Source organism: Callospermophilus lateralis, unplaced genomic scaffold (genome assembly GCF_048772815.1).
Source record: "Callospermophilus lateralis isolate mCalLat2 unplaced genomic scaffold, mCalLat2.hap1 Scaffold_952, whole genome shotgun sequence".
Taxonomy (NCBI): Eukaryota; Metazoa; Chordata; class Mammalia; order Rodentia; family Sciuridae; genus Callospermophilus; species Callospermophilus lateralis.
The window spans coordinates 434203-578381 of NW_027517689.1; positions in this window are offsets into that span (position 1 = coordinate 434203).

The following is a 144179-nucleotide window of genomic DNA, read 5'->3' on the forward strand; positions in this document are numbered from 1 at the left end:
AGATTCCAATTAGGCATGATGTGTATTTTGACGTTCATTTTTATTCAACACTGGTAGATTACTATTTCTTTAATTTATGCACATCATAGGATATGTATTTCATCCACAAGTTAGGAAATTTATAGGCATTTGATTCACTATCAATCACTTCCTGATTCAGAGCACATGCATTCCTCCATGTTTCTTGACTGGTCTTTTCATGAGAAAAGGGATGGACAAGGCAAGGTAAGGCAACTAAAATAGCACCAAACACAGCGAAACAGTCCTATTTGGTTGCAACCGGATTTAGAGGGCATTGCTTCTATTGTAATCATTTAATCCCCTGAACTCCAAGTTTAGATTGTTTCAGAATTTTTTACCCAACATTTAAGGGAGGGACTCAGAAGTTCACAGTCTGCAGAAGTTCATTAAAAGCAGTTTTTTTCTGTTTTTTTTTTTCTCTGTTCTGTGCAAGTTAACATTTTAAGGACACCTGGGAGGGGCAGAGCTTTTTTCTTCTGTTTTTTTTTCTCCCTGCCAGCTTTTACCATGGAGCCCAGTTGGTAACTTGCTTATCTTAGAAATGTAGCCATCTCTGTCAAGCCCCAGCTCAAGGCCAGAGGCCTTGTTCACATATTGCCAGCATTGTGACTGACTCTTTCCAAACACATTATTTTCGATTTCCATAATCACTTTTGTAGCAAAACTAACATATCTTCATGATAAACCATAACCCTAATATTAATATTAGATGTATAAATGGTTGGAATGAATGATTGTATATCAATATAAGATTTCTTATATATTTTCAGATATCAATTCAATCCGTTATTTAATGTGGAACCAGTTATATTATTTATTCACTTATGGTCTATTCATGCATTATCTCTATATTCATTGACACAGTGTATACCTCTTTGTACCCCCAATACCCATTTATATGTCTTCAAAAAATTGCTCCCAGAAATGGTGGAAAAAACACTCATGTCACCACATCTACATATACATTTCATCACAGTAATATTCTGGACACAAATGCAAACGTCACACTTATGATTGTACCAAAACCTAAATGGAAAGTCAGGATGGATTACAAAAAACATCCATGTCAAGGTTGCCTAATGCTCTCAAATGTCAATCCTATTGGTGACTACATATTTGTTTCTTCCTAAGATTATATATTCTAACTCAACCCTGTTGAAAATGTCTAATCGTATCAAGCACTTTATACTTTGCCTGATTTTGTAATGTCTTTATTGATATCTGCTTTCCTACGTTCTTTTCTCATTTCATTATTGTGACTGTTCACATGTGCTGACATTTACATTCACTCTCTAATCGAACCCCTATTGCTGAAGAGATTTTGTTCCAAATCCTATACTCACTCTTCTTCCTAAACCTACTGACTATCTTCTTAATCCTACCGACTATCCCTTTTTGACTGGATTTTCTCTTCTATATTCAATCATCCAAGTAATGTTCATGCAAGCATCGGAGGAAGAGACCACCAGGTGAGTGTCTCATGCCACAGCAAGGGGTTTTTTGGGGGTCCAGCATGCTGGGGCTCAGAGCTCACAAGAATAGAGCAGAGAGCCCTGAGAACAGCTTAAGCAGAGCTTATATACTTTCCTTGGAAAGGGTAGGGACGGAAATTTATTGATGGGTCAGAGCGAGTGGGCGGTTTGCGTGTAACCGGATGAGGGAATACATTCTGCAATTTGGAAGTTGGGGACAGCACAATCTGGGAACAAGATTAGCAAACAGTTCTCAATATTTCAACAGTGTTTTGTTAAGCATACAGAAAAACAGGAAGTTCCAAGTACATTTTTTATTAACCTTTCATGCCCCACTTCTTCTTCTGGCTAATTTTAATCATAAAAGTGATCATTGGGGGGTGTCACATTCTATGTCTGCTAGTGGGGTATTACCATAATTTTAACTTGTCCAATTTGAGCTTCGAGAAAAGAAATTACACGGTAGAGCAAACAGGGTTTTATAGTTAGCTATAATATGGAGATTATTATTGGACAGGCCAGGGTTGATAAAAGCGTAGATAAACAGGGGGACTGTGTGAACCAAGACTCAAACCACCCTTTTGGGGTCTCTCTCTCTCGTTGACACTCTTCAAGGCATCCTTTTATTTTACTCATAGGTTTTTTTACAACTTCAGTATGGTCGGCATAAAAACAGCATTCTTACATCAATGCAGCACCAAGGCCCCCTTCTCTCATGAAGAGGAGGTCAAACCCCCGACTGTTGTGTAAAACAACTTCAGAGAGAGAGGTTAAAGATTCCTGCAAACTGTGATGGAGGTTTCAAATATCTTTAAGTTTTGGTCCTTTGCTGCTTCTATTTGGGTCATTTGTTGTGTACCATGGACCAGGGCAGTGGTTCCTGTGACTACCCCTGCAGCAACTCCACTTCCTAATATGATGGGTAAAGTAAGAGATATATGTTCCCAGTGGAACTGGGTTGTATGCCCCCCTGTTTGAACTTCAAATGAACCTGGGTCATTATAGAGCAATCTGGGAAACATCTTCACCATTACACAATTAATCACATCTGTTGACCATTTCATTAAAACATAAACAATGTTTAAGTATATAGAATTATACTGTTGTAGGGACAGTCAAGGCAAGGCACCTAAGATAGCGCAGAAGACAGGGAAACAGTCCCATTTGGTTGCAACCAGATTCAGTGGGCATTGCTTCTGTTGTAACCAATTAACTCCCTGAACCCCAAGTTTAGGTAGTTTCAGAATTTTGTACCCAACATGAAAGGGAAGGGACTAAGAAGTTCACAGTCAGCAGAACTTCACAAAAACAAGTTTTTTTCTGTTTTTTCCTCTATGGTGGGCAAGTTAAATTTTCAAGGACACCTGGGAGGGGGAGAGCTTTTTCTTCCTTTTCTTTTATCCCCCTGCAGCTGTTACCATGGAGCCCAGTTGGTAATTTTATATCTTAGAAATATAGCCATCTCTATGAAGCCCCAGCTCAAGGCCAGTGGCCTTGTTCACATATTGTGTGAAAAACTATTAAAGGGGTGTCAAGCTTAGGAGTGCTGAGTTTTGCAGCCAGTAGCCAAGTAGAGCAGGGCAACAGAAAAAGAAGAAGTTTATCTACACTTAACTCTTTTATAGGGACCCTTTTGCTGAAAGTCCTAAAGTCAACCATGGTGAAGACTTCTGGAGAAGTTCAGTTAAGATTTTTCTGTGGGCCTGGTACAGAGGGGGAAGACGGGGAAGGCGGAGGGTGAGAGCAGCTCTGTGGATCTGAGAATGAGCAAGGAGAGATATAAAAGAATAATGTGAAAGGGGTTTGGGATTTTCCTAGCAACAAAAACTTGAGCAGTATAACCGGTAGAGCAGAGGGGAAGAGGGGAGTGAGTATCCCGAAAAGCCTGTGAGGCACTTTAAATTCTTAGTAACCTGTTTTCAGTGATGACAAAGCAACTTTTAAGGTCATTTTCATTTTCATTACATCTTTGATAGGGCCTGAGGGCTCTCCTAAGCTGGTTTGAGCTTTAGGTTAGCTGGTAAGAGGACCTGGTGGGACCCGGTGCGGGCACTGACAGAGGAAGAGAGGAGTGAGTGGTTGGATCGGTACCTCAGTACCTGCAAACTCAGCAAGTGGGCAATGCTCTGAGAACCGGCGGAGGTTTGGGTTTTTGATCTAGTAATTGGAGAAGAGAAATCAGGTTGCTGAGGTAGGACTGACAGCAGAGAGTCTGGAGCAGAAGGCTGAGGGTGAGGAACTATTGGAGAAGCATAGTTCAGGATGTGAGCGAAAGAGGGAAAAGGCCTCCACATAGGGGAATTTCCTTTCACCCTTTTGAGCACTTGCAGAAGTTAAAAAGGTCACACAGAATTTGAGGATCTAGAGACTCCTTTTTGGGGCCATCGGTTTTAGATGTCTAAGTGCTAATATGGCCATTGCTGTGTACTGAATTTGTTGAGGATTTTACATTCCACCAGGCAGCCCCTATATGCTCAAATCCCCATGACTTACAGTAGAAGTCATCTTTTCCCACACTCAGCCGTGGCTGTTTGTGGCTTTGTTAGTCTGCGGGGCAAACATACTAATATAGGCTAGCCAACCTGCATCTGGCTTCCTGTCTATACAACCATAATGTTTGTTTCCATTATCTATGGTACAGAAATGATTTAATGGAATTTTAGTGGGATCCTCTTCATCAAGGATATCCTAATAGGAAAGACCTATATCCAGCTGACAAATGTCTGGGTGGAGAGATGGCCACCAGGTCCCTAAGGGGGCTGTATGCAAGATAGACCATACTTCTTGTCTAGTAGGATTTGTGATCAGCCATTGCTGCTGAACGGGCTAAGGAGTGTTAGGTCTACTGGTGGCCAAGGGGAGAGTCTATAGCCTTATCTACGTGGCGAATACACAATTTGAATGGGTTACCAGTCTTTTCCAGTTTCCAGCCAGAGTCTGGACAGGTTGCAGGCTTGAGATGAGAGGCATGGATCCAGGAAGTGATTCCGTCTACTTTTACCACTGTAGGTGTTATAAGTAGCACCTGGTATGGTTCTTTCCAGCGGGGTTCCAGGGATGACACCTGATGTCCTCTTATGTAGAGGAAGTCTCTTACTTGATATCAATGTGGAGTCCCCTCGTCCCCAGGTTGGAAGGCAGTGGCCAGGTGTTCCTTCAGGAATAGCTGAGTTCTTTCAATAGATTTAAGTCTGTCAAGCAAGGGTGTGTGGAAGGGATCCTTAGGTCTTAGAGTTGGGGTTAGGTCGCTTAGTAGAGGAGGGGCTCCATAGAGAATTTCATAGGGGGTGATGTTACACAAAGAAACAAAGGAAGTATTTCTTCCATGAAACAGTGCATAAGGCAGGAGCATAGTCTACTCTTTTATGACGGTCTCTAAGCTTAATTTCTTTAAGGTTTCTTTAATGCTTCTATTTATTTTTTCATGTGTCTTGAGCTCTGGGGTCTATAAGCACAATGTAACTTCCAATTAATCCCCAGGGTCCTGGCTAACCCCTGATTTACCTGGCCCATGAACGCCGTTCAATTATCAGACCATATTACATTAGGCAGGCCGTGTCTTTGAAAAATATCTTTCAGGATCTTCTTGACCACCATTTGTGCCGTTTTTTTTTTTTTTTTTTTTTTTTGTGTGTGTGTGTGTGGGAAAGGCTTCAATCCATCCTGAAAATGTATCTACAAAGACTAGGAGATATTTAAGTCCATATCTCGCTGGCTTAATTTCAGTAAAGTCCACTTCCCAGAATTGTCCTGGTCTGGTTCCTGGTACGTGCTTTCCTGCAGGAAGCTTGGAATGGGAAGCATTAACCAATTAACAGAACCGACAAGCTTTTGTTACCCATTCAGTTATTTCCATTCACTGTGAGTGAGTTAGTCTAAAACTCTGTTCTTGATCCTAAAGGAATGGCTGCAGTTTCTTTGAACCAAGTTGATTGAGTTGGTGTACATTTTTAACATAGTGTAGGGCTTTCTGAAATTGCAGGCTGGGCTAAGTAAAGTTGAGGTGTTCAGTGTCAGTGTTCTTAGATATTATCAAAAGCTTGCTGGTGCTCAAAGGGTCCATTGGAATTGGGCATTCTCATTTAACAGCGGGTATAAAGAAGCAGCTAAGAACACAAACCCAGGTCCATAACCTGCAAAAGCCAGCAGTTCCAAGAAACTCTCTATGTTGTCTCCTGTTAAATAAGGGTGGTATCTGCACAACGTTTTGTATCCTGGGGTCAGTGAGCCATCATTTACAGTGCCTAAAGAAATACCCCAGGAAGATTACTTCTTGCTGGCAAATTTGGGCCTTTTTGGCCAAAGCTCTATACCCAAGTTGAGCAAGCTCAGATAATAGTTCTTGGGTCACAGACTCAAAGTTTTCCTTGGTGTTGGCTGCCAGGAGAAGGACATCCACATATTGAATCAGGGTGACTTCGGGGTGTGTAGTTCTGAAGTTGTTGAGATCTCTGTGAAGGGCTTCATCAAAGAGAGTGGGGGATATTTTGAACCCCTGTGGGAGTCTAGTCCAAGTTAGTTGACAAGATCTTCTGGTTTCTGGGTCTACCCCACTCGAAAGCAAACAGCAACTGACTCTCTTTATGCAGAGGCAAGCAAAAGAAAGCATCTTTTAAGTACAGAACAGTATACCATTTTCACTCAGCAACAGCAAAGTGTTTATTGGGGTTCCAGCATGCTGGGGCTCAGAGCTCACTTGAATAGAGCAGAGAGCCCTGAGAACAACTTAAACAGAGCTTATATATTTTCCTTGGAGAGGGCAGGCAGGGAAATTTATTGATTTGTCAGGGCGAGTGGGCAGTTTGTTTGCAACTGGGTGAGGGAGTACATTCTGCAGTTTGGCAGCTGGGAACAGCACATTCTGGGAACAAAATTAGCAAACAGTTCTCAAGATTTCAACAGTGTTTTTTTAAGCATAAAAAAAAAAAAACCAGGAAGTGACAAATACCTATTTTGTTAACCTCTCACCAAAGTAAAATGGAAAGTTAGCATGGATTACTAAAAACAACCATGCCCAGGTTGCCTAATGCTCTCAAATGTCAATCCTATCGGTGACTACATATTTCTTTCTTCCTAAGATTATATATTCAACCTCAACCATGTTGAAAATGTCTAATCCTATCACTCACATTATACTTTGCCTGATTTCCTAATGTCTCTATTGATATCTGCTTTCCTACATATTTTTCCCCAGTTCATCATTGTGACTGACTCTTCATATGTGCTCATATTTACGTTCACTCTCTACCCGAAACCCTATTGCTAATGAACGTTTTTCCAAATCCTATACTCACTGTTTTTTCAAAACCTACTGACTACCTTCCTAATCCTGCCAACTATTCCTTTTTGACTGAATGTTCTCTAGGACATTTATTCATCCAAGGTACAAGGTCCTCTGCCATTGCATATCGATTTAACTGAGACATCTGTGTAGAACATAATTCAAAGCTAAGTATCGCACTAAAGGGCCCAATTCCCTTCTGGGCTTCAAATTGTACCTAGATTTCAGGTTTTATACTTATATTTCATCTATATATTCTTGTGAATATCGCAGGTTCCTAATACCATTATTTATCCCACAGGATGTTTCCTAACCCAAATAGAATATATTATTAACCCTAACCATACACTGTTCCCTCAATCTAACTTTACAAAAGAGCAGGGACAGAGTTGGTCTTACAATACAGGAATGTAGGGAATCTTCCACCTGCTGAGAACCTCAAAGGTTGATGCAGAAATGATCCCTGGAGAAGATGTAGGCAGCTATGAAGGACCTGAGAGAGCAAAAGTCATCTTCCATGGCAAACAACCTGGTCAGGATGAAGGTATGTGTCTGAATCAGCCTCTCTCCTATTGATATAAAAAGATGGACCAAACCAACCCTGTGTGGAGAGCTTCTCCTGGGTGTCAATGGTTGATATACCATTCTAACTTCTGAAAGTTTCACAGGAAGTAGGGGCAGCCTCCATCTCAACGGACCCTTGGAAGCAACTGTAAGGACAAAGTGGTTGCCAAGGCAGTGACCTCATTACCTTCCTGTAGGAATTGACCTACCTCACTTCTTTGGTGATGGAACTCTCTAAACTTGAGATCCAGGAAGCCAGGCATCCAGAGCCAGGCCCAGTCCCATTCCCAGTGGGCTCACTTGTTTGGATTTACCAAGGAGAGAGTCTGTCTCTCTTGGTACCTAATGGTTTGAGGATGACCAAATGCAAGTAGATCTCTGAAGACGGGCCTTTCCTGAGAAAGCAGGTAGTGGTCAGCACAGGCTCCATACAACTTCACAGAGATGGACAAAGAGACCAGATCTGAGACAGAACAGGCCGTTTCGGGGGAACATACTATGGCCCACAAGTCAGAGGACACTCTGGATACTCACAGACTTACTTGGGGAAAGAGGTGCCTTTTTGAGTGTGGGTGTGAGTTTGTGGTTTTGTCTCATGTTCTGAGAATAGGTAGGAAAAGCGGTTTGTTTGGTTTAGAGTGGACTGTTTCTAGAAAGTCCTTTGACAAGGCGAGTGTTTCTGTGTCTGTGTATCCCACTGTGTTCTTGGTTGTACACATTAGAAAAAAGAATGCATCAATGGATGTATCCTGCCTAGTAGAAAGCTTTCCAGCATTCATCCTGCCCATTTTAAAAAAGGACTGCTTGTTGCCTTTTCAATGGGCAACACCTACTAACTTTCTAAGTTCCTGTTTTCTTCCTGAATTCTGGCCACTCTCCAGAATAGGCTCATGGTTTTTTGTCCAAGATATATATACCACCTCCAAGCTCTGTGACATGGCCATGTACTGGATTCTTTAAGGGAATGACAAGCATCTCAGAAAACTCAGATATCATTGTGACTAGTATAGTCTCAGTGGAGAAACCCTGCATTGGGATTTGCTTACTTGTTGTTCTGTTGCTCTGAATTCAGGAAGGTCTCTGCCTCAGGCCACCCCTTTGTGAATCGTGAAGAAAACAGTTTTCAAATAAAAATGAATGGGCATCACCTGTGGCTCTTTACTTAATTGCTTTGGAAAAGGATGTTCTGAATCAGCCTCGTGGCCCTGAGTGTGGCTGTGGCTTAGATTAGCAGCGCCTGATGGATATAAAGAAAGATCCAATGTGTGCATCCAAAACCAAAATGGCAAAAAGATCAGTCATAGTAGATGAAGTCTCTCGCCTTCCTCTGTAAGGTTCCTGACCTCCACCAAGTGAGAATAGGGATCCTTTCGGTCAAATGAGTTTTTCCAAGCCTTGCAAATTTACTTTGGTTTCCTAATGACTCCAAATCACATAAGGAATCTATACCTGACAGTCAGTAGGCCTCAAATTGGAGAAGCAGAGCAGTATTACAGGAAGAACTATGTGATTAATCCTGGTTCACAGGAAGGGTGTTCAGGCCACCCTGAGGTTAGGCAAATGAGTGGCAAGGGAGCTCATTTTGGACACTCTCTTGGGCTGCGCCATTCATGGAAGCCTCTAGCCAAAGGTTATGATGAGTGTATGTATGTAAGAAGATGAGTGTCATGTGGGAGTGTTTTGGTTTTAATTGTGGTCATTTGGGTGGTGGTTGGAAGAGATGACTGGGTCCACCTGGGCTTGAACACTGGTGTGATTTCTCTCAGAGACTGAGTTCTGTAACTGACCTCAGAGATGTAATTGCTTTGGAAAGGGATGTGTCTTAATCAGGCTCTTGGCCCTGTTTGAGGCTGTGGCTTAGATTATTAGCAACAGACGGATCTAAGAAAAGATCCCATGTGTGCATCCAAAACCAAAATGGCCAAAAGAGCAATCATTGTGGATGAAGTCTCTCGCCTTTCACTGTAAGGTTCTGAAAGAATAAAACAAATTGAAATTGAAACGTAAACAACCAGGTTTTGTAAAGTTTCCAATCTGCACTCAGAACCTAAAATTCCTGTGGCAGTTAAGACAATTCCTGAAACGGCCCATTAGATGTGTGTTGAAATCTTCCCTGACCACCTAGTTACTTAACAACCCCTTCCCAGAAACCGTGCAGCTCACCACGTATACATCTCAGGGCTTCAACCAATAAATTTAAACGTATACCCCTTCTCAGGGCTGACCAATCACTCCCTGCCTGACCTTTTCCCGCCAATATATGTGCTAATCATGTTTAAGAGTTGTTATTTGATTTTCCCGTGGTACATGATGATTTCCTAAGGGAGGCAATGATGTATGTAAAATCCCTGCTCTCTCTAAAGAATGTATATAAACTCTGCTCAAGTTGTTCTCGGGGCTCTTTGATCTATGGTCCTCTGAAGTGAGCTCTGAGCCCATGCATGCTGGACCCCCAATAAACCCTTTGCTGATGCATGAGAACCCTCTTTGTTGTCTTTTCCTCTGACGTTCGCCGCACCTATTTATCTGGAGGCCCCAGGTGAGATATCCGGCAGCGGTGGACGAAAGACCTCAAGGGACTCCTCTCGGGGTTAGTAAGGAGCCTCTTTCTGGTTTCGGATTTCAAGTCAGGGCATGGCAAAGTGCCTGTTGGTGAAGAGCATTAGCTCTCTCCTATGGTGTGACAGACCTGTCAGAGTCCAAGGTCACGTTTCTGGGTGACACTCCGGAAGAATAGGGAAATCAAAGAATAGTAGTTTCCTCATCTCAGTTACATTTTGCTTCAGGATTTGGTTTGCCAGCCCATCAGGTTTTGCCGGCTACTCAGTTTTGTTCATTGTCCCGAACTCATGTTGAGTTTACTGTCTGTCTTTATTGCCTAACCCATCAAGATTTACCAGTTACTCAGTTCTAATCTTTGTCTTGGAGTCATGTTAAACGTTTACTGTTTGTCTTTTTCTGTGTTGTGTTTGTGTCTTCACTGTCCCTGTTTGAGTAACTCCCATTATGGGACAAAGCACATCCTCTTCTCTGACTCTGACCCTTGATCATTGGACTGATGTCCGCTCAAGGGCCCAGAATCTTTCTTTTCCAGTAAAACGCTGTACCTGGCAGACTCTCTGTGCTTCAGAATGGCATATCCTCGAAGTCGGATGGCCCCCAGAAGGATCCTTCCACTTTCCTCTAATCCGAAAAGTCAGAGATATTGTCTTTCAGCTTTGGCCACGTGGCCACCCAGATAAAGAGCCATATACCCCTTCCCCCACAATCCTATCATTCAAACCATCCGCTCCTCCCCCTCTTCCTTCCATTCTCCCTGAGTCACAAGACTGGACACTCCTCCCCCTCCTTATCCTCTACTCTCCCTCCCCAAGCCCCAACAAAGTTCCTGATGATCCTCCCACCGCTGACTCAGCCTCTCCACTGCTAGAGGCAATTGGGCCAGACGCAAGCCCTCCAGGGGACTTCTCTGCAGCAGCAGCAGCCCCTCCTCCCCTGGAGGAAGCTGGGCAACCTAAAGGAACACACCGGTGATGGATAAAGAAAACTCAGAAGCCCCTGTGATACTCTCTCTCCATCCCTATGGGCCCATGAACCGACCCAACTGGGACCCCAAGACCTTTGAAGGTAAGAAGCATCTGTCCACTTATCGCCGGGCTCTAATAGCAGGTCTCCGAGTGGCCGCCAGAGGGCCGACCAATTTGGCCAAGGTAAGAGAGATTATCCAAGGGCCTAATGAGTCTCCCTCTATGTTTCTGGAGAGAATTATGGAAGAATATAGGAAATATACTCCTTTTGATCCTCAGGCAGAGGACCAAAATGTATCTGTTACAATGGCCTGTATTGAGCAGGCTGCCCAAGATATTAAGAGAAAGTTACAATGTCTAGATGGATTACAAGATACGACCTTAAGAGATTTAGTCAGAGAAGCTGAGAAAGTATATTATAAGAGAGAAACTGAGGAGGAGAGGGAACAGAGGAGAGAGAAGGAAAGGGAAGAAAAGGAGGATGAAAGGAGCAAAAGGCAGACTAAAACATTGGCTAAGGTTTTGTTCACAGCAGCAAATATGCCAGAAGTTAAAAAGCTTGGAGTCAGGAAGGGATACTTGGGCCCACGCCATAGGCTGCCCCTGGCCTCAGATCAATGTGCCTACTGTAAAGAAAAAGGACACTGAGCCAAAGTGTGCACCCAAAAGAAGCAACCACGCCAGCCCGCCATGCTGACTCTAGAAGAGGACTAGGAATGTTGGGGCTCGGATCTCCTCCCCGAGCTCAGGGAAACATTTGAAGTGGAGGGGACTCCAGTGAACTTTGGAGAGGATACAGGAGCAGTATTCTCAGCCCTTAAGACCCCACTGGGCTCCTATCAAATAAATGGTGCCTAGTTCAAGGGGATAATGGCAGTACATATCGGGCTTGGACAACTAAGAGGATTATGGATGTAGGAAAAGGAAAAGTCCACCACTCTTTCCTAGTAATCCCAGAGTGCCCAGCCCCATTGATGCACAGGGATCTGCTTACCAAACTCGGGGCTAGAATAACCTTTAACCCTGATGTTCCCCAAGTGGATGTTCTAAAGCCTTCAGTGAAAACTCCCATAGTCACAGCATTGACTATGTCCGTTGAAGATGAACATCAACTCTTCGCGCCCCCTAGGACTGATCAAAGAGGCAAACTACCACAGAAATGGATAAAAGATTATCCTAATGCCTGGGCAGAAACTGCTGGGTTAGGTCTAGCAATAAAACGACCTCCAATAGAACTAGAATTAAAAGCCTCTGCCTCTCCAATCAGTGTTAAACAATATCCTCTAAGCAAAGAAGCTAAAGATGGGATAAGTCCCCATATCCAGAAATAATTGGCCCTTGGGGTCCTAAGGCCCTGTCAATCAGCCTGGAATACTCCCCTGCTACCAGTAAGAAAGCCAGGAACTAGGGACTACCATCTTGTTCAAGACCTAATAGAGATAAACAACAGAGTGCAGGACATTCACCCAACAATACCCAATCCATATAATTTGCTTAGCACTCTGAACCTGGAGCGTGAATGGTACACTGTGCTGGACTTAAAAGATGCTTACTTCTACTTGCCCCTACATAAGGACAATCATTTTCTGTTTGCTTTCGAGTGGATAGACCCAGAAACATTAACATATGGCCAACTAACCTGTACTAGACTCTCACAGGGGTTCAAAAACTACCCCACTATCTTTGATGAAGCCCTCCACAGGGCTTCAGAACTGCACACCCCGAAGTCACCCTACTCCAATATGTGGATGATCTGCTACTGGCAGCCAACACCAAGAAGAACTATGAGTCTGGGACCCAAGCACTATTATCCGAGCTTTTTCGGCTTGGATATAGGGCTTCTGCAAAAAGGACCAAATTTGTCAGCAAGAAGTAATCTTCCTGGGTTATTCTCTTAGGGGTGGCAAATGATGGCTCAGTGAGCCCAGAAAACAAACCGTTGTGCAGATACCGACCATATCTAATAAGAGACAATTCAGAGAGTTTCTTGGGACTGCAGGCTTTTGCAGGTTATAAATTCCTGGGTTCGCATCTCTGGCTGTCCCTTTATACCCACTTATAAATGGGGATGCCCATTTAAATGGACCCCTGAGCACCAACAAGCTTTTGATAATGTCAAAAAAAGGCGCTGCTATCTGCTCCGGCTTTAGCACTCCCAGATGTAGAAAAACCCTTCACTCTCTACATCGAGGAAAAGAAAGGAATAGCACTGGGAGTGTTCACTCAGACTTTGGGACCTTGGAAAAGGCCGGTAGCATTCTTATCAAAAAAATTGGACCCAGTGGCTAGCGGGTGGCCCCATTGCTTAAGAGCTATAGCAGTGGCAGCCCTTCTAAAAAAAGATGTTCATAAATGAACGTTGGGACAGAAGCTAACCATTATAGCCCCCCATGCCCTGGAGAGCATCATCTGTCAGCCTCCAGAGAGGGGGGGCTATCAAACTCCAGAATAAACCACTACCAGAGCCTCTGGATTACAAAGACAGAATAACTCTGTTACCCCCTGCTCCACTCAACCTGGCTACACTGCTGCCAGAAGAATCATCAGGACCCATCACTCATGAGTGTCAACACATACTGGCAGAGGAAACCAGTATAGGATGAGACTTGAAAGATCCAGCCACTGCCTCACCCAGAAGTCGTATGGTTTACAGACGAGAGCAGCTTCCTCCAAGATGGTAAGCGGCGGGCTGGAGCAGCAGTAGTTAGCAAAACTAATGTCATCTGGTCCTCTGGTCTCCCAGAAGAGACATCAATCCAAAAGGAAGAACTGATTGCCCTTTCGAAAGCATTGGAACTAGCAACAGGCAAAAGGGCCACCATATACAATGATAGCCGCTATCCATTTGCCAATGCTAATGTGCACCGGGCTATTTACCAGCAGATTTACTATTTACTCACCCACTTAGGCTCAAAGAGGTTTTAGGCACTCTCAAAGGACCGAAGAAAGGACTTAGTATTGACTGACTCACAGAGGAAAGAAATAGCTGAGCAGGTGACTAGAGCTTGTCAAGTCTGCCAATTAGTTAATACTTACCCATCCGAGCTTCCTGCAGGGAAGCACTTATGAGGAACCAGACCAGGACAATTCTGGGAAGTGGACTTTACTGAAATTAAGCCAGCAAGGTATGGACTTAAATATCTCCTAGTCTTTGTAGATACTTTTTTCAGGATGGGTCGAAGCCTTCCCCATGAATAAAGAAACGGCTCAGATGGTGGTCAAAAAGATGCTAGAAGACATTTTCCAAAGTTCAGCCTGCCTAAGGTAATAGGGTCTGACAACAGACCGGCATTCATGGCCCAGGTAAGTCAGGGATTCGCCAGGACCCTGGGGATTAATTGGAAGTTACATTGTGCTTATAGAACCCAGAGCTCAGAACAGGTAGAAAGGATGAATAGAACCATCAAAGAGACCTTAACGAAATTAAGCCTGGAGACCGGCATAAAAAATTGAACTATGCTCCTACCTTAAGCACTGTTTAGTGCAAGAAAAACGCCCTCTGCCTCTTTGTGTAATTTCACCCCTTATGAAATTCTCTATGGTGCCCCTCCTCCAGTAAGGGACCTAACCCCAACTCTGAGACTTAATGATCTCTTTCACACACTCTTTCTTGACAGACTTAAAGCCCTTGAACAAACCCAGCACCCAGCGATACCTGTGGAAACAGTTGGCCACTGCTTATCAGCCTGGAGATGAGGGAACCCCACATTGATATCAAGTGGGAGACTTTGTCTACATGAGATGGCATTAGGTGTCATCCCTGGAGCCCTGCTGGAAAGGACCATACCAGGTGCTGCTTATAACACCCACAGTGGTGAAAGTGGATGGGATTACTTCCTGGATCCATACCTCCCATCTCAAGCCTGCGCCCTGTCCAGACTTCGGCTGGAAACTGGAACAGACTGGTAACCGTCTCAAGTTGTGTGTCTGTCATATGGGTAGGGCTATGGATTCTTCCCCTGACCACCAGCAGTCCTAATCCCCATCAGCCTGTTCAGCAACAATGGCAAGTTATAAATCCTACTGGGCAAGTAGTGTGGTCTATTTCACATACAGCCACCATATGGACTTGGTGGCCATCTCTCCACCCGGACATTTGTCAGCTTGCCATAGGCCTCTCTGACTGGGATCTCCCTGACATAGAGGACCCCCACAGAGATCCCACTCAACCCCAAACCAGGGCAACATAGACCACCTTACCCCATGAATTATGGATATCATCTCCCCCAGATCAGGTGTAAACTAGCCAATCTTGATTTTTATGTTTGCCCAGATGATTTCCAAAGTCGCAAACAGGCCCAAACCTGTAGAGGACCCAGTGACTTTTATTGTAGATCCTGGGGTTGTGAACAAACGGGAGCTGCATGGTGGAACCCAAACTCCCCTACAGTACGATTCAGGAAGGAAGAAATGACACCTTGATTGATCCCAAGAAATGTGCTGCTAGCCAAGTGGTGTGAAAAACTCACTGTGGAAAGAATAGTCTATGTTACCCCCTCATTTTAACTTTCAATTCCAAAGGAAGGGGCTACCTCGGAACAACATGGCCTATGGGAAATACGTGGGGAATGCGATTCTATATTTATGGCCCTCGTTATGACTTTGGTCACTGGTTCATCATCCGGCTTAAAAAGGAAGAAAATATCACAGCAATAGAGCCCAATCCCCTCAACCCAGGAATTAAGCCTCCTAAACCTCCCATGCCTAGATCAACCAGAACCCCTCTACCATCTCATACTTCCCGATTTCCGTCTTTGCCTACTTCCCCAGTCCAGAGTAGAGCTGACTCCTCCCCCTGGGAACTAATTAAAGGAACCTTTATTGTACTGAACTCCACACAGTCAGAACTCCTTGCATTTCAGCCCAGGTATTTGACAGCTCTGTAAATTATTGTGTAATGGTGCAGATACTCCCCAGGGTGCTCTATTATGATGTAGAATCATTTGAAGGTCTACTAGGGGGAGAAACAACCCGATATTGCGGGGAGCCAGTGTCCCTTACTCCTGCCATCTTATTGGGGATAGGAGCTGCTGCAGGAGTGGGTACGGGACCAGCTGCTATGATACGTGGGTCACAACAAATGGCCCAATTAGAAACAGCAATAGATAAAGACTTGAAGACTTTAGAGACCGCCATCACAGCGCTGCAGGAATCCTTAACTTCTCTCTCTGAAGTTTTTTAAAGAACAGGCGAGGATTAGACCTCCTTTTCATGAGTGAGGGGGGCCTCTGTGCTGCACTGAAAGAAAAATGTTTTTATGCTGACCATACTGGAGTTGTAAAAGAATCCATGAGTAAATTGAGAAAATGCCTTGAAGAACACCAGAGAGATAGGGAGATTCAACTAGGGTGGTTTGAGTTATGGTTTACCCAGTCCCCCTGGTTAACTACACTCCTATCAGACTTAGCTGGACCCCTGATCATCCTTATGGTGTTGCTAAGTGTAGGACCTTGTTTGCTTAACCGCATAGTTTCTTTTCTCCAGGCTCAAATTGGGCAGGAAAAACTCATTGTAATCAGACAGAAATATGCTCCACTGGCAGAAATAGAATGTGAGACCCCGCAATAATTATGATTTATTACTTTTAAGATTAAAAGTAGTAAGAAAAAGGAGTGGGAAATGAAAGAATAAAAGAAATTGAAATTGAAACATATAGAACCAGGTTTTGTAAAGTTTCCAAGCTGCACTCAGAACCTGAAATTCCTGTGGCAGTTAAGACAATTCCCGGAACTGCCAATTAGATGTGTGTTGAAATCTTCCCTGACCACCTAGTTACTTAAAAACCCCTTCCCAGAAACCGTGCAGCTCACCACGTATACATCTCAGGGCTTCAACCAATCAGTTTAAATGTATACCCCTTCTCAGGGCTAACCAATCCCCCCCTACCCGACCTCTTCCCGCCAATGAATGTGCTAATCATGTTTTAGAGTTGTTATTTGATTTTCCCGTGGTATATGTTGATTTCCTAAAGGAGGCTATGATGTATGTAAAGTCCCTTCCCTCTCTAAAGAATGTATATAAACTTTGCTCAAGTTGTTCTTGGGGCTCTTTGTTCTTTGCTCCTCTGAAGTTAGCTTTGAGCCCTAGCATGCTGGACTCCCAATAAACTCTTTGTTGTTACATGAGACAGTCTCTTGATGGTCTTTTCCTCCGACTTTTGACCGACCTTTTCACCTATGAAGGACCTGAGAGAACAAAAGTCAACTCCATGTCAACTTCCATGTCAAACAACCTGGTCAGAATGAAGGAATGTGTCTGAATCAGCCTCTCTCTTCTTAATGTAGATGAAATGGACCAAACCAGGCCTGTGTACAGAGCTTTTCCCGGGTGCCTATGGTTGATATACCATTCTAATTTGTGAAAGTGTCACAGGAAGTAGGGGCAGCCTCCATCTCATGGGACCATTGGAAGCAACTGTTAGGACAAAGTGGTTTTCCAAGGCAGTGACCTCATTCAGTTGCTGAAGGAAGTGACCTACCACACTTCCTTGGTGATGGAACTCTCTGAACTTGGGACCAGGAAGCCAGCCACCAAGAGCAAGTCCCAGTCCTAGTCCCAGTGGTCTCAATTGTTTGGATTTACCAAGGACAGAGTCAGTCTTTCTTGGTACCTACTTATGTGATGATGGCCAAATTCCAGGAGAGCTCTGAAGAGGGACTTTTCTGAGAAAGCAGGTAGCGGCTCAACCATGGCTCCTGACAACTTCAAAGAGTTGGCAAAGAAGACCAGATCTGAGACAAGGCAGGCCATTTCAGGGGAACATAGTATGGCCCACCAGTCAGAGGACACTCAGGATAGTCACAGACATACTTGGGGGAAGGAGGTGCTGTTGTGGGTGTCAGTGTGAGTTTGTGGTTTAATCTCATGTTCTGAGAATAGTTAGGAAAGGCAGTTTGTAGGTTTGGACTGGAAAGTTTCTAGAAAGTCGTTTGACAACACGAGTGTTTCTATGTCTGTGTATCCCACTGTATCTGTGTTGTAGACATTTGAAAAGCAAATGCATCAATGGTTTTGTCCTGTCTAGTAGAAAGCTTCCCAGCATTCATCCTGCCCAATTTAAGAATGTAGAGCGGCTTGCCCTATGGATGGGGAACACCTACTATCTTTCTAAGTTCCTCTTTTCCTACTGATTACTGGCCATTCTCCAGAATAGCCTTATGGTTTGGTGTCCAAGATATGTACCACCTCCAAGCTCTGTGACATGGCCATGTACTGGATAGCTGAAGGCAATGGGAGCATCTCAGAAAACTCAGATATCAGTGTGACCAGTAAAGTCTCAGTGGAGAAACCCTGCTTTGGGCCATTTGCTTACTTATGTTTCTATTACCCTGAATGTCAGGAAGGTCTTTCCCTCAGGCCACACCTTTGTGAAGCCTGAAGAAAACAGGTTTCAAATGGAAATGAATAGGCATCACCTGTGGCTCTTTGCTTAATTGGTTTGGAAAGGGATGTGTCTGAATCAGCCACTTGGCCCGGTGTGACAGCAGTGGCTTAGATTCTCAGCATCTGATGGATCTATAGAAAGTTTCCAAGTGTGCATCCAAAACCAAAATGGCCAAAAGAGCAGTCATTGTGGAAGAAGTCTCTCGCTTTCCTCTGTAAGCTTCCTGAGCTAAATCAAGTGAGAATAGGGATCGTTGGGTCAAGTCAGTTCTTCAAAGCCCTGCAGAGGCTAGCCGATAGGTGCTTGGGTTTTCTCATGAAACCAATTCACATAAAGAATCTATACCAGACAGTCATTAGGCCTCAAATTGGAGAAGCTGAGCAGTTATAGAGCAGGCCTATTTGATCACTCTTGGTTCACAGGAAGGGTGTCCAGGCCACCCTGACTTTAGGCAAATAAGGGGCAAGGCTGCTTATTTTGAACAGTGTATTTGGCTGTGCCCTTCATGGAAACCTCCAGCCAGAGTTCATGATGAGTGTCTATGTGGAAGAAGATGAGGGCCATGTGGGAGTGATTTAGTTTTAATTGTGGTCATTTGTGTGGTGGTTGTAAGAGATGCCTGGATCCACCTGGGCTTGAACTCTGGTATGATTCCTCTTAGAGACTGCATTATGGAACTGACGTCAGAGAAGTATTGCCATGAATTGTATTGGGATTTAAGGAGGCCACGCATGAGAGTCGCCCTTGGAAACTGAGATCTAAGCCCAGAGTGGCTTTCCACAGAGCACTGGAAATCTCAGCAGGATATCACATGATTTTATTCTCAAAACCTTGGCAGCCATAGTTGCAAGTCAAAACACACATGGACCTCACATTGTAGACCTCAATGGGCCTGGCTTCATGTGACCTTTTGGCCACTCTTTGGGAAGCCTTGCCTGTGAGAGTTCTCCAGAATATTTCTTGAAATGTGCTTCCTCAAAATTTAATGGTTCCTTAATGAATTGAAACACACAGTTCCTCCAACTTCATTTTAGGAAATGGCTAGATAAATACTCTGAAATTTTTGAAATTTCCATGACCACCTGCAACTGGAGAATAATTGGATGTCCTGTTGCTGATCATGAGTATACCAGAGAGTGCCTTGATTGACTGGGTTTCATGAAAATGGTGTAGAACAGAGATGCCAGTATGTTGGGGCCTGCTGAGTAAGTGGGTCCAGAGCTGTTGTGTGCAGGTTTGTGATAAAACATCTGTGGTCGGGCCATGTGTATCTGCCATTGACTTCCAAATGACTTGTGACTGACATGGTGCAGACGGAAATCACTAATATGTCTGAAACCGCTCCATTAAAGGCATCTTGTTATACGGAGATGTTTCAGGGCAATGTTCAGAATCCAGTTGCTATGGTCAAGGGGGTAGCTATGTGGGATAGAAGCCTGGTTGGTGCATTATCCTGCAGACCCTGACCCACCACAAGTGACAGGACTCCCTCCAGCACTGTGTCCCAGTTGAACTCCTGGTATTTCATGAAGTAAATACCAAACTCCCATTGCAGTAGAAAGAAACACCATGAAAAGTGGAGGATGACCAAATGGCTTCACAGTCCACATGCGGAGACACTTAGCTTTCAGTGGCCACAGTTTACCTACAGAGAGATGTCAGCACTGCTGTCTCATGTTCTTTGGAAAAATAGAAACAATGTCCTCCAGGACACATAGATGCAGACCCAGCTTTGATGGTCTCATTAGAATGAAAGCTAAAGCTCCTGACAACAACATATATGTCAAGTGCCCATCCTCAGAGGCAGTTTCTCAAGAAGTCTTTAGTCCAGCAGAGCTCCATGTTTGTGGAGTGTTTACCTTTTAGACCAGGTCGCCAGAAAAGACCACTGACTTCAATTAAAATCAGATTAAAGCAAGCTTATTATTTCCACCACCCCAGCTGCCTCTCCCTCCAAAAACGGCGGGAACAAGAGAGCAACACCAACTTTCCTGCAGCCCAGCTTTATAGCCCAGAAAGTTACACAAAAGGGGAGTTACAGATAACAGAACTCTGACAAGCATCACACTAATGGTAGTTTACATATTTTTTTTTTTTTTTTGCTGGCCCCGAGATCAGAATTTATGAGAACCATTAGAGCCTCAGAGAGTGTTGTCTGGCCAAGAAAGGCCAATATTTATGAGGTGTCAATAAAGTTTCAGAGAGGGCTGCTATCTGGTCACAGAGCCAGGCATGGGTGAGTTCAAGGCACGGGCAGGCATTCCAAGCAGGTTCAGAATTTGCTGTAATTTATAGTTAAGTCAAAATTATCTTTTCATGGCTTTGTGGCAAGATGGCTCCAATTTTAATAAAAGATCAGGTTGGGTCTATGATTCCCGCCTTTTCTAATGTGTGCCTTTCAAATTTTTGATAGGGTAAGGGAAGAGCACTGTGAGAATTTTAATCACTCAGGTAACAGTCTCCCTATTTTTTGAACTCAACCAAAAACAGGTATCCCTGATTTTACCTGACTTAATTAATTACTTATATTGATATTCTATTTATTTTTGTCTCCATTGTTGGCTTCTTCTTAGCTGAGAGAGGGTGACGTGAGGGGGCACGGCCTGAGGGACATGAGTCGCCTTTTAGAAGTCAACTCGGTTTGAAGTCTGGTTGTGGAAGAACAGGTTGTAAAGTCATATGGGAATGGGTTCTTCTATGAGAGAAACAAAAAACATGAGTACTGAATAAATGTTGCAGAAGCTGGAACATGTCACTGTATAGAAGTTCCCTCACAAGTCTTTAATATCCCCAGTTATCAGGACTGTCAACTTAATATTAAACTTTTAGTGTTACAGTTGTCCCTCCCCATAAGATACAGTTTAATAATTTAATGTCATCTGATCTTGCAAAATTTTTTTAGTATGACCTCTGTGTCTAATAGAGAAACCTTTAATTCTCTTACTGAGGGCTGGATAATCATACTAACAAATACCAAGCCTATGTGTTTAGGTTAAGAATATCTGTAGGCCTTAAACTAAAAACTTCTGCCTCTGGCAAATCTTTTTGATAGTCTCGTTTTATAGTTATCAGGCATTCCTGTCTGAGAATCTTTCTTTGTAGCCTCCAGTCTTACTTATTTTGGGAGGCTAACATGAAGTGAATACCTTAATATATTATTATTACTATTATTATATAAAATGCCCAGGAATGGCTGTATTTTGTTTTTAACTGTCTTTTCTAAGTGTTTAAGATGAAGTAGTCAAACTGACTTTTGTTTCTATATATTGTGAACAGTCAGCTGAGCTTTTATGGGAGTCATTCCTGGGGGAACATGAGAGCAGCTTCTCAGTTTTGCTAGTGCCATTTGCACTAGGTGGGTCCAGGTCTTCCTTGGCCATGTGGCTTCCCTTGGAAGCATCAGGGATGTCTCCCTTCTCTGATGACTCTCCTCTTTGTATCAATGCACTGATTGGCTTTCTGTTCTCCAGTGGTCTTATTAATCTCCCTGATCAGGAGGTTATGTGGTTCAGAGTTGCAAAGCTCTTTAGAGAAGTCCGCTGTTCTCTGGATACAGACTGACTCAGAGGGCAAGAGCCAAATATTGGTTTTCTTGTCCCTATTCATTTAACTTTAATTTTAAAACCTAATCTTAAACATCCATCATATAAATTTTAACAGCCTTATATTAAGAGTTCTGGGCTTTAATGTCTATAATTTAAAATTATTTATCTTTTTATTAATTGGGATCTGTATTATTCTGTCTGTCTTGTAGGTGATGGCTTATTATCTTAAATTAACCCATCCTGTGGTCTTAAAGCAACACTTCTGGAAAACACTAACAGGGAATCTTTATGTCACCTATAAGGAAATTACAAAATAAAATTAACAAGAGTAAACATACTCAGTTCTTGTAATAGCTACCCTGAATATTTTGGCTGAGTTATACATTACATCCCCTGTTTGAGATTCTAGTAATCTTGACTGAAAAAAAAAAAAACTTTTGAACATAACTTTAAATGAAATAACATCTGACCTACTGCTTTCGTAGTCATTCTCACATATAGTAAGATGGGACACAGAGCCTTATCTCAGGTAAGGCAGTGCTCTTTATTAATCATAAGTGTTTTAGTTCTAAAGCTAATCTTTGTTTTTAAAATATCATTTTACAAAGTTTACATAAATTTATTGAGGTCACATGAACATTAGTTAACACCATATGATATAACATTTAAAACATTAATTAAAGAAAGGCTGAAACTTTTTAACCTTTACATAGATTTGGCTCTCATTAACTTAAAAATACATATAAATTGTTCCCCAATGTAAAAAGTAACATAAAAGTTTACATATCTTATTGATAACAGGTAAATAAATCCCCAATATATTTTTTTACCATACAACTTCAGAACACCAGCTTGATGTAATGCTCTTTTAAAGTTTCTACCTTACAGACTTGTATACCTGGAAGATATAAGCACATTAATAGCATCACAATTGCATTGATGTTTCTACATTAACAAGTTTAGCTTTTAAAGAAATGGCAGTACAGTGCTTTAAAATAACAGTTCTTATTTAATCAGTTGTTTAATTTTTATGGTTGCTAGCTCTAGAAAAAATAAAACTTAATAAACACAATGTTATGGGTAAACTTATGTTTAAGAAATTTTTGTCTCTTTAACACATGACTGATTTTTACAATCTTATACAGACTTTAGGACAAACTTATACAGGCCTTAGTAAATCAACCAGATATCTAACAAAAGTACTCATTAATGAGTAATCCCATATCAAATTTACATTACTTATTTTTCAAAATATTAGACAAATGTATTGAACAGTGTAAGCCATTTTTTTGTTGAAGGAAAAGTCCTAGAACCAAGGCATATTAGACCTTTTGTCGGCATTAATATTTTATTAGATTTTTGAACACCTAGAAAAACTTGTAAGCTTAAATTTAAAGACATTTACTTTTATCTGTTTATCCAATTTAAATTGAACCAATTAAATCAGGTGAATTAAAGATCTTTGAATCCACTTTTTAAAATTTGTTTTTATGAGTGCTTTTTTTATGAGTGTTCCTTATATATTTTAATTTGTATATCATCAATATGATATACGGATATATGTATATATAGACATACAACACATAACAAATGTGTACACACATAATAATAGTAAAGGCCTTGTAGCTTTTTGCAGGTGAAATCTCCATTGAAATGTTTCAAAAACTCCACTGTTGGTCAAAGATAGAAATGATCACAAAAACATTAACCTAGGTCTGTATGATCAAAATCATGAGCTCAAAAAAAATACAGAATCTAAGGAAAAAAATTAGAGTCCTGGAAAAAATGACTGGCCAGTAATTAGTAAATACCATACAATTCAACTTTTTTTTTTGCCCCTTAGGCCTCAGATCAGTCTCCTACTGATCTTGCAGGCTTCTTTCATTTGCATTTCAACATAAGTCCTGGCTGAGGTCTGGAAGGAGCAGGAAAAAACTGCAATTCTGAGCAGACACCTCAGGCCTAAGGCATTTTAACCATAATTTTCAGATTCAGATGTTGAAAATTTGATACAATTTTAAGATAAAATTCACAAAATTTTATATCTTTACATCTTGTTTTGTCAACAGATACCTTACTATGATTTACTATCCTTGTCCAAATGAATGCACTGGTACACACTGTGACATTTTCCCAGTCTACCCAATTCAAAATTAGTGAAAAACAAAACTGAATATTTGAGAAGTTACTTTCCAACTTGGAAGTAGAGTTCTTTAGTTTTCCATCCTAAGAATTTAAGTTATCTGGCATGAATTATCTGAAATCATAAACTAAACAATTACCTAAACCCGTATTTTAACTGCAAGATTGAGCAATGCTTCAAAATCCCATTCAGATACCAGATTGCTACAATAAAACATCATCATTTAAACACACATTGAGCTAAGATCATTCCCAAGAAACAATTTATAATATCAGCACATTATTCCACATGTCTTAGAGGGCCAGAAACAAAGACACAAGACAGACAGAAAGGAGCTCCAGACTATGGCTGACAGACAGAAGCCTTAAAAACAGAGCAGATAAGAAAAAAATCTCCTACACCAGTGGCACGATAGATGTCCCCCCAAGAGGATCAGATGTTTTCACAGAGTGGCAACATGAAATGTAATATCAAGGGTCTCCATGGTGACTTACTGCATTTAGTTTCCCTTTTTCTTTTTCTGTTTTTTAAGAAGACAGGGGTGGCATAATCCTTACAGTGCAGAAAAGTAAAGAGGGAATTCCCTGAAGCAACAGGGCTTTGGCATCTGCTGGGAGTCCCTCAGTCCCTCCTTTTACTAGAGGATTAGCTCCTCTGGTTTGGTTCCACCCCAAGCACGCTCCATCTCCTAACATTTCAGTAGTCAGCTTTCAAAAAGTTCCTGGGCCTGGGGGGGGGGTTATCAAAATTTGTAACTTAAAGTTCGGTTCCTGACCTTGAAGCGAATTAATACCTATTTAATAATGAGGACAGGGTTTGAGAGAAATAAAAAGGGAGGTTTACTGCTTTGCTAACAAAGCAGAAACACAGAGAACTCTGCCCAAAGGTTGTGACTCTCTTGATCTGGAGCGACAAGGGGTTTTAAAGGAGTTTCCATTGTTAACCTGGGAGATACTCTGTTTTTAGGTCACCAGCAGGCAATGCCCTGTGCAGTGGGTGTGCTCCAGGCAGCCAGCTAGGGGCTTCTCTTATCCTGCTTAACAAAGGGGTGTAAACTTCATCACAGTACCTTAGAACACTGTCCAAAGGGGTGTCAGGCTTACTTGTTTTATTATCCATTTTTACATCCAATATCCTTAAGTTTTTAACCACAGAAATCACACAACAAGATGCACAAAAACATATAAAACACAGAACAAAACACAAAGAAACACAAACCTGGCGAAGATACAGAAAAACAGAGGAGCAATGCAACGTCTTGCTGAAGCTTCGGGGTAGGAGCTCCTGCGTGCCCGGCTGCACCTTTCTACTCTTTCAGAGAAATTCCCTACAGAACAGAACAGAGGACAGGACAATTCTTGTTACTGTCCAGGAAAGGAGTATATGTGAGCCTCCCCAGGCCACCTCTCTGTCATCAGAAGACATCTCACTTAACCGGATATCAGATGTTATAATGGCACCACTTACCTATGGAGGCTTCCTCCACCAGGTGCTTGCTAATAGTTTTAGTGTGATGGTTCACTGCAGTGCTCCCCGGACCAAAGGCTCACTCCAAGGCCTTGTAACTTGGCTCTCCAGATCTGAGCCCTGGAGGAAAGGCCAGCTTCAGAATTTCCAGCAGTCTGGTCTTGTGATCTGGTTGGGTCATCTCGCTGGGGAACTCCAAAATGTTAGACCAGGACGCAAGAAAAAACCACTGACCCCAATTAAAATCAAATTAAGGCAAGCTTATTAGTTCAATCAGCTGGGCTGACTCTCCTTCTCAAAACGGTGGAAAAAAGACAGCATCCCCACCTTTCCTACACCCCAGCTTTATAGCCCAAAAAGTTACACAAAAAGGAAGTTTCAGAAAACAGAACTTTGACAAGCATCACACTAATTGTAGTTTACATTTTTTTTTTGCTGCCCCAGCATCAGAAATTATGAAGACCATTAGAGCCTCAGAGAGGGTCGTTGTCTGGCCAGGGAAGGCCAATATTTATGAGGTGTCACTAAAGTTTCAGAGAGGGCTGCGATATGGTCAGAACTCCAGGAATGGGTGAGTTCAAGGAATGGGCAGGCATTCCAAGCAGGTTCAGAATTTGCAGTAATTTATAGTAAAGCAAAAATTATCTTTCCATGGCTTTGTGGCAAGATGGCTCCCAATATTAACGAAAGATCAGGTTGGGTGATCACCCCTGTTCCTTACTTTTGGAAACACCTCTACCACCTCCAAGGTTGTGAACTCCTGAGCATTTTCCATTCCAGATATGTATTCACAGAATTTCTAACTCTTGTCCTCTAAATGTGTCTTCCTTGGGGCAAAGGTAATGTCAAGGCATTGTTCTGGATGAGAGTGGGAAGATTATTGAATACCCCATATTTGCATGCACATTGGATTCATTTTCGAATTTTCCATTCAAAATACTTTATCCCTGACAATCACCCATACCCTACTAGACTCTAACTACTAATAATAATATGATGGAGAAAAATAACCCAAACAGAATTGAAATACAAGCAGTTCAGAGGTGGCATGGTGTATATTGGACTTGCCTTTTGCAAGATAATGAGTAGGTGTTATAAATCTAGTCAACATTTAATTGAAATAGTTCTTTATGTGTTTTTAAAGTTAATAAATATGTGAATTCCTGTCTCGCTTTCTCTGTAGCCAATTCAGCACATATATTTTTATATGCACATATAGAATCCTACCTGATAACACGCGTATATTTTTGTGAGGTGCCTGACTTGGCAGATACAAATGGTGAGAAGAGATCACACCTCCTAAACGCTTTTGGAACTGAAAATTCAAGCTATGGGTGAGCTTCCTAGTTGAACAACATTATACATAAATCCATGTTCAGTAAAATGAATGTTTTTGGATCTGTGAATGATGTAAATTTCATGGTGAATTTCGATTGACATATATATTGCTACTTTTTAATGTCTGTCTTTGTTTGTATATATATATATATATATATATATATATATATATATATATATATATATATACACACTCTCCAGATTTTTCAAAATATGAAATTTATGAGTCTTATATACACTCCCAAAATTCATTCATGTTCATGTATGTTGATTAATAATCAACTTTTCACAAGATTATTCTCAGAAATATTCATCAACCTGAAATACATATTTGTTTCCTAGTACTGAAAACTAACTTCAGTGAAAGGTGTATACAAATTCTAATATTTCTACAGTAACTGACCTAGTTTAACATCAATGCAAATAGATTCCTATGGGACATGGTGTGTATTTTGACGTTCATTTTTATTCAACACTGGTACATTACTATTTCTTCAGTTTATGCACATCATAGGATATATATTTCATCCACTATTTAGCAAATTTATAGGCCTTTGTTTCACTTTCAATCACTTCCTTCTCCAGAACTCATGTATTTCTCTATGTTTCTTGACTGATCTTTTCATGAGACTTCTTTCCAAACACATTACTTTTGATTTCCATAATCACTTTTGAAACAAAACTCAAACACCCTTTATGATAAACCATAACCCTAAGATGACCATTAGATATATAACTGGTTGGAATGAATGATAGTATATCAATATAACATTTCTTATGTATTTTCAGATATCAATTCAATCAATTATATAAAGTGGATACAGTTATACTATTTATTCACAGTATGGTCTATTCATGCATTAACTCTATATTCATAAATACAGGTACACCTATTTGTACCCCCATACTAATTTATACGTCTTCTAAATATTGCTCCTAGAAATGGTGGAAGAAATACTCATGACACCTGATCCACATATACATTATATCACAGAATATTCTCGACACAAAAAGCAAAGGTCACACTTATGATTGTACCAAAGCCTAAATGGAAAGTGAACATGGATTACTAAATACATCCATGTCCAGGTTTCCTAATGCTCTCAAATGTCAATCCAATTGATGACTACATATTTGTTTCTTCTTAAGATTATATATTCAACCTCAAGCCTGTTGAAAATGTCTAATCCTATCACTCTCTTTATAGTTTCCTTGATTTCCTAATGTCTCTATTGATATCTGCTTTCCTACATGTTATTCCCAGTTCGTCATTTTGACTGACTCTTCACATGTGCTCACATTTACATTCACTCTTTACCCAAAACCCTATTGCTAAAGAACTTTTGTTCCAAATCCTATACTCACTCTTCTTTCTAAGCCTACCGACTACGTTCCTAATCCTACCGACTGTCTCTTTTTGACTGGATGTTCTCTTCAACATTCAATCATCCAAGGTACAAGGTCCTATGCCATTGTATATTGAGTTATCTGAGACAAATGTGCAGCACATAATTCAAAGCTAAGTATCCCACTAAAGGGCCCAATGCCTTTCTGGGTTTCAAATCTTACCTAAATTTTTGATTTCATACTTAGATGTCACCTATATACTCTTGTAAATATCGCAGGTTGCCAATAACATTATTCATCCCGCAGAATGATTCCTAACCCAAATCAAAGCTGTTATTACACATAACCATAAACTCTTCCCTTAATATAACATACCAAAGAGCTGGGAGAGAGTTGGTCTTACAATATAGGAATATAGGTGACCTTCCACCTGATGAGAACCTCAAAGGTCCATGGAAAAATGATCCTTGGAGAAGATGTAGGCATCTATGTAAGACCTGAGGGAGCAATAGTCATCTTCCATGGCAAACAACCTGGTCAGGATGAATTGATGTGTCTGAATTAGCCTCTCTCTTCTTATTGTAGAGAAGATAGACCAAACCAGGCCTGTGTGCATAGCAGTTCCCGAGTTCCTATGGTTGATATAGAATTCTAACTTCTGAATATGTTACAGTATGTAGGGCCAGCCGCCATCTCATGGGAACCTTGGATGCAACTGTTAGGACAAAGTGGTTACCAAAGCAGTGACCTCATTCAGTTCCTGAAGGAAGAGACCTTACCTAACTTCCTTGGTGATAGAATTCTCTGAACTTGGGATCTAGGAAGCCAAGCACCCAGAGCCAGTCCCAGTCCAAGTGCCAGTGGGCTAACTTGTTTGCTTTTCCCAAGGACAGAGTCAGTCTTTCTTGGTACCTACTGATGTGAGGATGGACAAATGCCAGCAGAGCTCTGAAGAGAGGCCTATCCTGAGAAAGCAGGTATGGCTCACCGCTGCCACCTGACAACTTCACAGAGTTGGCCAAGGAGACCAAATCTTAGACAGGACAGGCCATTTCGGGGGAACATTATATGGTCCACCAGTCAGAAGACACTCCGGATCATCACAGACCTACTTGGGGGAAGGAGGTGCCTTTGCTGTTGTGGGTGTGAGTTTGTGGTGTTTTCTCATGTTCTGAGAACAGGTAGGAAAGGTGGTTTGTTTGGTTTGGAGTGGACTGTTTCTAGAAAGTCTTTTGACATGGTGAGTGTTTCTATATGTGTATCCCACTGTATCCGTGGTTGCAGACATTAGAAAAGAGAATGCATCAATGGATGTGTTGTCTCTAGTAGAAAGCTTCCCAGCATTCATCTTGCCCATTTGATGAATGGACTGCAGCTTGCCTTATGGATGGGCAAAACCTACTATCTCCCTAAGTTCCTGTTTTCTTCATGAATTCTGGATACTCTCCAGAATAGGCTCATGTATCACCAGAAGGCTCTGTGACATGGCCATGTACTGGGTAGCTGAAGGAATGGGAGCATCTCAGAAAACTCAGATATCAGTGTGACCAGTAAATTCTCAGTGGAGAAACCCTGCTTAGGGCCATTTGCTTACTTATACTTCTATTAACCTAAATTTCAGGAAGGTCTTTGCCTCAGGCCACACATTTGTGAAGCCTGATGAAAACTGTTTTCATATGGAAAAGAATGAGCATCACCTGTGGCTCTTTGCTTAATTGCTTTGGAATAGGATGTGTCTGAATCAGCCTCTTGTCCTTGTGTGAGGTTGTGGCTTAGATTCTCAGCACCTGATGGATCTAAAGAAAGATCCCATGTTTTTCCAAAACCAAAATGGCCAAAAGAGCAATCATTGTGGATGAAATTTTTTGCCTTCTTGTGTTAGGTTCCTGACCTTCATTAAGTGAGGATAGGAATCATTTGGGTCAAATGAGTTCTTCAAATCCCTGAAGAGGCTAGCCCATAGGTGCTTCGGTTTTCTCATGACTACAAATCAGAAAAAATAATATATACCTGACAGCCAGTAGACTCAAATTGGAGAAGCGGAACACTTTAACAGCAGGAATATTTCATCACTCCTGATTCACAGAAAAAGTGCCCAGGCCACCCTGATTTTAAGCAAATGAGGGGCAATTGAGCTTATTTTGGACACTTTTTTGGGCTGTGACACTCATAGTAACCTTCAGCCAGACATAATGATGAGTGTCTATATGGAAGAAGATGAGGGCCATGTGGGAGTGTTTTGGATTTAATTGTGGTTATTTTTGTGCCGGTTGGAATGGATGACTGGGTTCACCTGGGAACAAACTCTGGTGTGATTCTCCTTAGAGACTGAGTTCTGGAACTGAACTCAGAGAAGTATTTCCATGAAATGTGTTGGGATTTTAAAAGGTCATTCATGAGAGTCGCCCTTGGAAACTGAGATCTAGTCCCAGGGTGGCTTTCCACAGGCCACTGGGAATCTCAGCCAGCATATCACATGATTTTATTTTGAAAGACTTGGCAGCCATAATTGAGAGTTAAAACACATAAGGACCTCACATTGTAGATCTCAATTGGCCTGGCTTCATGTGGCATTTTGGTCACTCTTTGGGAAGCCTTGCCTGTGGGAGTTCTCCAGAGCTTTCATTGAAATGAGCTTTCTCAAAACTTAAAGGTTCTTGAATGAATTGAAACCCACAGTGCCTCCAACTTCATCCTTGAAAAATAGCTAGATAAATACCATGAAATTTTGGAAATTCCCATGACAAGGTGGCACTGGAGAAACTTTGGATGTCCTGTTGCTGATCATGAGTATACCTGACAGTGCCTTGTTTGACTGGGTTTCATGAAAATGGTGTAGAACAAAGATGCCAGTAATTTGGGGCATGCCGAGTAGTGGGCCTAGAGCAGGGGTGAGCAGGTGTGTGATAAAACATCATGGTGGGGCCATGTGGATCTGCCATTGGCTTCCAAATGGCTTGTGACTGACATGGTGCAGCCCGCAGACCCTTATATGTAAAGGCATCTTGTTATATGGAAAGCTTTCTGGGCAATGTTCAGAATCAGGTTGCTATGGTTATTGCTGCAATTTATGTGGGATAGAAGCCTGGTTGGTGTATTCTCCTGCAAACCCTCACCCACCACACGTGACAGAACTCCCTCCAGCACTGTGTCCCTGTTAGCTCCTTGCATTTTGTGAAGCAAATACCAAACTTCCAGTGCAGCAGCAAAAATACCACAAAAAGTGGAGGATGACCAAATGGCTTAACAGTCCACACGGGGAGACACTTAGCCCACAGTGACCACAGTTTAACTACAAAGAGAGGATTCAGCACTGTTGCTTCATGTTCATTGGAAAATAAGAAACCATGTCTTCAGGTCACATAGATGCAGACCCAGCTTTGATGGTCTCACTACAAAGGAAGCCAAATCTCCAGACAACAACATATATTTCAAGTGCCCAAACTCAGAGGCAGTTTTTTAAATAGTTTTTAGGCTCTCAGAGCTCCATGTTTGTGGAGTGTTTACACTGTCCCTTACTTTTGGAAACTCCTCTACCACCTCCAAGTATGTGAACTCCCGAGCATTTTTCATTCCAGATATGTATTCACAGATTTTCACACATTTCTACTCTAATTGTGTCTTACTTGGGGCGAAGGTAATGTCAAGGCATTGTTCTGGATGTGAGTGGGAAGATTTTTGTGTAGCACATATTTACATACACATTGAATTCATTTTCCAATTTTCCATTTGAAATACTGAATTCCTGACACTAATCCATACCCTACTAGACTCTGACTAATAATCCTAATATGATGGTAAAAAATAACACAAACAGAATAGAAATACAAGCCGTTCATAGGAGGCATGGTGTGTAGTTGGAATTGCCTTTTGCATTATATAGTAAAGGAGTTATAAATCTAGTCAATTTTTTGTTGAAATAATTAAACATGTGTTTTTAAAGTTAACAAATATGGGAATCCTGTCTCCCTTTCTCTGTAGCCTATTCAGCACATGTATTTTTATATGCACATAGAGATTCCTACCGGGTATCACACGTACTTACTTGTGAGGTAGCTGAATTGGCAGATAAAAATTGTGAGAAGAGATCACTCCTCCTAAACGCTGTTGGAACTGAAAATTCAACCTATGGGTGAGCTTCCTAGTTGAATAACATTATACATGAATCCATGTTCAGTAAAATGAATATTTTTGCATCTGTGGATTTTATATATTTCATGATGAATTTCGATTGGAATATATATTGCTACTTTTTTCTTCTTTTTTTGGTTGCTCAAAACATTACAAAGCTCTTGACATATCATATTTCATACATTGGATTCAAGTGGGTTATGAACTCCCATTTTTACCCCAATTATAGATTACAGAATCACATTGGTTAAACATTCACATTTTTACATAACGCCCTATTAGTTACTGTTGAATTCTGCTACCTTTCCTATACTCTACTATCCCCCCTCCCTTCCCCTCCCATCTTCTCTCTCTACCCCATATACTGTAATTCTTTTCTCTCCTTGTTTATTTTCCCATTCCCCTCAAAACCTCTTATATGTAATTTTGTGTAACAATGAGGGTCTCCCTCCATTACCATGCAATTTCCCTTTTCTCTTCGTTTCCCTCCCACCTCATGTCTCTGTTTAACGTTAATCTTTCTTCCTGCTCTTCCTCCCTGTTCTGTTCTTAGTTGCTCTCATTATATCCAAGAAGACATTTGGTATTTGTTTTTTAGGGATTGGCTAGCTTCACTAAGCATTATCTGCTCTAGTACCATCCATTTCCCTGAAAATTGCATGATTTTGTCATATTTTAGTGCTGCATAATACTCCATGGTGTATAAATGCCACATTTTTGTTATCCATTCATCTATTAGAGGGCATCGGGTTTGGGTCCACAGTGTAGCAACTGTGAATTGTACTGCTATGAACATCGATGTGGCAGTATTCCTGAGGTTCACTCTTTTAAGGTCTTCAGGGAATAGTCTGAAAAGGGCAATAGCTGGGTCAAATTATGGTTCCATTCCCAGCTTTCCCAAGAATCTCCATACTGCTTTCCAAATTGGCTGCACCAGTTTGCGGGAACAGCTCTCCACATAGGCCTGGTTTGGTCCATCTTCTCGACATTAAGAAGAGAGAGGCTTACTCAGACACACCCCTTCATCCTGACCAGGTTGTTTGCAATAGAAGATGACTTTTGGTCTCTCAGGTCCTTCATAGCTGCCTACATGTTTTCCAAGGATCAAGTCTGCAAGGACCTTTGAGGTTCTCAGAAGGTGGAAGATCCCCTACATTGCTGAATTGCAAGACGAACTCTGTCCATGCGCTTTTGTAAAGTTAGATTGAGGGAACAGTGTATGGTTAGGGTTAATAACATGTTCGATTTGGGTTAGGAATCATTCTGCTTGATGAATAATGGTATTTGGAACCTGCGATATTTATAAGACTTTAGAGGTGAAATGTAAGTATGAAAACAGAAATCTAGGTAATATTTGTAGCCCAGAAGGGCATTAGGCCCTTGATTGGGATTCTTAGCTTTTAATTGTGTTCTGCATGTTTGTCTCAGATAGATTGATAATCAAAGGCATAGGACCTTGTACCTTGGATGATTGATTGTAGAAGAGAACATCCACTCAAATTGAGATACTCGGTAGGATTAGGAAGACAGTCGTAGGTTTAGGAAAAAGAGTGAGTATAAAATTTGGATCAAATGTTCTTTAGCAATAGGGTTTCATTTATAGAGTGAATGTAAATGTCAGCATATGCGAAGAGTCAGTCACAATGATGAACTGGGGAAAATATAGAAAAGAAGATATCAATAGAGAAATTACAAAATCAGGCAATTATAAAGTGAGTGATAGGTTTAGACATTTTCAACAGGATTGCGATTGAATACATAATCTTAGGAAGAAACAAATATGTAGTCACAAATAGAAATGACATTTGAAAGCATTAGGCTACCTGGACATGGATGTTTTTAGTAATCCATGTTCAATTTTCATTTAGGATTTGGTACAATCATAAGTGTGACCTTTGCATTTTGTGCCCAGAAAATTATTGTGATAAAATATATATGTAGATCATGTAACATGAGAATTTCTTTCACAATTTCTGTGAGCAATATTTGAAGACATATAAATTAGTATTGGGGGTACAAAGTGGTGTACCCTGTGTCTATGAATATAGAGATAATGCATGAATAGAACATACTGTGAATAAATAATATAACTGGTTCCACTTTAAATAATGGATTGAATTGATATCTGAATATATATAAGACATCATATATTGACATACAATCATTCATTCCAACCAGTTATATATCTAATTGTCATCTTAGGGTTATTGTTTATCATGAAGTGTGTGTGAGTTTTGCTTCAAAAGTGATTATGGAAATTGAAAATAATGTGTTTGGAAAGAAGTCTCATAAAATTACCAGTCAAGAAATATGGAGGAAGACATGTGTTCTGAAGCAGAAAGTGATTGAAAATGAAACAAATGCCTATAAATTTGCTAAATTGTGGATGAAATATATATCCTATAATGTGCATAAACTGATGAAATTGTAATGTACCAGTGTTGAATAAAAATAAACGTCAAAATACACATCATGTACCATAGGAATCTACTTGCATTGATATTAAACTGGGTCAGTTACTGTAGAAATATTAGGATTCGCGTGCATCATTCACCGAAGTTAGTTTCCTTTTTTAAAAATTTTTATTTATGCTTTTTCAAAACATTACATAGTTCTTGATATATCATATTTCTCACTTTGATTCAAGTGCGTTATGAACTCCCATTTTTACCCCGTATACAGATTGCAGAATCACATCACTTACACATCCATTGATTCACATATTGCCATACTAGTGTCTGTTGTATTCTGCTGCCTTTCCTATCCTCTACTATCCCCCTCCCCTCCCCTCTCCTCCCCTCTACCCTCTCTACTGTAATAAATTTCTCTCCCTTGTATTATTTTTCCCTTTCTTCTCACTTCCTCTTGTATGTAATTTTGTATAACCCTGAGGGTCTCCTTCCATTTCCATGCAATTTCCCTTCTCTCTCCCTTTCCTTCCCACCTCTCATCCTTATTTTAATGTTAATCGTCTTCTCATCCTCTTCATCCCTTCTCTGTTCTTAGTTACTCTCCTTATATCAAAGAAGACATTTGGCATTTGTTTTTTAGGGATTGGTTAGTTTCACTTAGCATAATCTGCTACACCTCTTTGTACCACTAACACTACTGTATATGTCTTCAAAATATTGCTCCCAAAAATGGTGGAAGAAATACTCATGTCACCTGATCCACATATACATTTTATCACAGTAAAATTCTGAACAAAAAATGTAAAGGTCACACTTATGATTGTACCAAAGCCTAAAAGAAAAGTGAACATGGATAACTAAAAAAAACCAATGTCCAGGTTGCCTAATGCTCTCAAATGTCAATCCTATTGGTGACATCATATTTGTTTCTTCCAATAATTATATATTCAAACTCAACCCTCTTGAAAATGTCTAATCCTATAACTCACTTTATACTTTGCCTGATTTCATAATGTCTCTATTGATGCCTCATTTCCTACATATTTTCCCCAGTTCATCTTTGTGACTGACTCTTCACATATGCTGACATTTTTATTCACTCTCTTACTGAAACCCTATTGCTAAAGAACTTTTGGTCCAAATCCTATTCTCACTCTTCTTCCTAAACATACCGATTATCTTCCTAATCCTACCTACTATCCCTTTTTGACTAGATGTTCTCTTCTACATTAAATCTACCCAGGTACAAGGTCCTGTGACATTGTATATCGAATTATCTGAGACATGGTTACAGAACATAATTCAAAGCTAAGTATCCTAATCAAGGGCTCATTGCCATTCTGGGCTTAAAATCATACCTAGATGGCCAGAATACATCTTTGTTTTGGTCTATTGCTGCTTCAAATTGGGTCATTTGTTGTGTCCCATGGACCAGTGTAGTGGTTCCTGTGCCCACGCCTGCAGCAACTCCTATTCCTAATAGGATGGCTAAAGTTAGGGATATATGTTCCCAGTGGAAACGGGTTGTATGCCCCCCCCTATTTGATTTTCACCTCTATGTTCTTGTAAATATCGCAGGTTCCCAATACCATTATTCATCACACAGAATGATTCCCAACCCAAATCGAACCTGTTTTTAATCCTAAACATACACTGTTCCCTGGATCTCACTTTACAGAAGAGCAGGGACAGAGTTGTTCTTAAAATACAGGAAAGTAGGGGACCTTCCACCTACTGAAAACCTCAAAGGTCCATGCAGAAATGATACCTGTAGAAGTTGTAGGGAGATATGAAGGACCTGAGAGAGCAAAAGTCATCTTCCATGGCAAACAACCTGGTCAGGATGAAGGGATGTGTCTGAATCAGCCTCTCTCTCCTAATTGTAGAGAAGATGGACCAAACCAAGCCTGTGTGGAGAACTGTTCCCGGGTGCCTATGGATGATATACCATTCTAACTTGTGAAAGTGTCACAGGAAGTAGGGGCAGCCTCCATCTCATGGGACCCTTGGAAGCAACTGTTAGGACAAAAGGGTTGCCAAGGCAGTGGCCTCATTCAGTTCCAAAGAAAGTGACATACCTCATTTACTTGGTGATGGAACTCTCTGAACATGCTATCCAAGAAGCCAGACACCGAGAGGCAATCCCAGTCCCAGTCCCAGTGGGCTCACTTGTTTGGATTTTCCAAGGACAGAGTCAGTCTTTCTCAGCACCTACTGAGTTGAGTATGGTCAAATGCCAGGAGAGCTCTGAAGAGGGACTTTTGCTGAGAAAGTAGGTAGTGGCTCATCACTTTTTCCTGACAACTTCACAGAGTTGGCCAAGGAAACCAGATCTGAGAGAGGACAGGCCATTTTGGGGGAACATAGAATGGCCCACCACTCAGAGTAAACTCCGGAGAGTCACACACATACTTGAGGGAAGGAGGTGCCTCTGTGAGTGTGGGTTTGTGGTTTTGTCTCATGTTCTGATAATAGGTAGGAAAGGTGGTTTGTTTGGTTTGAAGTGAACTGTTTCTAGTAAGTCGTTTGACAAGATGAGTGTTTCTATGTCTGTGTATCCCACTGTGTCCGTGGTTGTAGACATGAGAAAAGAGAATGCAATAATGGATGTGTCCTGTCTAGTAGAAAGCTTCCCAGTATTCATCCTGCCCAATTTATGAATGGAGTGTGGCTTGCCTTATGAATGGGCAATCCCTACTACCTTCCTAAGTCCCTGTTTTCTTCCTGAATTCTGGTCACTCTCCAGAATTGGCTCATGTTTTTGTGTCCAAGATATGTACCACCTCCAAGGTCTTTGACATGGCCATGTACAGGATAGCTGAAGGGAATGGCCAGCATCTCAGAAAACTCAGATATCAGTGTGACCAGGAAAGTCTCAGTGGATATACCCTGCTTTGGGCCTTTTGCTTACCTTTTGTTCTGTTGCCCAGAATGTCAGGAAGGACTTTGACTCAGGCCACCCCTTTGTGAAGCCTGAAGAATACAGTTTTCAAATGGAAATGAATAGGCATCACCTGTGGCTCTTTGCTTAATTGCTTTGGAAAGGGATGTGTCTGAATTAGCCTCTTGGCCTTGTATGTGATGATCCCATGTCTGCATCCAAAACCATAATTGCCAAAAGTTCAGTCATTGTGGATGAAGTCTTCTGCCTTCCTCTGTTAGGTTCCTGACCTCCATCAAGTGAGAATAGGTATTCTTTGGGTCAAATGAGTTCTTCAAAGCCCTGCAGAGGTGCTTGGGTTTTCGCATGACTTCAAATCACATAAAGAATCTATACCTCAAAGTCAGTAGGCCTCAAATTGGAGAAACAGAGCAGTATTAATGGGAGGCTTAATTGATCAATTCTGGTTCATGGAAAGGGTGTCCAGGCCACCCTGACTTTAGGCAAAATAGGGGCAAGGGAGCCTATTTTGGACACTGTCTTTGGCTGAGACCTCATGGAATCCACCAGCCAGAGGTTACCAGAGTGACTATATGGAAGAAGATAACAGCCATGTGGGAGTGTTTTGGTTTTAATTGTGGACATTTGTGTGGCGGTTGGAAGAAAGATCTGGGTCCACCTGGGCTTGAACTCTGGTTTGATTCCCCTTAGTGACTGTGTTGTGGAACTGACCTCAGAGAAGTATTTCCATGAATTGTGTTGGGACTTCAGGAGGCCACGCATGAGAGTCGCCCTTGGAAACTGAGACCTAGGCCCAGGGTGGCTTTCCACAGAGCACTGGGAATCTCAGCCAAGATATCATGTGATTTTATTGTGAAAGACTTGGCAGCCATAGTTGAGAGTCAAAACACACATAGACCTAACATTGTAGACCTCAATTGGCCTGGCTTCATGTGACCTTTTGGCCTCTCTTTGGTAAGCCTTGCCTGTGAGAGTTCTCCAGAACTTTCATTGAAATGAGCTTCCTCAACATTTAATGGTTCTTGAATGAAGTGAAACCCACAGTGCCTCCAACTTCATCCTTAAAAAATGACTAGAAGAACCTGGATTAATAATTTCAATAATGAAATTATTAAAATTCCCATGACCAGGTGGCACTGGAGAACCTTCGAATGTCCTGTTTGTGATCATGAGTATACAAGACAGTGCCTGATTGACTGAGTTTCATGAAAATGGTGTAGAACAGAGATGCCAGTACGTTGGAGTCTGCTGAGTAGTGGGCCTACAACAGTAGTGGGCAGGTGTGTGTTAAAACATCAGTGGTAGCGCCATGAGGATCTACCATTGGATTCCAAATGGCTTGTGACTGACATGGTGCAGCCAGCAGATCCTTATATGTAATGTCATCTTGTTATATGGAGAGGTTTCAGGGCAATGTTCAGAATCAGGTTGATATGGACAAGGGGGCAATGGGGCAAGCTATGAGGGATAGAAGCCTGGTTGGTGCATTATCCTGCAGACCCTGACCCACCACACGTGACAGAACTCCCTTCAGCACTGTGTCCCAGTTGGACTCTTTGTATTTCATGAAGCGAATACCAAACTCCCAGTGCAGCAGGAACAACACCACAAAAAGTGGAGGAGGACCAAATGGCTTCACAGTTCACTCAGAGAGACACTAAGTCACCAGTGGTCACAGTTTACCTACAAAGAGATGATTCAGGCCTGTTGCCTCATGTTCATTGGAAAATAAGAAACCATGTCCTTCAGGTCAAAGAGATGGAGACCCAGCTTTGATGGTCTCACTACAAAAGAAGCTAAAGCTCCTGACAACAACCTATATTTCAAGTGCCCAACCTCAGAGGCAGATTCTCAAAAAGTCTTTAGGCCAGCAGAGCTCCATGTTTGTGGAGTGTTTACGCTGTGCCTTACTTTTAGAAACTCCTCTACCTCCATCAAAGATGAGAAATCTGGAGCATTTTCCATTCCAGATAGGTATTCACAGATTTTCTAACTCTTCTCCTCTAATTGTGTCTCTCTTGAGGCGAAGGTAATATTAAAGCATTGTTCTGGATGAGAGTGGGAAGATTTTTGTGTAGCATATATTTGCATACACATTGGATTAGACTTCCTATTTTCCATTCGAAATACTGAATCCCTGACACTGATACATACCCGACCAGACTCTGACTACTAATCCTAATAGGATGAAGAAATATAACCCAAACAGAATAGAAATACAAGCAGTTCAGAGGAGGCATGGTGTATATTTGGACTTGCCTATGCATGATACAGAGTAGGAGTTAAATCTAGTCAATTTTTTGTTGAAATAGTTCTCCATGTGTTTTTAAAGTTAACAAATATGTGAATTCCTGTCTCCCTTTCTCTGTAGCCTATTCAGCACATGTATTTTTATATGCATAAAAAGAATCCTACCTGGTACCACAAATACATTCTTGTGAGGTGGATGACTTGGCAGGTACAAATTGTGAGAAGAGATCACTCCTACTAAACCGTGTTGGAACTGAATATTCAACCTATGGGTGAGCTTCCTAGTTGAACAACATTATACATAAATCCATGTTCAGTAAAATGAATATTTTTAGATCTGTGGATGATATATGTTTTATGATGAATTTTGATTGACATATATATTGCTATTTTTTTTTCTCTGTGTGTGTGTTTTGTGTCACTCGCCTGTTCTGTAAAACAACTTCAGAGAGGGAGGTTAAAGATTCATGCAAAGCTCTGATGGAGGTATCTAATATCTTTGTTTTGGTCTATTGCTGCTTCAAATTGGGTCATTTGTTGTGTCCCATGGACCAGTGCAGTGGTTCCTGTGCCCACCCCTGCAGCAACTCCTATTCCTAATAGGATGGCTAAAGTTAGGGATATATGTTCCCAGTGGAAACGGGTTGTATGCCCCCCCTATTTGATCTTCAAATGAATCTGCATCATGTTAGAGCATTCTGGGAAACACCTGCACCATTACACAATTAATCACATCTGTTGTCCATTTCTTTAAAACATAAACAATGTTTAATTACATAGAATTAGGCTGTTGTAGGCAAGGCTCCTAAGATAGCACCGAAGACAGGGAAACCGTCCTATTTGGTTGCAACGAGATTTAGAGGGCATTGCTTCTGTTGTAATCAATTAATCCCCTGAAACTCAAGTTTAGGTAGTTTCAGAATTTTGTAACCAACATGTAAAGGAAGGGGCTCAGAAGTTCACAGTCTGCAGATGTTCAAAAAAACAGTTTTTGTTTCTGGTTTTTCCTCTGTTCTGGGCAAGTTAACTTTTCAAGGACACGTGGAAGGGGGAGAGCTTTTTCTTACCTTTCTTATTTTCCCCCCTGCCAGGTGTTACCACGGAGCCCAGTTGGTAACTTCTTTATCTTAGAAATGTAGCCATCTCAGTAAAGCCGCAGCTCACGGGCATAGGTCTTGTTCACATGTTTTGTGGAAAACAAGTAAGGGGGTGTCTAGCATAGGAGTGCTGATTTTTTTAGCCAGTGGCCAAGTAGAACAAGGCAACAATAAAAGAGGAAGTTTATCTACATTGAACTCTTTTATAGGGACTCTTTTGCTGAAAGTCCTAAAGTCAGCCATGGTGAAGACTTCTGTAGAAAGTTAGTTAAGACTTTTCTGTTGGCCTGGTACAGAAGGGGAAGACAGGAAAGGTGGGGCTGACAGCAGCTCCGAGGATCTGAGAATGAGGAAGGAGAGATGTAAAAGAATAATGGGAATGGGGTTTGGGATTTTCCTAGCAACAAAAACTTGAGCAGTAGGACAGGTAGAGCAGAGGGGAAGACAAGAGTGAGTATCCCAAAACGCATGTGAGGGACTTTAAATTCTTAGTAAACCCTTTTCAGTGATGACAAAGCAACATTAAAGGCCATTTTTATTACATCTTGGATAGGGGTCTGAGGGCTCTCCTCAGGTGGTTTGAGCTTTGGGTTAGCTGGTAAGAGGACCTGGTGGGACCCGGTGTGGGCACTGACAAGAGAAGAGAGGAGTGAGTGGGTGGAGGGGTACCTCAGTACCTGCTACCTCAACAAGGGGGCAATAATCTGAAAACCAGCCGAGGTTTGGGTTTTTGATCTAATAATTGGAGGGGAGAAATCTGGTTGCTGAGGTGGGAGTGACAGCAGAGACTCTGGAGCAGAAGGCTGAAGGTGAGGATCTATTGGATAAGCATAATTCATGTTGTGAGCGAAGGATTGAAAAGTCCTGCCTATAGGGAAACCTCCTTTCACTCTTTTGAGCACTTGCAGAAATTAAAAAGGTCACGCGGGGCTGGGGATGTGGCTCAACCTGTAGCACGCTCGCCTGGCATGCGTGTGGCCCGGGTTCGATCTTTAGAATTACATACAAAGATGTCGTGTCCGCCAAAAACTAAAAAAATAAAGATTAAAAATTCTCTCTGTCTCTCTCTCTCACTCTCTCTTTAAAAAAAAATAAGGTCACACAGAATTTGAGGATCTAGAGACTCCTCTGGGGGCCATCAGTTTTGGTTATCTAATTGGTAGTATGGCCAATGCTTTGTACTGAATTAGATGAGGAGTTTGGGTTCCATCAGGCAGCCCCTGTATGCTCACATCCCCATGACTTACAGAAAAACTCGGCTTTTCCCCCACACAGCCGTGACTGTTTGTGGCTTTGATAGTCTGCCAGGCAAACATAGTAATCTAGGCTAGCCAACCTGCATCTGGCTCGCGTGTCCCTACATCCATAATGTTTGTTTCCATTACCAATGGTACGGAGGGGATTTAATGGTATTTTAGTGGGATCCTCTTCATCAGGGATATCCCAATAGGAAAGACCTATAGCCAGCTGACAAATGTCTGGGTGGAGAGATGGCCACCAGGTCCCTAAGGTGGCTGTATGCAAGATAGATTATACTTTTTTTCCAGTAGGATTTGTGATCCGCCATTGCTGCTGAATGGGCTGATGAGGGTTAGGACTATTTGTGGCCAAGGGGCCAGTCTATAGCCTTATCCACGTGGCGAATACGCAATTTGAAAGTGTTACTAGTCTTTTACAGTTTTCAGAAAGAGTCTGGACAGGGCGCAGGGTTGAGATGAGAGGCATGGATTCAGGAAGTGATTCCATCTACCTTTACCACTGTAGGTGTTATAAGTAGCACCTGGTATGGTCCTTTCCAGCGGGGTTCCAGGGATGACACTTGATGGTGTCTTACATAGATGAAGTCTCTTAATTGATATCGATGTGGAGTCCCTTGGTCCCCAGTTTGTTAGGCAGTGGCCAGCTGTTTTTACAGGTATCGCTGAGTTCTTTCAAGAGCTTTAAGACTGTCAAGAAAGGGGGTGTGGAAGGGATCGTTAGGTCTTAGAGTTGGGGTTAGGTCCCTTACTGGTGGAGGGGCCCCATAGAGAATTTCACAGGGGGTGAGGTTACTCAAGAAACAGAGGGAGTATTTCTTGCATGAAACATTGCATAAGGCAGGAGCATAGTCCAATCTTTTATGCTGGTCGCTAAGCTGAATTTCGTTAAGGTCTCTTTAATGGTTCTATTCATTCTTTCACCCTGTCTTGAACTCTGGGGTCTATAAGCCCAATATAACTTCCAATTAACCCCCAGGTTCCTGCCTCACCCCTGACTTACCTGGGCCATGAACCCCTGTGCATTATCAGACTCTGTTACCTTAGGCAGGACGTATCTTGGAAAAATATCTTCCACTATCTTCTTGAGCATCATTTGCACTGTTTCTTTTTTTCTTTTTTATTTTTGTGGGGAGGGCTTCAATCCATCCTGAAAATGTATCTACAAAGACTAGGAGATATTTTTGTCCATACCTTGCTGGCTTAATTTCATTAAAGTCCACTTCCCAGAATTGTCCTGGTCTGGTTCCTCGTAGGTGCTTTCCTGCAGGAAGCTTGAAAGGGTAAGCATTAACCAATTGATGGATGCAACAGGGTTTTTACACCCATTCAGTTATTTCCTTTTGCTGTGAGTCTGTTAGTGGAAAACTCTGTTCTTGATACTTCAGAAATCCCTGCAGTTTCTTTGAACCAAGGTGAGTGAGTTGATGTGCATTTTTTACTGACATAGTTAGAGCCATGACTATAGGAGTTTTTACTGGAGGATTTAGAAATTCCACTTGGGGGCCTTCAGGGTTAAAACTTATTTTGGTCCGGAGCTTGGTGAGCAGATCTCTGCCCATCAATGGGGCCAGGCATTCAGGGATTTCTAAAAAGGAGTGATGGATTTTTCCTTTCCCCAGGTCCATGGTCCTCTTAGTTGTCCAAGCCCGACATTTACAGCCATTAGCCCCTTGACCTAGAGACCTTTTATTTGATAGAGGGCCCAATGGGGCTTTAAGGGCTGAGTTTATTGCCCCTGTATCCACTTCAAAGTTTACTGGGGTCCCCTCCACTTCAAAAGTTACCCTGAGTTTTGGGGAGGGGTTCTGAGCCCCAACTTTCGTAGTCATCCTCAAGAGTCAGAATGGCTGCCTGCAGTGGCTGTCTCTTTCTAGGGCACTCTTGAATCCAGTGTCCTCTTTCTTTACAGTAGGCACATTGATCTGAGGTCAGGGGTGGCCTCTGGCGTGGGACCAGGTATCCCTTCCTGTCTCCCTGTTTCTTATTTTCTGGCCCTTTGGTTGTTGTGACCGGGACCTTAGTCAACTCAGTAGTCTGTCTTTTGTTTCTTTTATCCTCCTTTTGCTCCCTTCTCTTCCTCAGTTTCTCTCTTATAGTATACTTTCTCGGCTTCTCTGACTAAATCTCTCAAAGTCATATCTTGTAATCCATCTAAGCATTGTCAGTTTCTTTAAATATCCAGTCAGCATGCCCAATAAAGGCCATTGTGACAGATGCCTTTTGATCCTCTGCATGAGTATTGAAAGGAGTATATATCCTATGCCTCCATATTTCTCTCTAGAAACATAGAGGGAGATTTATCAGGCCCTTGAATAATCTCTATTACCTTGGCCAAATTAGTTGGTCACCTAGCGGCCGCTCGGATGCCCACTATTAGAACCCGGTGATAAGTGGACAGATGCTTTCTACCTTCAAAGTTTTGGGGAACCAGTTTGGTTGGTTCTAGGGAAAGCCGGCTTTGATTATGTTGGGAAGATGTGTCAGTCTCCCATCTGGTCTTAGGATATTTTTTCTAGCTTCCAGGAGGATTTTCTTTTGTTCCTCTGTCATAAAGAGAGTCCCTAGGAGTTGTTGAAAGTCATCCCAAGTAGGCGGCTCTGAAAACATCAATGACTCAACCAGACATGTGAGCCGGGTAGAATCCTCGGAAAAATGGGGATTGTTATTTTTCCAGTTATATAGGTCTGAAGAGGAGAAAGGCCAATATTGGTAGTCTTGCATTTTTCCCCCAATGCCTTTGTCAATCATTGGCCCGTAGGGACATAGGGGGATCATCACAGGAGTTCCAGGGTTTTCAAACATTCGCCGCCAGCGAGTTCCCTTAGCCAGGCCAGCTTCCTCCTGGGGAGGAGGGGCTGTGTGTGCCGCGGAGGAGTTATCTGGAGGGCGCTGGGCCAGCTTAGCTTCGTCCAACGTTGGAGAGGCTGAGTCAGCTGCAGGGGAATCACTTAGAGGGTGTTGGTGGTTGGGGGACGAGGGCAGGGAATAAGGAGGGAAGGAGAGTCCAGTAGAGTCAAATCTTGTGACTCAGGGAGAATAGAGGGTGGAGGAGGAGGAGGAGAAGAGGGTTTGAGAGATCGTGGGGGAAGGAGTAGGAGTGGGGGCAGGGGCAAGGAAATGCTTCACCCATGGAGGAGGAGATTTGCAGAGGTCCTGACAAGTTAAGATATATGGCTGTTCATCCAGATGGCTATGTGTGCCCAGTTGAAAGACAATATCTCTGGCTTATTAAATTAGTGGGAAGCAGAAAGATCCTTCTAGAGGCCATCCGAGTCCAAAGGTGGGCCATTCTGAGGCACAGAGAGTCTGGCAGGTCCAGCGTTTTACTGAAAAAGAAAGATTCTGAGCCCTTAAGTGAAATTTGGTCCAGTGATCAAGGGTCAGGGACATTGGTATTGAAGTACTGTGTTCCATAATGAAAGATACACAAAGAGTGAATGCAAGGACACACGACACAGACAAAACAAAATAATAAAGACATTCAATGGACATCCAAAACTGAGACCAGGACTGAGTAGCCAGCAAAACCCAACGGGCTGGCAATACCGAGTCTGATACAAAATATCACTGAGTCGAGGAGACTATTGTTCCTCGATTTTCCGAGTCCTTTGGGGCGTCACCCAGGGACGTGGCCTGTAGCTCTATGACATGTCTGTCAGCCACCATCGGAGAGAGCTCATGCTCTTCATTGACAGCCATTTTTTCCAAGCCCTAAGATTAACACTGAAACCAGAAAGAGGTGCCTTACTTAACCCAAGAGGAGCCCATTAGGGTCTCTTGTCTGCCGCTGCCAGAACTCGGTGGAATCTCCATATGTAAAGGTCGGTCGAGCATCGAAGGAAGAGACCACCAAGAGACTGTCTTATCCAACAGCAAAGGGTTTATTGGAGGTCCAGCATGTTGGGGCTCAGAGCTCACTTGAATAGAGCAGAGAGCCCTGAGAGCAGTTTAAGCAGAACATATATACTTTCCTTGGAGAGGGCAGGGAGGGAAGTTTACTGATGGGTCTTGGCGAGTGGTCGGTTTGCGTGCAACCGGGTGAGGGAGTACATTCTACACTTTGGCAGTTGGGAACAGCACATTCTGGGAACAAGATAAGCAAACAGTTCTCGAGATTTCAACAGTATTTTGTTAAGCATAAGGAAAAACAGGAAGTGACAAGTACCTATTTTATTAACCTTTCACTACCGACTATCCTTTTTGACTGGATGTTCTCTTCTACATTCTATTATCCAAGGTTCAAGGTCCTATGCCATTGTATATCGATTTATTCAAAGTTAAATATCCCAATCAAGGCCCCAGTGCCCTTCTGGGCTTCAAATGTTAGTTAGATTTCTGTTTTTATACATATATTTTACCTATATATTTTTATACATATTGCAGGTTCCCAATACCATTATTCATTCAGCAGAATGATTCCTAACCCAAATCAAACATGTTATTAACCCTAAACATACACTCTTACCTTAATCTAACTTTACAGAAGAGCAGAGACAGAGTTGGTCTTATAATACAGGAATGTAGAGGATCTTCCACCTGCTGAGAACCTCAAAGGTCCATGCAGACATAATTCCTGGAGAAGATGTAGGCACCTCTGAAGAACCTGAGAGAGCACAAGTCATTTTCCATTGAAAACAACCTGGTCAGGGTGAAGGGTTGTGTCTGAATCAGCCTCTCTATTCTTAATGTAGAGAAGATGGACCAAATGAGACCAGTGTGGAGAGCAGTTACTGGGTGCCTATGGTTGATATACCATTCTAACTTGTGAAAGTGTCACAGGAAGCAAGGGCAGCCTCCATCTCATGAGAAGCTTGGAAGCAACTCTTAGGACAAAGTGGTTGACAAGGCAGTGAGTTCATTCAGTTCCTGACGGAAGTGACCTCACCTCACTTCCTTGGTGATGGAACTCTCTGAACTTGTGATCCAGGAAGCCCGTCAAACAGTGCCAGTCCTAGTCCCAGTCCCAGTGGTTTCACTTTTTGGATTTCCCGAGGACAGAGTCAATCTTTCTTGGTACCTACTGATGTTAGGATGGCCAAATGGCAGGAAATCTCTGAAGAGGGGCCTTTTATGAGAAAGCAGGTAGTGGCTCACCACTTGCTCCTGACAACTTCAGAGAGTTGGAAAAGGACACAAGATCAGAGACAGGACAGGCCATTTCGGGGGACCCAGAATGTCCCACAGTCAGAGGACACTCCAAATAGTCACAACCTACTTGGGGGAAAGAGGTGCCTTTGTGGGTGTGGGTGTGGGTTTGTGGATTTGGCTCTTGTTCATAGAATAGGTACAAATGAGGTTTGTTTGGTTTGGACTGAATTGTTTCTAGTAAGTCGTTTGACAATGCGAGTGTTTCTGTGTCTCTGTATCCCACTGTGTCCGTGGTTATAGATTGTAGAAAAGAGAATGCATCAATTGATGTGTCCTGTCTATTAGAAAGCTTACCAGCATTCGTCCTGCTCAATTTATAAATGAAATGCGGCTTGCCATATTGATGGGCAACACCTACGATCTTCCTAAGTTCCTGTTTTCTTCCTGAAATCTGGCCACTCTCCATAATAGGCTCATGGTTTTGTATCCAACATATGTACCACCTCCAAGCTCTGTGACATGGCCATGTACTGAATAGCTGAAGTGAATGGCGAGCATCTCAGAAAACTCACATACCAGTTTGACCTGTAATGTCTCATTGGGGAAACCCTGCTTTGGGCCTTTTCTTACCTATTGTTCTATTGCCCTAAATGTCAGGATGGTCTTTGCCTCAGGCCAACGCTTTGTGAAGTCTGAAGAAAACCTTTTTCAAATAAAAAAGAATGGGCATCACCTGCGGCTCTTTGCTTAATTGCTCTGCAAAGGAATTTGTCTGAATCAGCGTCTTGGCCCTGTGTTAGGCTGTGGCTTAGATTCTCAGCAACTGATGGATCTAAAGAAAGATCCCATGTGTGCATCCAAAACCAAAATGACAAAAAGAGCAGTCATTGTGGATGAAGTCTTTCGCCTTCCTCTGTAAGGTTTCTGACATCAATCAAGTGAGAATAGGGATCCTTTAGGTCAAAAGAGTTTTTCAAATCCCTGCAGAGGCTAGCACATAGGTGCTTGGGTTTTCTCATGACTCCAATTCACATAAAGAATCTAAAACCCACAGTCAGTAGGTCTCAAATTTGAGAAGTGGATCAGTATTAATGGCAGTCCTATTTGATCACTCCTGGTTCAAAGGAAGGGTGTCCAGGTCACTCAGAATTTAGGTAAATGAGGAGCAAGGGAGCGTATTGTGGACACTGTCTTGGGCTGCATTCCTCATGTAAATCTCCAGCCAGAGGATATGATGAGTGTCTATATGGAAGAAGATGAGGGCCATGTGGGAGTGTTTTGGTTTTAATTGTGGTCATTTTTGTGGCAGTTGAAATGGATGACTGAGTCCACCTGGGTTTAAACTGTGGTGTGATTCCCCTTAGAGACTGAGTACAGGAACAGAACTTAGAGAAGTATTGCCATGAATTGTGTTGGGATTTTAGGAGGCCAAGTATGAGAGTCACCCTTGGAAACTGACATCTAGGCCCAGGGTGGCTTTCCAGAGATCACTGGGAATCTCAGGCTGGATATCACATGATTTTATTCTGAAAGACTTGGCAGGCTTAGTTGAGAGTCATAACACACATGGACCTAACATTGTAGACCTCAATGGGCCTGGATTTATGTGACCTTTTGGCCAATCTTTGGGAAACCTTGCCTGTGAGAGTTTTCCAGAACTTTCTTTGAAATGAACTTCCACAACACTTAATGGTCCCTGAATAAATTGAAACCCACATGCTGCCAAATTCATCCATGAAAAATTGGTACATAAATACCATGAAATTTTTGAAATTCCCATGACCAGATGGCACTGGAGAAACTTTGGATGTCCTGTTGCTGATCCTGAATATGCAGGACAGTGACATGATTGACTGAGTTTCATGAAAATGGTGTAGAACAGAGATTCAAAAAGTTGGACCCTGCTGAGTAGTGGGCCTAGTGCAGTGATGGGCAGGTGTGTGATAAAAAAAAAATCTGTGGTGGGGCCATGTGGATCTGTCATTGGCTTCCAATTGGCTTTTGACTGACATGGTGCAGCCAGCAGACGCTTCTATGTAAAGGCATCTTGTTATATGGAGAGGTTTCAGGCCAATGTTTAGAATCAGGTTGCTATGGTTAAGGAGGCAAGCTATGTGGGATAGAAGCCTGGTTGGTGCATTCTCCTGCAGACCCTGACCCACCACACGTGACAGAACTCCCTCCAGCACTGTGTCCCAGTTGAATTCCTTGTATTTCTTGAAGCAAATACCAAATTCCCAGTGCAGCAGCAAGAAACACCAGGAAAACTGGAGGATGACCAAATGGCTTAAGAGTTCAAAAGGGTAGACAATTAGCCCCCAGTGGCCACAGTTTACCTACAAAGAGAGAATTAAGGACTGCTTCCTAATGTTTTTTGGAAAATAAGAAATCATGTATTCCAGGTCACATAGAATCATACCCAGATTTGATGGTCTCACTACAAAAGAAGCTAAATCTCCTGACTACAACATATATTTCAAGTGCCCAACCTCAGAGGCAGTTACTCAAGAAGTTTTTAGTCCAGCAGAGCACCATGTTTGTGGAGTTCTTTCCCTTTCCCTTACTTTTGGAATCTTCTCTACCACCTCCAAGTTTGTGAACTCCTGAGCATATTCGATTCCAGATAAGTATTTACAGATTTTCTAACTCTTCCACTCTAATTGTGTTTTACTTGGAATGAAGGTAAAGTCAAGGCATTGTTCTGGATGAGAGTGGGAAGATATTTTTGTAGCACATATTTGCATAAACATTGGAATCGTTTTCCAAATTTCCATTTGAAATACTGAATCCCTGACACTAACACATGCCCAACTAGACTCTGACTACTAATCCTAATATGATGGGGAAAATTAACCCAAAAAGAATAGAAATACAAGCAGTTCAGAGGACGAATGGTGTATCATTGGAATTGCGTTTTGCATTATATAGGGTAGGAGTTATAAATCTAGTCAATTTTTTGTTGAAATGGTTTTTAAAGTTAACGAATATGTGAATTCCTCTCTCCCTTTTTCTGTAGCCTATTCAGTAAATGTATTTTAATATGCACATATAGAATCCTACCTGGTACCACATGTACATTCTTGTGAGGTGGCTGACTTGGCAGATACAAATTGTGAGAAGAGATCACTCCTCCTAAATGCTGTTGGAACTGAAAATATTGTTGATCTTCCTAGTACAACAACATTATACATAAATCCATGTTCAGTAAAACGAATTTATTTGGATCTGTGGATGACATATATTTCATGGTGAATTTCAATTGGTATATATTGCTACTTTTTAATGTCTCTCTCTGTGTGTGTGTTTATGTATACACACACACACACTCTAGATTTTTCAAAATATGAAATATATGTGTCTTACTATACACTCCGTAAATTCATTCATTTTCATGAATGTGGATTAATAATCAACTTTTCACAAAATTATTCTGAGAAATATTCATCCACCTGAACTTCATATTTGATTCCTAGTACTGAAAACTAACTTCAGTAAATGGTGCACACAAATCCTAATATTTCTGCAGTAACTGACCCAGTTTAATATCAATGCAAGTAGATTTCTATGGGACATGATGTGTATTTTGTCATTCATTTTTATTCAATACTGGTAGATTTCTATTTCTTCAGTTAATACACATGATAGGGTATATATTTCATCAACAAGTTAAGAAATTAATAGGCATTTTGTTTTACATTCCATCACTTCCTAATTCAGAATAAATGTTTTCCACGAGGTTTCTTCACTAGTCTTTTCATGTAACTTCTTTCACAAATTGCAAATGTCACACTAATGTTTGTAGTGAAGTCTAAATGGAAAGTGAGTATGGATTACTAAAAACATCAAAGTCCAGGTTGCCTACTGCTATCAAATGTCAATCCTATTGGTGACGAAATATTTGTTTCTTCCTAAGATTATATATTCAACCTCAAGCCTGTTGAAAATGTCTGATCCTATCACTTACTATTGTATATCGAATTATCTGAGACATCTATGCAGAATATAATTCAAAGCTAAGTATCCCAATCAAGGGCCCAATGCACTTCTGGGCTTCAAATCATATCTAGATTTCTGTTTTCATACTTATATTTCACCTATATATTCTTGTAAATATCGCAGGTTCCCAATACCATTATGCATCCCTCAGAATGATTCCTAACCCAAATCGAACCTGTTATTAACCCTAAGCATACACTGTTCCCTCAATCTAACTTTACAATAGAGCAGGGACAGAGTTGGTCTTACAATACAGAAATGTAGGGGATCTTCCACCTGCTGAGAACCTCAAAGGTTCATGCAGAAATGTTCCCTGGAGAAGACTTAGGCAGCTCTGAAGGACCTGAAAGAGCAAAATCATCTTCCATGGCAAAAAACCCGGTCAGTATGAAGTATTCTGTCTGAATCAGCCACTCTGTTCTTAATTTAGAAAAGATGGACCAAACCAGGCCTGTGTGGAGAGCTGTTCCCTGGTGCCTATTGTTGATATACCATTCTAACTAATGAATGTGTCAGAGGAAGTAGGGGCAGCCTCCATCTCATGGGACCCTTGTAAACAACTGTTAGGACAAAGTGGTTGCCAAGGTATTGACCTCATTCAATTCCTGAAGGAAGTGACCTACCCCACTTCCTTGGTGATGGAACTCTCTGAACTTGGGATCCAGGAAGCCAGGCACCCAGAGCCAGTCCCAGTCCCAGTCCCAGTGGGCACACTTGTTTGAATTTACCAAGGACAGAGTCAGTCTTTCTTGTTACCTCCTGATGTGAGGATGGCCAAATGCCAGGAGAACTCTGAAGAGGGGCCTTTCCTGAGAAAGCTGCTGGCTTCTGACAACTTAACAGAGTTGGCAAAGAAGACCTGATCTGATACAAGACAGGCCATTTTGGAAGAACATAGTATGGTCCACCAGTCAGAGGACACTCCAGATAGTCACAGACCTACTTGTGTGAAGGAGGTGCCTTTGTGGTTGTGGGTGTGAGTTCGTGGTTTTGTCTCATGTTCTGAGAATAGGTAGAAAAGGTGGTTTGTTTGGTTTGGAGTTGACTGTTTCTAGTAAGTCGTTTGACAAGGCGAGTTTTTCTATGTCTGTATATCCACTGTGTCCATTGTTGTAGTCTTTAGAAAAGAGAATGCATCAATGGAGGTGTCCTGTCTAGTAGGAAGCTTCCAGGCATTCATTCTCCCCTTTTTATAAATGGACTGTTGCTTGTCTTATGGACAGGCAACACCTACTATCTTCCTAAGTTCCTGTTTTATTCCTGAACTCTGGCCTCTCTCCAGATTAGCCTCATTGTTTTGTGTTCAAGATCTTTACCACCTCCAAACTCTGTGACATGGCGATGTACTGGATAGCTGAAGGGAATAGGAAGATTTCAGAAAACTCAGATATCATTGTAAACAGAAAAGTCTCAGTGGAGAAACCCTGCTTTGGGCAATTTGCTTACCTATGGTTCCCTTGCCCTGAATGTTAGGAAGGTCTTGCCTCAGGCCACCCCTTTGTGAAGCCTGAAGAAAACAGTGTTCAAATGGAAAGGAATGGGCATCACCTGTGGCTCTTTGCTTAATTGGTTTGGAAAGGGATGTGTCTGAATCAGACTCTTGGCCCTGTGTGAGGTTGTGGCTTTGAATCTCAGAACCTGATAGATCTAAAGAAAGATCCCATGTGTGCATTCAAAACAAAAATGACCAAAAGAGCAGTCATTGTGGATGAAGTCTTTCGCCTTCCTCTGTAAGTTTCCTGACCTCTATCAAGCGAGAATAGGGAAGATACACCAAGCCAATTGAGGGCTCCTTTTGGAAAAATTGTACCACTGATGACAGAATCAGCATAAGTATCCCAACACTACCACAATTCGCTGCACCAGCAGATAGTTCACAATGCATACAAGTGAGTTCACAATGCATACAAGTGATACATATTCCAAGCAAGTTCTGCAAGCAGTTCAGTGATGGGTATTGCAGAAGCTGTATATTGGTTTTATCTTTGTCTTCACTGGCACTGGGATAAACATAGGAATTCTAGCAATAATGGCTAAATAAAAAATTATGTAAAATTCCAGAAGGCACTAAAAGAAAAAAATTTTCTTAAAAATTTACATTACCTTGAAGAGAATTATTAAATATAATGAATAGGAAAGGTAAAAGTAAAAAAAAACAGGTCTGTTAACCTCCTATTTTTTCACATATTATAACAATCCTGAACAGTTGTTTACCCCATTTAAATTAAACCATTTAATTCATGTGAATTAAAAAAAATGGTTCCATTTTTTCATGAGCACTCATCATATATGATATATGGACATACACATATTCAAACATATAACACAAAACACAAGTGTGCACACATAATAAATACATACAACACATAATATAATAGTAAAGGCCTTATAACTTTTTACAGGTGAAATCATCATTGCAATGTTTAAAAACTCTATAGACAAAAAATAGAACTGATCAGCAAAACATTAACCTAGGTCTGTATGAGCTCAAAAAAACAAAAGAGAACTTCATGATTTGGTAAAGGGCAATAATAAAATAGATATTGAAAAAAGCATCCCTGTTCTGTCGCCGATGTAAGGATAGCCAAACTGGAGTTTTGCACATCAGCTGTTATGGATTTGAGCCAAATCATCTTATTTTGGTCTATAGAAATCGCTTTAGTTAATGTCTCTGGAATCCAAGTCGGCTGCTGTTCTCCCTGTGGAAACACATAAACAGACCCCCGACTTTAGGCAATCACTGGGTCAGAACCTTAGTTAATCTCTCTGGAATCCAAATTGGCTGCTGTTCTTTCTGTGGAATCCCACAAACAGACACCCAATTCCAGAAAATTAATGGGTCAGGACCTTTCCATTGTCCTGTTAGAATATCCCTCCAAAGTACCTTGGGCTTATACACATTTTTTGGACACATATGCCTTTCTGCAGCACTAAGTCCTGAAAATCCAAATTTAAAAAGTATAGAGTTAAAAAGGGTTGTTTTAAGTTCATCTTTGGGGAATTAATATCTCTTCTCAATTCCGTCTTCTTACTTTAATAAGTACATATTAATAGTTTGATGTGCTCTTTCAATTCTGCCTTGTCCCTGTGGATTGCATGGGATTCTTGTTATATGAGTAATGCCAAAGGATGAGCAAAATTGTTTAAAGGAGTTAGACATATAACCAGGGGCATTATCTATTTTAACTCTTTTGGAATGACCAAGTGGCAAAATTTTGTAAGCAATGAGCTACAACATCTTTAGTTTTTTTCCAGCATGAAGGGAGCCCATCAAAAATCCAGAAGAAGTATCAACTGTAACATGCAAATATTTTAATTTTTCCAAATTCTGGCAAGTGTGTGACGTCCATCTGCCAAATATGGTTAGGTATCAATCTTCTAGGATTGACTCCAAGAATAACTTGTGGTAAAATGGTCACACAATTTTGACATTGTTTTATTATTTGTCTAGCTTGTTACTTAGTTATTTTAAAATTCTTTTGTAAAGTATTAGCATTGATATGCAACTTTTTATGAAAATTTATAGCTTCTTCTAGTGTAGAGAAAATATGTATGTATGTCATGTGTAATTTTATCTGCTAAATCATTGCCCAAACAATGGGCTCCAGGCAATCCTGGATGTGCCCTGATATGTCCTATTAAGAATGGATCTTTTCTGTCCCAGATTAGACTTTGTATAGTGGAAAGCAAAGAGAAAACAGTAGAGGAAGGGGAAATCCTACCAGCATCTTCAAGGGATAGTATAGCATTAACTATATACTGACTATTGGAAAATAAATTAAACACAGAATCTTTAAACATCACAAAAGCTTATAATACTGCATTAAGCTCTACCTTTTGAGCTGATTGTTGGGGTATTAAAAATGTAACAGTTTGATCAGGTGTAACAATTGCTGCTGTACCATTATTTGACCCATCAATGAATATATTTGGAGCATTCATGATAGGTGTTTTCTTGTCATTTTTGGAAAAATTACAGGATGTGATGACCAAAAGACAATAAAAGATTAGATGGTAAGTGGGTATCAAATGAAACATTAGATTTACACATGATTATTGCCCAAGTATTTAACTCATTAGCTAATTAATCAATTTGATTCATAGTGTATGGAGTAATACTTTTATTGGGAGAAATTCCAAACACTCACTTTGCTGCTTTTATTCCTATGAGTATTAATTTTCCCTCAGCCTTGGGATACCTATTAATTATAGTGTTAGAAGAATAAGAAAAATGAATCCATTATAATGGAGCTTCTTGCCAACATACTCCTGTAGGAATATTTTTTGTTGGTAGTACAATAAATAATAAAGGCAAAATTTTATCAAATCTATCCAAATGCATATTTCCCATATATGTTTCAATAATTTTTAATGCCTTTCTTGCTTCAGGCGTTAACACTCTGGGTGAATTTGGATCAGATGGACCTTTTAGGATATCAAATAAAGGTCCCAACTCTCCTCTTTGTATACCTAGATAAGGCCTTATCCAATTTATGTCTCCTAATAACTTTTGAAAGTCATTAATTGATTGGAGTTGATCTACCCCTATTTGATTTTTTCGTGGACTGACCATGGTTGAGGATAATAGAACTCCTAAATAATTAATTGGAAAATTTAATTGTACTTTATCAATTGTTATCTCTAGATTATAATTTTTAATAAGTTTGTAAGTGTTGCATAACATTCTAGCAATGCGTTTTTACCTTTGTGTGCTAATAATATATCATCCATATAGTGAAATATTTGTATTTCAGAATTTTGATTTCTAAGTGCCTTGATTACTTTGTTAACATAAATTTGACACATAGTTGGGCTGTTAGCCATCCCTTGAGTGAGTACTTTCCACTCATACCTCTGATCAGGACCTTCATGATTCAGTGCAGGGATAGTAAATGCAAAACGTGGACTATCCTCAAGAAGAATTGGAATTGAAAAAAAAATCTTTAATATGTATAACTAAAACATACCAAGTTTTTGGCAAAGCAGACAATTGAGGGATCCCCGACTGAGCAGGTCCAAAAATAACCATCACATTATTAATGGCTCTTAAGTCTTGCAATAATCTCCATTTACCAGATTTCTTTTTGATGACAAAAATGGGAGTATAATGGGGAGATACAGAAGGTTGTATATGTTCTTCCGCTAATTGTTGTTTGACCAGGTCTTGGGGTGATTGTATCTTTTCTTTAGTCAGGGTCCACTGAAGAACCCATACTGGTCTTTCTGATTTCTAAGTAATTTTTATTGTCTCAGTGGCCCTTTCTGAAAATCCAACCCATGTCTGTCTGTTGCTTGGTCTATTTGAATTGGTGCTGCTATACCTTGTTCTAGTTTTTCTAATCTTTTTCCTTTCCTAAAACCTTCTCTAGCCATGATAGTGGGTGCATTTTGATTGATGTTATTTGTTAATGTCAAACCTAATTGATCTAGGACATCTCGTCCCCATCAATTTACGGGAAGATGATCCAATACATATGGCTGTATAGTTCCTTCACATCCTTCAGAATCTTTCCAATCTAATACCATTGAACTTCTATGGGGATTAGTCGCCACTCCTAGGTCTCAAAGCGTTTGAGTGGCTTATTGTAATGGCCATGTTTTGGCCATTCTTGATGAGAGATGATGCTAAGGACTGCACCTGTATCCAGTAGCACATTAAATTCATGTCCTTGAATATTTGGTTTTAGCATGGGGCGAGAATCTAAATTTAAAGAAAGCATAGCCCAATCTACACCTGTGGAGCCTAATCCCTTGTAACCTCTTTCTACAGCATAACTGGAAATTTTATCATGTAGACTGGGTATTATTAGTAACTGTGTTATTCTATCTCCTGGTGCAATTACTGATATATCCTTTGGAGAACTGGCTATAAATTTTATTTCACCTTCATAATGAAGGGATCAATTACCCAAGGACTTATCATAAGTCCTTTTAGATTAGAAGAGCTGCGTCCCAATAATAAGCCTACTGTTTTTTGGGGAAGAGGTCCTTTCACCCCTGTGTGAATGATTTGAACCCCCATCTTTGCAGTTAGTACTGATCTGGCGGAGGCGCAGATGTCCAACCCTGCGCTCTCTCTGATTTGTCTGATGAGGTGTTTGATGGACAATGTGTCCTGGGCACTACCCTGATGGGGTTGCTGTGTTCCTCTAGTGCCTTGTATATTTGTGGTTTTGGGCCCCAGAGCATTGGGCCCCCCTGTCCATTTTTTGGCAAATGAGCCCAATGCCTTTCTCCATGATATCCTGGATAAACAGCTGGTCCTTGTTCGTTTTTTGATAATGAGGTATTCTCTATGGGGGTTTGAGAATGGCATTCATATAGCCCAGCATCTCCCTCTATGGCATCATGGGCAAATACACATTATTCTGCTCCTTTGGTACCTAGTTTTGTTAAACCCTCCTCCTATGGAGCAATTCCTCTTACAATATCCTGTTTGTTGACAATTGTAGCATGTTCCTGGCCTTGCATCAAAAGCCTGTTCTAGTGCAGCTGCCACAAATTGCCATTGTTCATTGATGTCTCTGGCATCTAAAGCCTGTTTTACTGCAGCTGCCATGACTTGCTCTTATTCATTAATGTCTCTACATAATTTAATATATGTGTTTAAATCTTCATATTTCCATGGTCTAATGATATCTCTACACCAACGATTTGCTTGGTCATAAGCCAGTTGTTTTATTAATGGCATTGCTAGTTCTGTATTCCCAAAAAACTCTGGTAGCGGTTTGAATAAGCCTATCTACAAATTCAGCGTAAGATTCATTAGCTCCTTGTATTACCTTTGATAATTGACCTTGTAAATCTCCATGTCCTTGTAAAGTCTTCCATGCCCTAACCGCCTCTGCAGCAATTTGTGCGTATACACCAGGATAATATGCAATTTGTTGCTGCTGATCCTCATAAGGTCCCTTTCCTAACAACATATCTAGATTTCTCTGAGGATAACCAGTTTCTGCATTTCGCCTAGCCGTCTCCTTGCAAAATTCCTCATTGGCAACCTTCCATAACAGGTATTGACCTCCATTTAGCACAGCTTTACACATATTAGCCCAATCTACTGGCGTCATATTCAAGTTGTTAATGGATTCCTACAAGCTTACAATGAAGGGTGCTTGAGGACCATAGGTTGTTACAACCTCTTGTAGGTGCTTCACTATTTTGAAATTTAAAACATGGTGAATTCGCTGCCCTCCTACCTCAAATACAGGGCATGTTAATACTTGAGATCCTCTCTCAGGATCCGAACTATCAACTACGGGGTTTGGGGGCCTCCCAGCATATGGAGGTGGCCTTGTTATTTGGACATTTACATCCTCTGGTGATAGAAAGGTGTTAGTAACAGTCTCCTGTAGAGATGGCGCTGTTGATTGGAAACTTATGCCCTCTGGTGATAGAAAGTTGTTAGTAGCAGTCTCCTTTTGTAACTTTTCCCCTGATGGCATTTTCTGTCCTAAGCTTTGTTCCTCTATCTTTGTCTGAACTAAAGTCTTTGGACTAAGCAAACCAGATATGAACGTCCCCAATGGCAATGTGTCAACTGGCAGAGTCCCTGGGCTGTTCTTTTCTCCTCTTTTTAATCTTCACCATGATTGTTCCATTATGGTATATTTAACAACTCCTCCTTAAAAAGCCATGGGCTACATTTTTGTATTGTATCAACATATGCCCTGACTGTTCTTGACTTTAATGAGATGCCTCCTTCCTCTAACAATTTACTTAACAGTCTTTCAGTTTGTTTTTTTACTAATTTCTGATCCCGTATTTCTACTATAATACAAACCAACAAGATGATCCCAAACAAAACCGAGACAGAATGAAATAAAAAGGGAACAACAAAAAGTCATTATGGCCTTTCTATCCTCCTGACATGTGAATCGGTCCTTTCTCGCTATCTGTTCCTCAGACGTAAATAATTTTTCCTCAGATGTGAGAGGTTTTTCTTCCATCTCACTCATCTCCATGGACAGGCAAGTTAAAACAAAAGTGAAGCAAAACAAAAGAGGAATCCTAAAATGGCTACCCATCCTCTCGCCCTGCCCTCACGGGAGAGCAGTTTACCTTAGCACTTACCCTCAGTTGCTCCCCGTGCGAGCCACCAAACGCTGCCGTCTGGCTGGGCATGATTCAAGAGCCACTTTTCAAAAGAAACAAACTTTATTTTTAGAACCACACTTGACAAACAAAACAGCTCCTCAGGAAAAAAAACCCTCAGAGCCCAACTGCCACCACTGGCTTCCTTGTAAAGTCTCTGTCACACCCACAAGCCTCTCCACATCCCACAATCCTCCTGCTCTTGATGCCGTTTGGCTGGGTCACGTGGGTGGAGCCAAAAATCCCACAATGAGCAGCTCTGTGGTCTGAAAGGGCAGGGAAACAGCCCAATGAGCATCACTGCAGAGGAGCCAATCAGCTAGATGTTGCTGGGGCTGCTGTGAGCCAATCATCAGCTGGCAGTCGGAAAGGGCGGGGAAAAAGCTCAATGAGCATCTCCAATGAGCATCACCACAGAGGAGCCAATCAGCTAGATGTTGCTGGGGTAGCTGTGAGCCAATAATCACCTGGCAGGTGGATGTTGCTGGGAGCTGGAAGTCTGCTGGGGCCCCTTCAGCTGTGGCTCTCAACAAATTGTTGTCTCCTTTCTCTGAACCTGTTATTAACCCTAAACATACAGTGTTCCCTCAATCTTACCTTACAGAAGAGCAGGGACAGGTTTGGTCTTATAATACTGGAATGTAGGGGATCTTCTACCTGATAAGAACTTCAAAGGTCCATGCTGAAAGGATCCCTGGAGAATATGTAGGCAGCTATGAAGGACCTGAGAGAGCACAAGTCATCTTACATGGCAAACAACCTGGTCAGGATGAAGGGTTTTGTCTTAATCAGCCTCTCTCTCTTCTTAATGTAGAGAAGATGGACCAAATCAGGCCTGTGTGGAGAGCTGTACCCAGGTGCCTATGGTTGATATACCATTTTAACTTGTGAAAGTGTCACAGGAAGTAGGGGAAGCCTCCATCTCATGGGACCCTTGGAAGCAAATGTTAGAACAAAGTGGTTGCCAAGGCTGTGACCTCATTCAGTTCCTGAAGAAAGTGACCTAACCTCACTTCTTTGGTTATGAAACTTGGCATCCAGGGAGCCAGGCATACACAGCTAGTCCCAGTCCTACTCCCAGTGGTGTCACTAGTTTTGAATTACCAAGGACAGAGTCAGTCTATCTTGGTACCTACAGATGTGAGGATGGCCATATGCCAGGAAAGCTCTGAAGAGGGGCCTTTTATGAGAAAGCAGGTAGTGGCTCACCACTGGCTTTTGACAAGTCTCAGTGAAAAAACCCTGCTTTGGGACTTCTAATTACCTATTGTTCTGTTGCTCTGAATGTCAGGAAGTTTTTTGCCTCAGGCCACCTCTTTGTGAAGCCTGAAGAAAACAGTTTTCAAATAGAAATGAATGGGCATCATCTGTGGCTCTTTGCTTAATTGCTTTGGAAATGGATGTGTCTGAATCAGCGTCTTGACCCTGTGTGAGGCTGTGGCTTATATTCTCAGCACCTGATGGATCTAAAGAAAGATCCCATGTGTCCAATACCAAAATGGCCAAAAGAGCAGTCATTGTGGATGAAGTCTCTCACCTTCCTCTGTAAGGTTCCTGAATTCCATCAAGTGAGAAGAGGGATCTTTGGATCAAATGAGTTCTTCAAAGAGCTGCAGAGGCTAGCCCATAGGTGCTAGTGATTTCTCTTGACACTAATTCACATGAAGAATCTAAACCCCACAGTCAGAAGACCTCAATTTGGATAAGCAGAGAAGTATTAACGGCAGGCCTATTTGATCATTCCTGGTTCACAGGAAGGGTGTCCAGGCCACCCTGACTTTAGGCAAATGAGTGGCAAGGGAGCTTATTTTGGACACTGACTTGGGATTCTCCCTTTTGGAAAACTCCAGCCAGAGTTTATCATGAGTGTCAATATAGAAGAACATGAGGGCCATGTGGGAGTGTTTTGATTTCAATTGTGGTCATTTGTGTGGCGGTTGGAAGAGGTGACTGGGTCCACCTGGGCTTGAACTCTGCTATGATTCCCATTAGAGACTGAGTTCTGGAACTGACCTCAGAAAAGTATATCCAGGAATTGTGTTGGGATTTAAGAGGCCATGCATGAGAGTCGCCCTTGGAAACTGAGATCTCCGTCCAGGGTGGCTTTGCATAGAGAACTGAGAATCTCAGCCAGGATATCACATGTTTTTTTTTAAAGACTTGGCAGCCATAGTGGAGAGTCAGAAAACACATGGACCTCACATAGTACACATCATTGTGCCTGGATTAATGTGACCTTTTGGCCACTTTTTGGGAAGCCTTGCCTGTGAGAATTCTCCAGAGCTTTCATTGAAATTAGCTTCCTCACCATTTAATGGTTCCTGAATTGAAATCCACAGTGCCTTCAACTTCATCCTTGAAAAATGGCTAAACAAATACCATGAAATTTTTGAAATTCCCATTACCAGATGGCACTGGTGAACCATTGGATATCATGTTGCTGATCATGAGTGTACCAAATAGTGCCTTGATTGACTGGGTTTTGAGAAAATGGAGAAGAACAGAGATATCAGTAAGTTGGAGCCTGCTGAGTAATGGATGTAGAGCAGTGGACGGTAGGTGTGTAAATAAATACTTTTGGTAGGACAACCTGGATCTGCCATTGGCTTCAAAAAGCCTTGTGACTGACAAGATGCAGGCAGCAGACCCTTATATGTAAAGGCATCTTGTTATATGGAGAGGTTTCAAGGCAATGTTCAGAATCAGGTTGCTATAGTCAAGGGGGAAAGCTATGTGGGATAGAAGCCTGGTTCATACATTCTCTTGGAGACCCTGACCAACCATACGTGACAGAACTCCCTCCAGCATTGTGTCCCAGTTGGACTCCTTGTATTTCATGAAGCCAATACCAAACTCACAGTGCAGCAGTAAGAAACACCACAAAAAGTGGAGGATGACCAAATGGCTTCACAGACCACACGGGGAGACACTTAGCTCCCAGTGGCCACAGTTTACCTACAAAGAGAGAATTCTGAACTGCTGCGTCATGTTCATTATAAAATAAGGAACCATGTCATCCACGTCACATAGATGCAGACCCAGAGTTGATGGTGTCACTACAAACGAAGCTAAATCTCCTGACAATTACATATATTTCATGTGCCCAAACTTAGAGGAAGTTTCTCACGAAGTCTTTAGGCCAGCAGAGCTCAATGTTTGTGGAGTGTTTACCCTCTCCCTTACTTTTGGAAACTGTTCTTCCAACTCCAGTGTTGTGATCTCCTGAGGATTTTCCCTTCCACATATGTATTCACAGATTTTCTAACTCCTCTCCTCTAATTGTGTCTTACTTGGAGCGATGGTTATGTCAAGGCATTGTTCTGGATGAGAGTGGGAAGATTTTTGTGTAGCACATGTTTGCATGCACATTAGATTCATTTTCATATATTCCATTTGAAATGCTGAATCTCTGACACTAACCCATACCCTACTAGACTCTGAGTACTAATCCTAATATCCTGGAGAAAAAAGAAACCTAACTGAATATAAATACAGGCCTTTCATACGAAGCATGGAGTATACTTGGATTTGCCTTCTGCTTTATCAAGTGTATGTGCTATAAATCTAGTCAAATTTTCATTGTAATATTTCTCCATTAGTTTTTAAAGTTACCACATATGTAAATTCCTGTCTTCCTTAATCTGTAGCCTATTCAGCACATGTATTTTTTTAATGCATGTATAGTATCCTACATGGTATCACACGTACATTATTGTGAGCTCACTGACCTTGTAATATAAAAATTGTGAGAAGAGATGACTCCCCCTAAATACTGATGGAACTGAAAATTCAACCTATGGGTGAGCTTCCTAGTGAAAAACATTATACATAAATCCATGTTCATTAAAATGAATATTTTTGGATATGTGGATGAATTATATTTCATGATGAATTTCGATTGGCATATGTATTGCTACATATTAATGTGTGTGTGTGTGTGTGTGTGTGTGTATTCTCCAGATTTTCCAAAATATGAAATATATGTGTCTTATTATACACTCCGTAAATTCATTCATGTTCCTGCATGTGTATTTATAAACAACATTTCACAAGATTATTCTCAGAAATACTCAACCAGCTGAAATACATATTGGTTTCCTAGTACTGAAAACTAATTTCAGTGAATGGTGCTTACAAATCCTAATATTTCAACAGTAACTGACCCAGTTTAACATCAATGCAAGTAGATTCCTATGGGACATGATGTGTATTTTGAAGTTCATTTTTATTCAACACCGGTACATTACAATTTCTTCAGTTTTTGGACATCATAGGATATATATTTTCATCCACATGTTCACAAATTTATAGGCTTTTGGTTCACATTCAATTACTTCCTACTTCAGAACACATGTATTCCTCCTTGTTTCTTTATTGGTCCTTTCACTAGACTTCTTTCTAAAAACATTTTTTTCGATTCCATACTTATTTTTGAAGCAAAACTCACACACTCTTCATGATAAACCGTAACCCTAATATTACCATTAGATATATAACTTATTGAAATGAATGTGTATATATCAATATAAGATTTTCTATATATTTTCAGATGTAAATTCAATCCATTATATAAAGTTGGAACCAGTAATATACTTTATTCACAATATGGTCTATTCATGCATCATCTCTTTAATCATCAACACAAGGTACACCTATTTGTAGCCCCAGTAATAATGTATAAGTTTTCAGAATATTGCTCCCTGTAATGGTGTAAGAAATACTCATGTCACCTTATCTACATATACATTTTACCACAGAGGTACTCTGGACACAAAAGGCAAAGATCACACTTATGATTGTGCCAAAGCCTAAATGGAAAGTGAGCATGGATTACTAAATCATCCATGTCCATGTTGCCTAATGCTCTCAAATGTCAATCCTATTGGTGACTACATATTTGTTTCTTTCTAAGATTATATATTCAACCTAACGCCTGTTGAAAATATCTAATCCTATCACTCACCTTATACTTTGCCTGATTTCCTAAGGTCACTATTGATATCTGCTTTCCTACATATTTTCCCCAGTTCATCATTGTGACTGTCCCTTCACATGTGCTGACATTTACATTCTCAAACTGAAACCCTATTGCTAAAGAACTTTTGGTCCAACTCCTAGACTCACTATTCTTCCTAAACATACTGTGTATCTTCCTAATCATACGGACTATCCATTTTTGACTGGATGTTCTCTTCTACATTCAATCACCCGAGGTACACGGTCCTATGCCATTGTATATCGATATATCTGAGACCTTGGTGCAGAACATAATTCAAGCTAAGTATACCAATCAAGGGTCCAATGCATTTCTGGGCTTCAAATCTTTCCTAGGTCTCTGTTCTCATGCATGTATTTCACGTCTATATTCTTATAAATATCACAGCTTCCCAATACCATTATTCATTTAGCAGAATGATTCCTAACCCAAATCGAACACGCTATTAACCCTAACCATACACTGTTCCCTCAATCTCACTTTACAGAAGAGCAGGGACAGAGTTGGTCTTTCAATACAGGAAGGTAGGGGATCCTCCACCAGCTGAGAACTTCAAAAGTCCATGCAGAAGTAATCTTTTGAGAAGATGTAGGCAGCAATGAAGGACCTTAGAGAGCAAAAGTCATCTTCCATGGCAAACAACCCGGTCAGGATGAAAGGATGTATCTGAATTATCCTCTCTCTTCTTAATGTAGAGAAGATGGACAAAACCATGCCTGTGTGGAGAGCTGTTCCCGGGTGCCTATGGTTGATATACCATTCTAAATTGTTAAAATGTCACAGAAGTAGGTGCAGCCTCCATCTCATCGGAATCTGGAAGCAACTGTTAAGACAAAGTGGTTGCCAATGTACTGACCTCATTCAGTTCCTGAGGGAAGTGACCTCACCTCACTTCCTTGGTTATGGAACTCTCTGAACTTAGGATCCAGGAAGCCAGGCACCCAGAGCTAGTCCCAGACCAAGTCCCAGTGGTCAAACTTGTTTGGATTTACCAAGGACAGAGTCAGTCTTTCTTGGTACTTACTGATATGAGGATGGCCAAATCCCAGGAAGGTCTGAAGAGGGGCCTTTCCTGAGAAATCAGGTACTGGCTCACTGCTGGTTCCTGACAGCATCACAGAGTTGGCCATGGAGACTAGATCTGAGACAGGACAGCCCCTTATGGGGCAATATATTATGGCCCACCAGTCAGAGGACACTCTGGATAGTCACAGACCTACTTGGGGGTCTGTGTGGTTGTGGGTGTGCGTGTGGGTCTGTGGTTTTGTCTCATGTTCTGAGAATAGGTAGAAAAGTTTGATTGTTTGGTTTACTGTGAATTGTTTCTAGTAAGTCATTTCACAAGGCGAGTGTTTCAATGTCTGTGTATCCCACTAAGTCCGTGGTTGTAGACATTAGAAAAGAGAATGCATCGATAGATGTGCCCTGTCTAGTAGAAAGCTTCCCAACATTCATCCTGCCCAATTTATGAATGGTCTGTGGCTTGCCTTATGGATGGGCAACACATACTACCAACCTAAGTTCTGGTATTCTTCCTGAAATCTAGCTAATCTCAAGAATAAGATCATGGTTTTGTGTCCAAGATATGTACCACCTCCAAACTCTGTGACATGGCCATGTACTGGATAGCTGAAGGGAATGGGAACATCTCAGAAACTCAATTATCAGTGTGACCAGGAAAGTCTCAGTGGAGAAACCCTGCTTTGGGCCTTTTGTTTACCTATTCTTCTGTTGCTGTGAATGTCAGGAAGGTCTTCTCCTCAGGCCACCACTTTGTAAAGCCTGAAGAAAACAGTTTTCAAGTGGAAATGAATAGGCATCACCTGTGGCTCTTTGCTTAATTGCTTTGGAAAGAGATGTGTCTGAATAAGCCTCTTGGCCCTGTGTGAGGCTGTGGCTTAGATTCTCACCACCTGATGAATCTATAGAAAAATTCCATGTGTGCATCCAAAACCAAAAGAGCCAAAAGAGCAGTCATTGTGGATAAAGTCTCTCTCCTTCCTCTGTATGGTTCCTGACCTTCATCATTGAGATTATGGATCCTTTGGGTCAAAGGAGTTCTTCAAAGCCCTGCAGAGGCTAGCCCATAGGTGCTTCGGTTTTCTCAATACTCCAATTAACATAAAGAATCTATACCCCAGAGTCAGTAGGCTTCAAAATGGAGAATCAGAGCAGTATTAACGGCAGGCCTCTTTGATCACTCCTGGTTCACAGGAAGGGTGCCCTGGCCACACTGACTTTAGGAAAACGGGGGCAAGGGAGCTTATTTTGGACACTGTCTTTGGCTCCACCCCTCATGGAAACCTACAGCCAGAAGGTATGATTAGTGTCTATATGGAAGAAGATGAGGGCCATGTGGAAGTGTTTTGGTTTTAATTGTGGTCCTTTGTGTGGCCGTTGGAAGAGATGACTGGGTCCACCTGTGCTTGAACACTGGTGTGATTCCTTTTAGAGACTGATTTGTGGAACTTAACTCAAAGAAGTATTGCCATGAATTGTATTGGGATTTTAGGAGGGCATACATGAGAGTCGCCCTTGGAAACTGAGATCTAAGCCCTGGGTGGCTTTGCACACAGCAATGGAAATCTCAGGAAGGATATCTCATGATTTTATTGTGAAAGACTTGGCAGCCATAGTTGCAAGTCAAAACACACATGGACTTCATATTGTAGACCTCAATGGGCCTGGATTCATGTGACCTTTTGGCCTGTCTTTGGGAAACCTTGCCTGTTAGAGTACTCCAGAGCTTTCATTGCAATGAGCTTCCTCTCCATTTAATGGTTCCTGAATGAATTGAAACCAAGAGTTCCTCCAACTTCATCCTTGAAAAATAGCTAGATGAGTACCATGAAATTTTTGAAATTCCCATAAACAGGTGGCACTGGAGAACCTTTGGATGTCCTATTGATGATCATGAGTGTACCAGACAGTGCCTGGATTGACTGGTTTTTATGAAAATGGTGTAGAACAGAGATGCCAGTAATTTGGAGCCTGCTGAGTAGTGGGCCTAGAGCAGTGGTGTGCAGGTGTGTGTTAAAACAGCATTGGTGGGATCATGTGAATCGGGAATTGGCTTCCAAATGGTTTGTGATTGACATGGTACAGCCACCAGACCCTTGTATGTAAAGGCATCTTGTTATATCTAGAGGTTTCAGGGCAATGTTCAAAATCAGATTCCTATGGTCAAGAGGGCTAGCAATGTGGAATAGAAGCCTGGTTGTTGCATTCTCCTCCAGACCCTTATGCACCACACGTGACAGAACTCCCTCCAGCACTGTGTCCCAGTTGAACTCCTTGTATTTCATGAAGCAAATACTAAACTCCCAGTGCAGCTGCGAGAAACACCACAAAAAGTGGAGGATGACCAATTGGCTTTGCAGTCTACACTGGGAGACACTTAGTGCTCAGTGGCAACAGTTTACCCACAAATAGAGAATTAAGCACTGCTGCCCCATATTAATTGGAAAATAAGAAACCATGTCCTTCAGGTGACATAGATGCAGACCCAGCATTGATGGTCTCACTACAGAGATAGCTAAAGCTTCTGACAACAACATATATTTCAAGTGCCCAAGCTCAGTTACTCAAGAAGTCTTTAGGCCAGCAGAGCTTCATGTTTGTGGCGTTTTTACCCTGTCTCTTACTTTTGGAAACTCCTCTCCCACCTCCAAGTTTGTGAACTATTGAGCATTTTCTATTCCAGATATGTATTCGCAGATTTTGTAACTCTTCTCCTCTAATTATGTCTTACATGGGGTGAAGGTAATGTCAAGGCATTGTTCTGAAAAATAGTGGGAAGATTTTTGTGTAGCACATATTTGCATACACATTGGATTCATTTTCCAATTTTCCTTTCAAAATACTGAATCCCTGTCTTTCATAGGTAGAAGGAATTCTCCTTCATAGAATATCATGACACTTACAAGAAACATCCCCCTGGGAGACATCCTGCCTGGGAGACATCCTGTAGCCATCTGTCTCTCGAAGACTTCCTGCGGCCATCTGTCTTCCTGAAACATCCTGAGGTTATCTCACCTTTTGAAGACATCCAGGAACTACTGATAAGAGAGCTTTCCCATCTCCAGCATATAAATCCCCTGTGTGAACAATAAAAGTTTGCAGCTTGATCAGAACTCCTGTCTTCCTCTCATCTCTCGTGTCTCTTGTCCCTTCATTCCTCCTCATCTATGTTCGCTGCCCACGTTGATGTGTCCTGCGGCCGGGACATCTGGCGCCCACCGACTGGGTCTCAAGCCTCTGACTGAGGGGTAACCTCGTCCTCCTGGAAGACTTGGTCAAGCGGAGCTCACAATTGCCTCAGCAGACACCACTGAGAGACATATCCAGTAGGAGTGTGGGGATGACGCACAGTGAGTGACCCACCATGGGACAAGCAGTTTCGTCACATGATTTGTTTTTGTCAGCCCTCAAGGAGTCCTTCAAGACATGGGGGGAAGGTGTTAAGAAAAAGGACTTAAATTTTTTTTGTTCATACATAGGAGAATTGTGTCCATGGTTTTCCTTTGAAGGAACCATTGATGGTAAACAATGACTTAGAGTAGGAGACTGTTTAAAAGATTATTATGAATACTTTGGCACGGAAAAGGTGCCTGTTCCCACCTTTTCTTACTGGAACTTAATTAATGAAATTCTTAAAAGTTCACCCTTTGACAATGGTACCTTAAAATTTGTCAGTATTGGGGAAGAGACTATGCAAATAACCTCTCATCCCCCCCCAGCATGCCCATCAGTTAGTACAGATATAGACCCTTCTCAGTCTCCCCAGGACCCTGGGAACCTTCCTGGTCCACCTCAAAATACCACCCTAATGAATAAGGCTCCAATGGTTACCAACTACCTTTATCCAGTTTTAAATCTCAGAGACACATTGACCCCTGGCGAGGAGACTACCTTGGAGAAGAAAGAAGCTCACTACCATTCAGAAGACCCACCACCTCTCAGGTCCCTGCCACTGTCTATAGAACTTACCCATCCACCTCCCTCCTATATCCCTCATGTCTTTTGTGCTCCGGCCCTTCAGGGGCCAACATCCCCCCCTCCAGATATTTTTTCTCCACTTCCCTTGCCTAACCTGGCTCCCTTGCAACAGTCTCTCCAGCATAGATGGGAACAGATTCAACTTTTAAAATAATTAAGATCCCTTGACTCTGAGCTCTGCTCATTAGCCTTAGACATGGAGTCAAGGCAAGCTGCCCCTTGGCAGTCTAATAAAAAGGCTAAGCTCCTCCATCAGCCTGTTCTCACATTCCCAGTAACCCACAGTCAGATAGATATGCCTGCCCAGTCTGAGGTCAAAGACTTACATGATGTTCAAGAGGAGAAAGCGGGGGAAATGGATCAAGGAGATCAGGACTAAGAGGATGAGGAGTTCACCCCCAGGCAGGAAGGAACCCAGAGTGTGTACAAAAAATTAAGCCTGCATTTTCTTGAAAAACTTAAAAAGGCTTGTGCTCACTCTGGCCTCACTGCGCCCTACAGAGTGGCTTTATTAGAAATCCACAGCGCACAATGGCTTACTACCAATGATTGGAAATTTCAAACCCGAGGTACCCTCAGTCCTGGAGACTTCCTGTTATGGAACGCAATTTCAAAGAGCACTGTTGGGAAACTGCTCAAAAAAATTTAACAAAGGCCTCCTCTAAATCCTGGACTTATGTTAAGTTAGTGATCAATGCACCTTTTGACACTAAAAATAAACAGGCATGTTTCCCTGCTGAACTTTTGGCGCAGATTCAGACGGCTGGCTCACATGCTTGGAGACGCGTCCCTCAAAAGGCCTCAGCTACCACTTCCCTGGCAAAAATACGACAAGGGCCTCACGAGCCTTATAGCGACTTTGTTTCCCAGCTTAATCTAGCCGCAGAATACTTGCTTGGACCAAGTGAAAGCGAAAGAACCTTTGTAAAACATCGTGCCTTTGAAAACGCCAAGCCAGCATGTCAGGGTGTTCTTCGACCACATAAGGATAAAAGGAAACTTTCTGACTTTATTAGACTCTGTGCAGGGGTGGGTGCAGCCCATGCCATGGGTCTCGCCTTAGGTGCCACCTTTACCAAGGCCTTTCACAATCCTGGCTCACCTACTTGCTTTACTTGAAAACAACCTGGCCATTTTACACACGAGTGTCTGAAAGGCAAACAAAGCCTAGGAATAGTGTCTCCTCAAACTGGGGCTAAACCGCCCCCAGCTACTCTTTGCCCTAGATGTGGCAAAGGTCATCACTGGGCCAGTGAGTGTAGATCTAAGACAAATGCCCTCGGACAGCCTATTTCTTCCTGCTTCTCGGAAAATCACTGCAGGGCCAACCCCTGGCCCCGACTTGCCCAAGACAAACCCAGGGGCAATAAGGTTTGTTCCCTCCCAAACTACCAACCTACTTCAAAATCCTTCTCCACAATTGCCTCGTTCCAACGAGCCACCCCAGGCGGCGCAGGATTGGACCTCTGTGCCACCACCGAGACAATATTAGACACATTGCAAGGGACCCAGTTAATACCCACTAGAATTATGGGTCCCCCTCCATCTCATACGTGGGCCCTTATTCTTGGAAGAGCCTCTACTACCTTATAAGGTGTTCAGGTCTTCCCTGGCATTATTGATAATGATTTCACTGGAGAAATAAAAATACTGGCCACAGCTATTAATGGAGTTGTGGCCATCCCCGCAGGAATAAGACTTGCACAATTAATACTCCTTTCCTTGGATTCAGGAGGCACTTCCACCACCCAAACCTACCGCGGGGGAGTGCCTCCTTGGGCTCCTCTGATGTGTATTGGGTTCAGCCAATTTCTCACAATACACCCACCCTTACGTTACTTATTGAAGAAAAGGAATTCCAAGGAGTTCTAGATATTGGAACTGATGCCACAATTATCTCTAAAAAATACTGGCCATCTGGTTGGCCCCTCACCCCACCCTTGACTGACCTTAAAGGGATAGGACAATCAAAAAATCCTCTGGTCAGCTGTAGATCTATTAGCTGGACTGATAAAGAGGGTAATAAGTAAACTGTCACTTTTTTCGATGTTCCTGACCTAACCTATTAACCAAAGGGGCCGAGATATTTTGAGTCAAATGGAAGTTATTCTTCCCAGTCCCAATTCCATGGTGACTCATCAAATGCTTCATATGAATTTTGTCCCTGGTACAGGCCTTGGGAGACTGAGACAAAAACTGGTTGAGCCTATACAACCCATACAAAAAACAAATACATATGGCTTTGAGTATTCGGATTTTTAGTGTTGGTCTCTGACTCTCCTGTACCTCATGCAGATAAAATTATTTGGGAGACTCAGACTCCTGTGTGGGTGGATCAGTGGCTCCTTACCTAAGAAAAAATTGGAGGCTGCCTCCATGTTAGTGCAGGAACAGCTGGCAGCCGGCCATGTAGAGCCCTCAACCTCACCATCGAATACTCCAATTTTTGTTATCAATAAAAAATCAGGCAAGTGGCGCCTTTTACAAGATTTGTGTGCCATTAATAAAGTTATGCTCCCGATGGGAGCACTACAGTCAGGTATTCTCACACCAGTGGCAATTCCCAAAAACAATTGTAAAATGGTTATTGACTTAAAAGATTGCTTTTTTACCATTCCTTTACATCCTGAGGATAGACCCTATTTTGCCTTTAGTCTCCCTCGCATTAATTTTCAGGGCCCTATGCAGAGATTTCAATGAAAGGTTCTTCCCCACGGTATGGCCAACAGCCCTAGTCTTTGCCAAAATTACGTTGCTCATGCAGTAGACCCTGTGAGAGAGCGATGGCCACAAATTTATATTTTACATTAAATGGATGATTTGTTAATTGCTGCACCTAATACCCATGACCTTAATAATTGTTACTTAGACCTTTACAAAACCCTCACTACCTTTGGGCTACAGATAGCCCATCTGTGATTCAAACACAGGACCCTTATACCTATTTGGGCCTTAAACTTCAAGATAATCAGATTCAAATTCTTAAAACACAACTACGTGTGGACCATCTTCACACCCTTAATGATTTTAAAAAATTACCTGGGGATATTCAATGGATAAGAACATATTTAAAATTACCCACTTGTGTACTTTTGCCCCTTAATGATATTTTGAGAGGTGATTCCCACCCCTCCTCCTCTCAAAACCTTACTCCTGAGGCATGACAGGCATTAAACCAAGTCACAGAAGCCATTGCCCAATAGTTTGTTACACAAATTTCTTACAACTTTCCTCTGGTTCTGGTTATTTTACACACTCCTCATAAACCCACAGGAGTATTTTGGCAGCAAAATACACATTTTAAAATTAAAGGCTGCCCCTTGCTTTGGGTCCGTTTACCAACCACATCCTCCAAGGATATTACTGTTTATCTTACTCAGGTAGCTTCTATTATTATTAAAGGTCGTTTGCTTTCTCGACAACATTTTGGCAAAGACCCTGATAATATTTTAATTACATATACTAAAGACCCAACCCAATTTTTACTACAGACAGGGGATGAATCAGGTATTGCCCTATCAGGCTTTTGGGAACAATTGATAACCACCTCCCCAATGACCCCCTTTTACATTTTGTCCAGTTACATCCATTTATTTTTCCCCAAATTACTCAAAAGGCTCCCATTCCTCAAGCCCTTACTGTCTTTACAGATGGTTCCAATAATGGCCATGCGGTCTTTGTTGTCAATAACCAGCCTACCACCTTTGATAGTGTCTATCAGTCAGCACAGTTTTTGGATTGTTTGCCATAACACAAGTTTTTATAACATTTTTTTGATAATCCTGTTAATATTTGTGCAGACAATGCCTGCGTTGCTCATTCTGTGCTCCTGCTGGAGATTTCACTCACTATTAAGGCTTCTTGCAATGTGGTCTTTCTGTTTCACCAGCTTCAGCAACTTATTCAGGCCAGACAACACCCATTTTTCTTAGGACAAAATCAGGGCACACTCTGATCTTCCCGGCCCTCTAACACAAGGTAATCCCCAAGCTGATGCAGCAACTCGTTCTATCTTTCCAATTTTTGTTGGCTCCATTCAAAAGGCCACGGAGTTACACAATTTCCACCATCTAAATTCCCAGAGCCTTCGATTACTTTGTAAAATTACCAGGCAACAGGCACGAGAGATAGTAAAAACATGCCCTGGTTGCGCTGACTCCCTCCCTATTCAACACTTCGGAGTTAACCCCAGAGGATTACTGCCCAATCAGTTTTGGCAAATGGATGTTACTCATTTTCCTGAATTTGGAAAAACCAAATATATACACGTTTCTATAGATACCTTCAGTGGCTTTATTTTTGCATGACCGCATTCTGGAGAGGGTACCAAAGATGTCCTTTCTCATCTTGTTTCAGCCTTTTCCGTAATGGGTAAACAAATACATATTAAAACAGATAATTGTTCTGCATATACCAGTGCCAAGTTTAAACAGTTTTTTGCTACCTTTCAAATTTGTCATACTACTGGAATTCCATACAAACCTCAGGGCCGAGGCATTGTGGAACGTGCCCACCTTACCTTAAAGACTTGGTTAACCCTCTTTAAGGCTTCCGCCTTTATATTTACCACTCCCAGGCATCGCCTTAACCATGCATTATTTGCCCTTATTTTTCTTAATCTCGACAGTGAAGGCCATTCAGCCACAGACAGACACTGGCATCCCTTGTCCAATTCTGTTCGCCCACCTGTTATGTGGCACAATCCCCTTACAAATAAATGGAAAGGCCCAGATCCTCTTTTCATCTGGGGACGAGGCTCAGCTTGTGTTTTGGACCAAGAGCAAGCAGCCCCAAGATGGTTACCAGAACACCTGGTTAAACAGGTTAATGACTTACCTCAACCCAGGGATGGAGGTCCTCCCCCTGAGGACAAATTTTCCTCTTTTTCAGATGCAGCCAACAATCTGTGTTTGGATTCTGCTTAAGGCACTTCTGCTGAACAGGGTTGTACATGGAGGCCTTGACCCTCCACCTTCCAACATCATGGAGTACCTTTTTGGGGCCCCCTGCCAGTGCAAGTGAGGATCTTGGATTCAGGCTCCCACTAGTTGGACCCAGACTGCTTACCGCGTGACTAAAGTGGTTTACCTCCTGGCCGAGGTTGACCATAAACTCAAAGTAGTTCATCAGCCTAAATGTGTATGTGTTAACAAGCCAAAGATTATTCCCCCTAGTACAAGTAAAGCTCTCCAAAATTGTTCTGCAACCTGTACGAATACACAGGCGATGTATGGCTCTTGTTATGTGTCGCCCTTAATTTGTGTTAACAAGCAAGAAGAAAAATTTTTTGAAGCCCCCCTAACTAAACCTCATGCAGAAGGGGGGACCACTATTCATTATACCCCCTTTCTCTTTGACCGGGGAGGAGATGGCAAATACACCAAGCTACAGTCACCTGGGTGGCAAGGCACTGTTGGTAAACCCTTCTGCTGGCCCATTGAGGCCCCTACAGTGGTCTCTTATCGTGGAGGACCCACTGATGCTGCCAAGCATCCTCAGATAATCAAACTTTTGAAACCCCAAATTCCTGAGCTCACATATCATCCCTTAATGTAGCCTAAATCCCAGCTCCCAGGTTTAGATACCAATACATTAGAAATTTTGGAAACTACCTTCTCCTTGCTTAATAATTCCAACCCCACCATTACTGGGGATTGCTGGCTCTGCATGACAACAGGGACAATCATGCCTATGGCAGTTCCTATTAATTCTATCATAGACAATGATAATACATGCCAACCCGGATTTTTTTTATAATTACAGCCTATAGGCACATTTACATTATGTCTTTTAGGCACGATGCAGAATAATACCTATGAAATTGATGTTGGAGTTACTTTCTTTGGAAATTGCTCAACAGTACAAAATTATTCCTCACCCAACCCATGTCTTTGTTACCCAATGGCACAGTTTTTATGTGTGGAGAAAACTCGGCCTTTCCCAGGCTTCAAGCGAATTGGATCAGTGGCTGTGTTCTTACCTTATTCCTCCCTGATATAACTATTGTCCCATGAGATGAACGTCTACCCATTCCTAGCCTATACACATTAGTCATAAGACACAGGCAGGAAATACATGCCTTACCACTCATTGCAAGCCTTGGAATAACAGCTTCTGTGGGCACAGGTACACTGGTTTAGGCACGGCTATACACTCTTACCATCGCCTGTCTCAACAACTTTATAAATGATGTACAAACTCCATCAGGAACCATTAAAGATTTGCAGGACCAAATAGACTCCCTAGCAGAAGTGTTCCTTCAAAACAGACTAGGCTTAGATTTGCTGACAGCTAACCAGGGAAGTATTCGCCTGGCCTTAGGTAAACGATGCTGCATTTATGCCAATTAATCAGGCATAGTATGCACTAAAATTAAGCAGGTTCAAGAAGATCTAAAAAAGAGACTAAGGGAACTATTTGAAAATCCACTCTGGACTGGGCTAAATGGATTTCTACCCTACCTTCTTCCCCTAATAGGCCCTTTGTTGGGTTTACTTTTAATAGTGTCCATAGGACCCTGCATTATAAATAGGCTGGTACAATTTATTAAAGAACAGATTAATATTTTGGCCTCTAAGCCCATACAGGTGCACTATCATCGTCTGGAGATGGAAGACCTTACTGCCAACATTTAAAAGGATGTTCTACCCTTCTGACAGGCTTATTTCTTAAGTTTACATCCCCACAGATCTCTCTTTCTTACATAAAACTATAAGTAACAGCTCTGACTAACCATCTTCTGCCATTGCCATAAGGGTTCGTCCTCAATGTGCCCCTTCGCTTGGGGGAGGATACACCCATGAAGTGAGGACCTTAGGTCATAATAATGGAGGGTGCAGGAAAGATACTGCGGGAGGATGGATCCACGGATACCCAAACACAAGACCTCTGAGTGACACGCTCTGGTGCATGGCGGTTGGCATGCATCCCCCTCAAAGCCATCTCCTCGAAAACATGCCATGGCCACCAAGAAATCTTCTAGTAAACATGCTTTCTCAGATCAGGAGATATTCTAAGGCCTCCTTGAGAAACAGAGCCTCTATCAACCCCTAAAACATTGGCCGGTAAGGCATGGTCAAATATTTTATATAAGAAAGGGGGATAGGTGAGGGGCTAGAAGGAAGTTCTCCTCAAAGAATAGCCTAATACTTACAAGAAACAGCCCTCTGGGAGACATCCTGCCTAGGAGACATCCGACAGCCATCTATCTCCCTGAGACATCCTGCGGCCATCTGTCTTTCTGAAATATCCTGAGGTTATCTCACCCTGTGAAGACATCCAGCAACTGATCATAAGAGAGATTTCCTATCTGCAGCATATAAATACCCTGTGAAAACTGTAAAAGTTTGCAGCATGATCAGAACTCCTGTCTTGCTGTCATCTCTCATTTCTCTTGTCCCTTCATTCCTCCCCAACGAGGTTTGATGCACACTTTGATGTGTCCTGCCGGCCGAGACACCTGACACTAAACCATACCCTACTAGACAATGACTACTAATCCTAATATGATGGAGAAAAATAACCCAAACAGAATAGAAATACAAGCAGTTCAGAGGAGGCATGGTGTATAGTTGGACTTGCCTTTTGCATGATATAGGGTAGGTGTAATAAATCTAGTTAATTTTTAATTGAAATATATCTCCATGTGTTTTTAAAGTTAACAAATATGTGAATACCTGTCTCTCTTTCTCTGTAGCCTATTAAGCACATGTATTTTTATATGCACATATAGAATCTTACCTGGTATCACACATATATTCTTTTGAGGTGTGCTGACTTGGCAGATACAAATTGTGAGAAGAGATCACTCCTCCTAAACGCTGTTGGAACTAATAATTCAAATGTTGGGTGAGCCTCCTAGTAGAACAACATTATACATAAATCCATGTTCAGTAAAATAAATATTTTTGAATCTGGTTGATATATGTTTCATGATGAATTTCAATTGGCATATATATTGCTACTTTTAATTGTCTCTCTGTGTGTTTTGTGTGTGTGTGTGTGTGTATCTCTCTCTCTCTCTCTCTCTCTCTCTATATATATATATATATATATATATATATATATATATATATATACACTCTCTAAATTTTTCAAAATATGAAATATGTGTGTCTTATATACACAACCTAAATTCATTCATGTTCATGTATGTGGATATATAATCAACTTTTCACAAGATCATTATGAGAAATATTCATCCACCTGAAATACATATTTGTTTCCTAGTACTGAAAACTAACTTCAGTGAATGGTGCATACAATTCTAATATTTCTACAGTAACTGACCCAGTTTAACATCAATGCAAGTAGATTCCTATGGGACATGATGCGTATTTTGAAGTTCATTTTATTCAACACTAGTAAATTGCTATTTCTTCAGTTTATGAACATCATAAAATACATATTTCTTACACAGGTTCACAAATTTGTAGGCATTTGATTCACTTCAAATCATTTCCTGCTTCACAACACATGTATTTCTCCAGGTTTCTTGACTGGTCTTTTCATGAGACTTCTTTTCAAACACATTATTTTCGAATTGCATAATCATTTTGTAACAAAGCTCACACACTCTTCATGATAAACCATAACCCTAATATTACCATTAGATGAATAATTGGTTGGAATGAATGATTGTATATCAATATAAGATATCCTGTATATTTTCAGATATCAAATCAATCCATTATTTAAAGTTGGAACCAGTTATATTATTAATTCACAGTATGGTCTATTCATGCATTATCTCTATTTTCATAGACACAGGGTACATCTATTTGTAACCCCAATACTAATTTATTCGTCTTCAAAATGTTGCTCCCAGAATTGGTGGTAGAAATACTCATGTCACCTGATCTACATATGCATTTTTTCACAGTAATATTCTGGACACAAAAAGCTGAGGTCACACTTATGATTTTACCAAGGCCTAAATGGAGAGTGAGCATGGATTACTAAAAACATCCATGTCCAGGTTGCCTAATGCTCTCAAATGTCAATTCTATTGGTGACTACATATTTGTTTCTTCCTAAGACTCTATATTCAACCTCAACCCTGTTCAAAATTTCTAATCCTATCACTCACTTTATACTTTGCCTGATTTACATATGTCTCTATTGATATCTTCTTATCTACGTATTATTCCAGTTCATTATTTTGACTGACTCTTCACATATGCTGACATTTACATTCACCCTCTACCCAAAACTCTAATTCTAAAGAACTTTCGGTCCCACTTCTATACTCACTCTTCTTTCTAAACCTACCGACTATCTTCCTAATCCTACCGACTATCCCTTTTTGACTGGATGTTCTCTTCGACATTCAATCATCCAAAGTACAAGGTTCTATGCCATTGTATCTCGATTTATCTGAGATGACTGTGCAGAATATAATTCAAATCTATGTAACCCCAATCATCTTATTTTGGTCTATAGAAATCGCTTTAGTTAATCTCTCTGAAATCCAAATCGGCTGTTGTTCTTCCTGTGGAAACACACAAACAGACCCCCGATTCCAGACAATCACTGGGTCAGAACTTCAGTTAATCACTCCGGAATCCAAATCGGCTGCTGTTCTCTCTGTGGAAACACACAAACAGACACCTGACTCCAGACATTCACTGGGTCAGTACTTTAGTTAATCTCTCTGGAATCCAATTTGGCTGCTGTTCTCCCTGTGGAAACACATAAACAGACTCCCGACTCCAGGCAATCTCTGGGTCAGGACCTTAGTTAATCTCTCTGTTATTAAAATCGGCTGCTGTTCTCCCTGTAGAAACTCAGAAAAAGACCCCCGAGTCCAGACAATTATTGGGTCAGGACCTTTCTGTTGTCCTGTTAGAATATCCATCCAAAGTACCTTGAACTTATGCACATTTTTTGGACACATATGCCTTTCCGCAGCACTAAGTCCTGATGAATCCAAATTTAAAAAGTTTAGAGTAAAAAGGGTTATTTTAAGTTTATCTTTGGGGAATTCATACCCCTTTCCAATTCCGTCTTTTTGCTTTAATAAATACATTTTAATAGTTTCATGTGCTCTTTCACTATGCATTGTCCCTGTGGATTGTATGGGATTCCTGTTATATGAGTAATGCCAAATCATGAGCAAAATTGTTTAAAAGCGGTAGGAGTATAATCAGGGGCATTATCTGTTTTTAACTGTTTTGGAATGTCCAAAGTGGCAAAATTTTGTAAGTAATGAGCTATAACATCTTTAGTTTTTTCCCCCGCATGAAGGGAGCCCATCAAAAATCCAGAAGAAGTATCAACTGTAACATGCAAATATTTTAATTTTCCAAATTCTGGAAAGTGTGTGACATTCATCTGCCAAATATGGTTAGGTATCAATCCTCTAGGATTGACTCCAAGATTAACTTGTGGTAAAATGTTCACACAATTTTGACATTGTTTTATTATTTTTCTATCTTTTTCCTTAGTTATTTTAAAACACTTTTGTAAAGTATTAGCATTGACATGAAACTTTTTATGAAAATTTGTAGCTTCTTCTAGTGTAGAGAAAATATGTATGTATGTAATGTGTAGTTTAATCTGCTAAATCATTGCCCAAACTAAGGGCTCCAGGCAATCCTGTATGTGCCCTGATATGTCCTATAAAGAATGAATCTTTTCTGGCCCAGATTAGACATTGTATACTGGAAAGCAAAGAGAAAACAGTAGAGGAAGGGGAAATACTACCAGCATCTTCAAGGGATACTATAGCATTAACAATATACTGACTAAGGGAAAATAAATTAAATACAGAATCTTTAAACATCACAAAAGCTTGTAATACTGCATTAAGCTCAACCTTTTGAGCTGATTGTTTAGGTAGTAAAAATGTAAAAGTTTGATCAAGTGTAACTATCGCTGCTGTGCCATGATTTGTCTCATCAGTGAATATATTTGGAGCATTCATGATAGGTGTTTTCTTGTCATTTTTGGAAAAATTACAGGATGTGATGACGAAAAAGACAATAAAAGATTAGATGGTAAGTGGTTATCAAATGAAATATTTGATTTACACATGATAACTGCCCAAGTATTTAACTCATTATCTAATTTATCAATTTGATTCAAAGAATATGGAGTAATAATTTTATTGGGTGAAATTCCACACACTCCCTTTGCTGCTTTTAATCCTATGAGTATTAATTGTCCCTCTGTCTCAGGATACCTAGTAATAATAGTGTTAGAAGAATAAGATAAATGAATCCAAAATAATGGACCTTCTTGCCAAAATACTCCTGTAGAAATACTTTTTTTGTTGGTAGTACAATAAATAATAAACGCAAAATTATATCAACTCTATCCAAATGCATATTTCCTATTTAAGTTTCAATGATTTTTAATGCCTTTCTTGCTTCAGGTGTTAACATTCTGCGTGAATTTGGATCTAATAGACCTTTTAAGATATCAAATAAATGTCCCAACTCTCCTGTTGGTATAATTAGTTAAGGCCTTATCCAATTTATGTCTCCTAATAACTTTGAAAGTCATTAATTGATTGGAGTTGATCTACTCCTATTTGAATTTTTGGTGGACTGTCCATGGTTGAGGATAATAGAACTCCTAAATAATTTATTGGAAATTTTAATTGTACTTTATCTATTGCTATATCTAGATTATAATTTTTTAATCAGTTTGTAAGTGTGGCATAACATTCTAGCAATGTGTTTTTAGCTTTGTGTGCAAATGATACATCATCCATATAGTGAAATATTTGTAGTTAAGGATTTTGATTTCTAAGTGGCAGGATTACTTTGTTAACATAAATTTGACACGTAGTTGGACTGTTAGCCATCCCTTGAGGGAGTAATTTCCATCTTACCTCTGATAAGGAGCTTCATGATTCAGTGCAGGGATAGTAAATGCAAAACGTGGACTATCCTCAGGATGAATTGGAAATGAAAAAAAAAAACAATCTTTAATATGTATAACTAAAACATACCAAGTTCTTGTCATAGCAGACAATTGAGGAATCCCTGATTGAGCAGGTCCCGTAATAACCATCTCATTATTAATGGTTCTTAAATCTTGCAATAATCTCCATTTACCAGATTTCTTTTTGGTGACAAAAATGGGAGTATTATGGGGAGATACAGAAGGTTGTATGTGTCCTTCCGCTAATTGATGTTTGATCAGGTAATGGGCTGCTTCTATCTTTTCTTTAGTCAGGGGCCAGTGAGGAACCCATACTGGTCTTTCTGATTTCCAAGTAATTTTTATTGTCTCAGTAGCCCTTTCTGAAAATCCAACAAATTTCTGTCTGTTCCTTGATCTATTTGTGTTGGTGCTCCTATACCATCTTCTTGTTTTTCTAATATTTTTCTTTTCCTAAAACCTTGTCTAGCCATAGTAGTGGGTGCATTTTGGTTGATGTTATTTGTTAATGTCAAACCTAATTGATCAAGGACATCTCATCCCCATTAATTAACGGGAAGATGATCCAATACATATGGCTGTATAGTTCCTTCACATCCTTCAGGATCCTTCCAATCTAATACATATGCACCTTTATGGGGATAAGTCGCCACTCCTAGGCCTCAAAGCATTTGAGTGGCTTGTTGTAATGGCCAATGTTTTGGCCATTCTTGATGAGAGATGATGCTAGGGTTTGCACCTTTATCCAGTAGTCCATTAAATTCATGTCTTGAATATTTAGTTTTAGCATGGGGCGAGAATCTAAATTTAAAGAAAGCATAGCCCAATCTACACCTGTGGAGTCTAATCCCGTGGAACCTCTTTCTACAGCATGACTAGAAAATTTATTATGTAGGCTGAGTATTATTAGTAACTGTGCTATTCTATCTCCTGGTGAAATCCCTGATAAATCCTTTGGAGAACTGGCTACGATTTTTATTTCACCTTCATAATCAGGAACAATTACCCAAGGAATTATCCTAAGTCCTTTTAGAGTAGAAGAGCTGTGTCCCAATAATAAGCCTACTGTTCCTTTGGGAAGAGGTACTTTCAGCCCTGTGGAAATTATTTGAACCCTCATCTCTGGAGTTAGTACTGATCTGGCGGCGGCCCTGATGTCCAACCCTGTGCTCCCTCTGGTTTGACTGACGAGGGATCTGATAAAAAATGTGTCCTGTGCACTATCCTGATGGGGTTGCTGGGTTCCTCCAGTGCTCCGTATATTTGTGGTTTTGGGACCCAGAGCATTGGGCCCACCTCTCCATTTTTTGGCACTGGAGCCCGATGCCTTTCTCCATAATATTGTGGATAAACACCTGGTCTTTGTTCGTTTGTTGATAATGAAGTACCCTCTATGTTGGTTTGAGAATGGCATTCATTAGCCCAATATCTTCCTCTATGGCATCATGGGCAAATACACGGTATTCTACTCCTTTGATTCCTAGTTTTGTTAAACCCTCCTCCTATGGCGCAATTCCTTTTATAATGTCCTGTTTCTTCACAATCCCAGCATGTTCTTGTCCTGGCATCTAAAGCCTGTTTTACCGTAGCTGCCACGACTTGCTCTTATTCATTAATGTCTCTACATAATTTAATATATGTGTTTAAATCTTCATGTTTCCATGGTCTAATGATATCTCTGCACCAACAATTCCCTTGGTCATAAGCCAGTTGTTTTATTAATGGCATTGCTTGTTCTGTATTCCCCAAAACTCTGGTAGCTGTTTTAATAAGCCTATCTACAAATTCAGCATAAGATTCATTAGCTCCTTGTATTACCTTAGATAATTGACCTTTTAATCCTCTAAGTCCTTGTGAAGTCTTCCATGCCCTAACTGCTTCTACAGCAATTAATGTGTATATACCATGATCATATGCAATTTGTTGCTGCTGATCCTCATAAGGTCCCTTTCCTAACAACATATCTAGATTTCTCTGAGGATAACCAGCTGCTGCATTTCGCCTAGCCGTCTCCTTGCCAAATTTCTCATTGGCAACCTTCCATAACAGGTATTGTCCTCCCTTTAGCACAGCTTTACACATATTAGCCCAATCTACTGGCATCACATTCATGTTGTTAATAGATTGGACCAAGCTTACAATGAAGGGTGCTTGAGGACCTTAGGTTGTTACAGCCTCTTTTAGCTGCTTCACTATTTTAAAATTAAAAGCAAGGTGAATTCTCTGCCCTCCTACCTAAAATACCGGGCATGTAAATACTTGAGATCCTGTCTCAGGAACCGAACTATCAACTGCGGGGGTTGGGGGCCTCCCAGCATATGGAGTTGGCCTTGTAAGTTGGACATTTACATCCTCTGGTGATAGAAAGGTTTTAGTAACAGTCTCCTTTAGAGGTGGTGCTGTTGGTTGGACACTTACACCCTCTGATGATAGAAGGTTGTTAGTAGCAGTGTCCTTTTGTAACTTTTCCTCTGATGGCTTTTTCTGCTCTAAGCTTTGTTCCTCTATCTTTGTCTGAACTGAAGGCTTTGGACTAAGCAAAACAGATATGAAAGTCCACAATGGAAATGTGCCAACTGGCAGAGTCCCTGGACTGTTCTTTTCTATTCTTTTTAAATCTTCACCATGATGGATCCATTGTGGTAAATTTAACAACTCTTACTTTAAAAGCCATGGGCTACATTTTTATATTGTATCAACTTATGCCCTGACTGTTCCTGATTTTACTGAGATGCCTCCTTCCTGTAACAATTTCCTTAACACTCTTTCAGTTTGTTTTTTACTAATTTCTGATCCCGTATTTCTACTTTAATGAAACCCAACAAGATAACGCAAAAAAGAAAAAGAAAAAAAAACGAGACAGAATGAAATAAAAAGTGAACAACAAAAAGTCATTATGGCCTTTCTATCCTCCTGACATGTGCATCCGACCTTAATCCCAATCTGTTCCTCAGACATAAATAGTTTTTCCTCAGATTTGAGTGCTATTTCTTTCGTCTCACTCATCTCCAGGGACAGGCAACTTAAAATAAAAGTGAAGCAAAACAAAAGAGGAATCCTAAAATGGCTACCCATCCTCTTGCCCTGCCCTCAGGGTCGAGCAGTTTACCTTATTACTTACCCTCAGACAATCCCCGTGCGAGCCACCAAATGCTGCAGTCTGGCTCTTCATGATTCAGGAGCCACTTGTCAAAAGAAACTAACTTTAATTTTAGAACCACACACGCCAAACAAAACAGCTCCTCAGGAAAAACTCTCAGAGCCTAACTGCTACCACTGGCTTCCTTGTAAAGTCTCACTCACACCCACATGCCTCTCCACCTCCCACAATCCTCCTGCTCTTGAGGTCGATTTGCTGGGTCATCATGGGTGGAGCCAAAAAAGTCCCCCAATGAGCAGCTCCGTGGTCTGAAAGTGCAGGGAAACAGCCCAATGAGCATCACCACAGAGTAGCCAATCAGCTAGATGTTGCTGGGGCCGCAGTGAGCCAATAATCAGAAGGCAGCTGGAAATTTGCTGGCAGCTGGAAGTTTGCTGGGGCACCTTCAGCTGTGGCTCTCAACAAATTCCTGTCTCCATTCTCTGTAGCCTATTCAGCACATGTATTTTTATATGCACATATAGAATCATACCTGTTATAACACGTATATTTTTGTTAGGTGGCAGATACAAATTGTGAGAAGACACTACTCCTCCTAAACGCTTTTGGAACTGAAAATTCAACCTATTGGTGAGCTTCCTAGTTGAACAACATTATGCTTAAGTCCATGTTTAGAGAAATGAATATTTTTGAATCTGTGGATGATATATATTTCATGGTGAATTTCCATTGCAATATATATTGCTATTTTTAATGTCTCTCTGTGTGTGTGTTTGTGTATAGGTATATATATATATATATATATATATATATATATATATATATATTCTCAAGATTTTTCAAAATATGAAAAATGTTTCTTATTTTACACTCTCTAAATTCATTCATATTCATACATTTGGATTTATTATCAACTTTTCACCAGATTATTCTCAGAAATACTCATCCACCTAACATATATATTTGTTTCCTAGTACTGAAAACTAACTTCAGTGAATGGTGCATACAAATCCTAATATTTCTACAGTAACTGACCCAGTTTAACATCAATTCAAGTAGATTCCTATGGGACATGATGTGTAGTTTGACGTTCACTTTTATTCAACACTCGTACATTAGTATTTCTTCAGTTTATGCACATCACAGGATATATATACATTTCGTCCACAAGTTAGCAAATTTATAGGCATTTGTTTGACTTTCAATCACTTCCTGCTTCAAAACACATGTATTCCTCCATATTTCTTGGCTTGACTTTTCATGAGACTTCTTTCCACACACATTATTTTTGATTTCCATAATCACTTTTTTAGCAAAACTCACACAACTTCATGGTAAACCATAACCCTAATATTACCATTAGTTGTATAACTGGTTGAAATAAATGATTGTATATCAATATAAGATTTCACATAAGTTTTCAGATATCAATTCAAACCATTATTTAAAGTGGAACCAGTTATATTATTGATTCACAGTAATGTCTATTCATGCATTATCTCTATATTCATAGACTCAGGGTAAACCTCTTTGATTCCCCAATATGAATTATATGTCTTCAAAATATTGCTCCCAGAAATGATGGAAGAAATACTCATGTCACCTGATCTATATATACATTTAATCACAGTAATATTTGGAGACAAAATGCAAATGTCACGCTTATGATTTTACCAAAGCCTAAATGGAAAGTGAACATGGATTACTTAAAACATCCATGTCCAGGATTCCTAATGCTCTCAAATGTCAATCCTATTGGTGACTACATATTTGTTTCTTCCTAAGATTATATGTTCAACCTCAACCCTCTTGAAAATGTCTAATCCTATGACTCACTTTATACTTTGCTTGATTTCGTAATGTCCCTATTGATATCTGCTTTCCTACATATTTTCCCCAGTTCATCATTGTGACTGACTCTTCACTTATGCTGACATTTAACTTCACTCTCTAACTGAAACCCTATTGCTAAAGAACTTTTGTTCCAAATCCTATACTCACTCGTCTTCCTAAACCTACCCACTATCTTCCTAATCCTACCGACTATCCCTTTTTGACTGGACGTTCTCTTCTACATTCAATCATCCAATAATATTCGGGCAAGCGTCGGAGGAAGAGACCACCAAGAGACTGTACTATGCAACAGCTAAGGGTTTATTGGCGGTCCAGCATACTGGGGCTCAAAGCTCCCTTGAATAGATCAGAGAGCCCTGAGAACAGCTTACGCTGATCTTATATACTTTCCTTGGAGGCTGCAGGGAGAGAAGTTTTTTGATGGGTCAGGGCGAGTGGGCGGTCTGCGAGCAACCGGGTGAGGGAGTACATTCTGCAATTTGGCAATTGGGGACAGCACATTCTGGGAACAAGATTAGAAAACAGTTGTCAATATTTCAACAGTGTTTTTCTAAGCATACAGAAAAACAGGAAGTGACAAGTACCTATTTTATTAACCTTTCATTCCCCACTTCTTCTTCTGGATCCTTTTAATCATAAAAGTGATCATAGGGGGGTGTACATTCTCTGTCTGCTAGTGAGGTATTGCCATATGTTTAACTTGTCCAATTTGAGCTTGGAGAAAAGAAATTACACGTTTGACCAAACAGGGGTTTTATAGTGAGCAATAATATGAGGATTCTTATTGGACTGGCCAGGGTTGATAAAAGCATAGTTGACCATGGGGACTGTGTGAACAAAGACTCAAACCACCCTTTTGGGCCTCTCTCTCTCTCTCGTTGATGCTCTTCAAGGCGTCTTTTTAATTTACTCATAGATTTTTTTTTACAACTCCAGTATGGTCGGCATAAAAACAACATTCTTCCCTCAATGCAGCACAAAGGCCCTCTTCTCTCATGAAGAGGAGATCCAACCCTCGACTGTTCTCTAAAACAACTTCAGGTAGAGAGGTAAAAGATTCCTGCAAAGCTGTGATGGTGGTTTCTAATATCTTTATTTATTGGTCTATTGCTGCTTCTAATTATGTCACTTGTTGTGTCCCATGGACCAGGGCAGTTGTTCCTGTACCCACCCCTGCAGAAACCCCTATTCCTAATAGTATGGCTAAAGTGAGGATATATGTTCCCAGCCGAACCGGGTTGTATGCCCCCCTATATGATCTTCAAATGAACCTGCATCATGACGGTGCACTCTGTGAAACAACTTCAATTAATCACATCGGTTAACCATTTCATGAAAACTTAAACAATGTTTAAGTATATAGAATTATACTGTTGTAGGGAAGGACAAGGCAAGGCACCTAAGATAGCACGGAAGACAGGGAAACAGTCCTATTTGGTTGCAACCGGATTCAGAGGGCACTGCTTCTGTTGTAATCAATTAATCCCCTGAACCCCAAGTTTAGATAGTTTCAGAATTTTGTACCCAACATATAAGGGAAGGGGCTCAGAAGTTCACAGTCTGCAGAAGATCACAAAAAGCAGTTTTTGTTTCTTTTTTTTTCCTCTGTTCTGGGCAATTTAACTTTTCAAGGACACCTGGGAGAGGGAGAGATTTTTCTTCCCTTTCTTTTTTCCCCCTGCCAGCTGTTACAATGGAGCCCAATTTTAACTTCTTTATTGTAGAAATGTAGCCATCTCTGTGAAGCCCCAGCTCAAGGCCAGAGGCCTTTTTCTCATATTTTGTGAAAAACTAGTAAGCGGGTGTCTAGCTGAGAAGTGCTGAGTTTTTTAGCCAGTGGCCAAGTAGAACAGGGCAACACGAATAAAGAAAATATATCTACATTGAACTCTTTTATAGAGACTCTTTTGCTGAAAGTTTTAAAGTCAGCCATGGTGAAGACTTCTGGAGAAGGTCAGTTAAGACTTTTCGGTGGGCCTGGTACAGCGGGGGAAGACGGGGAAGGTGGGGCTGAGAGCACCTCTGAGGATCTGAGAATGAGTAAGGAGAGATGTAAAAGAATAATGGGAAACGGGTTTGGGATTTTCCAGGCAACAAAAACGTGAGCAGTAGAACAGGTAGAGTAGAGGGGAAGACGGGAGTGAGTATCCCAAAATTCTGTGAGGGACTTTAAAAAACTTAGTAACCTGTTTTCAGTTTTGACAAAGCAACATTAAAGGCCATTTTTATTACATCTTGGATAAGGGTCTGAGGGCTCTCCTCAGCTGGTTTGAGCTTTGGGTTAGCTGGTAAGAGGCCCTGGTGGGACCCGATGTGGGCACTGAAAGGAGAAGAGAGAAATGAGTGGGTGAAGGGGTACCTCAGTACCTGCTACCTCAGCAAGGGGGCAGTGGTCTGAGAACCGGCGGAGGTTTGGGCTTTTCATCTAGTAATTGGAGGGGAGAAATCAGTTTGCTGAGGTGGGAGTGACAGCAGAGAGTCTGGAGCAGAAGGCTGAGGGTGAGGATCTATTGGAGAAGCATAGTTCAGGATGTGAGTGAAGGAGGGAAAAGGCTTCCACATAGGGGAATCACCTTTCACCCTTTTGAGCACTTGCAGAAGTTAAAAAGTTCACGCAGAATTTGAGGATCTGGAGACCCCTCTGGGGGCCATCGGTTTTGGTTATCTAATTGGTAGTATGGCCAATGCTCTGTACTGAATTTGATGAGGAGTTTGGGTATTATCAGGCAGCCCCTGTATGCTCATATTCCCATGACATATAGAAGAAGTCAGCTTTTCCCCCACACAGCTGTGACTGTTTGAGGCTTTGATGGTCCGCCGGGCAAACATAGCAATCTAGGCTAGCCAACGTGCATCTGGCTTGTGTGTCCCTACATCCATAAGGTTTGTTTCCATTATCTATGGTACAGAAGGGATTTAATGGAATTTTAGTGGGATTCTCTTCATCAGGGATATACCAATAGGAAAGAGCTATAGTCAGCTGACAAATGTCTGTATGGAGAGATGGCCACCAGATCCTAAGGGGGCTGTATGCAAGATAGATTATACTTCTTTTCCAGTAGGATTTGTGATCACCCATCTCTGCTGAACGGACTGATGAGGGTTAGGACTACTGGTGGTAAATGGGAGAGTATAGAGCCTTATCCACATGGCGAATACGCAATTTTAAAGGGTTACCAGTCTTTTTCAGTTTCCAGCCAGAGTCTGGACAAGGCACAGGCTTGAGATGACAGGCATGGATCCAGGAAGTGATTCTGTCTACCATTACCACTGTAGTTGTTATAAGTAGCACCTGCTATGGTCCTTTCCAGTGGAGTTCCAGGGATGACACCTGATGTCGTCTTTCGTAGATGAAGTCTGTTACTTGATATCGATGTGGAATCCCCTCGTCCCCAGGTTGGTAGGGTGTGGCCAGCTGTTTTCGCAGGTATTTCTTAGTTCTTTCAAGAGCTTTAAGTCTCTCAAACAAGGGGGTGTGGAACGGATCCTTAGGTGTTAGAGTTGGTGTTAGGTCCCTTACGGGAGAAGGTGCACAATAGAGAATTTCAAAGGGGGTGTGATTACACAAAGAAATAGAGGGAGTATTTCTTGCATGCAACATTGCAGAAGGCAGGAGCATAGTCCAATCTTTTATGCTGGTCTCTAAGCTTAATTTCGTTAAGGTCTGTTTAATGGTTCTATTCACTCTTTCTACCTGTCCTGAACTCTGGGGTCGATAAGCACAATGTAACTTCCAATTAATCCTCAGGGTCATGGCTAACCCCTGACTTACCGGGGCCATGAACGCCAGTCCATTATCAGACCCTATTACCTTATGCAGGCCGTATCTTGGAACAATATCTTTAGGATATTCTTGGCCATCGTTTTCACTGTTTCTTTCTTTCATTTTTTCTTTTTTTTTTGTGGAGACTGCTTCAATCCATCCTGAAAATGTATCTACAAAGACTAGGAGATATTTAAGTTCATACCTTGCTGGCTTAATTTCAGTAAAATCCACTTCCCAGAATTGTCCTGGTCTGGTTCCTCGTAGGCGCTTTCCTGAAGGAAGCTTGGAAGGGTAAGCATTAACCAATTGATGGAACTGACAGACTTTTGTTAACCATTCTGTTATTTCCTTTTCCTGTGAGTCGGTTAGTTTAAAACTTTGTTCTTGATCCTTCAGGAATTCCTGCAGTTTCTTTGAACCAAAGCGAGTGAGTTGATGTACAGTTTCTACTGACATAGTTGGATCCATGACTATAGGAATTTTTACTGAAGGATTTTGAAATTCCACTTGGGGGCCTTCAGGGTTAAAAGTTATTTTGGCGAGGACCATGGTGAGCAGATCTCTGCCCATCAATGGGGCTGGGCATTCTGGGATTACTAGGAAGGATTGATGGATTTTTCCATTCCCCAGGTCCATGGTACTCTTAGTTGTCTATGCCCGATATTTACTGCCGTTAGCCCCTTGAACTAGAGACCTTTTATTTAATCGAGGGCCAAATGTGGCCTTGAGGGCTGAGTATATTGCCCCTGTATCCACTTCAAAGTTTACTGGGGTCCCCTAAACTTCAAGTTATGCTTAACTCAGGGAGGGGATCGTAGCCCCTATTTTTGTAGTCATCCTCCAGAGTCAGAATGCCTGGCTGGTGTGGCTGTCTATTTCTGGGGCACTCTTTGGCCCAGTGTCCTTTTTCTTTACAGTAATCACATTGATCTGAGGCCAGGGGTGGCCTCTGGCGTGTGCCCAGGTATCCCTTCCTGTCTCCCTGTTTCTTAATTTCTGGCCTATTTTTTTGTTGTGACCAGGACCTTAGTCAATGCCTTAGTCTGTCTTTGTTTCTTTTATCCTCCCTTTGCTCCCTTCTCTTGCTCAGTTTCTCTCTTATCATATGCCTTCTCGGCTTCTCTGACTAAATCTCTCAAAGTCATATCTTGTAATCCATCTAAGCGTTGTAACTTTCTTTTAGTATCCAGGGCACCTTGCCCAATAAAGGCCATCATGACAGATGCCTTTTGATCCTCCCCCTGAGAATCGAAAGGAGTATATCTCCTATATGTCTCCATAATTCTCTCTAGAAACATAGAGAGGGAGATTCATCAGGCCCTTAGTAATCTCTGTTACCTTGGCAAAATTAGTTGGTCGCCTAGCAGCCACTTGGAAAACCACTATTAGAGCCCGGTAATAAGGGGACAGTTTCTCCCTACCTTCAAAGATGTTGGGGTCCCAGTTGGGTCGGTTAAAGGGAATGCCAGCTTTGATTAAGTTGGGAAGTTGTGTTGGTCGCCCATCTGGTCTGAGGATACTTTTTTCTAGCTTGCAGTAGGATTCTCTTTTGTTCCTCTGTCATGAAGATAGTCCTTAGGTGTTGTTGGCAGTCATCCCAAGTAGGCTGGTGGGAAAACATCAATGACTCAACCAGACCTGTGAGCCGGGTGGGTTCCTCAGAAAATGGGGATTGTAATTTTTTAAGTTGTATAGGTCTGAAGAGGAGAAAGTCCAGTACTGGTAACCTTGCATTTTTCTCCCATGGCCATCATCAATCGTTGGCCCATGGGGACGGAGGGGGTGCATCATGGGAGTTCCAAGGTTTTCAATCATTCGCTGCCTGTGAGTTCCTTTAGCCGGGCCAGCTTCCTCCAGGGAAGGAGGGAGTTATCTGGAGGGTGCTGGGCTGGCTTTGCTTCTTCCAATGGCAGAGAGGCTGAGTCAGCAGAAGTAGAATCACTTAGAGGGTGTTGTGGGTTAGGGGACGAGGGCAGGGGATAAGGAGGGGGAAGAGATTCCAGTAGAGTAAAATCTTGTGACTCAGGGAGAACAGAGGGTGAGGAGGGGGAGGAGCAGAGGGTTTGAGAGATCATGGGGGAAAGAGTAGGAGCGGGGGCAGGGGCAAGGAAAAGCTTCACCCATGGAGGAGGAGATTTGCAGAGGTCATGCCAAGTTAAAATATATGGCTGTTGATCAGGATGGCTATGTGGCCCCGGCTGAAAGACAATATCTCTGACTTTTTAAATTAGTAGGAAGTAGAAAGATCCTTTTACGGGGCATCCGACTCCAAAGGTGGGTCATTCTGAGGAACAGAGAGTCTGCCAGGTCCAGCGTTTTACTAAATAAGAAAGATTCTGAGCCCTTAAGCGGACTTTGGTCCAGTGATCAAGGGTCAGGGACAGAGGCATTGACGTGCTCTGTCCCATAATGAAAGGTACACTAACAGTAAAAGCAACGACACATGACACAGACAAGACAAGACAACAAAGACATGCAATGGACCTCCAACACTGAGACCAGGAATGAGTAACTGGCAAAATCCGATGGGCGGGCAATACCGAAACTGAAAATATCACTGAGTCAAGGAGACAATTGTTCCTTGATTTCCCGAGTCCTTTGGGGCGTCCCCCAGGCACGCGCCCTGTGTCTCTGTGACACATCTCTAAGTCACTGTCGGAGAGAGCTCAGGCTCTTCATCGCCAGTGATTTTGCCAAGCCCTAAGCTGAAACATGAAACCAGAAAGAGGCCCCTGACTTGCCCCGAGAGGTGCCCGTTGGGGTCTCTCGTCCCCCGCTGCTGGAACTCTGTGGAACCTCAATATGTAAATGTCGTGTGAGTGTCAGAGGAAGAGACCACCAAGAGACTGTCTCATGAAACAGCAAAGGGTTTATTTGGGGTCCAGCATGCTGGGCCTCAGAGCTCACTTGAATAGAGCAGAGAGCCCCAAGCACAGCTTCAGCAGAGCTTATATACTTTCCTTGGAGAGGGAAGGGAGGAAAGTTTACTGATGGGTAAGGGCGAGTGGGTGGTTTCCCTGACACCGAGTGAGGGAGTACATTCTGCAGTTTGGCATTTGGGAACAGCACACTCTAGGAAAAGATTAGCAAACATTTCACAAGATTGCAACAGAGTTTTGTTAAGCATACAGAAAAACAGGAAGTGATAAGTACCTATTTTATTAACCTTTCACTACCGACTATTTGTTTTTGACTGGATGTTCTCTTCTACTTTCAATCATCCAAGGTACAAGGTCCTATGCCATTGTATATCGATGTATCTGAGACATCTATGCAAAACATAATTCAACACTGCCTATCCCAATCAAGGCCCCAATGCCCTTCTGGGCTTCAAATCTTACTTAGATTTCTATTTTCATACATTCATTTCACCTATATATTCTTATACATATCGCAGGTTCCCTATACCATTATTCATCTAGCAGAATGATTTCTAACCCACACCAAACATGTTATTAATCATAACCATACACTGTTCCCTCAATCTAATTTTACAAAAGAGCAGGGAAAGAGTTGGTCATGCAATACAGGAATGTAGGGGATCTTAGACCTGATGAGAACCTCAAAGGTCCATGCAAAAATGATCCCTGGAGAAGATATAGGCAGCTATGAAGGACCTGAGTGAGCAAAAGTCATTTTCCATGGCAAACAACATGGTCAGGATAAAGGGTTATGTCTGAATCAGCTTCTCTTCTTAATGTAGAGAAGATGGACCAAACCAGGACTGTGTGGAGATCTGTTCATGGGTGACTATGGTTGATATATCATTCTAAATTGTGAATGTGTCACAGGAAGTAGGAGCAGCCTCCATCTAATGGGACCCTTGAAATCAACAGTTTGGATAAATTTGTTGCCAAGAAAGTGACCTCATTCAGTTCCTGAAGGAAGTGACCTCACCTCACTTCCTTGGTGATGGAACTCTCTGAACTTGGGATCCAGGAAGCCAGGCACCCAGAGCCAGTCCCAGTACCAGTCCCAGTGGTCTCACTTCTTTGGATTTACCAAGGACAGAGTCAGTCTTTCTTGGTACTTACAGATGTGAGGAAGGCCAAATGCAAGAAAGCTCTAAAGTGGGGCTTTTCCTGAGAAAGCAGGTAGTGGCTCACCAGTGGCTCCTAACAACTTCACAGTGTTGGCCAAGGAGACCAGATCTTAAGACAGGCCATTTCGGGGGAACATTGTATGCCCCACCAATCAGAGGACACTCCCGATAGTCACAGACCTACTAGGGGTAAGAAGGTGCCTTTGTGGGTGTGGTTGTGGGTTTGTGGTTTTGTCTCATGTTCTGAGAATAGGTACTAAAGTCGGTTTGTTTGGTTTGGAGTGTACTGTTACTAGAAAGTCGTTTGACAAGGCGAGTTTTTCTATGTCTGTGTATCCCAGTGTGTCTGTGGTTGTAGACATTAGAATAGAGAAAGCATGAATTGATGTCTCCTGTCTATTAGAAAGCTTCCCAGCATTCGTCCTTCCCCATTTAAAATAGACTGTTGCTTGCCTTTTTGGTGCGCAACCCCTGATAAGTTCCTAAGTTCCTGTTTTCTTCCTGAATTCTGGCCACTCTCCAGAATAGGCCCATGGTTTTGTGTCCAAGATTTATACCACCTCCAAGCTTTGTGACATGGCCATGAACTGGATAGCTGAAGAGAATGACGAGCATCTCAGAAAACTCAGATATCAATGTGACCAGGAGAGTCTCAGTGGAGAAACCCTGCTTTGGGCTTTTTGCTTACCTATTTTTCTTTTGACCTGAATGTCAGGAAGGTCTTTGACTCAGGCTACCCCTTTGTGAAGCCTGAAGAAAATAGTTTTCAAATAAAAAAGAATGGGTTGCTTAATTCCTTTGAAAGGGATGTGTCTGAATCAGCCCTTTCGCCCTGTGTGAGGCTGTGGCTTAGATTTTCAGCACCTGATGGATCTAAAGAAAGTTCCCATGTGTGCATCGAAAACCAAAATGGCCAAAAGAGCAGTAATTGTGATGAAGTCTCTCGCCTTCCTCTGTAAGGTTCTTGACCTCCATCAAGTAAGAATAGGGATCCTTTGCGTCAAATGAGTACTTCAAAACCTACAGAGGCTAGGCCATAGGTGCTTGGGTTTTCGCATGACTCCAATTCACATAAAGAATCTAAACCCCACAGGCAGTGGCCTCAAATTGGTAAAGTGGAGCAGCATTAAGGTCAGGCCTATTTGATCACTCTTGGTTCGCAGGAAGTGTGTCCAGGCCACCCTGACTTTAGGCAAATGAGAGGCAAGGGAGTTTATTTTGCTCACTGTCTTGGTCTGCGCCCTCATGGAAACCTCCAGCCAGAGTTTATAATGAGTGCCTATGTGGTAGAACATGAGCGCCATGTGGGAGTGTTTTGGTTTTAATTGAGGTCATTTTTGTGGCTGTTGGAAGAGATGACTGGGTCCACCTGGGCTTGAACTCTGGTGTTATTCCCCTTAGAGACTGAGTTCTGGAACTGACCTCAGAGTAGTATTGCAATAAATAGTCTTGGGATTTTAGGAGGCCACACATGAGAATCGTCCTTGGAAACTGAGATCTAGGCCCAGGATGGCTTCCCACAGAGCTCGAGGAATCTAAGCCAGGATATCACATGATTTTATTCTTAAAGACTTCACAGCCATACTTGAGAGTCTAAACACACATGGAACTCACATTGTAGACCTCAATGGGCCTGGCTTCATGTGACCTCTTGGCCACCTTTTGGGAAGGCTTGCCTGTGAGTGTTCTCCAGAGCTTTCTTTGAAATGAGCTTCCTCACCATTCAATGGTTCCTGAATGAATTGAAACCCACAGTGACTCCAACTTCATCCTTGAAAAATGGCTACATAAATACCATGAAATTTTTGAAATTCCCATGACCAGGTGGCACTGGAGAACATTTGGATATCCTTTTGCTGATCATGAGTGTACCTGACAATGCCTTGATTCACTGGGTTTCGTGAAACTGGTGTGGAACAGAGATGCCAGTAAGTTGGAGCCTGCTGAGTAGTGGACATAGAGCAGTGGACTGTAGGTGTGTGAATAAATATTTTTGGTAGGACCACCTAGATCTGCCATTGGCTTCCAAAATACTTGTGACTGACATGGTGCAGGCAGCAGACCCTTATATGTAAAGGCATGTTGTTATATGCAGAGGTTTCAGGGTAATGTTCAGAGTCAGTTTGCTATAGTCAAGGGGGAAAACATTGTGGGATAGAAGCCTGGTTCGTGCATTCTCTTGGAGACCCTGACCAACCACACGTGACAGAACTCCCTCCAGCATTGTGTCCCAGTTGTACTCCTTGTATTTCATGAAGCCAATACCAAACTCCCAGTGCAACTGCAAGAAACACCAGGAAAAATGGAGGATGACCAAATGGCTTCACAGACCACATGGGAAGACATTTAGCTCCCAGTGGCCACAGTTTACCTACAAAAAAAGAATTCAGAACTTCTGCCTCATGTTCATTAGAAAATAAGGAACCATGTCCTTCAGGTCACATAGATGCAGACACAGGTTTGATGGTGTCACTACAAAACCAAGCTAAATAGTGTGAAAATTACATATATTTTATTCGCCCAACCTTAGAGGAAGTTTCTCAAGAAGTCTTTAGGCCAGCAGAGCTCCATGTTTCTGGAGTGTTTACCCTCTCCCTTACTTTTGGAAACTGTTCTACCACCTACAGTGTTGTGAACTCCTGAACAATTTTCATTCCACATATGTATTTACAGATTTTCTAACTCCTCTCCTCTAATTGTGTCTTACTTGGATCGATGGTTGTGTCAAGGCTTTGTTCTGAATGAGAGTGGGAAGAATTTTGTGTAGCACATGTTTGCATGCACATTAGATTCATTTTCCTATTTTCCATTTAAAATACTGAATCCCTGACACTAACCAATACCCTACTAGACTCTGACTAGTAATCCTAATATTATGGAGAAAAAGAAACGTAACTGAATAGAAATGCAAGCCTTTCATATGAAGCATGGTGTGTACTTGGATTTGCCTTCTGCTTTATCAATAGGATGTTTTATAAATCTGGTCAACTTTTCTTTGTAATAATTCTTCATGAGTTCTTAAAGTTAACACATATGAAAATTCCTGTCTTTTTTTTCTGAAGCCTATTCAGCACATGTATCTTTTTATGCATATATAGTATCCTACCTGATATCACACGTACATTTTTGTGAGCTCACTGACTTTGGTATATAAAAATTGTGAGAAGAGATGACTCCCCCTAAATACTGATGGAACTCAAAATTCAACCTGTGGGTGAGCTTCCTAGTGAAAAACATTAGGCATAATTAACATAAATCCATGATCAATAAAATGAATATTTTTGGATATGTGGATGAATTATAATTCATGATGAATTTCGATTGGCATATATATTGCTGCATATTAATGTGTGTGCGTGTGTGTGCGTGTGTGTGTGTGTGTGTGTGTGTGTGTGTGTGTATATATATATATATATATATATATATATATATATAGATATATATTCTCCAGATTTTCCAAAATATGAAATATATGTGTCTTATTATACACTCCTTAAATTAATTCATGTTCCTGTATGTGTATTTATTAACAACATTTCACAAGATTAATCTCAGAAATACTCAACCACCTGAAATACATATTGGTTTCCTAGTACTGAAAACTAACTTCAGTGATAGGTGCTTAGAAATCCTAATATTTCTACAGTAACTGACCCAGTTTAACATCAATGCAAGTAGATTCCAATGGAACATGATGTGTATTTTGATGTTCATTTTTATTCAACACTTGTACATTAAAATTTTTTCAGTTTATGGACATCATAAGATATACTTTTTTATCCACAAGTTCACAAATGTATAGGTATTTATAGGCATTTGCTTTACTTTCAATCACTTCCTACTTCAGAACACATGTATTCCTCCATGTTTCTTTACTGGTCTTTTCACTAGACTTCTTTCTAAACACATTATTTTCGATTGCATAATCATTTTTGAAACAAAACTCACACACTCTTCATGATAAACTATAACCCTAATATTACCATTTGATATATAACTCGTTTGAATGAATATATATATATATATATATATATATATATATATATATATATATATATATATATATATATATGATTTCCTATATATTTTCAGAGGTAAATTCAATCCATTATTTAAACTTGGAACCAGTTATATACTTTATTCACAATATGGTCTATTCATGCATCATCTCTATAATCATCAACACGGGGTACACCTATTTGTATCCTCAGTACTAATTTATAAGTTTTCAGAATTTTGCTCCCCGTAATGGTGGAAGAAATACTCATGTCACCTGATCTACATATACATTTTAACACAGTAGTATTCTGGACACAAAATGCAAAGGTCACACTTATGATTGTGCCAAAGCCTAAATGGATAGTGAACATGGATTACTAAAAACATCCATGTCCATTTTGCCTAATGCTCTCAAATATCAATCCTATTGGTGAGTACATATTTGTTTCTTTCTAAGATAATATATTCAACCTCAACCCTCTTGAAAATATCTAATACTATCACTGACTTTATACTTTGCATGATTTCCAAATGTCCCTATTGATATCTGCTTTCCTACATATTTTCCCCAGTTCATCATTGTGATGGTCTCTTCACATGTGCTGACATTCACATTCACTCTCTAACTGAAACCCTATTGCTAAAGAACTTTTGTTCCAATTCCTAGACTCACTCTTCTTCCTAAACATACTGACTATCTTCCTAATCCTACAGACTATCCCTTTTTGACTGGATGTTCTCTTCTACATTCAATCATCCGAGGTACCCGGTCCTATGCCATTGTGTATCGATTTATCTGAGACCTCGGTGCAGAACATAATTCAAGCTAATTATCTCAATCAAGGGCCCAATGCCTTCCTGGGCTTCAAATCGTTCCTAGATCTCTGTTCTCATACATATATTTCACGTCTATATTCTTATAAATATCACAGATTCCCAATACCATTATTCATCCAGCAGAATGATTCCTAACTCAAATCAAACATGCTTTTAACCCTAACCATACACTGTTCACTCTGTCTCACTTTACAGAAGAGCAGGGACAGAGTTGGTCTTACAATACAGGAAGGTAGAGGATCTTCCACCAGCTGAGAACCTCAGAAGTCCATGCAGAAATAATTCCTTGAGAAGACGTAGTCAGCTATGCAGGACCTGAGAGAGCAAAAGTCATCTTCCATGGCACACAACCCGGTCAGGATGAAAGGATGTGTCTGAATCAGCCTCTCTCTTTTTAATGTAGTGAAGAAGGACAAAACCAAGCCTGGGTGGAAAGCTGTTCCCAGGTACTTATGGTTTCTTTACCATTCTAACTTGTGAAAGTGTCACAGGAAGTAGGCAAAGCCTCCATCTCAGAGAGCATACGAAGCAACTGTTAGGACAAAGTGGTGGCCAAGGCAGTGACCTCATTCAGTTCCTGAAGAAAGTGACCTCACCTACTTCCTTGGTGATGAGACTCTCTGAATTTAGGATCCAGGAAGCCAGGCCCCCATTACCAGTACCAGTCCCAGTCCCAGTGAGCTCACTTGTTTGGATTTACCAAGGAGAGTGTCAGTCTTTCTTGGGACCTACTAATGTGAGGGTGGCCAAATGCCAGGATAGCTCTGAAGAGGGGCCTTTCCTAAGAGGACAGAAAGTGGCTCACCGCTGGCTCCTGTCAACTTCACAGAATTGTCAAAGGAGACCAGATCTATGACAGGAAATACCATTTTTGAGAAATATCATATGGCCTACCAGTCAGAGGACACTCCGGATAGTCACAGACCTACTTGGGGGAAAAGGTGCCTTGGTGTGTGTGGACGACAGTTTGTGGTTTTGTCTCATGTTCTGAGAATAGGTAAAAAAAAAAAAAAGTCCGTTTGTTTGTTTTGGAGTGGAATGTTTCCAGTAAGTCTTTGACAAGGTGAGTGTTTCTATGTCTGTGTATCCCCCTGTCTCCATGGTTGTAGACATTAGAAAAAAGAATGCCACAATGGGTGTGTCCTGTCTAGAAGAAAGCTTCCCAGAATTCATCTTGCCCAATTTATGAATGGACTGCAGCTTGCCTTATCCATGGGCAAGACCTACTAAGATCCTAAATTCCTGTATTCGTCCTGAATTCTGGCCACTCTCCATAATAGTCTCATGGTTTTGTGTCCAAGATATGTATCACCTCAAAGCTCTGTGACATGGCCATGTACTGGATAGCTGAAAGAAATGGCGAGCATCTCAGAAAACTCAGATATCAGTGTGACCAGGGAGTCTTAGTGGAAAAACCCTGCTTTGGGCCTTTTGCTTACCTATTCTTCTGTTGCCCTGAATGTCAAGAAGGTCTTTGCCTAAGGCCAACCCTTTGTGAAGCCTGATGAAAACAGTTTTCAAATGGAAATAAATGTTCATCACCTGTGGCTCTTTGCTTAATTGCTTTGGAAAGGTATGTGTCTGAATCAGCCTCCTGGCCCTGTGTGACGCTCTGGCTTAGATTCTCTGCACCTAATGGATCTAAAGAAAGATCCCATGTGTGCATCCAAAACCAAAATGGTCAAAAGAGCAATCATTGTGGATTAAGTCTCTCACCTTCCTCTGTAAGGTTCCTGACTTACATCAGTGAGAATAGGGATCCTTTGGGTCAAATGATTTCTTCAAAGCCCTGCAGATTATAGCCCATAGATGCTTGGGTTTTCTCATGACTGCAATTCAAATAAAGAATCTAAACCCCACAGTCAGTAGGCCTCAGATTGGTGAAGTGGAGCAGTATTAACCGCAGGTCTATTTGATCACTCCTGGTTCACAGGAAGGGTGTCCAGGCCACCCTGATTTTAGGCAAATTAGGGGCTAGGGAGCTTTTTTTGGACACTGTCTTGGACTGCGCCCCTCAAGGAAACTTCCAGCCGCAGGTTATGATGAGTGTATATATAGAAGAAGATGAGTGCCATGTGGGAGTGTTTTGGTTTTAATTGTGGTCATTTGTGTGGCAGTTGAAAGAGATGCCTGGGTCAACCTGTGCTTGAACTCTGGTGTGATTCCATTTAGAGACTGAGTTCTGGAACTGACCTCAGAGAAGTATTGACATAAATTATGTTGGTATTTTAGGAGGCCACGCATGAGATTCGCCCTTGGAAACTGAGATCTACGCCCAGTTTGGCTTTCCACAGATCACTGGGAATCTCAGCAAGGATATCACATGATTTTATTCTGAAAGTCTTGGCATGTATATTTGAGAGTCTTAACACATATGTACCTCACATTGTAGACCTCAATGGCCCTGGCTTCATGTGACCTTTTGGCAACTCTTTGGAAAGCCTTGCCTGTGAGAGTTCTCCAGAGATTTATTGCAATGAGATTCCTGACTATTTACAGGTTCCTGTATAAATTGAAAGCCCCAGTGCCTCCAACGTCATCCTTGAAAAATGGCTAGATAAATATCATGAATTTTTTTAAATTCCCATGACCAGGTGGCACTGGAGAACCTTTGGATGTCCTGTTGCTGATCATGAGTGTACCAGACCCTTCCTTAATTCACTGGGTTTCATGAAAATGGTGTAGAACAGAGATGCCAGAAATTTGGACCCTGTCGAGTAGGGGCCTAGAGCAGTGGAGTGTAGGTGTGTGAAAAAACATCTGTGGTGGGGCCACGTGGATCTGCCATTGGCTTCCAAATGACTTGTGACTGACATGGTGAACCCAGCAGACCCTTATATGTAAAGGCATCTTGTTATATGGAGAGGGTTCAGGGCAATGTTCAGAATCAGGTTGCTTTGGTCAAGGTGGAAAGCTATGTGGGATAGAAGCATGGTTGGTGCATTCTCCTGACCCTGACCCACCACACGTGAGAGTCCTCCCTCCAGCACTGTGTCCCAGTTGTACTCCTTGTATTTCATGAATCCAATACCAAACTCCCAGTGCAGCAGTAAGAAACACCATTAAAAGTGGAGGATGACCAAATGGCTTCACAGTCCACAAGGGTAGACACTTAGACACCAGTGGCCACAGTTTCCTAAAAAGAGAAAATTAAGAACTGCTGCCTCATGTTCACTAGAAAATAAGGAAGCATGTCCTCCGTTTCACATAGATGCAGACCCAGCATTGATAGTCTCACTACTAAGGACGCTAAAGCTTCTGACAACAACATATATTTCAAGGGCCCAACCTCATAGGCAGTTTATCAAAAAGTAATTAGGCCAGCAGAGCTCCAAGTTTGTGTAGTGTTTACCCTCTCCCTTAGTTTTGGAAACTGTTCTACCACCTCCAAGTTTGTGAACTCTTGATCATTTTCCTTTCCACATATGTAATCACAGATTTTCTAACTCTTCTCCACTAATTGTGTCTTAGTTGGGGCGAAGGTAATGTGAAGACATTGTTCTGGATGAGAGTGGGAAGATTTTTGTGTAGAACATAATTGCATACACATTAGATTCATTTTGCTATTTTCCATTTGAAATACTGAATCCCTGACACTAACCCATACCCTACTAGACTCTGACTACTAATCCTAATATGAGAAAAAGAAACCTAACAGAATACGAATACAGGCCATTCATAGGAAGCATGGTGTATACTTTAATTTGCCTTATGCCTTATCAATGGTATGTGTTATAAATCTAGTCAATTTTTCATTGTAATATTTCTCCATGAGTTTTTAAAGTTAACGCATTTGTAAATTTCTGTCTCCCTTTCTCTGTAGCCTATTCAGCACATGTATTATTTTAGGCATATTTAGAATCCTACCTGGTATCACATGTACATTCTTGTGAGCTCACTGATTTTGGAAGATACAAATTGTGAGAAGAGATCACTCCCCCTAAATACTGATGGAACTGGAATTCAACCTGAGGGTGAATTTCCTAGATGAACAACATTATACATAAATCCATGTTCAGTAAAACGAATATATTTGGATATGTGGATGATATATATTTCATGATGAATTTCGATTGTCATATATATTGATACATTTTAATGTCTTTGAATGTGTGTTTCTATCTATGTATCTATCTATATATCTATTTCTCTCTCTCTCTCTCTCTATATATATATATATATACATACGTATATATGTATGTATGTATATATATATATATATATATATATATATATATATATATATATACTCTCCAGATTTTTCAAAATATGAAATATATGTGTCTTATTATACTCTTCCTAAGTTCACTCATGTTTCTATATGTGGATTTATAATCAACATTTCACAAGATTTTTCTCAGAAATATTTATCCACCTGAAATACATATTTATTTCCTAGTACTGAAAACTAACTTCGGTGAATGGTGCTTACAAATCCTAATATTTCTACAGTAACTGACCCAGTTTAACATGAATGCAAGTAGAACCCTATGGGACATGATGTATATTTGAAGGCCATTTATATTCAACACTTGTACATTACTATTTCTTCAGTTTATGGACATCATAGGATATATCATTTCATTCACAAGTTCAAAAATTTATAGGCATTTGGTTCACTTTCAATCACTTCCTGCTTCAGAACACATGTATTCCTCCATGTTTCTTGACTGGTCTTTTAATGAGACTTCGTTCCAAACACATTATTTTCAATTTCCATAATCATTTTTGAAGCAAAACTTACACACTCTTCGTGATAAACCGTAATGCTAATATCAAAATTAGATGTATAACTGTTTGGAAGGAATGTATATATATCAATATAAAATTTTCTATATATTTTCAGATATCAATTCAATCCATTATTTAAAGTTGGAACCAGCTATGTTATTTATTTACAGTATTTTCTATTATGGCATCTTATCCATATTCATAGACACAGGATACACCTTTTGTATCCCCAATACTAAAGTATAAGTCTTTAAAATATTGCTTCAGAAACGTTGGAAGAAATACTCTACTCACCTGATATACATATACATTTCATCTCAGTGATATTCCTGACACAAAATTCAAGGGTCACACTTATGATTGTTCCAAAGCCTAAATTGAATGTGACCATGTATTACTAAAAACATCCATGTCCTGGTTCTCTAATGCTCTCAAATATCATTCCTATTGGTGACTACATATTTGTTTCTTCCTAAGATTATATATTCAACCTCAACCCTGTTAAAAATGTCTTTTCCTGTCACACACTTTGTACTTTGCCTGATTTCCTAATGTCTCTATTGATATCTGCTTTCCTACACCTCTTCTCCAGTTCATCATTGTGAATGACTCTTCAGATTTGCTGACATTTACATTCAATCTCTAATAAAACCCCTTTGCTAAAGAACTTTTTGTCCAACTCCTAGACTCAATAAAATGGGTTGCTCAAAGCCCTGCAAAAGGTAGCCCATAGGTGCTTGTGTTTTCTCATGACTCCAATTCACATAAAGAATCTAAACCCCACAGTCAGTAGGCCTCAAATTGGAGAAGCGGAGCAGTATTAATGGCAGGCCTATTGATCACTCCTGGTTAACAGGAAGGGTGTCCAGGCCACCTTGACTTTGGGCAAATGAGGGGCAAGGGAGCTTGTTTTGGACACTGTTTGGGCTGTGCCCATCATGAAAAGCTCCAGCTAGAGGTTATAATGAGTGTCTATATGGAAGCAGACGAGGGCCATGTGGGAGTGTTTTGGTTTTAACTGTGGTCATTTGTTTGGTGGTTGGAAGAGATGACTGGGTCCACCTGGGTTTGAACTCTGGTGTGATTCCCCTAAGATACTGAGTTTTGGAAATGACCTCAGAGAAGTATTTCATGAATTGTGTTGGGATATTAGGAGGCCACACATGAGCGTCGCCCACGGATGACAGTAGGCCTCAAATTTGAGAAGCATAGCTTTTTGTCCAAATCCTTTACTCACTCTTCTTTCTAATCCTACAGTATATCTTCCTAATCCTACTGACTATACCTTTTTGACTGGATGTTCTCTTTGACATTCAATCATCCAAGGTATAAGGTCCTGTGCCATTTTATATCGATTTATCTGAGACAACTCTGCAGAACATAATTCAAATCTTAGTATCACAATCAAAGGCCCAATGTTCTTCTGGGCTTCAAATCTTACCTAGGCTTCTGTTTGCATACTTATATTTCACCTATATATCCACGTTAAGTAAAATGAATATTTTTGGTTCTGTGGATGATATATATTTCATGATGAATTTTCTACTCACCTCATATACATATACATTACATCTCAGTAATATTCCTGACACAAAATGCAAGGGTCACACTTATGATTGTACCAAAGCCCAAATTGAATGTGATCATGTATTACTAACAACATCCATGACCTGGTTCCCTAATGCTCTCAAATATCATTCTTATTGGTATAATAAGACTACGTATTTGTTTCTTCCTAAGATTATATATTCAACCTCAACCCTGTTAAAAATGTATTTTCTTATCACACACGTTGTAATGTACCTGATTTCCTAATGTCTCTATTGATATCTGCTTTCCTACACCTTTTCTCCAGTTAATAATTGCGAATGACTCTTCACATGTCCTGACATTGACATTCACTCTCTAACTGAATCCCCATAGCTAAAAAACTTTTGGTAAATGCTTTACTCCCTATTCTTTTGAAACCTACGAACTATCTTCCTAATTCTATCGACTATCCTTGTTTGAGTGGATGTTCTCTTCTACATTCAATGATCCAAGGTACAAGGTCCTAGGCCATTGATTATCTATTTATCTGAAACATCTGTGCAGAACGAAATTCAAAGCTAAGTATACCAATTGAGTGCCCAATGACGTTCTGGGCTTCCAATCGTTTCTAGATTTCTGTTTTCATATTTATGTTTCACCTCTATAGTCTTATAAATATCACAGGTTCCGAATACCATTATTCATCCAGCAGAATGATTCCTAGCCCAAATCGAACATGTTATTAACCCTAACCATACACTGTTCCCTCAATCTAACTTTACATAAGAGCAGGGAAAGAGTTGGTCTTACAATACAGGAATGTAGGGGATCTTCCACCTGCTGAAACCTATAACGTCCATGCAGAAATGATCTTTGTACAAGATGTTGGCAGCTATGAAGGACCTGAGAGAGTAAGAGTCTGGTAAGGATGAAGGGTTGTGTCTGAATCAGTCTCTCTCTTCTTAATGTAGAGAAAATGGACCAAAGAAGGCCTGTGTGGAGAGCTGTTCCCGAGTGCCTATGGTTGATATAGCATTCTAACTTGTGAAAGTGTCACAGGAAGTAGGGGCAGCCTCAATCTCATGGGACCCTTGGAAGCAAGTGTTAGGACAATGTGGTTGCCAAGGCAGTGACCTCATTCAGTTTCTGATGGAAGTGACCTCACATCACTTCCTTGGTGATGGAACTCTCTGAACATGGGATCCAGAAAGACAGGCACCCAGAGCCAGTCCCAGTTTCAGTCCCAATGGTCTCACTTGTTTGGATTCATGAAGAACAGAGTTAGTCTTTCTTGGCACCTACTGATGTGAGGATGGCCAAATGCCAGGAAAGCTCTGAAGAGCGGCCATTCCTGAGAAACCAGGTAGTGGCTCACCACTGGCTCCTGTCAACTTCACAGAGTTGCACAAGGAGAACAGATCTGAGACAGGACAGGCCATTTCAGAGGAACATAGTATGGCCCATCAGTCAGAGGACCTCCAGATAGTCACAGACCTACTTGGGGGAAGGATTTGCCTTTGTGGGTGTGTGTGTCTGGGTTTGTGTTTTTTTGTCTCATGCTCTGAGAATATGTAAGAAAGGTGATTTGTTTGGTTTTGAGTGAACTGATTCTAGTAAGTCGTCTGACAAGGCGAGTGTTTCTGGGTCTGTGTATTCCACTGTGTCCGTGGTTGTAGACATTAGAAAAGAGAATGCTTCAATGGATGTGTCCTGTCTACTAGAAAGCTTCCCAGCATTCATACTTCCCAATTTATGAATGAACAGCGGCTTTACTTATTCATGGGCAATCCTGATATCTTCCTAAGTTCCTGTTTTCTTTCTGAATTCTGGCCACTCTCCTGAATAGGCTCATGTTTTTGTGTCGAAGATATGTACCACCTCCAAGCTCTGTGACATGGCCATGTACTGGATAGCTGAAGGGAATTGCGAGCATCTCCACTGATCCTCAGTGGAGAAACACTGCTTTCGGCTGTTTTCTTACCTATTGTTCTGTTGCCCTGAATGTGAGGAAGGCCTTTGCCTCAGGCCCCAATTTGGGAAGCCTGAAGAAAAGTTTTCAAATGGAAATTAATGGGCATCACCTGTGGCTCTGTGCTTAATTGCTTTGGAATGGGATGTGTCTGACTCAGGCTCTAGGTTCCGTGTGAGGCTGTGGCTTAGATTCTCAGCACATGATGGATGTAAAAAAAGATCCCATGTGTGAATCCAAAACTAAATTAGCCAAAAGAGCAGTCATTGTGGAAGAAGTCTCTCGCCTACCTCTGTAAGGTTCCTGACCTCCATCAAGGGAGAATAGGAACCTTTGGTTCAAATGAGTTCTTCAAAGCCCTGCAGAGGCTAGCCCATAGGTGCTTGGGTTTTCTGCAAAATCCAACTCACATAAAGAATTTATAACTGACTTTCAGTAGGACTCAAACTCGAGAAGCAGAGCAGTATTTATAGCAGGCCTATTTTATCACTCCTGCTTCCCCAGAAGAGTTTCCAGGCCACCCAGACTTTAGGCAAATGAGGGGCAAGGGAGTGTATTTTGGACACTGTCTTGGGCTGCGCCCCTCATGGAAACCTCCAGCCAGAGGTAATGATGAGTGTCTATGTGGAAGAAGATGAGGGCAATGTGGGAGTGTTTTGGTTTTAATTGTGGTCATTTGTGTGGCCATTGGAAGAGATGACTTGGTCCACCTGGGCTTGAACTCTGGGGTAATTTCCCTTAGAGACTGAGTTCTTGAACTGACCTCAGAGAAGTATTGCCAAGAATTGTGTTGGGATTTTAGGAGGCTTCGCAAGAGAGTCACCCTTGGACACTGAGATCTAGACACAGGGTGGCTTTTCAAACATCACTGGGAATCTGAGCCAGGATATCACATGATTTTATTGTTAAAGACTTGGCAGCCATAGATGAGAGTCAAATCACACATAGACGGCAAATTGTACACCTCAATGGGCCTGAATTCATGTGATCTTTTGGCCACTATTTGGGAAGACTTGCCTGTGAGAGTTCTCCAGAGATTTCATTGAAATGAGCTTCCTCACCATTTAATGGTTCCAGAATGAATTGAAACACACAGTGCCTCCAACTTCATCCTTGAAAAATGGCTAGATAAATACCATGAAATTTTTAAAATTCCCATCACCAGGTGGCACTGGAGAAACTTTGGATGTCCTGTTTCTGATCATGAGTATATAATACAGTGCCTTGATTGACTGGTTTTCATGAAAATGGTGCAGAACAGAGATGTCAGGAAGTTGAAGCTTGCTGAGGAGTGGGCCCAGAGCTGTGGTGGCAGGTGTGTGATAAAACATCTGTGGTGGGGCCATATGGATCTTCCATTGGCGTCCAAATTGCTTGTGACTGACGTGGCGCAGCCAGCAGACCCTTATATGTAAAGGCATCTTGTTATATGGAGAGGTTTCAGGGCAATGTTTAGAATCAAGGTGCTATGGTCAAGGGGGCAAGCTATGTGGGATAGAAGACTCGTTGGTGCATTCTCCTGCAGACCCTGACCTACCACACGTGGCAGAACTCCCTCAAGCACCGGGTAACAGTTGAATTCTTTGTATTTCATGAAGCAATACCAAAATCCCAGTGCAGCATCAAGAAACACCACAAAAAGTGGAGGATGACCAAATGGCTTCACAGTCCACATGTGGATAAACTTAGCCCCCCTTTTCCACAGTTTACTTACAAAGAGAGAATTCAGCACTGCTGCCTCATATTCAGTGGAAAATAAGAAACCATGTCCTCCAGGTCAGATAGATTCAGACCCAGCTTTGATGGTCTCATTACAACGGAAGCTAAAGCTCCCGACAATAATATATATTTCAAGTGCCCCACCTACGAGACAGTTTCTCAAGAAGTCTTTAGGCCAGCAGAGCTCCATGTTTGTGGAGTGTTTACTCTGTCCCTTACTTTTGGAATCTTCTCTACCACCTCCAAGGTTGTGAACTCCTGAGCATATTCCATCCCAGTTATTTATTAACAGATTTTCTAACTCTTCTCCTCTAATTGTGTCTTTCTCTGGGTGATTGTAATGTCAAGGCATTGTTCTGGATGAGAGTGGAAAGATTTTTGTGTACCACATATTTACATACACATTGTATTCATTTTCCAATTTTCCATTTGAAATACTGAATACCTGACACTAACACCTACCTGGGTAGACTCTGACAACTAATCCTAAAAAGATGGAGAAAAATAACCCTAAAAGAAAAGAAATACAAGCAGTTCAGAACTGGAGCATGGTGTATAGTTGGAATTGCCTTTTGCATTATATAGGGTAGGAGTTATAAATGTAGTCAATTATTTGTTGAAATAGTTCTCCATGTGTTTTAAAGTTAACAAATATGTGAATTCCTGTCTCCCTTTCTCTGTAGCATATTCAGCACATGTATTTTTACATGCAATTATAGAATCTTACCTTATACCACACGTACATTCTTGTGAGGTGGCTGACTTGGCAGATACAAATTTTAAGAGATCACTCTTACTAAACGCTATTGGAACTGAAAATTCAACCTATGAGTGAGCTTCCTAGTTGAATAACATTATACATAAATCCAGGTTCAAGAAAATAAATATTTTTGGATCTCTGGATGATACACATGAATTTCATGAATTTCAATTGGTATATATTATGTTATTTTTAATGTCTGTGTATGTTTGTGTGTGTGTGTGTGTGTGTGTGTGTGTGTGTGTGTGTATATATATATATATACTCTCCAGATATTTTTAAAATATGAAATATGTGCCTTATTATACACTCCCTTAACTCATTCATATTCAAGTATGTGGATTTATAATCAAATTTTCTCAAGACTTTTCTCAAAATATTCATTCTCCTTAAATACATATTTGTTTCCTAGTACTGAAAATTAACTTTAGTGAATGGTGCATAAAAATCCTAATATTTCTACAGTAACTGACCCAGTTTAACATCAATGCAAGTAGATTCCTATGGGACATGATGTGTATTTTGATGTTCATTTTTATTCAAGACTGCTACATTATTGTTTCTTCAGTTTATGCACATCCACAAGTTGGCAAATTTATAGGCATTTGTTTCACTTTCAATCACTTTCTTCGTCAGAACACATGTATTCCTCCATGTTTCTTGACTGGTCTTTTGATGAGACTTCTTTCCAAACACATTATTTTCAATTTCCATGATCACATTTGAAGCAAAACAAACATTTTTCATGATAAACCATAATCCTAATATTACCTTTAGATGTATTGCTGGTTGAAATGAATGATGTTATATCAATGTAAGATTTCTTGTAAGATTTCAGATATCAATTCAGTCTGTTATTTAAAGTGGGACCAGTTACATTATTTATTCAATATGTGGTCTATTCATGCATTATCTCTATATTCATATACACAGGGTACACCTCTTTGTACCCCCAATACTAATATATAGGACTTCAAAACATTGCTCTCAGAATTGCTGAAAGAAATATTCATGTCACCTGATCTACATATACATTCTATGACTGTAATATTCTGGACAAAAAAATGCAAAGGTCACACTTATGATTTTACCAAAGCCTAAAGGGAAAGTGAACATGGATTACTAAAAGCATCCAAGGCCAGGTTGTGTAATGCTCTCAAATGTCAATCCTACTGGTGACTGCATATTTGTTTCTTCTTATGATTATATATTCAAACTCAACCCTGTTCAAAATGTCTAATCCTATCACTCACTTTATACTTTGCCTGATTTTGTAATGTCTCTATTATTATCTGCTTTCCCACATATTTTTCAAAGTTCATCATTGTGACTGAATCTTCATATGTGCTGACATTACATTCACTCTCTAACTGAAACCCTATTTTTAAAGGATAGAAAAGGCAGCAGAATACAACAGACACTAGTATGGCAATATATAAATCAATGGAAGTGTAAATGATGTGATTCTGCAATTTGTATATGGGGTAAAAATGGGAGTTTATAACCCACTTGAATCAAAGTGTGAAATATGATATATTAAGAACTATGTAATGTTTTGAACAACCAACAATAAAAAAAAGAAAAAAAAAAAAGAAGTTTCGGTCCAAATTCTAAACTCACTCTACTTCCTAACCTACCGACTATCTTTGTAATCCTACCAACTATCCCGTTCTGACTGGATGTTCTCTTCCTCACTCAATCATCCAATGTACAAGGTCCTATGCCATTGTATATGGATTAATCTGAGACATCTGTGCAGAACGTAATTCAACACTATGTATCCCAATCAAGGGCCCAATGCGCTTCTGGGCTTCAAATCCTAGATTTCTGTTTTCATACATATATTTCACCTATATAATCTTATAAATATCGCAGGTTCCCAATACCATTATTCATCCAGCAGAATGAGTCATAACACAAATCGAACATGTTATTAACCCTAACCATACACTCTTCCCTCAATCTAACTTTACAGAAGAGCAGGGACAGAGTTGGTCTTACAATACAGGAATGTAGGGGATCTTCCACTTGCTGAGAATCTCAAAGGTCCATGCAGAAATGATCACTGGAGAAGATGTAGGCAGCAATGAAGGACCTGAAAGATTAAAAGTAATCTTCCATGGCAAACAACCTGGTCAGGATGAAGGGTTATGTCAGAATCAGCCTCTCTCTTCTTAACGTAGAGAAGATGGACCAAACCAGGCCTGTGTGAAGAGCTGTTCCCGGGTGCCTATGGGTGATATACCATTCTAACTTGTGAAAGTGTCACGGGAAATAGGGGCAGCATCCATCTCATGGGACCCTTGGAAGCAACTGTTAGGACAAAGTGGTTTCCAAGGCAGTGACCTCATTCAGTTCCTGAAGGAAGTGACCTCAACTCACTTCCTTGGTGATGGAACTCTCTGAACTTGGGATACAAGAAGCCAGGCACCCAGAGCCAGTCCCAGTCCAACTCCCAGTGGTCAAACTTGTTTGGATTTTCCAAGGACAGAGACAGTCTTTCTTGGTACCTACTGATGTGAGGATGGCCAAATGCCAGGAAGGTCTGAAGAGGGGCCTTTCCTGAGAAAGTAGGTAGTGGCTCACCACTGGCACCTGACAGCTTCATAGAGTTGGACATGGAGACCAGATCTGAGACAGGACAGCCCATTATGGGCGAATATATTAAGGCCCACCAGTCAAAGGACACTCCGTATTTTCACAGATCTACTTGGGGGTCTGTGTGGGTGTGGGTGTGTGTTTTTCGTTTTGTCTCATGTTCTGAGTATAGGTAGGAAAGTTGTTTGGTTTGGTTTGGTGTGAATTGTTTCTAGTAAGTGTTTTGACAAGGTGAGTGTTTCTATGTCTGTGTATCCCACTGTGTCCGTGCTTGTAGACATTAGAAAAGAGAGCTCATCAGTACATATGTCCTGTCTAGTAGAAATCTTTCCAGGATTTATCCTGCCCTATTTATGAATGGTCTGCGGCTTGCCTTATGGATGGGCCACTCCTAATATCTACATAAGTTGCTGTTTTCTTTCTGAATTCTGGCCAATCTCCAGAATAGGCTCATGGTTTTGTGTCCAAGATATGTACCACCTCCAAGCTCTGTGACACGGCTATGTACTGGATAGCTGAAGGGAATGGTGAGCATCTCAGAAAACTCAGATATCAGTGTGACCAGGAAAGTCTCAGTAGAGAAACTCTGCTTTGGGCCTATTTCTTACCTATTGTACTGTTGCCCTGAACGACAGGAAGGTCTTCGCTTCAGGCCACCCCTTTGTAAAGACTGAAAAGTTTTCAAATGGAAATGTATGGGCATCAGCTGTGGCTCTTTGCTTAATTGCTTTAGAAAGGGATGTGTCTGAATCAGCTTTTGGCCCTGTGTGAGGTTGTGGCTTAGATTATCAGCACCTGATGGATCTAAAAAAATCCCATGTGTGCATCTAAAACCAAAATCGCCAAAAGAGCAGTCATTGTGGATGAAGTCTCTCGCCTTGCTCTGTAAGGTTCCTGACCTCCATCTTTGAGAATAGGAATCCTTTATGTCAAATGAGTTATTCAAATCACTTCAGAGGCTAGGCCATATGTTCTTGGGTTTTCTCATGACTCCAATTAACAAAAAGAATCTAAACCCCACAGTCATTAGGCCACAAAATGGAGAATCAGAGCAGTATTAACGGCAGGCCTCTTTGATCACACCTGGTTCACATGTAGAGTGTACCTGCCACACTGACTTTAGGCAAATGGGGGCAAGGGACCTTAATTTGGATACTGTCTTTGTCTGTGGCCCTCATGGAAACCTACAGCCTGAGGTTATGATGAGTGTCTATATGGAAGAAGATGAGGGCCATGTGGAGGTGTTTTGGTTTTTATTGTGGTCATTTTTGTGGCCGTTGGAAGAGATGACTGGGTCCACCTGGGCTTGAACACTGCTGTGATTCCCCTTAGAGACTGAGTTCTGGAACTAACCTCAAAAAAGTATTGCCATGTATTGTGTTGGGATTTTAGGAGGCCGCGCATGAGAGTCGCCCTTGGAAACTGAGATCTAGGCCCAGGGTAGCTTTTCACAGAGCACTGGCAATCTCAGGAAGGATAGCACACGATTTTATTCTTAAAGAATTGGCAGCCATAGGTGCAAGTCAAAACACACATGGACCACACATTGTAGACCTCAAACGCCTGGCTTAATGTGACCTTTTAGCCTGTCTTTGGGAAGCCTTGCCTGTTAGAATTCTCCTGAGCTTTCATTGAAATGAGCTTCCTCTCCATTTAATGGTTCCTGAATGAATTGAAACCCACAGTGCCTCAAACTTCATCCTTGAAAAATGGATAGATAAATACCATTGAATTTTTGAAATTCCCATGACCAGGTGTCACTGGAGAACCTTTGGATGTCCTATAGATAATCATGAGTGTACCAGACAGTGCCTTGATTGACTGGGTTTCATGAAAATGGTGTAGAACAGAGATGCCAGTAATTTGGAGCCTGCTGAGTAGTCAGCCTAGAACAGTGGTGTGCAGGTGTTTGTTAAAACATCTGTGGTATGGTGATGTGGATCTGACATTGGCTTCCAAATGGTTTGTGACTTACATGGTGCAGCCCCCATACCCTTGGAAGTAAAGGCATCTTGTTATATGGAGAGGTTTCAGGGCAATGTTTAGAATCAGACTGCTATAGTCAAGGGGGCAAGCTATGTGGGATAGAAGCCTGGTTGGTGCACTCTCCTGCAGATCCTTAACCACCACACGTGACAGAACTCCCTCCAGGACTCCGTTCCAGTTGACCTCCTCGTATTTCGTGAAGCAAATACCAAACTCCCAGTGCAGCTGCAAGAAACACCACAAAAAGTAGAGAAAGACCAAATGGCTTCACAGTCCACACTGGGAGACCCTTAGCCCCCAAATGGCAACAGTTTACCTGCAAAGAGAGAATTCAGCCCTGCTGCCTCATGTTCATTGGAAAAAAAGAAACCATGTGCTCTAGGTCACATAGATGCAAACACAGCTTTGATGGTCTCACTACAAAGGAAGCAAAAGCTCCTAACAACAACATATATTTCAAGTGCCCAACCTCAGAGGCAGTTTCTCAAGAAGTCTTTAGGCCAACAAAGCTCCATGTTTGTGGAATTTTCACCATGTACCTTACTTTTGGAAACACCTCTACCACCTCCAAGGTTGTTAACTCCTGAGTATTTTCCATTCCAGATGTGTATTCAGAGATTTTCTAACTCTTCTCCTGTTATTGTGTCTTACTTGGGGGTGAAGGTAATGTCAAGGCATTGTTCTGAATGAGAGTGGGAAGACTTTTGGGTAGCACATATTTGCATACACATTGGATTCATTTTCCAATTTTCCATTCGAAATACTGAATCCCTGACTGTCAGAGGTAGAAGGAATTCTCCTTCAAAGAATAGCCAGACACTTACAAGAAACAGCCACCAGGAGACATCCTGTCTGGGAGACATCCTGTAGCCATGTGTCTCCCTGAGACATCCTACGGCCATCTGTCTTCCTGAAACTTCCTGAGGTTATCTCACCTTGTGAAGACATCTAGAAATAAGAGAGATTTCCCACATCCAGCATATAAATACCCCTGTGTGAACAATAAAAATTTGCAGCTTGATCAGAACTCCTGTCTTGCTGTTTTCTCTCGTGTCTCTTGTCCCTTCATTCCTCCCTATCTAGGTTCGCTGCCCACGTTGATGTGTCCTGCCGGCCGGGACATCTGGCGCCGACCAACTGGGTCTCGAGCCTTTGACTGAGGGGGACCCCGACCTCCTGGAAGACTTTGTCAAGCGGAGCTCAGGATCGCAGCAGAAGACACCATCGAGAAACAGATCCAGGAGGAGGGTGGGGATGACGAACGGTGAGTGACCCACCATGGGACAAGCAGTTTAGTCACATGATTTGTTTTTGTCAGCCCTCAAGGAGTCCTTCAAGACATGGGGGCCTGTGTTAAGAAAAAAGACTTAATTTTTTTCTTTTCACACAAAGGAGAACTGTGTCCATGGTTTCCCCTTGAAAGGATCATTGATGATAAAAGATGGCTTAGAGTAGGAGACTGTTTAAAAGATAATTATGAATCTTTGCCCAGAAAATGTGCCTGTTCCCACCTTTTCTTACTGGAACTTAATTAATGAAATTCTTAAAAGTTCACCCTTTGACAATGGTACCTTAAAACTTGTCAGGATTGGGGAAGAGACTATGCAACTACCTCTCATAATCCCTCGGCATGCCCCTCAGTTAGTATAGACATAGACCCTTCTCAGGCTCCCCAGGACCGTGGGACCCTTCCTGATCCCCCTAAAAATACCACCCTAATGAATAAGGCTCCAATAGTTACCAACTGCCTTTATCCAGTTTTAAATCCCGGAGACACATTGACTCCTGAGGAGGAGGCTACCTCGGAGAAGGAAGCAGCTCGCTACCATTCAGAAGACCCTCCACCTCTCAGGACCCTGCCACTGCCTATAGAACTTACACATCCCCCTCCCTCCTATATCCCTACTGCCTTTTGTGCTCTGACCCTTCAGGGTACAAATGCCCCCCCCAGATATTTTTTTCCCACTTCCCTTGCCTAACCTGGTTCCCTTGGGAGCATCCTTCCAATATAGAAGGGAACAGATTCAACCATTAAAAGAATTAAGATCCCTTCAATCTGAGCTATGTTCATTAGCCTTAGGTACGGAGTCAGTGCAACTGTCCCATAGCAGTCTAATACAAAGGCGAAGCCACTCCATCGGCCTGTGCTCGCATTCCCAGTCACCACCAGTCAGATAGATAAGCCTGCCCAGGCTGAGGTCAAAGACTTAGACGAGGATCAAGAGGAGGAAGCGAGGAAGTGAATCAAGGAGATCAAGACTCAGAGGATGAGGAGTTCACCCCAAGGCAGGAATGAACCCAGAGTCTACAGAAAATTAAGCCTGCATTTTCTTGAAAAACTTAAAAAGGCTTGTGCTCACTATGGCTCCACTGCGCGCTACATGTTGCCTTTATTAGAAATCCACAGCACACAATGGCTTACTCCCAATTATTGAAAATTTTTAGACCAAGCTACCCTCAGTGCCGGAGACTTCCTGTTATGGAATGCAGATTTCAATGAGCACTGTCGGGAAACTGCTCAAAAAATTTTAACTAAGGCCTCCGCTAAATCCGGGACTTATGTTAAGCTAGTGGGCAATGAGCCTTTTGAGACTAAAACTAAACAGGCACATTTCCCTGCTGGACTTTTGATGCAGATTCAGATGGCTGGCTTATATGCTTGGAGACACCTCCCTCAAAAGGCCTTGGCAAGCACTTCCCTGGCAAAAATTTGACAAGGGCCCGGAGAGGCTTATAGCTACTTTGTTCCCTGGCTTAACCTAGCTGCGGAATGCTTGCTTGGACCAAGCGAAAGCGAAAGCACCTTTGTAAAACATCTTCCCTTTGAAAACTCCAACCCGGCATGTCAGGATGTTTTTTGACCACATAAGGATAAAGGGAAACTTTCTGACTTTAGTAGACTCTGTGCAGGGGTGGGTGCAGCCCATGCCATGGATCTTGCCCTAGGTGAGGCCTTTACCAAGACCTTTCACAATCCTGGCTCAAATACTTGCTTTACTTGTAAACAACCTGGCCATTTTGCACGCAAGTGTCTGACAGGCAAACAAAGCCTAGGAATAGTGTCTCCTCAAACTGAGGCTAAACCGCCCCAAGCTACCCTTTGCCCTAGATGTGGTAAAGGTCATCACTGGGCCAGTGAGTGTAGATCTAAGACAAATGCCCTCATACAGCCTATTTCTTTCCTTTTCTTGGGAAACTCTCTGCGGGGCCAGCCCCTGGCCACGACATCGCCCAGGACAAACCCAGGGGCAATAAAATTTGTTCACTCCCAAACTCCCAACCTACCTCAAAATCCTTCTCCAAAATTGCCTCCCTCAAACTAGCCACCCCTGGCAGTGCAGGATTGGACTTCTGTGCCACCACCGATACTATATTAGACTCAATGCAAGGGCCCCAGATAATACCCACTGGAATTATGGGTCCCCCTCCATCTCATATGTGTGCCTTTATTCTTGGAAGAGCCTCTACTAACTTACAAGGTGTTCAGGTCTTCCCTGGCATTAATGATAATGATTTCACTGGAGAAATAAAAATGCTGGCCACAGCTATTAATGGAGTTGTGGCCATCCCAGCAGGAACAAGACTTGCACAATTAATACTCCTTCCCTTTTATCCAGGAGGCACTTCCACCGCACAAACCTACCGAGGGGGACTGACTCTTTGGGCTCCTCTGATGTATATTGGGTTCAACCCATTTCTCACAATAGACCCACCATTTCCTTAATTATTGAAGGAAAGGAATTCCAAGGAATTCTAGGTACTGTAGCTGTTGCCACAATTATTTCTCCATAATACTGGCCACCAGCTTGGCCCCTCACCCCATCCTTGACTGACCTTAAAGGGATAGGACTGTCAAAAAATCCTCTGGTCAGCTCTAGGGCTCTTCGCTGGACTGATAAAGAGGGTAATAAAGGAATTGTGACTACTTTCGTTGTTTCTGACCTCCCTGTTAACCTATGGGGCCGAGATATTTTGAGTCAAATGGAAGTTATTCTTACCAGTCCCAATTCCATAGTGACTCATCAAATGCTTCATATGAATTCTGTCCCTGGTACAGGCCTTGGGAGACTGAGACAAGGACTGGTTGAGCCTATACAACCCATACAAAAAACAAATACATAGGGACTTGGGTATTCGGACTTTTAGTGTCGGTCCCTGACTCTCCTGTACCCCGTGGAAGTAAAATTATTTGGGAGACTCAGACTCTTGTGTGGGTGGATCAGTGGCCCCTTACCCAAGAAAATTTGGAGGCTGCCTCCATGTTAGTGCAGGAAAAGCTGGCAGCCGGCCATGTAGAGCCCTCAACCTCACCATCAAATACTCCTATTTTTGTTATCAAGTAAAGATTAGGCAAGTGGTGCCTTTTACAATATTTGTGTGCCATTAATAAAGTTATGCACCCGATGGGAGCACTACAGCCAGGCATTCACACAACAGTGGCTATTTCCAAAAACTATTGTAAAATGGTTATTGACTTCAAAAATTGTTTTTTTTTTTTTTTACCATTCCTTTACATCCTGAGGATAGACCCTATTTTGCCTTTAGTCTCCCTTGCATTAATTTTCAGGGCCCTATGCAGAGATTTCAGTGGAAGGTTCTTCCCCAAGGTATGGCCAACAGCCCTAGTCTTTGCCAAAAATACGTTGCTCAAGCAGTACACCTTGTGAGAGAGCGATGGCCACAAATTTATATTTTACATTATATGGATGATTTGTTAATTGCTGCACCTAATACACATGACCATAATAATTGTTACTTTGACCTTTACAAAATCCTCACTAGATTGGGACTACCGATAGCTCCTGATAAGGTTCAAACACAGGACTGTTATAGCTATTTGGGCCTTAAACGTCAAGATAATCAGATCCAAATTCCTAAGATACAACTACGGTTGGACCATCTTCACATCCTTAATGATTTTCAAAAATTACTGGGGGATATTCAATGGCTAAGAATATATTTAAAATTACCCATTTGTGTACATTTGCCCCTTAATGATATTTTGAGAGGTGATTCCCACCCCTCCTCGCCTCAAAAACTTACTCCTGAGGCATGGCAGGCATTAAATCAAGTCACAGAAGCCATTGCCCAAAAGTTTGTTACACAAAATTCTTATAACCTTCCTCTGGTTCTGGTTATTTTACACACTCCTCATACACCCACAGGAATATTTCGGCAGTGAAATACACATTTTAAAAATAAAGGCTACCCCTTCCTTTGGGTCCATTTACCCACCACATCCTCCAAGGTTATTAATGTTTATCTTGCTCAGGTAGCTTCTATTATTTTTAAAGGTCGTTTGCTAACTCGACAACATTTTGGCAAAGACCCTGATAATATTTTAATTCCATTTACTAAGGACCAAAACCAATTTTTACTACAGACAGAGGATGAATGGGGTATTGTCCTATCAGGCTTTTTGGGAACAATTGATAACCACCTCCCCAAAGACCCCCTTTTACATTTTGTCCAGTTATATCCATTGATTTTCCCCAAAATTACTCAAAAGGCTCCCATTCCTCAATCCCTTACTGTCTTTACAGACGGTTTCAGTAATGGCCGAGCAGTCTTTGTTGTCAATAACCAGCCTACCACCTTTGATACTGTCTATCATTCAGCACAGTTTGTGGAATTGTTTGCCATAACACAAGTTTTTAAAACATTTCTTGATAATCCTGTTAATATTTATACATACAGTGCCTGCATTGCTCATTCTGTGCCCCTGCTGGAGATTTCACTCACCATTAAGCCTTCTTCCAATGTGGGCTTTCTGTTTCACCAGCTTCAGCAGCTAATTCAGGCCAGACAACACCCATTTTTCTTAGGACACATCAGGGAACACTCTGATCCTCCCAGCCCTATAACACAAGGTAATGCCAAAGCTGATGCAGCAACTCGTTTCATCTTTCCAATTTTTGATGGCTCCATTCAAAAGGCCACGGAGTTACACAATCTTCACCATCTAAATTCTCAGAGCCTTCAATAACTATGTAAAATTACCAGGCAACAGGCACGAGAAATAGTAAAAGCATGCCCTGGTTGCCCTGTCTCCCCATTCAACACTTGGGAGTTAACCCCAGAGGATAACTGTCCAATCAGTTTTGGCAAATGGATGTTACTCATTTTTCTGAATTTGGAAAAACCAAATATATACACGTTTCTATAGATACCTTCAGCGGCTTTATTTCTGCATCACCACATTCTGGAGAGGCTATCAAAGATGTCCTTTCTCATCTTGTTTCAGCCTTTTCCGCAATGGGTAAAAAAATACATATTAGAAAACATAATTATCCTGCATATACCAGTGCCGAGTTTAAACAGTTTTGTGGTACCTTGCACCTTACCTTAAAGACTTGGCTAACCCGCTAGAAGGCTTCTGCACTTGTATTTAGCACTCTCAGGCATCGCCTTAATTATGCATTATTTGCCCTTATTTTTCTTTCCCTAGACAATGAAGGCCATTCAGCCGCAGACTGACACTGGCATCTCTCGTCCAATTCTGTTCGCCCACCTGTTATGTGGCGCAATCTCCTTACAAATAAATGGAAAGTCCCAGATCCTGTCCTCTTTTGGGGACGAGGCTCAGCTTGTGTTTTGGACCAAGAGCAAGCAGCCCCTAGATGGTTACCAGAACGCCTGGTTAAACAGGATAATGACTTACCTCAACATAGGGACGGAGGTCCTCCCCTTGAGGACAAATTTTCCTCTTTTTAGGATGCAGCCAACAATTTGTGTGAGCATCCTGTTTAAGGCACTTCTGCTGAACAGGTTTGTACACGAAGGCCTTGGCCCTCCAACTTCCAACATCATGGAGTACCGTTTTGGCCCTCCCTGTGAATGCAAGGGAGGATCTTGGACTCAGGCTCCCACTAGTTGGACCCAAACTGCTGACTGTGTGACTAAGGTGGCTTACCTCCATGCTGAGTTTGACCATAAGCTCGGAGGAGTTCATCAGCCTAAATGGGTATGTGTTAACAATCCAAAGATTATTCCCCCTAGTACAAGTAAAGCTCTCCAAAATTGTTTTGAAACTTGAATGCATACCCAAGCGATGCATGTCTCTTCTTATGCGTCAGCCTCATTTTGTGTTAACAAGCAGGGAGAAGAATTTTTGGAAGCCTCCATAACTAAAACTCATGCAGCAGGGGGGACCACTATTCATTATACCCCCGTTCTTTTTGACCGGGGAGGAGATGGCAAATACACCAAGCTACAGTCACCTGGGTGCCAAGGCCCTGTCGATAAACCCTCCTGCTCCCCCATTAAGGCACCTACAGGGGTCTCTGATTGTGGAGGATTCACTGATGCTGTCAAGCATCCTCAGATAATCAAACTTTGAAACCCCAAATCCCTGAGCTCACATATCATCCCTTAATATAGCCTAAATTCCAGCTCCCAGGTTTAGATTCCAATATATTAGATATTTTGGAAACTACCTTCTTCTTCCTTAATAATTCCAAGCCCAACCTTGCTGGTGATTGCTGGCTCTCCATGACAACAGGGGCAATCATGCCTATGGCAGTTCCTATTAATTCTATCATAGACGATGATAATACATGTCAACCCAGATTTCCTTTTAAAGTACAGCCTATAGGCACTTTTACAATATGTCTTTTAGGCGCGATGCAGAATAATACATATGATATTGATGTTGGAGTTACTTCTTTTGGAAATTGCTCAACAGTACAAAACTATTCCTCACCCACCCATCTTTGTCTCCCCCAATGGCACAGTTTTTATGTGTGGAGGAAACTCGGCCTTCCCCAGGCTTCCAGCAAATTGGACCGTTGGCTGGGTTCTTGCCTTATTACTCCCTCATTGTCCTAGGAGACGAAAGTCTATGCATTCCTAGTCTAGACACCTTAGTGAAAAGACACAGGCGGGCAATACAGGCCTTATAACTCCTTGCCAGCCTTGGAATAACAGCTGCTGTGGGCACAGGTACAGTGGCTTAGTCAGGCAATACACTCTTACCTCGCCTGTCTCAACAACTTATAAATGATGTACAAACTCTATCAGGAACCATTAAAGATTTGCAGGACCTAGTAGACTCCCTGGCAGAAGTGTTTCTTCAAAATAGACGAGGCTTAGATTTGCTGACAGCTAACCAGGGAGGTATTTGCTTGGCCTTAGGGGAACGATACTGCTTTTATGCCAATAAATCAGGCATAGTACGCTCTAAAATTAAGCAGCTTCAAGAAGATCTAGAAAAGAGACGAAGGGAACTTTTTGAAAATCCCCTCTGGACAGGGTTTAATGGATTTCTACCCTACCTTCTACCCCTATTAGGCCCTTTGTTGGGTTTACTTTTAATGGTGTCCATAGGCCCCTGCATTATAAACAGGCTGGTACACTTTATTAAAGAACAGATTAATATTATGGCCTCTAAGCCCATACAGGTCCACTATCATCGTCTGGAGATGGAAGACCATGCTGCCAACATTTAAAAGAATGTTCTACCCTTCTCACTGGCTTATTTCTTAAGTTTACATCCCCACAGATCTCTTTTTCTTACATAAAACTGTAAGTAACAGCTCTAACCAACCATCTTCTGCCATTGCCATAAGGATTCGTCCTCCATGGGCCCCTCCACTTGGGCGAGGAGGCACCCATGGAGTGAGGATGTTAGGCCCTAATTATGGAGGGTGCAGGATGGACTGCAGGAGGATGGATCCACGGATCCCAAAACACAAGACCTCTTAGTGACACGCTCAGGTGCATGGCGGTTGGCATGCTTCCCTCTAAAAGCAGTCTCCTCCAAAAACATGCCAAGGCCACCAATAAATCTCCTAGTAAACATGCTCTCTTAGATCAGGAGATATTCTAAGGCCTCCTTGAGAAACAAAGCCTCTATCACCCCATAAAACATTGGCCAGTAAGGTATGGTCATATATTTTATATAAAAAAGGGGGAGATGTCAGGGGCTAGAAGGAAGTTCTCCTTCAAAGAATAGCCTGACACTGACAAGAAGCAGCCCCCTGGGAGATATCCTGCCTGGGAGACATCCTGCAGCCATCTATCTCCCTGAGAAATCCTGCGGCCATCTGTCTTCCTGAAACATCCTGAGGTTATCTCACTTTCTGAAGACATCCAGCAACTGCCGATAAGAGAGCTTTCCCATCTGCAGCATATGAATTCGAATGTGAGAACAATAAAAGTTTGCAGCATGATCAGAACTCCTATCTTGCTGTCATGTCCCGTGTCTCTTGTCCCTTGATTCCTCCCCAACTAGGTTCATTACCCAGGTTGATGTGTCCGGCTGACCGGGACAACTGACACTAACCCATACCCTACTAGACTCTGACTACTAATCCTAATATGATGGAGAAAAATAACCCAAACAGAATAGAAATACAAGCAGTTCGGAGGAGGCATGGTGTATAGTTGGACATGCCTTTTGCATGATATAGGGTAGGTGTAATAAATCTAGTTAATTTTTAATTGAAATAGTTCTCCATGTGTTTTTAAAGTTAACAAACATGTGAATTCCTGTCTCCATTTCTCGGTAGCCTATTCAGCACATGTATTTTTATCTGCACATATCGAATCCTACTTGGAATCACACGTACATTCTTGTGAGGAGGCTGACTTGGCAGACACAAATTGTGAGAAGAGATCACTCTTCATAAACGCTGTTGGAACTGAAAATTCAACCTTGGGTGAGCTTCCTAGTAGATCAACATTATACATAAATCCATGTTCAGTAGAATAAATATTTTTGCATCTATGGATAATATATATTTCATGATAAATTTTGTTTGGCATATATATTGCTACTTATTTTTTGTCTGTGTGTGTGTTTTGTGTATATATATATATTTACATATATATATATATATATATATATATATATATATATATACACTCTGCAGATTTTTCAAAATATGAAATATATGTCTTATATACACTCCCTAAATTCATTCATGTTCATGTATGTGAATTTATAATCAACTTTTCACAAGATTATTCTCAGAACTATACATCCACCTGAAATACTTATTTGTTTCCTAGTACTGAAAAGTAACTTAAGTGAATGGTGCATACAATCCTAATATTTCTACAGTGACTGACACAGTTTAACATGAATGCAAGAAGATTTCTATTAGACATGATGTGTATTTTGAAGTTCATTTTATTCAACACTGGTATATTAAATTTTCTTCAGTTTATTCACATCATAGGATATATATTTCATCCACAAGTTCACAAATTTATGGCCATTTGATTCACTTTCAATCATTTCCGGCTTCAGAACACATGTATTCCTCCTGGTTTCCTGAATGGTCCTTTCATGACAGGTCTTTCCAAACACATTCATTTTGATTTCCATAATCATTTTGAAGCAAAACTCACACATTCTTCATGATATACCATAACTCTAATATTACCATTACATGTGTAACTGGTTGGAATGAATGATTGTATATCAATATAAGATTCCCTGTATGTTTTCCGATATCAATTCAATACATTATTTAAAGTTTGAACCACTTATATTATTTATTCACAGTATGGTCTATTCATGCATTATCTCTATATTTATAGACACAGGGTACATCTATTTGCATCCCCAATACTAATTTATTCATCTTCAAAATGTAGCTCCCAGAAATGTTGGAAGAAATACTCATGTCACCTGTTCTACATATACATTTTATCACAGTAATATTCTGGACACAAAAAGAAAATGTCACACTTATGATTGTAGCAAAGCCTAAATTGAAGTGAGCATGCATTACTAAAAAATCCATGTCCAGGTTGCCTAATGCTCTCAAATGTCAATCCTATTGGTGACTACATATTTGTTTCTTCCTAAGATTATATATTCAAACTCAACCATGTTGAAAATGTCTAATCCTATCACTCACTTTATACTTTGCCTGATTTCCTACTGTCTGTATTGATATCTGCTTCCCTACATAGTATCGCTGATCATTATTGTGACTGACTCTTCACATGTGCTGACATTTACTTTCACTCTCTACCCGAAAGCCTATTCCTAAAGAACTTTTGTTCCCACTCCTATACTCACTCTTCTTACTAAACCTACGGACTTACGTCCTAATCCTACTGACTATTCATTTTTGACTGGATGTTCTCTTCGACATTCAATTATCCAAGGTACTAGGTCCTATGCCATTGTATATTGATTCATCTGAGACAACTGTGCAGAATATAATTCAAAGCGAAGTATCCCACTCAAGGGCCTAATGCCTTTCTGGGCTTCAAATCTTACCTAGATTTCTGTTTTCAAACTTATATTTCACCTGTATATTCTTGTAAATATCGCAGGTTTCCAATACCATTAATCAACTCGCAGAATGAATCCTAACCCAAATAGAACCTGTTATTAACCGTAACCATACACTGTTCCCTCAATCTCACTTTACAGAAGAGCAGGTACAGAGTTCGTCTTACAATACAGGAATGTAGGGGATCTTCCACCTGCTGAGAACCTGAAAGGTCCATGCAGAAATTATCCCTGGATAAGATGTAGGCAGCTATTGAGGAACTAAGAGAGCAAAAGTCATCTTCCATGGCAAAAACCCTGGTCAGATTGAAGGGATGTGTCTGAATCAGCCTCTCTCTTCTTAATGTAAAGATGGACCAAACCAGGCCTGTGTGGAGAGCTGTTCCTGGGTGTCTATGGTTGATATACCATTCTAACTTGTGACAGTGTCAGAGGAAGTAGAGGAAGGCTCCATCTCATGGGACTCTTGGAAACAACTGTTAGGACAAAGTGGTTGTCACGGCAGTGACCTCATCCAGTTGCTGAAGGAATTGACCTACTTAACTTCCTTGTTCATGGAACTCTCTGAACGTGGTATCCAGGAAGCCAGGCACCCAGAGCCAGTCCCAGTCCCAGTCCCAGTGGACTCAATTGTTTGGATTTACCAAGGACATGGTCAGCCTTTCTTGGTACCTACTGATGTGAGGATAGCAAAATGACAAGAGAGCTATGAAGAGGGTCCTTTCCTGGGAAAGCAGGTAGTTGCTCACCACTGGCTCCTGGCAACTTCACAGAGTTGGAAAAGGAGACAAGATCTGAGACTGTACAGGCCATTTCAGGGGAACATAGTATGGCTCACCAGTCAGAAGACACTCCATATAGTCACAGACCTACTTGGGGGAAGGAGGTACCTTTTTGAGTGTGGGTGTGAGCATGTGGTTTTGTCACATTTTCTGAGAATAGGTAGAAAAGTCGGTTTGTTTGGTTTGGAGTGGACTGTTTCTTGTTTGTCGTTTGACAAGGTGAATGTTTCTATGTCTGTGTATTTTACTGTGTCAGTGGTTGTAGACAATAGTAAAGAGAATGCATCAATGGATGTGTTGTGTCTAGTAGAAAGCTCCCAGTGTTCATCCTGCCCAATTTATGAATAGAGAGTGGCTAGCCTTATTGATGTGCAACACCTATTAACTTCCAAAGTTCCAGTTTTCTTCCTGAATTCTGTCATCTCTCCAGAATAGGCTCATGGTTTTGTGTCCAAGATATGTACCACCTCCAAGTTCTTTGAAATGGCCATGTACTGAATAGCTGAAGGGAATGAGAGCATCTCAGAAAACTCAGATATCCATGTGAATAGGAAAGTCTCATTGGAGAAACCCTGCTTGGGGCCTTTTGCTTACCTATTTTTCTGTTGCCCTGAATGTCAGGAAGGTCTTTGCCTCAGGTCACACTTTGTGAAGCCTGAAGAAAATAGTTTTCAAATGGAAATGAATGGGCATCACCTGTGGCTCTTTGCTTAATTGCTTTGGAAATGGACGTGTCTGAATCAGCATCTTGGCCCTGTGTGAGGTTGTGGCTTAGATTCTCAACACCAGATGGATCTAAAGAAAGATGCCATGTGTACATCCAAAACCAAAATGGCAAAAAAATCAGTTATTGTGTATGAAGCTTCTTGCCTATCTCTCTTAGTTTCCGGACATCCATCAAGTGAAAATAGGGATCCCTTGGGTCAAATTAGTATTTCAAAGCCCTGCAGTGGTGATTGGGTTTCCTCATGACTCCAAATCACATGAAGAATCTATACCTGACTGTCAGTAGGCATCAAATTGGAGAAGCAGAGCAGTATTAAGAGCAGGCCTATTTGATCACTCCTGGTTCACAGGAAAGGTGTCCCGGCCACAATGACTTTAGGCAAATGAGGAGAAAAGGAGCTTATTTTGGACCCTGTTTTTAGATGTGCCCCTCATGGAAACCTCCAGCCAGAGGTTATGATGAGTGTCAATATGGAAGAATACGAGGGCTATGTGGAAGTGTTTTGGTTTTAATTGTGGTCATTTGTGTGGCGATTGGAAAAGATGACTGCGTCCACCGGGGTTTACACTCTGGTGTGATTCCCCTATTAGACTGCGTTGTGGAACTGACCTCAAAAAAGTATTGCCATGATTTGTGTTGGCATTTTTGGAGGCCACGCATGAGAGTCGCCCTTGGAAACTGAGATGTAGACCAAGGGTGGCTTTCCACAGAACACAGGGAATCTCAGCCATGATATCATATGATTTTATTCTGAAAGCTTTGGCATTCATAGTTGAGAGTCAAAACACACAAGGACCTCTCCTTGTAGACCTCTATGGGCCTGGCTTCACGTAACCTTTTGCCCACTCTTTGGGAAGCCTTGCCTGTGAGATTTCTCCAGAGTTTTCATTGAAATGATCTTCCTCAACATTTAATGGTTCCTGAATGAATTGAAACCCACAGTGCCTCCAACTTCATCCTTGAAAAATGCCTAGATAAATACCATGAAATTTTTGAAATTCCCATGACCAGGTGGCACTGGAAAATCTTGGATGTCCTGTTGCTATTTTGAGTGTACCAGACAGTGCCTTGATTGACTGGGTTTTATGATAATGGTGTAGAACAGAGATGTCAGTAAGTTGGAACCTCCTAATTAGTGGTCATAGAGCAGTGTTGTGCAGGTGTGTGATAAAACATCTGTGGTGGGGCCATGTGGATCTTCCATTTACTTCCAAATGGGTTGTGACTGACATGGTGCAGCCATCAGAACCTTGTATGTAAAGGCATATTGTTATCTGGAGAAATTTCAGGGCAATGTTCAGAATCAGGTTTCTATGGTCAAGGGGGCAGGCTCTGTGGGATAGAAGCCTGGTTGGTGCATTCTCCTGCAGACTCTGACCCACCACACGTGACAGAACTCCCTCCAGCACTGGGTCCCAGTTGAACTCCTTGTATTTCATGAAGCAAATACCAAAATCCCAGTGCAGCAGCAAGAAACACCACTAAAATTGGAGGATGACCAAATGTCTTCACAGTCCACACGGGGAGACAATTAGCAGCCAGTGGCCACAGTTTACCTACAAAGAGAGAATTTAGCACTGCTGCCTCATGTTCATTGGAATATAAGAAACCATGTCCTCCAGGTCACATAGATGCAGACCCAGCTTTGATGGTCCCACTAGAAAGGATGCTAAAGCTCCTTAAAACAACATATATTTCAAGTGCCCAATCTCAAGGGAAGTGTCTCAAGAAGTCTTTAGGCCAGCAGAGCTGCAAGTTTTTGGAGTGTTTACCTGTTAGATCAGGACACAAGAAAAGACCACTGACTCCAAAAGAAATCAAATTAAATTAAACTTATTATTTCCACTGGACATGCTGCCTCTCCCTCCAAAAATGGCGGGAACAAGACAGCAACCCCAGCTTTCCTAAAGCCCAGCTTTATAGCCCAGAAAGTTACACAAAATGGGGGTTAGAGATAACAGAACTCTGACAAGCATCACACTAATGGTAGTTTACATTTTTTTTTTGCTGTAAAATGGAGCCTCAGAGAGGGTTGCTGTCTGGCCAGGGAAGGCAAATATTTATGATATGTCACTAAAGTTTCAGAAAGGGTTGCTATCAGGTCAGAGAGCAAGACATGGGTCAGTTCAAGTCACTGGCAGGCATTCCAAACAGGTTCAGAATATTCAGTAATTTATGGTAAAGCCAAAATTATCTTTTCATGCTTTGTGGCAAGATGGCTCCCAATTTTAATAAAAGATCAGGTTGGGTCTATCATTTTCCCCTTTTCTCTGTGTCCCTTTCAAATCTTTGATATATTGGGGGAAGAGCACTGAGGAAATTTTAATCCCTCAGGTAAAAGTCTCCAAAATTTTAGAACTCACCCAAAACCAGTCTCCCTGATTTTACCTGACTTAATTAATTACTTGTATTGATAGTCTATTTATATTTGGCTCCATTGTTGTAATAAGAGAAGCGTCACACATTTTGGATTCTTCTGAGCTGAGAGAGGGTGACGTGAGTAGGCATGGTGTGAGGGACATGAGTTGCCTTTTAGAAGTAGTTGAGGGACATGAGTTGCCTTTTAGAAATCAGTTCGTTTTGAAGTCTGGTTAAGGAAGAACAGCTTGTAAAGTCATCTGGGGATGGGTTATTCTATGAGAGAAACAAAAACCATGAGTACTGAATAAATGTTACAGCAGCTGGAACATGTCACTGTATAGAATTTCCCTCACCAGTCTTTAATATTCCCAGTTATCAAGACTGTCAACTTAATATTTAACTTTTAGTATTACAGTTGTCCCTCCCCATAAGATACAGGTTAATAATTTAATGTCATCTGATCTTGCAAAATCCTTTTACCAGTATGACCTCTGTGTCTAATAGAGAAACCTTTAATTCTGATACTCATTGCTGGATAATCGTACTAGCAAACACCAAACTTACCGGTGTAGGTTAGGAATATCTTTAGGCCTTAAACTGAAAATTTCTGCCTCTGGCAGCTCTTCTTGATAGTCTCTTTTAATAAGTATCAGGCATTCCTCTCTGAGAATCCTTCTTTGTAGCCTCCAGTCTTACTTATTTTGGGAGGCTAACATAAAGTGTATACCTTAAAATATTATTATTATTATTATTATTATTATTATTATTATTATTATTATTATTATTTATTTAAAATGCCCAGGAATGGCTGTATTTTGCTTTTCATTGTCTTTGCTAAGTGTTTAAGATGAAGCAGTCAAACTGACTTTTGTTTCTATCTATTGTTAACAGTCAGCTGAGCTTTCATGGGAGTCATTCCTAGGGAAACTTGAGAGCACTTTCTCAGTTCTTCTAGAGCTATTTGCGCTAGGTGGGTCCAGGTATTGCTTGACCATGTGGCTTCCCTGGGAAGCATCAGGGATTTCTCCCTTCTCTGATGACTCTCCTCTTCATAGCAAATGCACTGATTGGATTTCTGTTCTCCAGTGGTCTCATTAATCTCCCTGATGGGGAGTTTATGTGGCCCAGAGTTGCAAAACTATTTAGTGAAGTACCCTGTTACCTGGATTCAGACTGACTCATAGGGCAAGAGACAAATATTGGTTTTTTTGGCCCTTTTCATTTAAATTTAATTTTAAATCCTAATCTTAAACATCCACCAAATAAATTTTAACGGCCTTATATTAAGAGCACTGGGCTTTAATGTCTATAACTTTATAATTATTTATCTTTTTATTAATTGGGATCTGAATTATTCTGTCTGTCTTGTAGGTGATAACCTACTCTCTGAAATTAACCCATGTTTTGTTCTTAAAGCAACACTTCTGTAAAACACTAACAGAGAATCTAGATCACATATAAGGAAATTACAAAACAAAATTTTTTAACAAGAGTAAAAGTACTTAGTTCGTGTAATAACTACACTGAATTTTTTGGCTGAGTAATACATTATATCCCCTGTTTGAGATCCTATATATCTTGACATAAAAAAAAGAACTTTTAACATAACTTTAAAGAAATAAAATCTGACCTACTACTTTTGTAGTCATTCTCACATGTAGTAAGATGGGACACACAGCCCTATCTCAGGTAAGGCAGGGCTCTTTATAAATCTTAAGTGTTTTAGTTCTAAAGCTGATCTTTATTTTTTAAATATTATTTTACTAAGTTTACATAAATTGTTTGAGGTCACATGAACATTAGCTAACACCATATAATATCCCTTTTAAAACATGAATTAAAGAAATGCTGAAAGTTTTTAACCTTTACATAGATTAGGCTCTCATTAACATAAAATACATTTAAATTGTTCCCCAATGTAAAAAGTAACATAAAACTTTGCATATTTTATTGATAACAGGTGAATAAATCCCCAATATATTTTTTACCGTACAACTTCAGAACACTAGCTTGATATAATCCTCTTTTAAAATTTTTACCTTACAGACTTGCATACCTGATATGAGCACATTAGTAGCATCACAATTACATTGATGTTTCTACATTAACCAAGTTTAGCTTTTAAAGAAATGGCAATACAGTGCTCTAAAATAACAGTTCTAATTTAATCAGTTGTTTAATTTCTATGGTTGCTTGCTCTAGAAAAAATAAAACTTAATAAACACAATGCTATGGGTAAACTTATGTTTTAAGAAATTTTTGTCTCTTTAACACATGATTGATTTTTACTATGCTTTACAGACTTTAGTCAAACTTATACAGACGTTAGGAAGTCAATCATATATCTAACAAAAGTACTCATGAATGAGTAATCCCATATCAAATTTACTTTACTTATTTATCAAAATATTAGACAAATGTATTGAAGAGTGTAAACCATTTTTATGTTGAAGGAAAAGTCCTAGAACCAAGGCATATAAGACATTTTGTAGATATTAAAATTTTATTAGATTTTTGAATACCTAGAAAAACTTGAAAGCTTAAATTTAAAGACATTTATTTTTATCTGTTTATCCAATTTAATTGAACCATTTAAATCACGTGAATTAAAGATCTTTGGATCCACTTTTTAAAATTTGTTTATATGAGCGCTTTTTTATGAGTGCTCCTTATATATGTTAATTTGTGTATCATATATATGATATACGGACATATGTATATATAGACATACAACACATAACAAAATTGAGCACACATAATAATAGTAAAGGCCTTTTAGCTTTTCGCAGGTGAAATCTCCATTGCAATGTTTCAAAAATTCCAAAGTTGGTCAAAGATAGTACTGATCAGAAAAACATTAACCTAGGTCTGTATGATCAAAATCATGAGCTCAAAAAAAAAAGTATCTAAGGAAAAAAATAAGAGTCCTGGAAAAAATGACTGGCCAGTAATTAGTAAATACCATACAATTTACCTTTTTTCCCTTAGGCCTCAGATCAGTCTCCTACTAATCTTGCAGGCTTCTTTCATTTGCCTTTCAAAATAAATCATGGCTGAGGTCTGGAAGGAGGAAGAAAAAACTGCTATTCTGAGCAGACACCTCAGGCCTAAGGCATTTTAACCATAATTGTCAGGTTCGGATGTTGAAAATTATGGTACAAGTTTAAGATACAATTCACAAAATTTTATATCTTTACATCTTGTTTTGTCAACAGATACCATACTATGATTTACAATCCTTGTCCAGATTAATGCTCTGGTGCATAAAGTGACATTTTCCCAGGCTACCCAATTCAAAATTGGTGAAAAAAAAAGACTGAGTGATTGGGAAGTTACTTGCCAACTTGGGAGTAGAGTTCTTTATTTTTCCATCCTTAGTATTTAAGTTCTCTGGCATGAATTATCTGAAATCATAAACTAAACAATTACCTAAACCCGACTTTTAACTGCAAGATTGTGCAATGCCTCAAAAACCGATTCAGATACCAGATTGTTACAATAAAACATCATCATTTAGACACACATTCAGCTAAGATCATTCCCCAAAAACAATTTATAGTATCAACACATTATTGCACATGTCTTAAAGGGCCAGAAACAAAGACACAAGACAGACAGAAAGGAGGTCCAGACTGTGGCTGTCAGACAGAACCCTTTAAACCAGAGCAGATAAGAGAAAAATCTCCTACACCAGTGGCACCATAGATGTCCACAGGGGGGATCCAGATGTTTTAAAAGAGGGGCAACCTGAAATGTACAATCAAGGGTCTCCATGGTGACTTTAATGCATTTAGTGTCCTCTTTTTCTTTTTCTCTTTTTTAGAAGACAGAGGTGGCATAATCCTTACAGTGCAGGGAAGAAAGGAGGGAATTCCCTGAAGCAACAGGGCTTCGGCAGCTGCTGGGAGTCCCTCAGTCCCTCCTTTTACTTACAGGATCAGCTCCTCTGGTTTGGATCCACCCCAAGCATGCTAATTTTACTAACATTTAAGTAGTCAGTTCTAAAAAAGTTCCGGGACTAAGGGGGGCGGGATGTAGCAAAATTTGTAACTTAAAGTTCGGCTCCTGACCTTGAAGCCAATTAATGCCAATTTAATAATGAGGACAAGGTTTTTAGAAATAGAAAAAGGGGGGGTTATTGCTTTGGTAACAAAGGAGAAACACAGGGGACTCTGCCCAAATGTTGTGACTCTCTTTATCTGGAGGGACAAGGGGTTTTAATGGAGGTTCACTTTTTAACCTGGGAGATACTCAGTTCTCAGGTCCACAGCAGGCATTGCCCTCTTCAGTGGGTGTGCTCCAGGCACCCAGCTAGGGGCTTCTCTCATCCTGCTTAACAAAGGGGGGTAAAGTTCATCGCAGTTCCTTAAAACACAGTCCAAAGGGATGTCAGTTTTACTTGCTCTGTTACCCATTTTCACGTCCAATATAGTTAAGATTTTGCCACAGAAATCACAGAACAAAACACACAAAACAAACAAGAAAAACACAGAACACAGAACAAAACACACAAAAAAAAAAACAGAAACCCGGACTCGAAACAGAAAAACAGAGGAGCAATGCAACGTCTTGTTAAAGCTCCAAAGTAGGTCCGCGTGCATGCCAGTCAGCACCTCTCTACCATTCCAGAGGAATTCCCTACAGAACAGAACAGAGGACAGAACAATTCTCATTACTGTCCCGAAAAGGAGTATATGTGAGCCTCCCCAGGACACCTCTATGTCATCAGAATAGATCTCCCTTTAACGGATATCCGATGTTATAAAAGCACCACTTAATTATTGAGGCCTCCTCCACCATTTTGCTTGCTAATAGTTTTAGTGCCGTGGTTCACCGCAGTGCTCCTGGGAGTGAATGCTCACTCAAAGGCCTTGGAAAATCTCAAGATGTGCACCCCTTAGAGTGGCTTTCCAGCCTGGAGCCCTGGAGGGAAGGCCAGATTCAGAATTTCCAGCAGTCTGGTCTTGTGATCTGGTCGGCAGGGTCATCTTGCTGGGGAACTCAAAAAGGTTAGATGAGGTAACAAAAAAAGAACACTGACTCCAACTAAAATCAAATTGAGGCAAGCTTATTATGTCAACCGGCTGGGCTGCCTCTCCCTCCCAAAACGGCAGGAACAAGACAGCAATCCCGCCTTTCCTACAGCCCAGCTATATGGCCCAGAAAGTTACACAAAATGGGGGTTAGAGATAACAGAACTTTGACAAGCATCACACAAATGGTAGTTTATTTATTTATTTTTGCTGGCCCCAATATCAGAAATTATGAGGACAATTAGAGCCTCAGAGAGGGTCGTTGTCTGGCCAGGGAAGGCCAAAATTTATGATGTGTCACTAAAGTTTCTGCGAAGCCTGGATGGTGCACTTTCTTGCAGACCCTGACCCACCACACTTGACAGAATTCCCTCCAGCGCTGTGTACCAGTTGAACTGTTGTATTTCAAGAAGCAAATACCAAACTCCCAGTGCAGCAGCAAGAAACACCACAAAAAGTGGAGGATGACCAATTGGCTTCACATTCCACATGGGGAGACACTAAGCCCCAGTGGCCACAGTTAACCTACAAAGAGAGACTTCAGCACTGTTGCCTCGTGTTCATTGGAAAATAAGAAACTATGTCCTCAAGGTCTCATAGATGCAGACCCAGCTTTGAGGGTCTCACTGCAAAGGAAACTTAACTCCTGACAACAACATATATTTCAAGTGCACAACCTCAGTGGCAGTTTCTCAAAAAGTTTTAGGCTGGCAGAGCTCCATGTTTGTGGAGTGTGTACCCTGTCCTTACTTTTAGAAACTCCTATACCACCTCCAAGTTTGTGCACTCGTGAGCATTTTCCATTCCAGGAATGTAATCACAGATTTTTTAACTCTTCTTCTCTAAATGTGTCTAACTTGGGGTGAAGGTAATGTCAATGCATTGTTCTGGATGAGAGTGGGAAGATTTTTGTAGCACATATTTGCATACATATTAGATTAATTTTCCTATTTTCCATACAAATTTCTGAATACCTGACACTAACCCATATTCTACTAGACTCTGACTACTAATCCTAATATGATAGAGAAAAATAAACAAAACAGTATATAAATACACGCAGTTCAGAGTTGGAATTGACTTTTGCATAAGAAAGGGTAGGTGTTATAAATCTAGTCAATTTTTAATTGAAATAGTTCTCCATGTGTATTTAAAGTTAACAAATATGTGAATTACTGTCTCCCTTTCTCTGGAGCTTATTCAGCACATGTATTTTTATATGCACAAATAGAATCCTACCGGGTATCACACGTACATTCTTGTGAGTTACATGACTTTGCAGACACAAAGTGTGAGAAGACATCACTCTTCCAAAACGGTGTTGGAACTGAAAATTCAACCTATGGGTGAGCTTCCCAGTAGAACAACACTATACATAAACCCAGGTTCAGTCAAAAGAATATTTTTGGATCTTTATGATATATATTTCATGATGAATTTTGTTTGGCATATATTTTGCTAGTTTTTAATATCTTGTTGTGTGTGTGTGTGTGTGTGTGTGTGTGTGTGTATACACACTCTCCAGATTTATCAAAATATGTAATATATGTGTCTTAATATACACTCCCTAAATTCATTCATATTCATATGTGTGGATTTATAATAAAAATTTCACAAGATTATTCTCACAAATATTCATCTACCTGAACTACATATTTCTTTCCTAGTACTGACAACTAACTTCAGTGAATGTGGCATACAAATCTTAATATTTCTACAGTAACTGATCCAGTATAACATCAATGCAAGTAGATTCCTATGGGACATGATGTGCATTTTGACGTTCATTTTTATTCAACACTGGTACATTACTATTTCTTCAGTTTATGCACATCATAGGATATGTATTTCATCCACAAGTTCACAAATTCATAGTCATTTTTTTTACTTACAATCACTTCCTACTTCAGAACACATGTATTTCTCCATGTTTCTCACTGGTCTTTTAATGAGACATCTTTCCAAAGTCATTATTTACGTTTTCCATAATCATTTTTGAACCAAAACTCACACACCCTTCATGATAAACCATAACACTAATATTTCCATTAGTTGTATAACTGGTTGGAATGAATGATTGTATATCAATATATGATTTCCTATATAATTTTAGATAATAATTCAATCCATTATTTAAAGTAGATCCAGTTATATTATTTATTCACAGTATGGACTATTCATGCATTATCTCTGTATTCATAAACACAGGTTACACCTCTTTGTACCCCCAACACTAATTTATTCGTCTTCCAATTATTCCTCAAAAAAATGGTGGAAGAAATGCTCACGTCACCTGATCTACATATACATTTTATCACAGTAATATTCTGGACAAAAAAAGCAAAGATAACACTTAAGATTCTACCAAAGCCTAAATGGAAACTGAGCAAGGACAACCAAAAGCATCCATGTTCATATTGCCTAATGCTATCAAATGTCAATTCAATTGGTAATTATATATTTGTTTCTTTCTAAGATTATATATTCAACCTCGACCATATTGAAAATGTCTAATCCTATCACTCACTTTATACTTTGCCTGATTTCCTAATGTCTCTGTTGATATCTGCTTTCCGACATATTTTCCCCAGTTCATCATTGTGACTGACTCTTCACATGTGCTCACGTTTACATTCACTCTCTACCCGAAACCCTGTTGCTAAAGAACTTTTGGTCCAAATCCTATACTCACTCGTCTTTTTAAACCTACCGACTATCTTCTTAATCCTACTGACTATGCCTGTTTGACTGGATCTTCTCTTCCACATTCAATCATCCAAGGTACAAGGTCCTATGCCATTGTATATCGATTTATCTGAGACATCTGTGCAGAACATAATTGAATGCTAAGTATCCCAATCAACGTCCCAATGCCCTCTGGGCTTCAAATCTTACCTAGATTTCTGTTTTCATACTTATATTTCACCTATATATTCTTGTGAATATCGCAGGTTCCCAATACCATTATGCATCCCTCAGAATGATTCCTAACCCAAATTGAACCAGGTACTAACGCTAACCATACACAGTTCCCTCAATCTAACTTTATAGAAGAGCAGGGACAGAGCTGGTCTTTCAATACAGAATGTAGGGGATCTTCCACCTGCTGAGAACCTCAAAGGTCCATGCAGAAATGATCCCTGAAGAAGATATAGGCAGCTATGAAGGACCTGAGAGAGCAAAAGTCATCTTCTATGGCAAACAACCTAGTCAGGACGAAGGGACGTGTTTGAATCAGCCTCTCTTTTCTTAACGTGGAGAAGATGAACCAAACCAGACCTAGGTGGAGAGCTGATCCAGGGTGCCTATGGTTGATATACGATTCTAACTTGTGAAAGTGTCACAGGAAGTAGGGGAGGCTCCGTCTCATGGGACTCTTGGAAGCAACTGTTAGGACAAAGTGGTTGCCAAGCAGTAACCTCATTCAGTTCCTGAAGGAAGTGACCTCACCTCACTTCTTTGGTTATGGAACTGTCTGAACTTGGGATCCAGGAAGCCATGTACCCAGAGCCAGTCCCAGTAACAGTCCCTGTGGTCTCACCTGTTTTGGATTTTCCAAGGAAAGAGTCAGTCTTTCTTGGTACCTACTGATGTGAGGATGGCAACATGCCAGGAGAGCTCTGAAGACGACCTTTTCTGAGAAAGCAGGTAGTGGCTCACCGCTGTCTCCTGACAACTTCACAGAGTTGGCCAAGGAGTCCAGACTTGAGACAGGACTGATCATTCCGGGGGAACAGTGTATGGCCCACCAATCAGATGACACTCTGGATAGTCACAGACCTACTTGTAGGAAGTAGGTGCCTTTTTGGATGTAGGTGTGAGTTTGTGGTTTTGTCTCATGTTCTGAGAATAGGTAGGAAAGGTGGTTTGTTTGGTTTGGAGTGAACTGTTACTAGTAAGTCCTTTGAAAAGGTTAGTGTTTCTATGTCTGTGTTTCCCACTGTGTCTGTGGTTGTAGACATTAGAAAAGAGAAAGCATCAATGGGGAAAGCGGAAGTGATAGCAGCTTCGTGGATCTGTGTATGAGAAGGACAGATGTAAAAGATTAATGGAAAAGGGGTTTGGGATTTTTCTAGCAAAAAAAACTTGAGCAGTTAGAACAGATAGAGCAGAGGGGAAGATGGGAGTGAGTATCCCTAAAAGCCTGTGAGGGACTTTAAATCCTTAGTAACCTGTTTTCAGTGATGACAAAGCAACTTTAAAAGCCATTTTCATTACATCTTGCATAGGGGTCTGAGGGCTCTTCTCAGCTGGTGTGAGCTTTGTGTTAGCTGGTAAGAAGACCTGGTGGGACCCGGTGCGGGCACCAACAGAAGAAAAAGAGGAGTGAGTGGGTGGAGGGGTGCCTCAGTACCTGCTACCTCAGCAAGGGGGCAATGGTCTGAGATCCGAGGTTTGGCTTTTGATCTAGTAATTGGAGGGGAGAAATCAGGTTGCTGACTGGGAGTGATAGCAGAATCTGGAGCAGAAAGCTGAGGGTGAGGATCTATTGGAGAAGCATAGTTCAGGATGTGAGCAAAGGAGGGAAAAGGCCTACATATAGGGGAATTTTCTTCCACCCTTTTGAGCACTTGTCAAAGTTGAAAAGGTCACGCAGAATTTTAGGGTCTAGAGACCCCTCTGGGGGGCATAGGTTTTGGTTGTCCAATTGGTAATATGGCCAATGCTGTGTACTGAATTTGGTGGGGAGTTTGGGGTTCCGCCAGGCACCCCCTGTATGCTCACATCCCATGACTTACAGAAGAAGTCGGCTTTTCCCCCACACAGCCGAGACTGTTTGTGGCTTTGATAGCTTGCTGGGCAAACATACTAATCTAGGCTAGCTAACCTGCATCTGGTTCGCGTGTCCCTACATCCATAATGTTTGTTCCCATTATCTATGTTACGGAAGGGATTTAATGGAATTTTAGTGGGATCCTCTATATCAGGGATATACCAATAGGAAAGACCTATAGGCAGCTGACAAATGTGTGGGTGGAGGGATGGCCACCAGGTTCCTCAGGGGGCTGTATGCAAGATAGACCATACTTCTTGTCTAGTAGGGTTTGTGATCAGCCATCGCTGCTGAACAGGCTGATGAGCGTTAGGACTACTGGTGGCCAAGGGGAGAGTCTATAGCCTTATTCACATGGCGAATACACAATTTTTAAAGGTTACCACTCTTTTCCAGTTTCCAGCCAGTGTCTCGACAGGGCACAGGCTTGAGATGAGAGGCATGGATTGAGGAAGTGATTCCATCTACTTTTACCACTCTGGGTGTTATAAGTATAATTCATTTTCCAATTTTCCACTCGAAATACTGAAGCCCTTACACTAACCAATTTCCTACTAGACTCTGAGTAATTATCCTAATATTATGGAGAAAAATAACCCAAACAGAATAGAAATACAAGCAATTCAGAGGAGGCATGGTGTATATTTAGATTTGCCTTTTGCATTATATAGGGTAGGAGTTATAAAATCTAGTCAATTTTTTGTTTGAAATAGTTCTCCATGTGTTTCTAAAGTTAACAAATATGTGAATTCCTGTCTCCCTTTCTCTGGAGACTATTCAGCACATGTGTTTTTATTTGCACATATAGAACCATACCAAATATCACACGTACATTCTTGTGAGGTTGCTGACTTGGCAGAAAAAAATTATGAAAAGAGATCATTCCTGCTAAATTCTGTTGGAACTGAACATTCAACCTATGTGTGAGCTTCCTAGTGAACAACATTATACATAAATCCATGTTCAGTAAATTAAATATTTTGCATCTGTGGATGATATATATTTTATGATGAATTTTGATTGGCATATATATTGCTACATTTAATTTCTGTGTGTGTGTTTTGTATATATATATATATATATATATATATATATATATATATATATATATTCTACAGATTTTTCAACATATGAAATATATGTCTCATGTATACACTCCCTAAATTCATTCTTGTTCATGTATCTGGATTTGTAATCAACTTTCCACAAGATTATTCTCAGAAATATTCATCGACCTGAAATACATATTTGTTTCCTAGTACTAAAAACTAACTTCAGTGAATGGTGCAGAGATATCCTAATAATTCTTCAGTAACTGACAAAGTTTAACATCAATGCAAGTAGATTCCTATGGGACATGATGTGTATTTTGAAGTTCATTTTTATTTAACACTGGTACAGTACTATTTCCTCAGTTTATGCACAACATAGGATATGTATTTCATCCTCAAGTTCACAAGTTAATAGGGATTTGTTTCACTTTCAATCACTTTCTGCTTCAGAAAACATGTATTCCTCCATGTTTCTTGACTGGTCTTTTAATGAGACTTTTTTTCAAACATTATTTTCGATTTCCATAATCACTTTTTCATCAAAACTCACAACATTTCATGATAAACCATAACCCTAATATCACCATTAGATGTATAACTGGTTGGAATGAATGTATGTATATCAATATATGATTTTCTGTATATTTTCAGATATCAATTCAATCCATTATTTAAAGTTGGAACCAGAGATATTATTTATTCACCGTATGGTCTATTCATGCATATTCTCTATATTCATAGACACAGGGTACACTTATTTGTACCCCCAATACTAAATTATATGAATTCAAAATATTGCTCCCAGAAATTGTAGAAGAAATACTCATGTCACCTGATCCACATATACATGTTATCACAGTAATATTCTGGACACAAAATTCAAAGTTCACAATTATGACTGAACCAAAGCCTAAATGGAAAGTGAGCATGGATTACTAAAAACATCCATGTCCATGTTGCCTAATGCTCTCAAATGTCAATCTTATTGGTGACTACATATTTGTTACTTCCTAAGATTATATACTCAACATCAAGCCTGTTGAAAATGTCTAATCCTAACACTCACTTTATACTTTGCGTGATTTCCTAATTTCTTTATACATATCTGCTTTCCTACATATTTTTCCCAGTTCATCATTGTGACTGACTCTTCTCATCTGCTGACATTTACATTCATTCTCTAACGGAAACCCTAATGCTAAAGAACTTTTTGTCCAAATCATACACTCACTCTTCGTTCTAAACCTACCGACTACCTTTATGATCCTACCGACTATCCCTTTTTGACTGGATGTTCTCTTCTACATTCAATATTTCAAGGTACATGGTCCTTTATCGTTGTACATGGATTAATCTGAGACATGTGTCCAGAACATAATTCAAAGCTAAGTATCCCAATCAAGGGCCCTATGCCCTTCTGGGTTTTAAATCTTACCTAGATTTTTGTTTACATACTTGTATTACAACTATATATTCTTATAAATATCACAGGTTTGCAAAACCATTATTCATCCATCAGAATGATTCCTAACCCAAATTGAACATGTTATTAACCCTAACCATACACTGTTCCCTCAATCTAACTGTACATAAGAGCACGGACAGTGTTTGTCTTACAATACAGGAGTGTAGGGGAACTTCCACCTGCTGAGAATCACAAAGATCAATGCAGAAATCATCCCTGGAGAAGATGTAGGCAGTTATGAAGTACCTGAGAGACCAAAAGTCATCTTCTATGACAAACAACTTGGTCAGGATGAAGGGATGTGTCTGAATCAGCCTCTCTCTTCTTAATGAAGAGAAGATGGACCAAACCAGTCCTGTCTGGAGAGCTTTTCCTGGGTGTTGATGGTTGATATACCATTCTAACTTGAGAAAGAGTCAAAAGAAGTAGTGACAGCCTCCATCTCATGAAACCCTTGGAAGCAACTGTTAGGACAAAATGATTGCCAAGGCAGTGACCACATTCGTTTCTGAAGGAAGTGACCTCACCTCACTTTCTTGGTGATGGAACTCTGTGAACTTAAGATCCAAGGAAGTAGGCACCGAGAACCAGTCCCAGTCCTAGTCCCAGTGGGCACACTTGTTTGGATTTACCAAGGACAGAGTCAGTGTTTCTTGATACCTACTAATGTGAGGAGGGCCAAATGTCAGGAGAGCTCTGAAGAGGGGCCTTTCCTGAGAAAGCAGTTAGTGGCTCACTGCTGGCTCCTGAAAACTTCACAGAGTTGGCCAAGGAGACATGATCTGATACAGGATGGTCCTTTTTATGGGATTATAGTGTGGCCCACTAGTCAGACAACACTCAGGATAGTGACAGAACTACTTGGAAGAAGTTTTGAAATTCCCATGACCAGGTTGCACTGGAGATCATTGGATGTCCTGTTGCTTATTATAAGTGTACCAGACAGTGCCTTTATTGATTGGGTTTCATGAAAATGGTGTAGAACAGAGATGCCAGTAAGTTGGAGCTTGCTCAGTAGTGGGCCTAGAGCTGTGGTGCGCAGGTTTGTGATAAAACATCCGTGTTGCGGACATGTGGATGTGCACCCCCTATTGAAACTTCCAGGCAGACATTGTGATGATTGTCTGTATGGAAGAAGATGAGGGCCATGTGAGACTGTTTTGGTTTTAATTGTGGTCATTTGTGTGTCGGTTGGAAGAGATGACTAAGTCCACCTGGGATTGAACTCTGGTGTGATTCCCCTTAGAGACTGAGTTCAGGAACTGACCTTAGAGAAATATTGCTATGAATTGTGTTGGGATTTTAGGAGGACAGGCATGAGTGTCTCCCTTGGAAACTAAGATCTAGGCCCAGGGTGGTTTTCCACAGAGCACTGGGAATCTCAGCCAGGATATCACAGGATTTTATTCTTAAAGACATGGCAGCCATAGTGGAGAGTCAAAACAAGCATGGACCTCACATTGTAGACCTCAATGGGCCTGGCTTCATGTGTCCTTTTGGCCACTCTTTGGGAAGCCTTGCCTCTGAGAGTTCTCCAGAGATTTCCTTTAAATGTGCTTCCCCAAAATTTAATGGTTCTGGAATGAATTGAAACCCATAGTTTCTCCAACTTCATTCTTGAAAAATGGCAAGATCAATACTTTTGGAATCTCCTCTACCACCTCCATATTTGTGAACTCCTAAGCAGTTTCCATACCAGATATGTATTCACAGATTTTCTAACTCTTCTTCTCTAATTGTGTCTTACGTGGGGCGAAGGTAACGTCAAGATATTGTTTTGAATGAGAGTGGGAAGATTTTTGTGTAGCACATATTTGCATACACATTGGATACATTTTCCAATTTTTCATTCGAAATACTGAATCCCTGACACTAACACATACCCTACTAGACTTTGATTTCTAATCTTAATATGATGTAGAAAAATAACCCAAACAGAATAGAAATACAAGAGGTTCACAGGAGGCGTGGTATATAGTTGGACTTGTCTTTCGTATGATAATTGGTAGGTGTTATAAATCTAGCCAATTTTAATTGAAATAGTTCTCCATGTGTTTTAAAAGTTAACAAATATGTGAATAACTGTCTCCCTTTCTCTATAGCCTATTCAGCACATGTATTTTTATATGCACATATAGAATTCTACCTGGTATCACACGTACATTTTTGAGTTGGCTGACTTGGCAGATACAACTTGTGAGTAGACATCACTCCTACTAAACGCTGTTGGAACTGAAAATTCAACATATGGGTGAGCTTCCTAGTTGAACAACATAAATCCATGTTCAGTAAAATGAATGTTTTTGGATCTGTGGATGATATATATTTCATGGTGAATTTCAATTGGCATTCATAATGCTACTTTTTAATGTCTGTGTGTGTGTGTGTGTGTGTGTGTGTGTGTGTATATATATATATATATATATATATATATATATATATATATTCACTCTCCAAATTTTTCAAAATATGAAATATATTTGTCTTATTATAAACTCCCTAAATTCATTCATATTCATGTATGTGGATTTATAATCAACTTTTCACAAGATCATTCTCAGAAATATTCATCCACCTGAAATACAAATTTGTTTCCTACTACTGAAAGCTAACTCTGGGGGATCATATGATGGCGGCGAATGG